The sequence below is a fragment of the Rana temporaria genome, chromosome 3, assembly GCF_905171775.1.
Source record: "Rana temporaria chromosome 3, aRanTem1.1, whole genome shotgun sequence".
In the NCBI taxonomy this organism is placed as follows: Eukaryota; Metazoa; Chordata; class Amphibia; order Anura; family Ranidae; genus Rana; species Rana temporaria.
Genome location: NC_053491.1, coordinates 428,466,033 through 428,592,314, shown reverse-complemented (window position 1 = coordinate 428,592,314; position 126,282 = coordinate 428,466,033). Strand labels below are relative to the sequence as shown.

General features: G+C 44.5%; 2 protein-coding genes across 4 annotated transcripts; both read left to right on the top strand.

Moving 5' to 3' along the window:
* Positions 1-17,574: 17,574 nt before the first annotated feature.
* Positions 17,575-45,223, top strand: LOC120933216 (hepatic lectin-like). 3 transcript variants are annotated; one of them, XM_040346300.1, is made up of 7 exons: positions 17,575-17,681; positions 25,551-25,610; positions 27,717-27,818; positions 30,462-30,485; positions 35,343-35,485; positions 39,852-39,967; positions 44,913-45,223. In XM_040346300.1, the coding sequence occupies exons 1-7, from the start codon at positions 17,657-17,659 to the stop codon at positions 45,043-45,045; spliced, it is 603 nt and encodes a 200-aa protein (XP_040202234.1). In that variant the 5' UTR covers positions 17,575-17,656; the 3' UTR covers positions 45,046-45,223. The 3 variants fall into 3 exon arrangements, with proteins under 3 accessions (XP_040202234.1, XP_040202237.1, XP_040202235.1); XM_040346303.1 differs by lacking the exon at positions 27,717-27,818; XM_040346301.1 differs by lacking the exon at positions 25,551-25,610 and having other exon boundaries at positions 17,581-17,681.
* Positions 45,224-67,571: 22,348 nt separating this feature from the next.
* LOC120933215 (carbohydrate sulfotransferase 9-like) lies at positions 67,572-123,703 on the top strand. The gene is made up of 3 exons (XM_040346299.1): positions 67,572-67,731; positions 92,668-92,816; positions 122,330-123,703. The coding sequence occupies exons 2-3, from the start codon at positions 92,714-92,716 to the stop codon at positions 123,172-123,174; spliced, it is 948 nt and encodes a 315-aa protein (XP_040202233.1). The 5' UTR covers positions 67,572-67,731; positions 92,668-92,713; the 3' UTR covers positions 123,175-123,703.
* Positions 123,704-126,282: the final 2,579 nt, after the last annotated feature.

Sequence of the window (126,282 nt, the reverse complement as noted above, 5' to 3'; positions counted from 1 at the left end):
CAAGTGCTCAGTACGAGCCTCTACAGTACGAGCCTCTCTATGTTACATCAGCGTAGCGCATTTCAGATGCGCTACGCCGCTCTAAAGATACGCCGATCTCTCTGAATCTGGCCCATAGTGTATACGGTCGGACTTACATTAAAGGCCGCCAACCTGAGCCTCGGATGTGGAGGCGTGAAGTCAGGAAGTAAAGCCCCTCCCAACACATTTTGTGCAAATGCACATCTTCAGGGCATACACTTATGTATGCACACAAAATTGTTGGTCACCTTTTTGTACTAGCGGCTCCGCCTCCTGAGCACTCACTGATTTTGCATCAATTTCAAGAATTTACTTTTTTAAAGCCATTATGGGACTGATCAATGCATGACTACAAGTTCAGTAAGAGGTACCTTTGGATGTCAGGTTTGCATTCAGTTTATACATCCAAACAGATCCTGAATGGTAAAATGTATATGCCTAAGCCCTTTGCAAACTGCTGTACCAAGGGAGTTGTTCACCTCACTTCTTAAGACTCTGTTCACATCTCTTTCCCAGAACATGCACAGAAATCCATGTTTCCATACGCATTCCTGGAACAAGGCAAAAATTCACATTGTGCTTGCAGTCACATTGTTTGTTAATGACACCCCAAATGCAGGAAGAAAATGCGTGTTTTGCCAAATACAAAAACACGCAGCAAATGTGTCAAAATGTGCTCAGAAAAGCTCCATGAGCTATTTTACCAGGTTTGCCATGCATAGGGCAGCCCATTGAAATCAATAGGCTACCCTATGCATGACACACGTAAAAACAAACACGTGTTTCAAATATGCTAAGTGTAAATGGGGTTTACATCAGCAGGAGCCGGTGCATTAAATGGGCCATGATGGCCAAACCTCATAGGTGGGGCTCCTAATCATGCAGCACTCTGATTGGGTGCACAATGCTGACATCATTGGGTATAGTTCCATCTTGTGTCTCTTTTGGCCATACAGCCATTCAGCATCTGAGGTAACACAGAACAATTGGGATTGACCATATTGCTATTGAGACAGTGAGGTTAATTTACCAAAGGCAGATAGGCTGTTCACCTTGCAAGAGGAGTTGCACTTTGCAAGGGAATTCTCCCTAGAGCTTAACAATAGGAGTCCTGGAGGAATTGTGTACATATACCCCATTATATATAGTTATTTATAGAGATAGCTCTAGATCAATGGTTCTCAACCTGGGGGTCGAATTATTATTTGCCAGGGGTCACCAAATCCTGGGCTGTTCCTGTAGCCCGCACTGCTTTCCCAGCCTTTTCACGACCACCCAGCAGGGCTGTCCCTGGAGCCTGTGGCCGGCTGCCGAGCTGGGCTTGTCCTGGAGCATGCGGCCGCCCACTCAGACTCTTTGCTGCCGCCCATTCAGTTCATGGCATGACTGTGGGGCAAAGACTATAGGTCAGCTGACTGGTGAGGAATGTGAAGTGGGAGGGGCTGGATGAGACCCTATATCCTGATTTTGGCATAGGTGTCACTTGGAGACACCACAGAGCTGCAGACACCTTGAAGCAGGAGACACAGTGAGTAACACTACCTGTAATTAGAGTTGCCATTAAAAGTCTCCACTACAGTTCTCAGATCAGCAGATGACCTTGATCAAGAGCACCTAAGTTGGCTGATCAGAACTCCCCCAAGCACTGCCATTGATCCCACCACACACCAGCACTGCCTCTCATCCCATTCCCCCTACCAATGAGTAAGAAAAGGAAAAAAAATAGAAAATATATGGCAGGGAGAGGAAAAAAGGTGGAGGAACAAAGGAAAAGGGGGAGAAAGAATAAGAAACATGGCAAGAAAGAGGGATGGGGGGGGACACAAGAAATTTGAATAAAGAGAGATAAAAGGGAAAGAAAGGAGAACAAAGAGTGGTACATCCTAAAATGTACCATAAGGGGTTTTAATACTGTACGAGTGGAAGGGACTCTGGGAGCGCTTTCCATGGATTAGGGCCGCAAATTACTTGTATTGCCTTGGGTGCTGACAATCCACGCTACAAAAATGTTACTGTTGGGGGTCCCCACAACTTGGGAAATGTTAACAAGGGGTCACGGCACTAGAAAGGTTGAGAACCACTGCTCTAGATGAATGTTGCAGCAAAGTTCCATTGCAGAGGCCCCTAAGGTGATGCAGTATCTGTCTTTGTGATAGAAACCTGAAGAGAAGATCTGCTGGGATGAAAAGACCCTCCAGATGTTACCCAGCCAGCCTGGAATGCAATTCTAGTTATCTGGTAAAAAAAAAAAATCTGTTCTGATCTGTTATTAGTAATTTGGACAGGACATGTGTTTGAGACCTTCTCTCTCTCCACTTCCTTCTTCCAGGATTTTTTCCCAACAACCCCAGTGTCAGGAACATTACAACAAAATTATATAAGTGGTCTGGTGCCACCAGTGACACACCTCCACCCCTAAAACCATACATATAGGGCCAGATTCACGTAGCCCAGGCGCAGCGTAACGTAACCGATTTAGGTTACACCGCCGCAAATTTTCTGTCTAAGTGCCCGATCCACAAAGCACTTACCTGGAAATTTGCGGCGGTGTATCCTAAATCCGCAAGGCGGGCCAATTCAAATGGGGCAGGTACCATTTAAATTAGGCGCGCTCCCGCGCCGGACGTACTGCGCATGCTCCTGACGCAAATTTCCCGACGTGCTTTGCGCGAAATTACGACGCGCCGACGTTTTGTGAATCGCGACGTGAAAAAAAGACTTGCGCCGGAAAAAAATGTTTTTTAAAAAAAATTCAAAAGCGACGCGGGAAAGACGGGTATACTTTTACATGGTGTAGTAATTTTACACTTTGTAAAAGGTGCCCTATCTTTGCGATGGCAAACTAACACTTGCGGCGACGTAACGACTGGAAAAACTTTCGTGGATCGCCGTAACTGCTAATTTGCATACCCGACGCTGGTTTACGACGCAAACTCCCCCCAGCGGCGGCCGCGGTACTGCATCCTAAGATCCGACAGTGTAAAACTATTACACCTGTCGGATCTTAGGGATATCTATGCGTAACTGATTCTATGAATCAGTCGCATAGATAGAAACAGGGATACGACGGCGTATGAGCAGATACGCCGTCGTATCCCTTTTGTGAATCTGGCCCATATAAACAAAACATTATAAGCCCTGGGACTTTAAATGAGGTGAACACACGTTGCCACTAAATATAGAGTAAACATACTTTCTGGATTTATTAAAAGATAGATAAAGTAGTCATCAGAATACTTAAAATGCATATACAGAAATGCCAAGCCGATAGGTAGTCAGGAACATTACAGTGTGATAGTAGAGGGTAGCAGATCCCTACACTTGTAACTTGTGAAAATGTAAATTAAATTATCTGCAAGGAAAAAATTTGCCAGTGTACAATACCCAATAAGGTGGATGATTTAAATGAGCAAGACATTCTGTACAGAGTGTTAAAAGATCTAAATATTAAGGGGAGAAGCAATGCTTCTATTGAATCAGACAATATAAAGGATGTGATTGTTGTAGGAACAGGAAAACATCTAATAACATTTCACACTAAAAGTAAAACCTTTTATCCCCTTCATACAAATTCCAGGATCCCCTGTTTTGAAGAGGGGGTACATAATAATAATAATAATAATAATAATAATAATAATAATAATATAAAAAATGTGACTTAAATAGAGAGTCAAGCAACACTTTAGAGCAGTGTTTCTCGACCAGGGTTCCATGGAATCTTGGGTTCCTCCTGAGGTTGTTTGGGTTTCTTGAGCAGTGAACAATGGTTTATTGATATCTAACCTTCACTGAATACCAATGTAAGGGGTCAGTTTTCCACACTTAGCACTCTTCCTCCAAAGTCCTAATAACACTCTTTACAGCATGGCCAGTGTGAGCACATCTGAACACCTCTGAGGATCTCTACCCCTCTGTGTAGCAACTGGTAGAGCAACTTAAGATTTGGATATGTAAGGATTGGTATTGATTTTTTTAAGGGTTTGTTACAAAATTATCTGTCATGGTGCCAAATACCCTAGGTACTCCACATTAATAATTATTTGTATTTAAAACGTTCTTCAAAATATTTTCATATATACATAGATTCAGGTAGGCAGGCGTATCGTTGCGGCGGCGTAGTGTATCGTGTTTACACTACGCCGCCGTAAGTTAGCGAGGCAAGTACATGATTCACAAAGTACTTGCCTGCTAAGTTACGTAAATCGGGCCGGGGTAATGGCGCCTTATTCAAATTCGGCTGAGGGGGCGTGTTTTATGTTAATAGGGGGTGACCTGACGTGATTGACGTATTTTACGAACGACGCATGCGCCGTCCGTGTAACATTTTCCAGTGTGCATTGCGGCAAAGTACGCCGCACGGTCATATTGGTTTCGATGTGGACGTAAATGACGTAAATTACGTAAATCCCTATTCACGGACGACTTAGGCAAACAATGTAAAATTTTTAAATTTTGACGCGGGAACGACGGCCATACTTAACATTACTATTCCAGCTATTTGATGGAATAACTTTAGGCCTGAAAGTGCGTTACGTAAACGGCGTATCTTTACTGCGTCGGGCAAGCGTACGTTCGTGAATCGGCGTATCTACTCATTTACATAGTCTAGGCCTACCGCAATGGAAACGCCACCTAGCGGTCAGCCGAAAAATTACACTTTAGGAAACGACGGTGTAAGACACTTACGCCGCTTGAATCTGAGCCTAATTTAAGCGTATCTAGTTTCCAGAATACGCTTAAATTCCGAGTTAGGTCGGCGTATCTACTGATACGCTGGCCTAACTCTCTGTGAATCACCCCCATACTATCTTACCCTAAGCTCTAGGTATATCCTAGAGATCCTGAAAATTATTTCAAGCTTTCGTCAGAAATAAAAGGTTCAGAAAGGCTGCCCTAGAGACTTAGGCCCATATTCTCTCTAAAAATCCGCGGGCTGTGCTTAAGGCAATTACACTCCGCTGTCACAACTTACAGGAGCAAGTGTTGTATTCCCCAAACACTTGCTCCGTAAGTTGGGACGGCGGAGTGTAAATGCCCCGGCGTAGCCTGGCGGATCTCCAAGGGGGCGGCTTGTATTCAAATTAAGCGCGCCCCCGATTCTAATGAACTGCGCATGCGCCGGGCTTCAAAAAGCCCAGTGCGCATGCTCCAGTTCTCGGCGGAAAACGTCAATGACGCCGACGTGTGCGTCATTGACGTAAAGTCGTATTCAAGATCGACTTAGAAAAACGACGTACTTGACGAAAAAACACGACGCGGACCCGACGCCATCCGTAACATGGCCTACGTGGGACTTGCGGAAACTTACTCCTCATATAGCAGGAGTACGTTTCCGTTTACGCAAACGACGTTAGCGACGGTTACGCGACGCAAATGAGTCCTTCACGTAAATGCCATCTAGCGGCGGCCGGCGTCATTACATTTAAGATCCGCCAGTGTAAGTGACTTACAGATGGCGGATCTTAAGTGTATCTATGCGAAAATGATTCTAAGAATCAGTCGCATAGATACACGGGCCAAAAAAGGGAGATACGATGGAGTATCCTGAGATACTCCATCGTAACTTCTATGAGAATATGGCCCGTAAACAGGGGCGTACCTAGAGCATTTGGCACCCGGGGCGGATCCAATATCTGGCACCCCCCCCCACGTTAAAATGTAAAAACACCCCACTGTGCCCCCTGCATACCTCTGCATCCTTCAATATCTTTTTGTTACTACTGTGTACCCCTCTCCACAACTGCACCTCTGGACCCCTTTACATTACACAGCCCCCTGCATCACTGCACCCCTTTTACATTACACAGCACCCTGCATCACTGGACCCCTTTACATTACACAGCCCCCTGCATCACTGGATCCCTTTACATTACACAGCCCCCTGCACCACTGGACCCCTTTACATTACACAGCACCCTGCATCACTGCACCCCTTTTACATTACACAGCACCCTGCACCTCTGGACCCCTTTACATTACACAGCACCCTGCATCACTGGCCCCCTTTACATCTCATAGCCCCCTGCACCTCTGGACCCCTTTACATTACACAGCCCCCTGCATCACTGCACCCCTTTTACATTACACAGCACCCTGCACCTCTGGACCCCTTTACATTACACAGCACCCTGCATCACTGGCCCCCTTTACATCTCATAGCCCCCTGCACCTCTGGACCCCTTTACATTACACAGCCCCCTGCATCACTGCACCCCTTTTACATTACACAGCACCCTGCACCTCTGGACCCCTTTACATTACACAGCACCCTGCATCACTGGCCCCCTTTACATCTCATAGCCCCCTGCACCTCTGGACCCCTTTACATTACACAGCACCCTGCATCACTGCACCCCTTTTACATTACACAGCCACCTGCACCTCTGGTCATTTCAGCTAAAAAAAAAAAAAAAATTTTTTTTTTTTTTTTTTTTTTTTTAAATCGGGATGGTGTCACCCCTCTAGTGGGTGTCACCCGGTGCGGCCCGCACCCCCCGCACCCCCCTAGCAACGCCACTGCCCGTAAATTATTTAATTTAGTTAAAGCGGGGTTCCAGTCACGTTTTTTTTTGGCCATTTAAATGTTATGCTGATAAAGATCCCATTGTAATGCATTAAACATACCACATCGATGTGTAAATAAATAAAAAACTTGCCTCCTTTGCTGTGCAGTACGATGTGGCCGTTTCCATCCTCTGTGTGGGCAATTGAAGCCCAGCACATTTTTGTTACTATTCCCGGCGAGATGTGCATGCTGGGTATGCCTTAAATCTCCCGCGTGCGCATTAGAGCACCGCTCGTATCGGCACGTATCGGCGTATCGCATAATTTCCTCTACTGAAATCCCGCGATTTTTCGGGGCATAGAAGCGCACAGACTCCTGAGAAATTATGACACAACATTCCCAGGAGTCTGTGCGGTGTAGGCTACAGAGGAAAAGGACCGTGGTGCAGGAAGAAGGCAGATTAGGAAGTCTGCCTAGCAACAACCGTTTTAAGGTATGTAAACATTATTTTTTTTTTTTTTTTACTCGGCTAATGACATTTTTTTTAAAGTGCTGATGCAGAGTTTGTTTTGAGGGTGATTAAACCCTCAAACAAGGGCAGGGCAATAAAAGCAGATGTGTCAAAACATAGGAAATGGGAAGTGGTATGAAATTTCTAAACAACAAACTAAAATGTTTCACAATGATTTCCTGGTGTAATTGATGACGCAATAGATGAAAGTATAATTCCAAAAACTATTGGTGATATCATATAGAACCCATTTTTTATACACTTACTAAGTTTTAGAAGGACACTTTCAATCCTCTAGGAAAACCCAAAATATTGGGAACTGGCATACCGTGAATGCAAGTATCATGAAAGTTTATTGCTTTAAAGTTTTTGAGGTCACGTGTAGAGAGACTGTTTTCAAATAGCTAGATTCAGGTAGAGTTAGGTCGGCGTATCAGTAGATACGCCGACCTAACTCTGAATCTGCGCCGACCTAGGTTTAAGTGTATTCTCAAACAGAGATACACTTAAACCTATCTAAGATACGACGGCTTGCGCCGTCCTAACTTAGGGTGCAATATTTTGGCTGGCCGCTAGGTGGCGCTTCCATTGCGGTCGGCGTAGAATATGTAAATCAGTAGATACGCCTATTCACGAACGTACGCCCGGCCGATGCAGTACAGATATGCCGTTTATGTAACGCATTAGCAGGCCTAAAGTTATTCCATCAAATAGATGGAATAGTAATGTTAAGTATGGCCACCGTTCCCGCGTCGAAATTCTACGTCGTTTGCGTAAGTCGTCCGTCAATATAGATTTACGTAGTTTACGTCCATGTCGAAATCAATAGGCCCGTGCGGCGGACTTAGCCGCAATGCACACTGGGAAATGTAGGCGCACGGCGCATGCGCAGTTCCAAAAAAACGTCAATCACGTCGGAACAAGCCTAATTATAATAAAACACGCCCCCTAAGCCTATTTTGAATTAGGCGCGCTTGCGCCCGCCGCATTTACGCTACGCCGCCGTAAGTTAGGAGGCAAGTACTTTGAGAATACAGTACTTGCCTCTCTGAGTTGAGGCGGTGTAGCGTAAATACGATACGCTACGCCGCCTTAAAGTTGCGGCCATCTCTGTGGATCTACCTAATATACACCAGGGGCCAAATCCTCAGCCAGGCGGCGTAACTTAACTTTCAGCAGTTAAGTTACACTGACTTAAAGTTTTTACCTAAGTGCCTGATCCTCAAAGCACTTACGTAAAAATTTCAAGCAGTGTAAGTTAAGTGCCGCCGTCGTAAGGCGTTCCTCCTCTCCGGGGGGCGTTTACAATTTAAATGAGGCGCGCTCCCGCGCCGGCCGTACTGCGCATGCGCGTGACGTCATTTTCCCGACGTGCATCGCGCGAACGTAATTGACGCCGGGCGGCTTTGTGGATTGCGACGGGACACTAAAGTTACGACGGGTGAAAAAAAGACGCGCCGGGAAAACAAATAATTATAAAAAAAAATGACAGCGTCGCTCGGCATGCATTCCTGAGGGAGAACTCCATGCCAATTTTCAATGAAAAAAACGGCATGGGTTCCCCCTCAGGAGCATACCAGGCCCTTAGGTCTGTTATGGGTTGTAAGGAGACCCCCCTCCGCCGCAAAATTGACGTAGGGGGTCCCCCTACAATCCATACCAGACCCGTATCCAAAGCACGCTACCCGGCCAGCCAGGAAGGGAGTGGGGACGAGCGAGCGCCCCCCCCCTCCTGAGCCGTGCCAGGCCGCATGCCCTCAACATGGGGGGTTGGGTGCTCTGGGGCAGGGGGGCGCACTGCGGGCCCCCCCACCCCAGAGCACCCTGTCCCCATGTTGATGAGGACAGGACCTCTTCCCGACAACCCTTGCCATTGGTTGTCGGGGTCTGCGGGCGGAGGCTTATCGGAATCTGGGAGTCCCCTTTAATAAGGGGGCCCCCAGATACCGGCCCCCCACCCTAAGTGAATGGATATGGGGTACATCGTACCCCTATCCATTCACCTGTAGGCAAAAAGTAAAAGTTAATAAACACACAACACAAGGCTTTTTAAAATATTTTATTATTCTGCTCCGGACGCCCCCCCTGTCTTCGTTATTAGCTCAATTACCAGGGGGGGCTTCTTCTTCCACTCTCCGGGGGTCTTCTCCGCTCTCCGGGGGTGTTCCGCTCTCCGGGGGGGGCTTCTCCGGACTCCGGGGGGCTTCTTCCATCTTCTCCCCTCTTCCGCTCTTGACTCGGCGAACCCCGGTTCTTCTGCAGCTCTCCGGTGCCTTCTTCTTCAGCGCTGGCTGCCTGCTATGTTTGTGTGTTAGCTCGATTTCAAACAGGCAGCCGGCGCGGTCTTCTGTGGCGTCAGGGTCTTCTGGTCTTCTCCCCTCTTCCGATGTTGCCTCGTCGCCTGTTGTCGCTGTAATGATGGAAGCGCGCCTTGCATCCCATTTATATAGGCATCACCGTCCCATCATGCTCCGGTAGGTACCCACGTGGTGGGTGCACGTGGGTAGGCACCCACCACGTGGGTACCTGCCGGAGCATGATGGGACGGCGATGCCTATATAAATGTGATGCAAGGCGCGCTTCCATCATTACAGCGACAAGAGGCGACGAGGCAACATAGGAAGAACAGAAGACCAGAAGACCCTGACGTCACAGAAGACCGCGCCGGCTGCCTGTTTGAAATCGAGCTAACACACAAACATAGCAGGCAGCCAGCGCTGAAGAAGAAGGCACCGGACAGCTGCAGAAGAACCGGGGTTCGCCGAGTCAAGAGCGGAAGAGGGGAGAAGATGGAAGAAGCCCCCCGGAGTCCGGAGAAGCCCCCCCCGGAGAGCGGAACACCCCCGGAGAGCGGAGAAGACCCCCGGAGAGTGGAAGAAGAAGCCCCCCCTGGTAATTGAGCTAATAACGAAGACAGGGGGGGCGTCCGGAGCAGAATAATAAAATATTTTAAAAAGCCTTGTGTTGTGTGTTTATTAACTTTTACTTTTTGCCTACAGGTGAATGGATAGGGGTACGATGTACCCCATATCCATTCACTTAGGGTGGGGGGCCGGTATCTGGGGGCCCCCTTATTAAAGGGGACTCCCAGATTCCGATAAGCCTCCGCCCGCAGACCCCGACAACCAATGGCAAGGGTTGTCGGGAAGAGGTCCTGTCCTCATCAACATGGGGACAGGGTGCTCTGGGGTGGGGGGGCCCGCAGTGCGCCCCCCTGCCCCAGAGCACCCAACCCCCCCATGTTGAGGGCATGCGGCCTGGCACGGCTCAGGAGGGGGGGGGGCGCTCGCTCGTCCCCACTCCCTTCCTGGCTGGCCGGGTAGCGTGCTTTGGATACGGGTCTGGTATGGATTGTAAGGGGACCCCCTACGTCAATTTTGCGGCGGAGGGGGGTCTCCTTACAACCCATAACAGACCTAAGGGCCTGGTATGCTCCTGAGGGGGAACCCATGCCGTTTTTTTCATTGAAAATTGGCATGGAGTTCTCCCTCGGGAATGCATACCAAATGCCGTCGCTTGAATGGGCCTTTACAAGGTGTGACTAACTTTACACTTTGTAAAAGCAGCCCTAGTTTTACACCAGGCAAACTAACACTTACGGCGAAAAAACTAGGTACAAAAGCTTTGAGGATCGCCCTAAGTGCTAATTTGCATACTAACAGAGGCATTTCGACTCGAAATGCCCCCAGTGGCGGATGCGGTACTGCATCCTAAGATCCGGCAGTGTAAGTCCCTTACAGATGTCGGATCTTCTGCCTAACTTAGGAAAACTGCTTCTGAGGATCAGTTCCAAAGTTAGAACCAGAGATACGACGGCTTACGCCGGAGTATCTCTTTTGTGGATTTGCCCCCAGATACTTTACACCTTTTGAGCCAACTAGAAGTCCTGGATATATAAAAAAAGCCATGTTCTTGGGCATAAATTTGGAGGCGTTATTATATAAGACAAGGGTGTTTTTGTGGTTGTCAGAATCGAGCAAATTCAGGATTACCCCTTATTTTTTATTTTCCTTGCACGTAGTTGGATATTCTTTGTAAAGTGAAGCTTTATCTCATTTACTAAGCTCTGGAGCAACTGCACTTGCAGAGTCTATTTGCCAGTGGCGGTGCATCCATTAAGGGCACACGGGCACCGCCCCCTCTCTCCAGCCACCCCCTCTATGACTAATGGATAGATTCATGCATAGAATTAATTTATCTATGGCCCTGCCGCCACCCCCTATTCAGGCGTTCGGACCCTTTTTGGATGCCAGGTGCCTGAATTACAGCGGCCCGGGTGTATTTTTGAAGCACCTGATTAGAGCCATAGGCTCTAATAGGCTTCAAAAAAAGTGAACTCGGAGCACAAAGCATTGCGCTCGGAGTCCACCCAGGTATGTTAGAAAAGCGAATTAATATTCAATTTTTTAACACTGAACCACCTCTCCGCCAATCAGGAAGTGTGGGTCTGTTACCCGTCACCTGATTGGCTGAAAGGACAGGCGCTGCAATTGAATGCCTATCAGGAGGAGGGGAGGAGATACATGGAGGAGACAGCTTGCCGCTGCAATATCCCACAGCTCAATGGGCACAATGGCAGCATTTGATGGGGCACAATGGCAGTATTTGATGGGCACAGTGGCAGCATTTGATGGGGCACAGTGGCAGCATTTAAGTGGCACAGTGTCTGCATTTGATGGCACAGTGGCTGTGTTTGATGGGCACAGTGGCTGTGTTTGATGACACAGTGGCTGCGTTTGATGGCACAGTGGCTGCATTTAATGGGCACAATGAGACTGCAATTAATGTTTTTTTTCAGAATTTTTCAGTTTGTTTGCACCCCCCAAAAATTTTAAGCATCAGCTGCCACTGCTATTTGCCTTTAGTAAATCAACCCCACTGTCACGTTGTCCATTCAAGTCAAAAGGACAATGTCTGCCTGCCTCCCTAGTCTCCCACCGACCCTGACCTACTGATACATATGTAGCGACTGCCCTGCATATCCCACTGCCTGGCCAAGACTCTGTGAGGGAGAAAGTGCCTGTCAGTTTCTAAGGGGGGTATTTCCCCCTTCCCCTTTTTTTCTCCTCACACAGACACACAGAGTTGCTCACTCTGCATCCTCCCCTGTGTCCCTATTGGCAGGAGGAGGAGAGCCAATGACAGGAGCAATTACAGGAGCAAATCAGAAGTACTTTAACAAGCAGCAGCTGCAAAGGATACTGGGATATGTAGTCACCATCTAAAACTGCCCCGTAGCTTTCTATGGAGACAGAACTTCAAATAGCCAGCCTGCTTTGAGGGAAAAGGAACTAGAGACTCCATCTTGCTGATCTGAGGAGATTGCTCAGACTCCACAAGCATAAGAAGAGATTAGACCTAGGGGAGAAGTGCTGCCTCCCAGGTCAGTCCACCACATGATTTCAGGCATTCACAGCCAGTTGGGACATCCAGCTTGAGAGAGGGGGATTCCAGGTGCATATCCAGATGCACCTGCATCGACAGTGGCGTCTCCAGCTTTCATATTTAGGGGGGGCACATGGGGGGACAGGGACAAAAGTAGGGGGGGGCCAACTATAAAATGCAATTATATAAATATATATATATATATATATATATATATATATATATATATATATATATATATATATATATATATCCTGGGGCCCTTTACTACGATCCCACTATGGGCCCTTTCACATGTTCTGCAGTGAGCTCCCTTCCTACTATACTGGGGCCCCCCAGGGTGGCAGAAAACAAGAGATATATGTCACCAGCACACCAAGAAAATATAAGGGTCCAAAGCAGTGGGAGAACTATCAGGGTTGCAAAGGTTGTCTTGCCACCGGGCCCTGGTGTTCTGCCACAGTGGGGATCCCCAGTTGTCCTGTCCCTGCTATTTACAGCGCTGGTCTGGCGTCTGTCTCCTTGGCAGCGGCGGCAGTCTATTAGGACCTAGTGCTGGTGACATTATGGGTGCATGCAGGGGAAGGCTGGCACTATTGGTTATAGAGAGCTGAGCCCCCAGCTGGTCACCTAGCAGCAGTAATGCTGTATAACCTTCTCTGTTGACATGCTGATCGGCATGTGATCCAGGTGATGCTCCCAGTCAGATCTAATAAACACAGTATTTATTAGCATCAAGAGTACAACCACATATATATAATCACCCGTATGATCAGCAGCCATGTGGGCTCTATGCCTGTAAAGTGTGGGCTTTGATCAATAAAATCTCTGATATTTATGACTAGGATTTGACTAAGAGCATCACCTGGATTGCGTCCCGATCAGCATGTCAGAGAAGGGTCCACTGCTGCTAAGCAACCTGCAGGGAGCTCAACTGTCTACAACCAATAGAGATGGGCTCGGATGTGTTTGAAATCCCACATGCCCGATCACGCCAGGAAGCCGACACTCCACAGTGCTAATCAATGTATGGGCTGCCTAAGAGCTAAGACCAGCCATAGACAGTTTAAATCTCAGCTGGTTCAGCAGAAACTGGCTGAGATTTGAACCATTAATGAGCAGATTCTCTTATAATTATCACTAGTGGTTGCTGTATAGTCACTAGTGATAATCACTGTTTGTCGGGAGAATACAATTGCTGGGCAGGAGGGATATTCCCATCAGCAGTGTCTGTGTTGATAGGGGAATCATGCAAGTTTCTTTCCTGCAATCTGTGGATGTAGGAAAGAAATTTGCACCATATATTATCTGCCTAACTGAAAGTGAAAGTAAATTGTGAATGTTTTGAAAGAACAGGAGAGGGGGAGGGAGACAGATGGGGGGGAGAGAAGGGATGGAGATAATGTAGTTCAGTGATTACAGTGTACTGCAGTCTGCAGTGCACACACTTAAACACGGCCCAGGCTAGAATATCTGGTTGTGTGAGCGCTCGCATTATGCAGTGTCGGCGAGCAAAGGGAGGGGGAGGAATCCCCCGCAGAGCTGACTGGGGACGCTCTCCCTCTCGGGGAGCAAAATACAAAAAAAAAAAATTTTTTTTTTTGGGGGGCACATGGTGGGGCACAGCATGATGTTGGGGGGGGTCAGGGCCCCCTCTGGCCCCCCCTAGGGACGCCTCTGTGCATTGACGGTGTGAAGCGGGCCAGTCGTGTCCCTAGAAGAGCCTGCCTGTTCATTTGGGCCTTGACCGCAGGATGGGTGAGGGGATTTTTGCCCATTTGCAGGAAACAAGGACACTGCACACAGACAGAGTTAATAGACACTGTATACAGATATCATTGCTGTTATTTATTTTTCTGACACTTGTAGTGCCACAGGGTTAAAGGATAAGGACATCCATTCACAGAGACACCGTATACAGACACCATTTTTCTTTCACCTTGCTGAGGAAGATCCTGCATTCTTTTTTTGATAATCCGGGCCAGTTGGGTTATTTGGCCCTGCTTTAGAGGAGTTTAAGTGCACCAACAAGAGTGGCTAGCTGAAGTTACAAATCCTCATCTTTCTTCAAAAGGACTTGAAGCTACTAGTGCCATATGGGTCAGTTTATCTGGGAAGTGAAGCCATTTAATATTGATTTGAGTACAGTGTTTGAAGTTTGGCCTGTGATGTTCAGGGACAGAAGAGTGAGGCCTGACATAAACAGGGCCATTCCGCTGCTCTCCTCCTGCCTGGATCCATAGAGCCGACCTAAGTAAAGGTAACCAATCTGGTATAGATTGCCATATTGTGACTTATTGTTATTAAAGTGTTTGCCTCTGCTCTTGGGGTTATTCTCAGCATTTGAATCCCCTAAAAGCAGGCTGAATATAGTATTGAGCTATATTGCTCTTAATCTCAGTTATTGCTCTCCAATTGCATTACTTGAATATATATTGTTGCGGTTTGTTACTCTTTTCCACAGAAATATTGCAGTAAAAACAATTTCTATGTTTTATCATAACGTGTGTGTTTCTCATTGGTCCTTGCACTTACACTATTGCCAGATTTGTCAGAGGGGGCTGAGACTGTTATTGGGGTTCAGAGGCAACAAACATACTTAAAGCGGGAGTTCACCCATAAACATTTTTTCCCCTTAGTTGGATGCTCATTTTGTCTAGGGGAATCGGCTAGTTGTTTTAAAATATGAGCTGTACTTACCGTTTTCGAGATGCATCTTCTCCGTCGCTTCCGGGTATGGGTCTTCGGGAGCGGGCGTTCCTTCTTGATTGACAGTCTTCCGAGAGGCTTCCGACGGTCGCATCCATCGCGTCACTAGTAGCCGAAAGAAGCTCTATACTGCGCCTGCGCACCGACGTTCGGCTTCTTTCGGAAAATCGTGACGCGATGGATGCGACCGTCGGAAGCCTCTCGGAAGACTGTCAATCAAGAAGGAACGCCCGCTCCCGAAGACCCATACCCGGAAGCGACGGAGAAGATGCATCTCGAAAACGGTAAGTACAGCTCATATTTTAAAACAACTAGCCAAGTTTTTTTGGGGGAATTTTTTGGGGTGCCAGCAAAAAGTAGTAATTTCATTACTCCAGAATATAAAATAACAGAGATTTTATTGCTACATACAAGGCATAGTTAAAAAAATGGCTATAAATTGTGTGCACAGACACAGGAAAACATCTAGAATTCAAAACAGATGGAAAGGTTTATCACTCAACAATAGCATTGGAGTGATTGTCCCGACATGTTTCGCCACTCAGGGCTTCCTGGATACACCAAGGGTAGCCAAGCTGACAAACTGCTATGTATGAGCTACTTACTATATATCCCCATCAACAGACCTTTGTCTGCAATTCAGGCACCCTTGGTTTATCTCTAATTTCTGTTTCTTTTGATATTTCAGCCGAATAATCTTTTTGGGCCTTGTTTGGCATTTCCCTATGTGCCCTATACATTGACCGTTTTTCATTCCAACCTGACATCGAGTCACAGGCAAAAAGATCTCCATATGGTGTCACATCTAAGTGTCTTTAAAATATCCCCTGAGAGTATTGAAATTACTACTTTTTGAGGGCACCCCCAAAAAAACTCCCTTGTCTACATTTATTTACAGGGATGTTGGTGCCATTTCTTTGACATTGTCACCTATCCATATCACCACCCTTTACTATAATGCATATCTATTTTACATTAATCTATAGAAAATGTTTTATTTATTTTTAGGAAAATGCACATACTTAAAATAATGAGATACTGAGTATGAGCATTCCATATTATCAATTTGCATTCAGAAGGTGAAAATCCTAAAGTAAATTCTCGGCATTTTTAAAAGTGATTTACTGCTGGGCTTTGAATATCCTAAATATTCTTAACTTGAATAACTGGAGATTAAATTGCACACATGCATAAATGATTCCCATCTCCCCTCCTATCACATTTAAAAACAAATACAAACTAGTTCCTTGTGTAGCGCTACCCCCTCAGGAGCCGCTGATTTGTTGTTGGGATCGGCGTATTATGTTACATTGGTGTTGTCTAGGGGTGCAGTAGGAGAACAGTGAATAAAGATTTTCCAATGCTTTATTTCCAGGCCAACACGGCCAACATCAACATCAATTGGGAAAGAAAGGTTGATGAAGCAAGAGAGAGAGAACTTTGCAGTATCAGGCCTGGATATGAACCGAGCAGTCCTGCTCTCAGTAGTATCAATTTCAGTTCGTCGCCACTCTAGCCAGAGTGGGTGAAGTGCCCCCGGACAGACTCCCGCCACGAGGCAGCCGAAGTGTCACTTTAGATTGCTGGGAGGAACAGGCCTCTCTCACACACCTGGCTCTAGGGCCTCTGCCACAGGCCTATTACTTTGAATGATCTAAATGGATGAATGGAGCGAATCCTCCCAGTAGGTTTTAGCAGAGGTCACCGGATGACAGCAAAGTGTACCTGTCAGCATTCCGGTCACCAGATCCCCGATTGGTTTGTTAAAGCCCTGTCAGACAACCTGCCTCCGGGTTCTCCTCAAGCCGACCCCCCAATCGAACGGCACCCAGCCTGGGATCCTTTCAATAGAACTGGGGACCCAGTAAGTCACTGGGGCCCCTCTCAGGAACATGGAACTCCGCGTAGAATGTGACCCCTGCCTGGTAGGCTATCGCCGGGGTTCGTTGGATGCGCACACCCTGAAGGTGGGTGCCGCACCTGGAACCTGGAACCCGCGAAGGACCCAGAAAAATGGCGTCTGCCACAGATATACTCTCCCCCAACATGCTCCACGAGGGAAAACTCCTCTAATTGGCTGCTGGGGAAAAGTGGCTCTGCCAGAACCCCTCTAGCGCCACCTGTCGCCCAGGGGTGGGAACAGCACCCCTGGAGCGCAGACTGACATACAGGACAGTTCAGGAATGACAGCAGCCCCAAAATTTAGAAAATTGTGAATGGGAGCAAAATAACTCTCCCATTCCCCACTAACTTTAGCGTAGTGCCCATACTGAAAGTAAGGGGGTGCTACACTTGAATAAATGTTACATTTTAAAGATGTTCCCTGTTAGGAATAATGAAGCTGCAATGAGTGAAATGAAAAATAACATATCATTTACAATATTATTGCAACAGACTTCCCTGTTCTTTGTGGTCAGAAAAATGTAAATTGGGGATGTGGTATAATCTGAGCACAGACATGTAGAGCATCTGTTTTAGAGATTACATAGCAGGAACAGATCTGCACACGGCAAAGAAAAGAGAACATGACAGATGAAATTTGGACCTCAGGTATTAAATGCATGTTAGATTACTCTTAAACTTTACATTTTTTAAAGAGAACCTGTCACAGTTGGGTTTATTGAGCAATTGTTTAGTCTTAAACTATGTATAGCCATTTTGGTTGCTTTGAATAGAGGAGGGAAGGGTTAAATCTGGTCAGGTTATTTCTTTCTGTTTGTCCCATTAGGAAGATTTTGTATGTCTGAGAACGATTCTTGGAGTTTAGAAATAAAGACCCAAGCGCTTCAGCTTCCCTCTATCATAGGGAGGAGAAAGTTTGCAACCCGTGGTACCCATAGTCAATCTTTTTCTATTCTACCTCTTACCAGGAGCTGATCGATCAGTAGGACCCCTTTCACACTGAGGCGCTTTGCAGGCGCTATATCGCTAGAAATCACAGCAAATCGCTGCTGCAGCCACGCTTTGCGGTGGTTTTAACCCTTTCTTGGCCACTAGCGGGGGTTAAAAGCAACCCGCGAGAAGCCGAATACCCCCACAAATACAGCAGTAAAGCGCCGCTAAAAATAGCGCTCTATTATGGCCGATATTTATTTTGTTGAGGCAATTATTCCATGCTGAAATAGGTAGCCTCCCCTACTGAAGTATCCCCTTCCCTCCCCTTACTCCTTCCTTCTGCTCCCCATGCAGCCCCCCCTTTTTTTTTCTCCTCTTCTTTTTGTTAGCTCCCATATGCATTTTGCATTATGCATGAATTATGCATGAATCCATTGCATATAGATACGGGGTGGCCTGGAGAGAGGGGGCGGCCCATTTTTTGGAGGAGCCTGGATGCCGCCCCCTCTCTCCAGGCCCTCTTCTGGTCTCTCTCCTGACCAGGGATTGACTGTGGCTGTATGACTATTAATGCCAGGGCATAACTCTTCCACCCTCTATTTCCCAGAGCTCATTGGGATACAGGGGGAAATAGTTGAACCTGCACCAGCACAACCCACAACAGACAAAAGCAATTGAACACTGCTCCCCTGCTACAGGGAATCCAAAAAATGAAACTTAGCTGAACTTTAACAGCCTGACTAGGAGGGTGTTACAAATGTTTTTCCGGGAACCTTTGGAGGGGTTTGTCTCCGTTTTTTCTTTTTTTTAAACAAAATAAGCAGGCAATAAATGTAATTTTCCAGCAAGGCCGCGTACACACGGTCGATCTATCCGATGAGAATGGTCCGACCGACCGTTTTCGGTTCACCGGTGAAGCAGACCGATGGTCTGATGTGCGTACACACCATCAGTTCAAAACCCGATCAGGGTAAAACACACAACGTGCTAAAAAAAACAAAGTTCGATGCTTCCAAGCATGCGTCAACTTGATTATGAGCATGCGCAGGTTTTGAACCGATGCTTTTGTGTACTAACCATCGGTTTTGACCGATGGTCAGCCGTCCATCGGTTCGATTTTAAAGCAAGTTCTATCATTTTTGTCTGAAGGACAACAGACCGATGGGCCGTACACACGGTCGGTTTGGACCGATGAAACTTGACTCCAGGCCGTTTTCATCGGTTTGGACCGACCGTGTGTACGTGGCCCAATAGTTTCAGTTTTTTCTGTAAATTTAATTATTACCAGGAGCTCCATAACAAACCCTTGGGTCTGGTAGGATTTTAGGGGAGACTCCACTCAAAAAGGCAGGAAAAAAATTGTGTGGTCCCGCTAAAATCTATACCAGACCCTTAATCTGATCATGCAGCCTGGCTGGCCACCAATCCACATGCACTCAACATGAGGAGATTTCTCCCCCTGGCAAAGCACCTTGTCACAGTGTTGAAGAGTATAATAGCCTCTTACCCACAGCCCCTTGAATGGTGGTTGTGGAGGTCTAGAAATTGTTGTATCCTAGAACAAAAGACCAGTCCAAAGTTATTTAGAGTTTAGAAAAGTTGAGAGTTGTAACCTAGAAATAAAGACACCCAAACATTTATTTATTAAAAAATATAAGGTCCCTTGTTTTAACCCACTCTGACTCTTTGGAACGCCTATTTGTGCAAGACCCCCATTGCAACACACCACCTCGGGGACAATCACCAAAATAATCACAGACACATTTTAATCCACAAAATCCAAGGTCACAACCAGTTGACCCTAATAAAATAGAGGACACCATACCCAGCACACATGCCCAAATATTTCCCACTATTACTGATATAACAGCCTTCAAGGACCCCAAAACTCCATAGTGCATAAGCCTTACTTTTAAGAGAGATATTGCCTCACTTACTGTCCTGCTGACAATTTCACAAGACAGAAAGTGAGGAAAAACCTGAAACATGGACATAGAAATATAAAGGGGACAGAGGGATATCATACTTCCATAAAAAAAAAAAAATTCTCCTCACTTCCTGTCTGGTGAAACCATTGCCAACTGGACACCAAGTAAAAGGAAGTCTCTCCTGGAGACATTTTTATTTTTTAAAACTTAAAGAATGTTGAAGCGACAACATATTTGTGTGCACACACAGTAATGTCAAAGCTTACATTGTTTAAAGTGTAAAATAAATTAAATGTGCCGTTTTTGACTGGGGTATTATCCTAAAAATAATTAGGTAACAGATGCAACAAACAATGTACAACAAGCAAAATCAAACAATAGTGAATGTTCAAATGGCAAAGTGTCACTGGATAAGTGAAACTCTTGTTGCCTAGAACGGTGTATCAAGTGAATTACATCAAAAATATATTTTTGTGTAAACAGCCACCATCTGTTCACAAAAAATGACAAATATTAAATGGTGCTAAAAAGTTCATAAATAGTCCAGTGCTCCACAATTCAATGGCCCAGATTCAGCATAGCTTGCGCTATATTTGCGGGGGAGCAGGGCAACGATTTTGCCCTGCGCCCCCGCAAATATTTTGCGCTGCCCTCGATTCACGGAGCAGTAGCTCCGTGAACTGCGAGGGCGCGCCGGCAAATTTGCCCGGCGTAAGCGCGCGCAAGTTAAATGATCCCGCCGGGGGCGGGAATCATTTAAATTAGGCGTGCTCCCGCGCCGAGCGTACAGCGCATGCTCCGTCGGGAAACTTTCCCGACGTGCATTGCGGCAAATGACGTCGCAAGGACGTCATTTGCTTCAAAGTGAACGTGAATGGCGTCCAGCGCCATTCACGAATCACTTACGCAAACGCCGTGAAATTCAAATTTCACGGCGCGGGAAGGCCGGCTATACTTTAGCATTGGCTGCCCCTACTATTAGAAGGGGCAACCTTGCGCTAAAGTTGCCGTATGGAAACTCCGTACCTGGCTTGCGCGGGGCTCGCGCAAGCTTGTGAATCAGTGGTAGTATGCAATTTGCATACTACACGCTGATCACAATGGGAGCGCCCCCTAGCGGCAAACACAAGAATGCAGCCTAAAATCTGCGAGGCATAAGTGCCTTAGGCAGCTCAGATTTTAGGCTGCAGTCGGTGTAACGAGGTTCCTGAATCAGGAGCACTCGTTACACCGGAGCAAGTAAGCAATTGCGCCGTGTAACTTATGGTTGCGCGGGCGCAAGTGCTTCTTGAATCTGGGCCAATGTGTTTAGTGAAAAGATGATACTCCAACTTTTCCAACGTGCAAATACAACAAACTGTTTGTGGTGCAGCTGAAATAATCCACAATGGAAAGTGTGTCACCGCTGGGCTTTATATGTGAAAATTGTCCGCTTAACGAATCAAATAATCCCACCAAGAGATCATATGCGTGTGAATGGAAGTGCCTCTGAAGACAAGTGGTCAGCCTGCTCCAGGGAATGTATTCAGGTTTATGGTGCCCTTTAATTTCGTTAAAGTGGAGGTTCACCCGAAAACTCAATTTTTAACATTAGATTGAGGCTCATTTTGTGAAGGGGAATCGGGTGTTTTTTTTTAAATCGAAGCAGTACTTACCGTTTTAGAGATATCTTCTCCGCCGCTTCCGGGTATGGGCTGCGGGACTGGGCGTTCCTTTTTGATTGACAGGCTTCCGACGGTCGCATACAGCGCGTCGCGATTTTCCGAAAGTAGCCGAACGTCGGTGCGCAGGCGCCGTATAGAGCCGCACCGACGTTCGGCTTCTTTCGGCTACTTGTGACGGGATGTATGCGACCGTCGGAAGCCTGTCAATCAAATAGGAACGCCCAGTCCCGAAGACCATACCCGGAAGCGGCGGAGAAGATCTATCGCTAAAACAGTAAGTACTGCTTCGATTTAAAAAAAAACACCCGATTCCCCTTCACAAAATGAGCCTCAATCTAATGTTAAAAATAGTTTTTCGGGTGAACTCCCGGTTTAATCACATCATGTGGTTATAAAAGATAATGGAAGATGCTCATAATGCATTAATGTGTATAAAGCTGGTTTATTAAATAAAAATTGCACTTAAAGCGGGGTTCCAACCACAATTAGCATTTTTTAAATGTATGTCCTTTCAACATGCGTTTTTATAATATAAATCTGGTCACTTACTATTTTACAATCTGCCGCCGCTCCGCATAGTTATTCAAAAAAGATAGTTTATAAAACTATGTCCACACCGTTGTCATTTTGCTTGTGGGCATTGTGAAGCCCACAAGCACTTACTTCCTGAAAGTCTTGGATGGGGAGTGATAATTGGGTAGCGCACTGCATCCTGGGAAATGATGACACATATTTCCCAGGAGCATTAGAGGGAGATGATGTCAGGATCCTAGGTGATTCCAAAGGCAGATTTCGTGGGACTGCATAGCACCAGGCATTTCCAGATGAGTAAAAAAAAAATATTTTTTTATTTTTTCCTTTTTTAGGTCTAATGAGCACAATAATGAAAAAAAAAATTGGGGATGGAAACTCCACTTTAACAGACCAAGCTGTGCAGCAAAAGTGGCATTTTACGCTATATATTTTTTTTACACGTACTATTCCCATACGTTTTCAGGGTGGTTACAGGTTACATGAGACTGCAGAGACCACTTCCTCTTCACCTCTTCTCCAGATAGTGTAGTCCCCAATGATGCAAACAAAATGTGTTGACGTCAGCATTGCTAATCGAATTAGTACACTGTAAGTGCTTCAGAGGGTGAGCCCATCAAGTGCATCTCAAAAAAATTTGAATATCATCAGAAAGTAAATTTATTTCAGTAATTCAATTCAAAAAGTAAAACTTGTATTTTCTATAGATTCATTACACACAGAGTGATATATTTCAAGCATTTCTTTCCTTTAATTTTGATGATTATGGCTTACACCTAGTAAAAACCCCACCATTCAGTATCTCAGAAAATTTGAATATTACATAAGACAAATAAGAAAAAGGATTTTTAATACAGAAATGTATGTCTATGTACAGTTTAGTATGCACCAATGCTGTATCCTGGCTTAGGCCAACAAGTCCCAGGCCTAGGGCAGCACTTTCCAGGGGGGCAGCACGGAAAGAGTCCCCGCCGGCTTGCGCTACACTGTTAGTGTAGCGCCAGTCTTGTGGGGCGGACTGGGCTGAGAGGCAAATTAGTCTAGCGCCCCCATAAAGCAGCCGCACTGCTTCTGGTATGCGGGAGGCCGGCATTCTGCATCTGTGGGGGGGGGGGGGGGGGGCGCTGCTTCTAATTTTGACAGTCCTATCATCCTGGACCACACAAACCTTTCTCATTGTGCTATATGATTTCTGCTGCACCATTTGCATGGTTATATCTTCTTAGTCAATAAAATTGATACGTCTGTGCGCAGTGTCTCTTGAAGCACTGACACCAGCCGTAGTTCACTCCTTGTGAATCTCCCCCAAATTCTTGAATGGCCTTTGCTTCACAATCCTCTCAAGGCTGCGGTTATCCTTGTTGCTCGTGCACCTTTTTCTACCACACTTTTTCCTTCCACTCAACTTAATATGCTTGAATACAGCACTCTGTGAACAGTCAGCTTCTTTAGCAATGACCTTTTGTGAGTTACCCTCCTTGTGGATGGTGTCAATGACTGTCTTCTAGACAACTGTCAAGTCAGCAGTTTTCCCAATGATTGTGCAACCTGCTGAACCAGAGACCATTTAAAGGCTCAGGAACCCTTTACAGGTGTTTTGAGTTAATTAGCTGATTAGAGTGTGACACCATGAGTCTACAATATTGAACTTTTTTTACAATATTCTAATTTTCTGGGATACGAAATTTTGTGTTTTCACTAGCTGTAAGCCATAATCATCAAAATTAAAAGAAAGAAATGTTTGAAATATATCACTCTGGGTGTAATGAATCTATATAATATATGAGAGGGTTTGGGACTTTAAATGAGGTAGGTCTAGCATTGATAAAAGATGAGTCATTGTAAAAAAAGACATGTTTTATTCAATACATTAAAAAACATAAAGGTTGAATGAAGGATGGATGGCCGCACTCCAAAAACCGTACAGGTTGTCTTTTATTAAATGAACAGCAAAAGCATTACCAGATCACAGCAACAGAAACAAGGGACAGCCGATGTTTCGCACAAAATCAGTGCTTATTCATGGCCATGAATAAGCACTGATTTTGTGCGAAACATTTTGCTGTTCATTTAATAAAAGACAACCTGTACGGTTTTTGGAGTGCGGCCAGCCATCCTTCATTCAACCTTTATGCTTGCCTAGTGCACCGCCAGCACCCTTGGAATCCTGTACCAGTGCATGACCATATAGTAGACCCACCTGGAGCGGTGACTTTCTTTCTTACATTAAAAAACATGATGTGCATCCAGCTTTCCTGCAGGCCCCTTCCTCAGCTCCCAGGATGAACATTTTAAGCAGCCACCAATTTTATGTTCAGAAGGTCTACCAAAAAAAAAATCAAAAATGCCAGGAGACATCACCCATTCACGTCGCGCCACGCAGCTCGCACATGCACAGTAGGGAATCGGGCGGTGAAGCCGCAAGGCTTCACTTCCTGATTCCCTCACCGAGGATGGCGGTGGGGCAGCCGAGACCCGAGCGTTTGCTCGGCTTCGGCTGCCGTCATCGTGGGCACCCTGGACAGGTAAGTCTCCTTATTAAAAGTCAGCAGCTACAGTGTTAGTAGCTGCTGACTTTTAATTTTTATTTATTTTTTTAAACCGGACCTCCTCCTTAATTGACATGTAAGTACTTAGTAGGATGAGTTAATTTCTCCCCTCCTTTACATATATAGTCTCCCTCGTGTTTGGGTGTAACATTGGACCATATTGTTTTATTTATGCTTTTTTACAGACATTGGTGCACTCGCCCCTGATGATGTGGTAGGAAACCACGAAACGTGCGTCGGGCCAATTATGATGCACCATTTTCTTTTTAGATGGTTTTATTTCATCCAATTCCAAGTTACACCACCATGTTGCTTTTCAAGCGATTCTTTATGATTGACAACTGTCGTATACCTTAATATGTCATCTTTAAGTTGCTATGATTGTTTTCATGACTATCTGGTTAATAATATGTGATTGATATGCTTGTTTACCATGCATGTACTCATTTTGCTATGTAATGTTTTTAATAAAACATGTCTTCTTACATTGACTCATCTTTTAGCCATGCTAGACCTACCTCATTTAAAGTCCCAAACCCTCACTTTCTTGCATATAGATTTAGGGATGGAGATGTGTGATCTCACACACCTCATTTAAAGTCCCAAACCCCTCTTTTGGTTCTATGTAATATATGAGTTTTACTTTTTGAATTGAATTACTAAAACAAATTAACTTTTTGACGATATTAACATTTTTTGAGATGCGCCTTTATATCCTGTCTTCTGATTGAGTGGTTGTCAATTAGCCCAGAAGACTAAGGACATCTTGTGATGAAAAGAGATTACTGCAAGAAACAGGGTTGACATTGCAGCCTAGAGCTAATTTTTTTAATTTTCTTTTTACAGCTGCTGTGGGAAACTTTAAAAAAATTAAAGCTTTAATGTATATGTTTGGACTGTGTCCTTTTTCAGGAGGAAATTATGCAGAGAGGAAAAATACTTGGAGGATGGCCCACCAAGAAGAAGCCAAGGGTAAAAACACAACATTTCCTTATGCCGCGTACACACAACCGTTTTTCATGACGAGAAAAATGCATTTTTTTAAATTGGTCGTGAAAAACACTCGTGTGTATGCTCCAGAGCATTTTTCTCGCGAAAAATGGGCATTAAAAATGTAGAACCTGCTCTATTTTTTCGCGTCGTTTTTCACGTCGTCCTTTTTTTACGTCGTGAAAAACAGTCGTGTGTACGCTTTAACTAGGGGGAAAAAAACGTGCATTCTCAGAAGCAAGTTATGAGACGGACAAATTAGCAAAAGTAGCCCAAAGGGTGGTACCATTCGAATAGAGCTTCCCCTTTATAGTGCCGTCGTACGTGTTGTACGTCACCGCGCTTTGCTCGAGCATTTTTTTTCACGAACATGTATATGCAAGACAGGCTTGAGAGGAATCACGACAAATCACTTTGAGAAAAACATTGTTTCTTTCCATGACATGAATAACGGTCGTGTGTACTTGTAAAGGAGCTAGCAGTATTCTGACATATTTTAGGGACCACTTCCCCTTTTTCGGGGCTAATAAGCAAACATGTAATTAGAAGCATACCAAAGACTCAGGAAACATGTTATCCTTATACATAAAAGGTGTAAAAATCATAATAAAAGCATACCTCCCAACTTTTTGAGATGAGAATGAGGGACATCTATCAGAAAAAGTATGCAGGCATAAGGCATAGGACACTCCCCTCGCCACACCCCCTTGAAGGAGAATTGTACAAAAAAAAACAAGATTGGTTAAACCCACAAGGGCTTTTTTACTATTCCTTTATATTGGCTTTTGGAATTTACAAATGCAAGTTAGAAATCAGATGAAAGGTTTAGTGCTGGAAAACACTGTTTGATAGATAAAAAGTGCATTTTATATACAGCTATATAGATCAGACCAAAATGAGGGACAAATGAGGCGGAATGAGGGACAGAGGGACACTTGTCAAAATCAGGGACAGTCCCTCCAAATCAGGGACAGTTGGGAGCTATGTGATTGCTATCAATAGAATTGTGTTAAAAAGGGAATTTTTTGAGTAAAGTTGAAATGTGTGTGTAAATAAATTCATGCATCTGCATGTGATGTGAATCCAAATTCACAGGGGCAGATTCACGTACATTGGTGCATATTTGCGTCGGGCGTAGCGTATCAAAGATACACTACGCCGCCGTAACTTACTTCTTTTTTTGCAATCCCCAAAGAATTTGTGCCGTAAGTTACGGCGGCATAGTGTATCTTTGGCGGCGTAAGGGCACGCAATTCAAATGGATGTGATGGGGGCGTGTTTTATGTAAATACTTCGTGACCCGATGTAAACAACGTTTTTTTTTAACGGCGTCCGTGGGGGTTTCCCAGTGCGCATGCTCTCAATTAAACCGGAACAAGCCAATGTTTTCGACGGTGACATAATTTTACGCAAATCTCTATTCGTGAACGACTTACGCAAACGACGTAGAAAATTAAAAATTTGACGCGGGACTGACAGCCATACTTAACATTGAGTACGCCTCATAATAGCACGAGTAACTATACGCCAGAAAAAGCCGAACGCAAACGACGTAAAAAAATGCGCCGGCCGGACGTACGTTCGTGGATCGCCGTAACTAGCTAATTTGCATACTCAATGTGGAATTCGACGGAAATGCCACCTAACGGCCGCCGAAAAAATGCACCTAAGATCCGACGGCATACTAAGATGTAGGCCTGTCGGATCGATCCCAGATGCAGTCGTATCTTGTTTTGTAGATACAAAACAAAGATACGAAGCGGGAACTTTAAAATTACGCGGCGTATCAATAGATACGCCGGCGTAATTCTTTTGTGGATCTGCCCCACAGTGTCTGTTCAGATCCATGCACCTGCTTCTGCCTGCATGCCAAGCTTTGATTTGCGATTGTGTCTGTGCAACAACTGTGTGCATCCACTTCTATGGGCTGCCTGCACACAGCTCCGAGGTGGATGCACACACACATCTGCCAGTGACTCTGCATGGAGAACATTCTTAATGTATGTGCCCATCTGAATGAGCCCTTCAAGTGCTTGCTACCTTTCAGAGTTTGACTCTATTTTACTGGTATATACATTTTCATTATAGCTGACAGAAGTAGAAGAGACCGGGTGATTTTTATCCTGTTGGGTCTTCTTTTTCTGAAGTTCTGTGTTTTGTTGGTCTTCATAGGCCTCTTGTTTGCTTTATGTAAGTATCACTATTACTTTTTCACACACTTTCACATTTTTTTTTTACAAAATTTGTGTGTAGATATACAATTGTTATATTTAATATCTAAAATGAAAATATATAGCACAAATGTTTTTTGTTTTTTTTTGCCAGTTGGGACATATACAGCAGTGGAAAAATTAAGGGCAGGTTTGACTGGAAGGGATCCCACTCCTCCTTAAAGCGGTTGTAAACCCTTGGCTACGGTTTCTATTTTTTAGTTATTCTATTAGCCAAGGTCATTGCAATGCTTATTACATTTATTATTTTAAAAAATGAGGTCCGCAAATACCTGTTGGCTAGCGTTCTTCTTTTCAATGCTTCCGGGTATAGAAATCGCCATTCTAGCTCCTGTTCATCGCTTCTCTTTCTGATGTCACTTCCGCCCTTACTAAGTCTCTGTTAGAAATCTTCTGTATGCATCGTACCGCCGTAACCAAGCCTCGATCTGGATTGCCGTTACCACGGCAACCAATATACTCCTTCCAATGTCTGAGGCTGCAGTGTTGTTCAGTCACACGGGGGGGGGAGGAGTTATCAGAAACAGGAGGACTGTAACATCGCGAGACTTCTCTTCTGAGGACAGAGGGGAAGCTCGCTCATGGAGCTCGTTCACATTTACTGCCGGAAATGTAGATGAAAACTCGGCAAGCTTCAAATGGCCGGATTTGCGGGGCTACAATGCGCAAGCACGGTGACGTCATCAAAACGGAAAAAATTAATTTACAGCTAATGACGGCGGTGAGTAAACTTTCACATGCAGCGATCAGCTGCTTGTGTTATGTGCTAATTTTTTCTATAATGTTGTATCCGAGGGTTTACAACCACTTTAAAGCGGAACTTCTGCTCATCGCATTCCTCCCCCCTCCGATGCCACAGTTGGCACCTTTTGGGGGGAGGGGGGACAGGATACCTGTCTTTGACAGGTATCCTTTCCCACTTTCGGGAGTCCGGCCGTGGCCGTGACGTGGCAGTGATGTCACCGCGGGGCTCCCTCCTCCTCCTCCCCTTGGCCACCGGGCTAATAGAAGAGAGGAGCGGGGCCTCGCACATGCGCAGTAGGGTTCCCGACGTCGGGGGTTCGGGTCCGAACTTTTTACATGTTCAAAAGTTCTGGTGCGAACAAAAATGGGGGGCGTTTGGCCCAACTCTAGTTGTACTGTTGGTGCTATATAAATCCTGTATAATAATAAAAATAGAAATTATTGTGCTCTTGCTGGGCATCCAATGTGTCCCTATGGGCTCCCTCCAGATAAATCGAAAAAGAAAAAAGACACAACTGCAGAGAGACTATGCTGCTCACCCCGAGAGTAAATAATAAGGGAATTCCCCCCAGTGGGATTTTTAGGCAGCTCATTTAATGAATTGATTGAAATGACAATATTTAAGAAGTCATTATATTGTATATATATATATTGTATAGTATATATTGTAATTTCAATCAATTCATTAATTGAGCTGCCTAAAAATCCCACTGGGGGGAATTCCCTTATTATAACCTCCAGGCAAACCTGCCCTTAATTTATCCACTGCTATATATTCTTTAACTTGGAGACTCTCAGAAATATAGAGTTAGGACCACAGTATACAGGGGAGCCTTGCTGTAGGCACTGCGGCTTCCACATATAATGGGCCAGATTCACGTAGGAGAGCGTATCTTTAGTTGGGCGTAACGTATCCTATTTACTCTACGCCGCCGCAACTTAGACAGGCAAGTGCAGTATTCACAAAGCACTTGCTCCGTAAGTTGCAGCGGCGTAGCGTAAATTGGCCGGCGTAAGCCCGCCTAATTGAAATGTGGAAGAGGTGGGCGTGTTTTATTAAAATGAGCCGTGACCCCATGCAAATAAAGCGCCGATCGTACGGCGCATGCGCGCGCATGCTCAGTATCACGTCGAATTTACTCCATAAGATACGCCAGGCCCAATGCCTGTGACGTGAACGTAACCTACGCACAGCCCCATTCACGTACGACGTACGTAAACGACGTACGTAAACAACGTAAAAAGATACGCTTGCCGACGTCCATACTTTGCATTGGCTGCGCCTCATATAGCAGGGGTAACTTTATGCCGGACGTAAGCCTAACGTAAACGGCGTAGCGGGCGCAAGATAATTTGTGAATCGGCGTATCTACCTAATTTACATATTTGACGCGTAATTCTACGGAAGCGCCCCTTGCGGCCAGCGTAAATATGCACCCAAGATACGACGGCGTAGGAGACTTACGCCGCTCGTATCTTGGCCAAATCTATGCGTAATTGATTCTAAGAATCAGGCGCATAGATACGACGGCTCACATTCGGACTTACAACAGCGTACATGGAGATACGCCGTTGTAAGTCCACTGTGAATCTGGCCCAATGTATTTGCAAATGTTTGAAACTTAACCCTCTGCTTTTAACATGAATTGTTAGACTGGGACAATTTGTTTTTGTTGCAGGTTAGCTAGTAGGTGTGCTGGAAAATGTTAGTCTCTTTGTGATTCCCAAGTAAAAAATTGAATACAGCCACCACCTCCTAGAACCAATAAGCTGCAATACTATCAGCAGTTTTTGTTCTTTGGTTTAGATATGCTTTAACTTACAAAACAGTCTGATTTGGTGACCTTTTTCTCTCCAGATTCCAAGATGTCACAGACCAGTGGTAAGAAACTGAAGTATTATTCTACCTCTGAACCTCTCGTTGATCTGGGCGGACTTCATACAACGTCCTCCCAGATCAGGCCTGACGTGTGGCTGTGGGGCCATGCAGTGGTGCGATCTGTTATCGGCTGTGTCCAGCGGACACAGCCGATGATCCACGAGTATACCGACTCACTGCCAGTACCATGTGACTGCTGTAACCAATCACAGCAGGTCACATGACAGTTGTACAGAATGGATGGCTTCCTTAGAAGCCATCCATTGTATTATACAATTGTGTTGCTAGCTGTGATTGGTCAGTGTGATCACATGGTATAGACTGGGCCAATCATAGCCTATCTGTACCATGTGATTATCTCTGACCAATCACAGTTAATCGCAAAAAAACTGAATGAATCGATTTAATTCAGTAAAGTGCTTGCATATAGCAATGTAATGCACAGCTATATGCAAACATAGTGTGTAAAAAAAAAAAAATCCCCAGAGTAGTACAATGTTACGATGGTGACATTATCTTGCTCTGGTCAAAGTTCGTTAAAAAATAAAAAAAAATCGTAAGAAAAAAGAAAAACAAATATAAGATTTTTTTTGCCATTCCTCTTACTAAATACTTTGGACTGTGTACTTTCCAAAAAGGGGTCATTTGGGGGAGATACCTGTAGTTTCCTGGAATTTTTTGGCCTCAAGAAGTTAGATAGGGTGCCAGTACAATTCGAATTGATCAATGCTCATATATATTCCATAGTTTGTGGACTCTATAACTTTCCAACAGACTAAATAATATACACTAATTTGAGTTATTTCACCTAAGAAATGTAGCAGAATACACTTTGGCCTAAATCCACGAAGAAAGATTATTTATTTGCAAGATTTTATAACAGAAACAAAGAAAAACATATTTTTTTCAACGTTTTTGGTATTTTTTAATTTATTTAGCAAAAAAAACAAAAAAAAAACAGTGGTGATTAAATACAACCAAAAGAAGACAATTGCAAGTGAAAATAACAAATATATGTGCAGTGCTAAATGAGAACAGTCATAATTAGTGAGACCGTATGTGGTGCAAAAAATTACGTTATACACTCCTATTGACACACATGCAAACACATGAAATAAATTAACTAAATATAGTCCACAATGTGATGAAAAATAGATCTAATCCACGGATGGAAACTGTAGAATGTTGTTAGTCCAGGTTAGTGAATAACCACCTTGGAACATCAATAGAAGGACAGTTGTGGAAAGAAGATAACGGGAGAAGCCACCACCAACATAAGGTAGGCTTACCAGAGCTATTGGACTCAACAAGGCATATGCCAAATGAGTCGTCAAAGCTTATGGTGACAGCACACCGGTAGACAGGAACATCCACGTCTGCAGATGTTGGCACAGACGGATGGTGATCACACTAGATGACTTCCAGCAGAGAAAGAAAACTCAGAGGGAGGTTGGTCGAATCCTTCCCATATGCTCACAGAATGCAGCCAAAAATTAAACAAAAGTTTCACATAGTGTAAATCCACAGTACAAAGAATATTTATTAAAATTGAAGCACACTCACATTTGAGCAGGTAAAAAAGTGCCTGGAAAATAGACTGAAGATTTAACACAATGGCATCAGCAGGTTTGTCCCGATGCGTTTCGTCTAAAGAGATGATGTCTCTTTAGACTAAACATGTTGGTACGAGTCTGCTGATAATATATTATTAATATTAATATAATAATATATTTGATAATATATCAACACTCCTATTTCTGAAAACATTGCTTAATTTACAGCAAATTTTCACACCTCCCTAAAGCTTTTGCATAGTACTGTGTATACAGTATCTCACAAAAGTGAGTACACCCCTCAAATATTTGTAAATATTTTGTTATATCTTTTCATGTGACAACACTGAAGAAATGACACTTTGCTACAATGTAAAGTAGTGAGCGTACAGCTTATATAACAGTGTACATTTTCTGTCCCCCTCAAAATAACTCAACACAGCCATTAATGTCTAAACCGCTGATAACAAAAGGGAATACACCCCTAAGTAAAAATTTCCAAATTGGGCCCAATTAACCATTTTCCCTCTCCGGTGTCATGTGACTCGTTAGTGTTACAAGATCTCAGGTGTGAATGAGGAGCAGGCATGTTAAATTTGGTGTTATCGCTCTCACTCTCTTATACTGGTCACTGGAAGTTCAACATGGCACCTCATGACAAAGAACGCTCTGAGTATCTGAAAAAATAGAATTGTTGCTCTACATAAAGATGGCCTAGGCTATATGAAGATTCCCAAGACCCTGAAACTGAGCTGCAGCACTGTGGCCAAGACCATACAGTGGTTTAACAGGACAGGTTCCACGCAGAACAGGCCTCGCCATGGTCGACCAAAGAAGTTGAGTGCACGTGCTCAGCGTAATATACAAAGGTTGTCTTTGGGAAATAGACGTATGAGTGCTGCCAGCATTGCTTCCAAGGTTGAAGGGGTGGGGGAGGGCTCAGCCTGTCAGTGCTCAGATCATATGCCACACACTGCATTAAATTGGCCTGCATAGCTATCATCCCAGAAGGAAGCCTCTTCTAAAGATGATGCACACTAAGAAAGCCCTCAAACTTTTTGTTGAAGACAAGCACACTAAGGACATGGATTACTATAACTATGTCCTGTGGTCTGATCAGACCAAGATAAACTTATTTGGCTCATATGGTGTCAAGCGTGTGTGGTGGTAACCAGGTCAGAAAAGACAAAGACAAGTGTGTCTTGCCTACAGTCTAGCATGGTGGTGGGAGTGTCATGGTCTGGGGGTGCATGAGTGCTGCCGGCACTGGGGAGCTACAGTTCATTGAGGGACCCATGAATTCCAACATGTACTGTGACATACTGAAGCAGAGCATGAACCCCTCCCTTCGGAGACTGGGCCGCAGGGCAGTATTCCAACATGATAACAACCCCAAACACACCTCCAAGACGACCAAACTGTACACTCACTACTTTACATTGTAGCAAAGTGTAATTTCTTCAGTGTTGTCACATGAAAAGATATAATAAAATATTAACATTAATCGATTACTGCTCGATCTCGTGTGGCTGAACGCCACTTGTCCCTCTAAGAAGTTGGACGCGGACCGCCGGGGGTCGCGTAACTAGTTAGCATGGAGGAGTCTCGTTCGTTATCGGAATTAACCAGATAAATCGCTCCACCAACAAAGAACGGCCATGCACCACCAGCCACAGAATCGAGAAGGAGCTATCAATCTGTCAATCCTTTCCGTAAAATCAAATATTTACAAAAATGTGAGGGGTGTACTAACTTTTGTGAAATACTGTATATATTTATGTATGTGTGTGTGTATATATATATATATATATATATATATATTTATAAAAGAAGGTGCACACTAAAAACGAAGGGGCCCAAAGTGCACTTCCCAGCGCCAAAGATAATAATTTATCTGTTAATGAGGTTCCAAAAATGGAATATAGAAAAAAAACGACCAATAAATAAATAAATAAATCAATATTACAATCTGATCAGTATGATATGATAAACAATGCAGCAGCTGTTTAAAATAAATGAAAGATTCATCTTTCAAAAATTAAAAAACTGTATCAACACATTAACCCAAAGACTGGATCATAAAATGATAAAACAGCGCTAAAGATGGATGAAGTCCAAAATCACATGTATAAATAAAAATGAATAAATGATGGAAAGTCCCAAAGTAGTTTCGTAGATCAAAGTTCTGACAGTGGTAAGAGCTTCTAGGGTTGAAATAGTAGTGCACCCTACACCAACTCCCAATCTTCACCACAAAAGTGAGGTACACTTCCCCTCTGGGGTTCACACTCACCAGATCGTAGAATAAGCTTAGCCTTGTAAATAATCCTCCTTATTAGACCTCCACCATCATTCCAGAAGCAGTAAGGGTTAATTTCCACTCACGGTCTCTCAGCAGAAGAAACTCCCTCCTGGCGCAGTAGGTGGAGGCCACTGGCCGCTTGCTGTAACACCGGGATCACTTCCCCTGTCCGGGAGAGCACGGGACGAGGAGACGTCTTCTGTTCCGTGATAGGCGGAACACTCGGCTTCCCAGGAGACACTGTGTTTAGTGTCCGCCTATCACGGAGGCCCTCTCGTCCTGTGTTTAGTGTCCGCCTATCACGGAGGCCCTCTCGTCCTCGGACGAGAGGGCCTCCGTGATAGGCGAACACTGAACACAGTGCTTCCTGGGAAGCTGAATGTTCCGCCTATCACGGAACAGAAGACGTACGGCCGCGATTCTGCATGTCTTAGGATAAGGTAAGGGCACAGTCTGGCATGTAATGGGGCACGGTCTGGCATGTAATGGGGCACGGTCTGGCATGTAATGGGGCACAGTCTGGCATGTAATGGGGCACAGTCTGGCATGTAATGGGGCACAGTCTGGCATGTAATGGGGCACAGTCTGGCATGTAGTGGCATAGTCTGGCATGTAATGGGGCACAGTCTGGCATGTAATGGGGCACAGTCTGGCATGTAATAGGGCACAGTCTGGCATGTAGTGGCATAGTCTGGCATGTAATGGTGGCACCGTGAGGCGAGGCATGACTAGTATGAAGGGGGTAGTCTTATACGGTGAGTATATCCCAAAACCAACATTTTGGCTGGAAAATTAGGGGGTCGTCTTATACGCCGGCAAATACGGTATATATATATTTATTGTATATATTTAACATGCAGTATACATACAGTATATATCTGTATATATTTTACATGACCAAACTTCACAAATTTTAAATATCTAAAGCATGATAAATGGTCAAATGTTAATTGTATTTCTTTCATTTTTCTTTTCTTTCTTGCTTGCTTTGCCTCTTCTCTCCAGTCAGATCCTGCGAACAAGAATGGTTGGAATATGAAAATCATTGTTATTTCATATCTACTTTTCAATTAACCTGGCAGAAAGCAGAAAATATGTGCCTGAACCGGGGAGGCTATTTAGCTATTATCACTAGCATGGAGGAGCAAGTAAGCAGGAATTATCCACCAAAGTATGGGCAGCAAAGGTCTAATACTGGATACATGCTTTAGGGTTGGTTTATAGTACTGGGATTAATTTCCTGAGATGGTGGCCAAACCTTCAGTGTTCTAATATTACTTTTTATACAGATCTGTAATTGTCCCAAGCATGTTTAAATCCACTTACTGTTGTCTGACTCATTGCCTCTGCTGTAATGCCCCGTACACACAATCGGAATTTCCGACGGCCTAAAATCAGATGGAATTTTTTATCGGAATTCAGTTGTCAAGCTGTCTTGCATACACACTGTCAGACCAAATTCCGACCGCCCAAATGCGGTGACATAAAACACTAGGACAAGCCGAGAAAAATTAAGTTCAATGCTTCCGAGAATGCGTCGACTTGATTCTGAGCATGCGTGGGTTTTTTCTCCGTCGGAGTTGCACACAGACGATAGGAATTTCCTATCGTTTTTTCCCCCCATCGAAAAAAAAAAAAACATGTTCTATTTCTAAACACCCACAGAAAAAAGTCAGATGGGGCCCACACAGCGGCATAAGTCTATTTCAAGCATCAACAACACTTTTGGTACAATAATTCCTTCTGTGATTCGTTTTGAACTTTCCTCCTGCCAATTTGAGTTCAATTCACCCCATATGTTCACCCCATAAACATTTTTTTTTTCTAGCATTAAATTAAGCATAGTAGCGCGAGCTACAGTATGCCTTTATTTATTTTTTTTGCCCCGTACTCACTGTTTAATCCTATAGTGAAGATTCAGACTCTCTGCGGGGAATGGGCGTTCCTATCCAGAGGGAAAATGATTGCCGGCCGTCTCTGGCGCGTCACGCTTCTCCGGAAATAGCCAAAATAGGACTTGGCTCTTCACGGCGCCTGCGCCTAGTCTGTGTGTAGGCGCCGTATAGCGCCGTGAAGAGCCGAGACCTACTCCGGCTATCTTCGGGGAGCGTGACGTGCCAGAGCCGGCCGTCAATCACCTTCCCTCTGGATAGGAACGCCCATTCCCCGCGGAGAGTCTGAATCTTCACTATAGGATTAAACAGTGAGTACGGGGCAAAATAAATAAATAAAGGCATACTGTAGCTCGCGCTACTATGCTTAATTTAATGCTAGAATGTTGTTATTGAGGGTGAACCACCGCTTTCATGTCTCCATTGTTCTTGATCTTGGCTTCATATAGAAAATACCGCCCTCCTAAACTTTGTTCACTACCTTGATGAATTTAAAGGTTTAAATTAAATAAAGACCTGACTGACTTTTCCCAATTAACCCCATCATACCCATACTGATTTCAATATCTTGGCTACTATCTTCGTTTCAAGGTTAACCCCCTAATGCCTTATGCCGCGTACACACGACCGCTTTTCATGTCATGGAAAAAAACTATGTTTTTCTCGTCGTGATTCCTCTCAAGCCTGCCTTGCATACACACGATCGTGATAAAAAAATGCTCTAGCAAAGCGCGGTGACGTACAACACGTACGACGGCACTATAAAGGGGAAGTTTCATTCAAATGGCGCCACCCTTTGGGCTGATTATGCCAATTTCCCCGTCTCATAACTTGCTTCGACGAGAAAAACGACAATGTGAAAAACGACAAGAATTTTTTTTTAATGCCCATTTAAATTTTTAATGCCCATTTTTCTCGTCGAGAAAAATGCTGTGGACCCCACACACGACAATTTAAAAAATACAAATTTTCTCGTCATGAAAAACGGCCGTGTGTACACGGCATTAGCCTTTTTCTGACACTTGTTGCTTACAAGGTAATTTTTTTGCTAGAAAATTACTTAGAACCCCCAAACATTATTTATATATTTTTAGCAGAGACCATAGAGAATAAAATGGCGGTCATTCCAATATTTTATGTCACACTGTATTAGCGCAGCAGTCTTTAACCACTTCAGCCCCGGACCATTTGGTTGCCAAAATGACCAGGCCACTTTTTGCGATTCGGCACTGCGTTGCTTTAACTGACAATTGCGCGGTCATGCGACGTGGCTCCCAAACAAAATTGACATAATTTTTTTCCCCACAAATAGAGCTTGCTTTTGGTGGTATTTGATCACCTCTGTGGTTTTTATTTTTTGCGCTATAAAAAAAAATAGAGCGACAATTTGGAAAATATTGTGCTATAATAAATATCCCCATTTTTTTTTTTTTTAAAAAAAGCAAATTTATATACGTATTCTTCTACATATTTTTTGGGGAAAAAATTGCAATAAGCGTATATTGATTGGTTTGTGCAAAAGTTACAGCATCTACAAAATAGGGGATAGTTTTATGGCATTTTTATTATTCATTTATTTTTACTTGTTATGGCAGCGATCTGTGATTTTTTTTGTGACTGCAACATTATGGCGGACACATTTGACCCTATTTTATTCACATTTATACAGCGATCAGTGCTATAAAAAGGCACTGATTACTGTATAAATGTGACTGGCAATGAAGGGGTTAACCACTAGGGGGCGGGAAGGGGTTAAGTGTGCCCTAGGGAGTGAGTCAAACTGTTAGGGGCGTGGCTACGTGCATAAGCGTGTGCACAGGGTGTGCCAGGTGTGCCCAGGCACACCCTAATCACTCTGTGCAGCACAGATTCCCCCTATTGCCCTGCCCCCCCATTTTCTTCATAGCGCTGCCAGTTTTCCTCCTCTCCTCTCCTACTGGCTGCTGCGGGCACACACGGGGGGTGGTTTAGGGGATGGTTTAGGATGAAGGGGGTAAAGGGGACTGGTAAATATGTAATTTACCGACCCCTTCCTATTCTAAATGAACACAGTGAGTGATCAGTAGCGTGTGTTTGAGCTTTGGGGTGCACCTCCTAATGCAATAGGCTGCACACACCTATGGCTACGTGTGACAAGTTACTGATCGCTGCTCCCGATGAGAGGAAACAGACGATCAGTGACATGTCACCAGGCTTGTTAACAAAGGCATTCCTTCCGTTCTGACGTTCTGTGACCCGATCGAGTCTGCGGGTCCCACGGGCACGGTCACGGAGACTGCGCTTGCCCGCTAGGGGGCAGAAATCAAAGCAACGTATATATACATTGCTTTGCCTGCCCGTGCCATTCTGCCGATGTATATCTGCGTGAGGTAGTCGGCAAGCTGTTAAAACACTTTTTTGGGGGAAAAAATACACTTTCATGAATAATAATAAAAAACAGACAGTAAAGTTAGCCCAATTGTTTGTATAATGTGAAACATAGAGTAAATAGATATCTAACATGTCTGCTTTAAAATTGCTCCCACTCGTGGAATGACAACAAAAAAATCTCCATATGACAAGCTTGAAATCTTTTGAATGGTTAGCAGTTTAGAGTTTTAGAGGAGTTCTAGTGCTAGAATTATTGCTCTCGCTCTAACGATCATGGTGATACCTCACATGTGTGGTTTGAACACTGTTTACATTTGCGGATGTGACTTACAAATGTATTTCGCTTCTGCGTACAAGCACAGAAGGATGGGGCGCGTTAGATTTAATAAAACAATTTACAGTGTCCCTTTAACTGCTTGCCGACCATCACTCAACGATATACGTCGGCAGAATGGCATGGGCAGGCAGATGGACATATATATATATACGTCTCCTTTAAGAGGCAATGTGGACACGCGCGCGCGCACCGCAAACTCAGTGAGTCCAACCTCGGGTCCCGCGGACATCGAGTCATACCCGCGAAAGTCTCACGGAGAGGAAGAACGGGGAAATGCTGATATAAACAAGCATTTTTCCAGTCTTTCTAGTGACAGGACAATGATCACAGCTTCCTGTAATCGAAAGCGGTGGTCAGTGTCGTGTCACACATAACCCACCCCCCTACAGTTAGAAGCACTCCCTAGGACACACTTAACCCCTTCAGCGCCACCTAATGGTTAACTTCTTCACCAGTGTCAGTGTCATTTTTACATTAATCAGTGCATTTTTATAGCACTGATCGCTGTAAAAATGACAATGGTCCCAAAAATGTGTCAAAAGTGTCCGATGTGTCTGCCATAAAGTCGCAGTCACGATAAAAATCGCAGGTCGCCGACATTACTAGTAAAAAAAAATAATAATAAAAATGCCATAAACTACCCCTATTTTGTAGATGCTATGACTTTTGCGCAAACCAATCAATATACGCTTATTGTGATTTTTTTAACCAAAAATATGTAGAAGAATACATATCAGCCTAAACTATGGAAAAAGTTAGTTTTTGTGTGGGGGTATTCTTAAATTGGGTGCTATATTTTTAAAAGCAGTGCAGGATTTTTTTTCTAAAGGGACAGTTTTGGGAAAAGCCCTTTTTTATTTAACCAATAGTAATCTGTAGCCCTACTCATGCTAACATACATTCATTTTTTCACAGAATTTCATAGAAAAAAACAGAGATACCGGTAAATCTCCTCTTTGGTTTGGTTTGACTGATCAAGAGACCGAAAATACCTTTAAATGGGTTGATGGCACAACTTTAACTTCATTTCGGTAGGTTTTGTTTAGTGATGTATTCTTATAATTTATCTTTCATGTTGTAGCACCCTCCTAGTGTACAGCAGGCTGCTGGGTTTAGTTTAACTCCACAGTAATCAGAAGAGCAGGGGTTGATTGCTTAGAGCAGGGGTCTCAAACTCAAATTACCTGAGGGCCACAAGGAAAGTTTTCATATGCCATGGGGGGCCGCATGCAAACTTTCAAACTTCAAAAACAACAGTACTGGTGTCAGCGAACACATTATTAACCCCCAGCACTGGTGTCAGCGAGCGCATTATTACCACCAGCACTGGTGTAAGTCAGGATTTGACAAATTTTCTTTGGAATCTAGGCGCCAGCTAAAAAAGTTAGGAGCCAGAAAACGCACCCCGTCCCGACGAGCTTGCGCGCAGAAGCGAACACATACGCGAGCAGCGCCCGCATATGTAAACGGTGTTCAAACCACACATGTGAGGTATCGCCGCGATTGGTAGAGCGAGAGCAATAATTCTAGCACTAGACCTCCTCTGTAACTTAAAACATGCAACCTGTAGATTTTTTTAAACGTCGCCTATGAAGATTTTAAAGGGTAAAAAAGTTTGTCGGCATTCCACGAGCGGAGGCAATTTTGAAGCGTGACATGTTGGGTATGAATTTACTCGGCGTAACATTATCTTTCGTTATATTAAAAAAAAGGGGATAACTTTACTGTTGTCTTATTTTTTAATTAAAAAAAGTGTAATTTTTTCCCAAAAAAGTGCGCTTGTAAGACCGCTGCGCAAATACGGCGTAACAGAAAGTATTGCAAGGGAAGAAGGGAAGAAGATGGCAGTGAAAATAGTGTAAAATTACATTAGAATTGCTGTTTAACTTGTAATGCTTAACTTGTAATACCAACGGCAACCACCAGATGGCGCCAGCTCACATCTGGTGGTAATAACTTGTAATACCAACGGCTCACCACCAGATGGCGCCAGCTCACCAAAAAAAAAATTCCTCTTTGCTCCCCCCACTTCCGCCCTGCCTGCGGGCCATTTATAACTGGTCCGCGGGCCGGTACTTTGAGACCACTGGCTTAGAGAGAATTGCTGAGAATTCTAGAACATAGTGGGAAGGAGGACAGAGTCTGCAGCCTAAATATTTATGGGACTTCAGCAAATCCCTGGGGAGGTCTGCCCAGATACTGGGGGGAGAGTCTGAAAATAGTCTGAGGCCTGAGCAGCAAGGAGATACTTCCTGGGTCCAGTTCTGCAGAAGGACGTATTGGAGGAAGCCAGCCTGAAAACACAGAGGTCCCAACTAGGCTTAGCTGGGGGGCCTATATGCAAGCCCAGTCCAAGGGTCTAGTTCAGTGATGGCGATCCTTGGCACCCCAGATGTTTTGGAACTACATTTCTCATGATGCTCACCTACACTGCAGAGTACATGAGCATCATGGGAAATGTAGTTCCAAAACATCTGGGGTGCCAAGGTTCACCATCACTGGTCTAGTTGGATCAGGAAAAAGCTCAAGGGATGGAGCCTTGGGGAAGCTGTTGGAGCGAGCACAAGTTGTCCAGAAGTGGTGTAAGTCTACCTCTCCCTCACTAGGAAGAATCTGGTGGATATCGGCAGGAGGTAACTGATGATCTTCTGGCTACGTTAGTACAAGACCCCATTGCTGTAAGTGTGACAGTGTGGTGCTTTTATAATCTGGGGGGAGAACAGGTCATAGACAGCTTAGAGATCCTGTAGGAAATTATTTTGTGGAAGTGCAGCCAAAAGTGTTTCAGTACAACCAGCAATTGAGCAGTACATCTGGGAGTTGTGTAGTGCAGCCAGAAGTTGTGCAAAACCAGGGTTGCTATTAACCACTTCCATACAGGGCAGTTATACACACTTCCATACCAGGCCTATTCTGGCACTTCTCTCCTACATGTACAAATCATAATTATTTTGCTAGAAAATTACGCAGAACCCCCAAACATTATATATGTTTTTTTAGCAGACACCCTAGGGAATAAAACGACGGTCATTGAAACCTTTTATCTTGCACGGTATTTGCGCAATAATTTTTCAAACGCCTTTTTTTTGGAAAAAAATTGTTTCATGAATTAAAAAAATTAAAAAACAGTAAAGTTAGCCCAATTTTTTGGTAAAATAGGAAAGATGATGTTACACCGAGTAAATAGATACCCAACATGTCACGCTTTAAAATTGCGCACACTCAGGGAATAGCGCCAAACTTCGGTACTTAAAAATCTCCATAGGCAACGATTTGAAATGTTTTACAGGTTACCAGTTTAGATTTACAGAGGAGGTCTAGTGCTAGAATTGTTGCTGGCACTCTAACGCACGCGGCGATACCTCACATATGTGGTTTAAACGGCGTTTACATATGTCGGCGGGACTTGCGTGTGCGTTCGCTTCTGCGCGCAAGCTACCGGGGACAGGGGCGTTAAAAAAATACATTTTATTTCTTTTTTTATTTTTATATATTTATTTCTTTTTTTTACACTTTTTTTTTAATTTTTTTTTTGTTTTGATCACTTTTATTCCTATTACAAGGAATGTAAACATCCCTTGTAATAGGAATGTGTGTGACAGGTACTCTTTATGGAGAGATGCGGGGTCAATAAGACCCCACATCTCTCCTCCAGGCTGGAAAGCATGAAATCGGTGAAAAAAAATTCACCGATCTCATGCTTGCTGTTGCTTAGCAGCCGCAATCGCGGCTTTGTTTACTTACGGGACCCGGGCGTGACGTCATCACATCGCGCCCGGGTCCTCCGACGGTCATAGAGATGACTGGTGACCATCTGGTCACCAGTCATCTCTATGCTTCCTGCAAACGCCGGACGATTCGTTCTCCGGGCCCCCGATGGCACGGGAGAGCCCGGAGAAGCACCGGATGGCGGCGGGAGGGGGGGGATGTCCCCTCCCGCCGCCTGTAAGAACGATCTAGCGGCGGAACCGCCGCTATGATCGTTCTTACGTTGTGCAGAATCGCCGGCACAAGAGAAGGATATCTGAATGATGCCTCTAGCTTCAGGCATCATTCAGATATCCCCCCCACAAAGCCCAGGATGTCATATGACGTCCACTCTGAACGGCAGAGGTTCTTTGTGGACGTCATTTCACTATGGGCCGGTAGGGAAGTGGTTAAATCTATTTGCCAAGTGATAGTTGCCTTGGCTAATTGTTAGGAGGTCAATTGATTTCACCCTAATTCTGGAATTGCTGTACTTCTCTCTTCTGTCACTAGATGGCCGGGTAAGACAAGGACGTTGCAAGGACAGATTAGGAATGAATAGGGTGTCTCAGCCAATGGGCAGGGATTTTCTTGGGTCCCTTGGCCTGCTGGGAGAACCTATTTATTTGGGTGGAGTCATGTGATTAGGGTTCTGTGCCATTTGAACAGCTGTCTGGGTGGACATGTGTCGTGTTGCCCCCGGCTGCTAGGCCAGGAACCTAAGGCCTATCCCAGGGACATCTGGCTGCTGGGCTATATGAGAGTCTATCCAGAGGTAGTGCAGGGTTGGGACTGCAGTCTTGTAGTGCAACTAGAAGTAACAGTTCTGCAGGCCAGGGAATAGGGTGACCACGTGTTCCGGATTGCCTGGGGCAGTCTCGCATTTTGCAGGTCTGTCCTGGGCACATTCATTCGAGGTCAATACAGTGTCCCGGGAATGAAACTGACACAGCCACCCAATCCGATACCCCCCAAAAAAGGCCGCAACATCACCGCTTTACTCACTGACAGTATTTGTCCTGACCGGGAATGCCTGGAGGAGCACAATCCTGCCCCCTGCTTGTGATTGGAGAAATCATAAATCCCGCCTCTTGTGTCCAATCACTGTGTTGTGATTCGTTACAGCACAAGCTGATTTTTGGGAAGGGAGTGTGTCCCTGAATGGTAGTTTTGAAATGTGGTCACCCTACCGGGGAACCAGTTGTGGTCAGAGGTAGAGGGGAAACTGTCGCTACTAAGGGACTATGCCCCTTGGAGACCATAGTGAGTAAGCTGAGGCCAGTACCAGAGCAGACTTCTTGCCAACTGGGGACTGTGAAGAAGTGGGAAAGCATCAGCAAGTGCCAAGTCAGGGACCCAGTGGGACAGCAGAGGTGGCGCTTGTGGAGTGCCAAGCCAGGGACCTAACATATCAGCAAGGGTGAAGCTTGAAGAGTATCTGTGAGTGCCAAGCCAGGGACCCAGCAGTGAAGCAAGGTTGACGCTTGAGGAAGATACTAAGTGCTACAGTGAAAGAGTTCAGGGGATCCAGTGGCTAGTCTAGTGAGAGAGACTGGGAGCTTCTTGAGTGAAGACCCACAGTGAGTGAGTGTGGGGAAAAGAGAACTGTTCGTGTTGCAGATAGTTGAACACCTTGCCATAGGAGACAGTGGTCCTACCTATACAAAAGTGGTGTCCGGCTGAAGGCCTTCACCTGTATAGCTGCTACCTATAGAAGTCTCGGAGTCTACCAATTAACATTGCATCTACTTAGGGGTGTCCTGGCCCCAACCCTCTCTCCCACAGTTCTGTTTAAGAGGCAATAAATCTCTTTGCATTCAAGAAGTGTTTTGTGCCCATCAATCCACCTTGCATTACACCCACCATGCCTTGTTACCCACTCCACACAGAAGGATGTCAGCTGTCCCTAACTCTGGAGGTCACCATTAGGCCTAGAGAGGCCCGGGACTTTGCTACATTTATGACAGTTGTTATGGTGCAAAGGTCTGCCTAGACCAGGGATCCTCAAACTACGGCCCTCCAGCTGTTGTAGAACTACACATCCCATGAGGCATTGTAACACACCGACATTCACAGACATGACTAGGCATGATGGGAATTGTAGTTCCTGAACAACTGGAGGGCCATAGTTTGAAGACCCATGGCCTAGACAGTAAAAATAAAAGATATATAACTTATTCCACGTATAAGTGCCAAATATATATATTTTAATTTTTTTCCCCCCATCAGCTACTGGGACTATGGAGAGCCAAATAATGCATTTGGGATTGAAAACTGTGTTCAGGTGTGGCGTCAAGGACAATGGAATGATGAAATTTGCAATGAAACTAGTTATGCTATCTGTGAGAAACATCTTTATTAAAATGTATAGACTGAAGAGCTATATCTACAGTATTAGCTTTGGGTTGATGCAGCAAGAATGAATGAACCACTGCTCATCATGTCTCCTGTGGACTCTGCTGGTGAGATATCAACTATCTAGTTCCTGGCTCCATTCATCGGAGAGGAGTTAATAATAATAAAAAATCTGTTACACCAATCATTTGTCTGCTTTTGTTCCACAGTTCTGTTCAATCAGTCTAGATCTGCCTTTTTATATTTTCTACCTTTTTTCCCCTTATTTCCTAATGAAAATAAGAAAGCTTGCCATAGCAAGAGGATATTTGAGTGGGTAGGTTTCAATTTAAAGACGTATCAATGAATACAGGGCTGTATATCAACCTAGGACATGAACAAAGATAAAAACATGTATTATTAACCACTTAAGCCCCGGACCAATTTGCTGGTCAAAGACCAGGCCACTTTTTGCGATTCGGCACTGCGTCGCTTTTCCTCAGTTTAGGCCAATACATATTCTTCTACATATTTTTGGTAAAATAAATTGCAATAAGCGTGTATTGATTGTTTTGCGCAAAAGTTATAGCCTCTACAAAATAGGGAGTAGTTTTATGGCATTTTTATTAATATATTTTTTTTACTAGTAATGTCGGCGATCTGTGATTTTTATTGTGACTGCGACTTTATGGCGGACACATCGGACACTTTTGACACATTTTTGGGACCTTTGTCATTTTTACAGCGATCAATGTTATAAAAATGCACTGATTACTGTATAAATGACACTGGCAGTGAAGGGGTTAACCACTAGGTGGCGCTGCAGGGGTTAAGTCAGTACTTGGGAGTGATTCTTGCTGTTAGGGGGTGTGGCTGCACGTGACATGTCACTGACCATTCCCGATCACAGGGGAAAAGCCATCAGTCACAGTGTTACTAGGCAGAATAGGGGAATGCCTTGTTTACAAAGGCATCCCCCTGTTCTGCCTTTTCTGACCACGATCGCGGGCCGCCCGGGAACATCGAGGTCCCGGGACCCGCGAGCACGCTCACAAGGCATGCGCCGCGCGCGCGCTGGGTGGCAAATTTAAAGCACCCTAAAAAAAAATTTGAACATTACAATGAGCTGACCTGTGACACGGACATTATGCTGGTCTTTTTTTTTTCTTTCGTACATACCGTTTTATCTGTATTTTCTCCCCGGATTCCCCGCGGGAGTGGGCGTTCCTATTCACAGGGTAAGTGATTGACGTTCTTCCGACCGGCGCATACAGCGCGTCACGAGTTGCCGAAAGAAGCTGAACGTCGGTGCGCAGGCGCCGTATCGAGCCGACCCGACGTTCTGCTTCTTTCGGCAACTCGTGACGCGCTGTATGCGCCGGTCGGAAGAACGTCAATCACTTACCCTGTGAATAGGAACGCCCACTCCCGCGGGAAATCCGGGGAGAAAATACAGATAAAACGGTATGTACGAAAAAAAAAAAAAAAAAAAACGACCAGCATAATGTCCGTGTCACAGGTCAGCTCATTGTAATGTTAGAAAAAAAATTATGGTGAACCCCCGCTTTAAAGGGACGTACAGGTACGCCAATGTTTCTGCCCGTGCCATTGCGTCGACGTACATCTGCGTGTGGCGGTCAGCAAGTGGTTAAAAATACAAAAATAAAATAATTGGTTATCATCATAAGTTTGGAATGAAACTTCAAACAGAATTGAATTGAATCTGGTACTGTAATACATAAAAATAGTTAATTTGTGAAATTAAAAGTAAAATAGAATAAATAGATAGGATGCAAATAGTAGTACCAGTTGTGGGCACAAGATGTCAGCAACATACCCTGAGAGAAGTGTTTCTAATACAAAGCAAAATTTGTGACATTGGGGTAGATTTACTAAAACTGGTGCAGCTCTGCATGGTGGCTAATCAGCTCCTAACTTCAGCTTGTTCAATTAAGCTTTGACAATTTAACCTGGAAGCTGATTGGTTACTTTGCATAGCTGTTCCAGATTTTGCACTCTCCAGCCATTAAGCCATACACGGTTGAATTTCAAACAAATTTTCAGAAAGTTTGTTTTTTGTGTGATCCGATGATGCCACCATTGATTTTCGAAATTCGGACAACCAAGCCTTCATGTTGCTACAGAAAATAATTTTCCAACATGTCCGATTCCTCAAATTTGATTGCCGCATGAAAATCTGGTGTTGCTGCATCCCACTAACGGTGCGAAATTCGTACGAAAATTCTTAGATACGATTTTCAAAAGAAAAATCTTTCGAAATTTGAACCGTGTATGGCCGGCATTAGTAAATAACCCCATATTGTTTCACATTTATCAATATAGATTAATTCCACTGTGCAGCATGTGAAATAGGAAATGTCAATTTAATTATAACACCAATAATTCACTTGGAGAAATGAGAAACAACTGATAAATATCATACAGGTGAAATGTAATATTCATGGCAGGCGTAATCCGATAAAAAACTGATACAAAACTGATGTAAACTGAATCCGTTTTTAATTTGAAAAAAAAAAAACCTGAATGAACTGATGAAACAGGTGGAACACCCATGTGAAAGGAGCCACTCGTGACCGTCCTGGCAGTTATTAAGACATTACGTGCAAACTCTGCTGAACACACGTTTTTAAAGGCTAAAACCGGCGTTTAGAAATGCCCGTTTTGCCGTGATTTCAGCGGCGTTTTACCGGGTTTGCGTCTATAAGCGTTTAGTGATGAAACATCATAAGACCCTTCCTAAGCTCAAAGAACAGTATTATTTAACCATTTCAGACATTTTGTGAGACCAGAGTGAGTAGCAGCTGAGAGAGCAGCAGTGTACTTGTATTTAGCATGTCACTTGCCACATCACCTGCCACAAGCTGTGGATTGTCCACTTGTCACTTCACCTGCCATGTCACCTGGCCACATCACCTGCCACATCACCTGCCACAAGTTGTGGATTGTCCACTGGCCACGTAACCTGCCACAAGTTGTGGATTGTCCACTTGCCATGTCACCTGGCCACGTCACCTGCCACAAGTTGTGTATTGTCCACATGCCACGTCACCTGGCCACGTCACCTGGCCACATCACCTGCCACATCACCTGCCACAAGTTGTGGATTGTCCACGGGCCACATCCACCTGCCACGTCACCTGGCCACAAGTTGTGGATTGTTCACATGCCACGTTACCTGGCCACATCACCTGCCACAAGTTATGGATTGTCCACTTGCCACGTCACCTGCCACAAGTTGTGGATTGTCCACTTGCCACATCATCTGGCCACATCACTTGCCAGAAGTTGTGGATTGTCCACTTGCCACGTCACCTGTCCATGTCACCTGGCCACGTCACCTGCCACAAGTTGTGGATTGTCCACTCTCCACGTCACCTGGCCACATCACCTGGCCATGTAACCTGCCACATCATCTAGCCACGTCAGCTGGCCACATCACCTGCCACAAGTTGTGGATTGTCCACTTGCCACGTCACCTGGCCACGTCACCTGCCACAAGTTGTGGATTGTCCACTGGCCACATCACCTGGCCATGTCACCTGCCACAAGTTGTGGATTGTCCACTTGCCACATCACCTGACCACATCACCTGCCACAAGTTGTGGATTGTCCACTTGCCACGTCACCTGGCCACATCACCTGCCACAAAATGTGTATTGTCCACTTGCCACATATCCTGGCCATGTCACCTGGCCACATCACCTGCCACAAGTTGTGGATTGTCCACTTGCCACGTCACGTGCCACAAGTTGTGGATTGTCCACTTGCCATGCCACCTGGCCACATGAATGAATGAATGAATGAATGAAAAACTTATATAGCGCGGCACATGCGAACTGAATCGCCTCTGGGCACCTGCCACAAGTTTTGGATTGTCCACTTGCCATGTCACCTGGCCATGTCACCTGGCCATGTCAACTGGCCACGTCACCTGGTCACGTCACCTGCCACAAGTTGTGGATTGTCCACTTGCCACATCACCTGGCCATGTCACCTGGCCACATCACCTGCCACAAGTTGTGGATTGTCCACTTGCCACGTCACCTGCCACAAGTTGTGGATTGTCCACTGGCCACGTCACCTGGCCACATCACCTGCCACAAGTTGTGGATTGTCCACTTGCCACATCACCTGGCCACGTCACCTTCCACAAGTTGTGGATTGTCCACTTGCCATGTCACCTGGCCACGTTACCTGGCCACATCACCTGCCACAAGTTGTGGATTGTCCACATGCCACGTCACCTGCCACAAGTTGTGGATTGTCCACTGGTAATGCCACCTGCCATGTCACCTGGCCACGTCACCTGCCACAAGTTGTGGATTGTCCACTTGCCACGTCACCTGGCCACATCACCTTCCACAAATTGTGGATTGTCCACTTGCCATGTCACCTGGCCACATCACCTGGCTACATCACCTGGCCACATCACCTGCCACATCACCTGGCCACATCACCTGCCACAAGTTGTGGATTGTCCACTTGCCACGTCACCTGGCCACATCACCTGCCACAAGTTGTGGATTGTCCACATGCCACATCACCTGCCACAAATTGTGGATTGTCCACTGGCTACGTCACCTGTCCACGTCACCTGGCCACATCACCTGCCACAAGTTGTGGATTGTCCACTTGTCACATCACCTGGCCACGTCACCTGCCACAAGTTGTGAATTGTCCACTTGCCACATCACCTGCCTACCATCATCGGAGCCTTCAAAGCTCTGCTCATCCTCCTCCAGCATGTACCCAACACTGTGGTCAAACAGTTCGGGGGACTCCTCAGGAGGACATGGTAGGGCTAGGGAAGGAGTGAGTGATGCCATTGAGCAGAGGGAAGAGGCCGCATTGGCAGCTGCTTTGCCAGACAAAGTACCCTGAGCCTGGGTGAGAGAGGATGAGAAGGATGAGGACGGCTTGGTCATCCACTCTACTAAGTCTTCAGTATGTTGCGGCTCAACACGGCCAGCTGCCAAAAAAAAAAAGGACGAGCGTGTCCCACGGCCACATGCTGATGAGGATGCACCGTGTCCACGACCAGCACTTTTGCCTCTAGACGCAGAGCCTGCTTGCCCTCTTTTATCGGCTCGTGACACTCTGCCTCTCCTGGTTGTCCTTCCAGACATACTAATGGCCTGCAGAGGACACAGACAGTACACCACGTGAAAGTACTTGCAGCAATATCCCCTGCCTGTAGTATTAATATGAGCAGATCCCTGACTCTAGGAGTAAATACGAGAAACACCAGCTTTACGTTAGCTGCACAATGTGCAGAGGACACGGACAGTACACCCACCACGTAGCTTTAGGTGCACACTGCAGAGGACACAGACAGTACACCACGTAAAAGTACTTGCAGCAATATCCTCTGCCTGTAGTATTAATATGAGCAGATCCCTGCTTCTAGGAGTCAATATGAGAAACACCAGCTTTACGTTAGCTGCACAATGTGCAAAGGACAGGGACAGTACACACACCACGTAGCTTTAGGTGCACACTGCAGAGGACACAGACAATACACCACGTAAAAGTACTTGCAGCAATATCCTCTGCCTGTAGTATTAATATAAGCAGATTCCTGACTCTAGGAATAAATATGAGAAACACCAGCTTTACGTTAGGTGCACAATGTGCAGAGGACACAGACAGTACATACACCACGTAGCTTTGGGTGCACACTGCAGAGGACACAGACAGTACACCACGTGAAAGTACTTGCAGCAATATCCTCTGCCTGTGGTATTAATATGAGCAGATCCCTGACTCTAGGAATAAAAATGAGAAACACTAGCTTTACGTTAGGTGCACAATGTGCAGAGGACACTGACAGTACACCACGTAGCTTTAGGTGCACACTGCAGTGGACACAGACAGTACACCACAGGAGAATACTGCAGCTAGCACAATCACCTGCCTGCCTGTCAGTAAATTAGGAAGAGCGGATCTAGCTAAACTCAATACAGTGTATAAATATATGGGATGCATATATATACTCTACACACTGTAACTCTAACTGACTAGCCTGCCTGCCTGCCTGCTCTATCTACCTGCAATAAATTACACTTTCTCTCTGTCTCTCTCTGTCTTAACCACCGCAACACACTACACAAGGCCGACTTGCAGGTGGCCTTTTATAGTGTGGGGCGTGTACTAAACCCCCTGAGCCATAATTGGCCAAAGTCACCCTGGCTTTGGCCAATTATGGCTCTCTGTTTTTTGCAAGCTGTGATTGGCCAAGCATGCGGGTCATAGTGCATGCTAGGCCAATCATCAGCCAGCAATGCACTGCGATAACATTCGTAATTCGACGAACAGTCGAACATGAGTTCGACTCGAACATGAGTTTGACTTGAACACGAAGCTCATCCCTATTGTGCAGCATTGTGACTGGCGGTGTATTTGGTTACTGCTGAATTTTTGCCTCTTTCACTGCATTACCTCTGCTACACACATTGACAAAATTTCCTGAAAAAAAAGTTTCATAACTGGTGCGATAAACCAGTGGCCCCCCAAAACGACAGATTTTGTTATATGCCTTCTTTCACATATACTGCGCTTCTCTAGAGACTTTTGTCACAGGGTCATTTAAAAAATTACAGGCAGAGGAAGAGGCAGGCCCTTCCACAGGGGTGGTAGGGGTAGGGCAGGAGCACCAGGCCGGAGCCAAAGTGGGAAGTGGCACAATGTTCGTTCGATTACGTCAAGACTACACCAGACTTGGTTGAGTGGCTCACCACCAACACCACCACCACCATATACCACCATGTACTGTACTGTTAATTGCTTTCATAATATCACATAGTTACATGCTCTGTAATAGGGCTACATGGGGTTCCTGTGGAAGTGGATCCTCTTGCTAGTTTGGATGGTGTATCATGAAGGTCACTCTCAATAGATGAGTTACTATTTTTTTCTTCAGACAATATTTCCACTACCCCAGCTGCAATGGCTTGTCTATCTTTCTCTAGATCTTTGTCTGTGTCTCTTAGTCCATGACTCGGAGCAGCAGCTGAATGCAACTTTTGGGCCTGAATGAGGGAAGAAATCGGTCTGTTAAGACAAGACATACATACAGTTAGAGAAAGAATATCAGGTGCGGAAGAAAGAATAAGTACACTTGAAGATTCCTTACAGATAATCATGAAATCGAAAAAAAAAAAAACATTACAACGATTATCGGTATATGAATCTCGTTTGAAAGACTTGGAGAACAGCTCCCGACAAAATAATATTAGGGTGGTCGGGCTACCAGAACGGGTTGAAGGTAATAAGCCAGTAGAATTTATAGAAAAATGGCTTTAAGAAGCTCTGGGAGGAGATCATTTCACCCCCCTCTTTGCAGTAGAACGCGCACATAGAGTTTCTGCACGGTCCACACCTGAGGGAGAGTATATAAAACCAAGAACTCTTATTCTGAAGATGATGAACTATAAAGATAGAGATATGATATTGCAAAGAGCCAGACAGCTGGGTGAAATAAGATTGGACGGTGCAAAAATTAGCTTCTTTCCAGATTTTTCAGCTAGCGTGCAGCTCCAAAGGGCAGGATTTATGGAGATAAAGCGACGGATGAGACAAAAGGAACTGATTTACGCAATGTTATTTCCAGCAAAATTGAGAGTAAAGACTAAGGACAATACGTTTTTTTTTTTTTACTTCACCGGAGCTTGCATCTCAATGGCTGGACAACCATACAGGGCCAAATTAATTCCCTAAGATAGTTTTTTCTTCTTTTATTGCAGTTTTTTTTATTGCAGTTTTTTTTTTCAAGCTTGGTGAAAATGGTGTGGTTGCCCCAATTGCTATATTTTCTACATAACTCCCCAGTTTGGTTAACATTAAAATTATTTAGAACAATTGATGCGACCTTTAGAGATCTCGGCCCAGATTCACGTAGATCAGCGGATCTATAGATCCGCTCGTTCTACGTGAATTAAGATCCGCTCCCGCAAGTTTAGGAGGCAAGTGGCTAATTCACAAACCACTTACCTCCAAACTTGCGACGGCGGATCCTAAATCCCCCAGCGGAATTCAAATTCCGCGGCTAGGGGAGTGTCATATTTAAATCAGGCGCGCTCCCGCGCCGATTTAAATACGCATGCGTCGTCCGGGGAATTTCCCGGCGTGCATTGCTCCCACTGACGTCAATAGGACGTCAGTGGTTGCGACGTGATCTAGACTTGCGACGCGCGTGTTCGTGAATCGGCGTACGCAAACGACGTAGGAAATTTCAAAATCGACGCGGGAACGACGGCCATACTTAACAATACTTACCCCTGCTTTTAGCAGGGGTAAGTATACGACGGGTACCGCGCTACGGAAACGACGTAAGAACACCGCGTCGGGTCCGCGTACGGTCGTGAATTTCGCGTATCTCGCTGATTTACATATTATTCAGTGTAAATCAGCGGGAACGCCCCCGGCGCCATTTTTAATTCAAAAAAAAGATCCGACAGTGTAACACAGTGTGACACTGTCGGATCTCAGCCCTATCTATGCGTAACTGGTTCTATGAATCAGGCGCATAGATAGGACCTGAAAAAAGCTGAGATACGATGGTGTATCTGAGATACACCGTCGTATCTGCTTCGTGAATCTGGGCCCTCATATGGAAAAATGGAAAACCAAGAATTAAATTGGAAACCCTGCAACAAGCAAAAGATAAGGGACTAGAACCCTTTATTTAGCTTGTAAGCTTATCTTACAGAAATGGATTGATACTGCACCACCAACCCACAAACAATGGTGTAATAAGGTTAACTTTATATTAAAAAGAGAAAAACTGGCATACAAACATAGGGAATTCCGCATAAATTTAATAGTATATGGTCCACCTGGCTTGATTCTGGTAATTTGTTTTATGATGGTATGTGTATTGAGGTGGGAGAGGAGGGGGAGTGGAGGAATGGAGGTAGGAGATAAGACCTGTAATAGGATTAGTAGCAAAGATTGAACTTAATGATATATAGAGGTGTATGTTTTTTGTTGTACTGTCTTGTTAGATGTTTAATGTTGTTGTGCTATTGGTCTTTTTTTCTTTTTCTCCTTTTTGATTATTCTTATCCTGTGGGAATATATAACTGTTATAATAATAGTTTGTATTAATACTTTTGTATTCTCTATTATATAATGCAAATGGGAAAAAACTTTTTCGTCCTTATTATGTATATAAAGAGCAATAACAAAACAGAAATACAAATTACTTGATTTAAAAAAAACATAGAATTCTTCCGGGACACAACTATATACATGCAGTATACAGTATCTCACAAAAGTGAGTACACCCCTTACATTTTTGTAAATATTTTATTATATCTTTTCATGTGACAACACTGAAGAAATGACACTTTGCTACAATGTGAAGTAGTGAGTGTACAGCTTGTATAACAGTGTAAATTTGCTGTCCCCTCAAAATAACTCAACACACAGCCATTAATGTGTAAACTGCTGGCAACAAAAGTGAGTACACCCCAGAATGAAAATGTGGCCCCCAGAGCCCTCTGATGTGGCCCACGACCTCCTGCTCTGGGATGGAATAGAATAGAATACTGTTATTAAAGGTCAGATTATTACTAAAATCACAGGGCCAGATCCACAAAGAAATGGATAGGCGCAGTGTATCAGAGATACGCTACGCCGCCGTATCTTACCTGGCTTTAAGTCGAATCCTGGAAGAATTTGCGCCGAAAGTTACGGCGGCGTAGTGTATTTCTGGCTGCGGAATTCAAATCGGCGATTAGGGGGCGTGTTTCATTTAAATGAAGCGCGTCCCCGCGCCGATTGAATTGCGCATGCTCCGTTTTGAAATTTCTCGCCGTGCTTTGTGCGAAATGACGTCGCAACAGGGTAATTTTTTTAACTTAGACGTGACTTACGTCCATACCTATTCACGGACGACTTACGCAAAAAAATATTTTGACGCGGGAACGACGGCCATACTTAACATGGCAAGTCTATCTATACGCCGCAAAATAGCAGCTTTAACTATATGCCGGAAAAAGCCGACTAGAGACGACGTAAGAGAATGTGACGGCCGCGCGTACGTTCGTGAATCGTCGGAAAAAGCTAATTTGCATACCCGACGCGGAAAACGACGCAAACTCCACCCAGCGGACGCCGAAGTATTGCATCTACGATCCGAAGGCGTACGAAGCCGTACGCCTGTCGGATCGAATTTAGATGCCGTCGTATCTTGGTTTGAGGATTTAAACTAAAGATACGACGCAGGAAATTTGAAAGTACGCCGGCGTATCAGTAGATACACCGGCGTACTCTCTCTCTGGATCTGGCCCACAGTGTATATATATATATGGGCATATCTTTTCTGCACTGGTTACTGGGCTGCTTTCAAACTGATCTGCAGGTGCAAAGCAGTTTACCTGCGGGTTACCTGCACTGAGCCATAGACTTCTGTTATTACCTGCAAGTTTGGTGAGCTTTCTCAAAGTGCACCAAACCTGCAGAAAATAATAGAAGTCTATTGCAAAGTCCATGAAAGCCAAAGATACACTGCGTTGCACCCATTGTGTCGGTAAACCACAGCACATCAGTGTGAAAGCAGCCTTGGGCCTCTTTCACACGGTCAGTCTGACAGTCCAACCAACTAGACCCTCCATTCACCTCTAAGTAGTGGCAGATATAAACCGACTTGTGTTCTACCTCCAATACGATCCACTAAAAAGTATTGTGGGCTGCGTCCGTGACCACTGCCTTGCTAAAGAATCCGAGGGTAAAGGTGATGGACTGGCCAAGCATGTCTCCAGACCTAAACCCTATTGAGTATCTGTGGTGCATCCTCAAACGGAAAGTGGAGGAGCGCAAGATCATCCACCAGCTCCGTGATGTCGTCATGGAGGAGTGGAAGAGGACTCCAGTGGCAACCTGTGAAGTTCTGGTGAGCTCCATGCCCAAGAGGGTTAAGGCAGTGCTGGAAAAAAATGGTGGCCACACAAAATAGACACTTTGGGATCAATTTGGACATTTTCACTTAGGGGTGTACTCAATTTTGTTTCCAGCGGCTTAGACATTAATGGCTGTGCGTTGAGTTATTTTGAGGGGATAGAAAATGTACACTGTTATACAAGCTGCACACTCAATACTTTACATTGTAGCCAAGTGTAACTTCTTCAGTGTTGTCACATGAAAAGATATAATAACATGTTTACAAAAATGTGAGGGTTGTACTCACTTTTGTGAGATACTGTACTGTATATACACTTCTCCTGATCCAACACAGTCTCAGTTAGATCCAGAGCAAATTCCCTTTGCAGGCAGGGAATGTTGGCTGCTTTGGTAGTTTAGGAGAAAAAAAGGTCTTTAGTGCAGGGGCGTTGCTAGGTAGCAAAAAGACCAGGGGCTTCAGCCCGAAGCCGGAACCGGGGGGGGGGGGGTTACACGGTGCGACTCACCTGACCTACGCGCGCGTGTGTCAGTACACACACTGACGTGTGTATGTATGTCAGTTACACACTCCATGAGATCAGCATGTAAGAAAGCTCTTAGGCACACTAGCATGTCGTTCAGGGTTGTTTCTGACACATGATCTACATACACCACTGACCAGACCTACTGACACTGACCTGTCCTACATACACTGACCTGTCCAACACTAACACTGACCTGTCCTGACCAACACTAACACTGACCTGTCCTGACCAACACTAACACTGACCTGTCCTGACCAACACTAACACTGACCTGTCCTGTCCTACACTAACACTGACCTGTCCTGTCCTACACTAACACTGACCTGTCCCACATACACTAACACTGACCTGTCCCACATACACTGACCTGTCCTGTCCTACACTAACACTGACCTGTCCTGTCCTACACTAACACTGACCTGTCCCACATACACTAACACTGACCTGTCCCACATACACTGACCTGTCCTGTCCTGTCCCACATACACTGACCTGTCCCACATACACTGACCTGTCCCACATACACTGACCTGTCCCACATACACTGACCTGTCCCACATACACTGACCTGTCCAACACTAACACTGACCTGTCCTGACCAACACTAACACTGACCTGTCCTGACCAACACTAACACTGACCTGTCCTGACCAACACTAACACTGACCTGTCCTGTCCTACACTAACACTGACCTGTCCTGTCCTACACTAACACTGACCTGTCCCACATACACTGACCTGTCCTGTCCTACACTAACACTGACCTGTCCCACATACACTGACCTGTCCTGTCCTACACTAACACTGACCTGTCCTGTCCTACACTAACACTGACCTGTCCCACATACACTAACACTGACCTGTCCCACATACACTGACCTGTCCTGTCCTGTCCCACATACACTGACCTGTCCCACATACACTGACCTGTCCCACATACACTGACCTGTCCCACATACACTGACCTGTCCTACATACACTGACCTGTCCTGTCCCACATACACTGACCTGTCCCACATACACTGACCTGTCCCACATACACTGACCTGTCCCACATACACTGACCTGTCCCACATACACTGACCTGTCCTGTCCTACACTAACACTGACCTGTCCTGTCCTACACTAACACTGACCTGTCCCACATACACTAACACTGACCTGTCCCACATACACTGACCTGTCCTGTCCTGTCCCACATACACTGACCTGTCCCACATACACTGACCTGTCCCACATACACTGACCTGTCCCACATACACTGACCTGTCCCACATACACTGACCTGTCCCACATACACTGACCTGTCCTGTCCCACATACACTGACCTGACCTGTCCCACATACACTGACCTGTCCCACATACACTGACCTGTCCCACATACACTGACCTGTCCCACATACACTGACCTGTCCCACATACACTGACCTGTCCTGTCCCACATACACTGACCTGTCCTGTCCCACATACACTGACCTGTCCTGTCCCACATACACTGACCTGTCCTGTCCCACATACACTGACCTGACCCACATACACTGACCTGTCCTACATACACTGACCTGTCCTACATACACTGACCTGTCCTACATACACTGACCTGTCCTACATACACTGACCTGTCCTACATACACTGACCTGTCCTGTCCTACATACACTGACCTGTCCCACATACACTGACCTGTCCTACATACACTGACCTGTCCTACATACACTGACCTGTCCCACATACACTGACCTGTCCCACATACACTGACCTGTCCTACATACACTGACCTGTCCCACATACACTGACCTGTCCTGTCCAACACTAACACTGACCTGGCCTACACTAACACTGACCTGTCCTGACCAACATACACTAACACTGACCTGTCCTGACCAACATACACTGACCTGTCCAACATACACTGACCTGACCTGCATACACTACACTGACCTGACCTCACTGACCTGCATACACTACACTGACCTGACTACACTACACTGACTACACTAACCTGACCTGCATTGCATACACTGACCTGACTACACTACACTGACCTGACTACACTACACCGACTACACTAACCTGACCTGCATTGCATACACTGACCTGACTACACTACACTGGCCTGACTACACTACTTTTGCCGCCCCCCCCCCCCCCCCCCAGCATGCACACACAGCGCCGCATAGTGCCGCAAAAATGACAGTAAAGTGCTGCTAAAATAGCTGGACCCCTTTTACATTACACAGCACTCTGGACTCCTTTTACATTACACAGCACTCTGGACTCCTTTTACATTACACAGCACTCTGGACCCCTTTTACATTACACAGCACTCTGGACTCCTTTTACATTACACAGCACTCTGGACTCCTTTTACATTACACAGCACTCTGGACCCCTTTTACATTACACAGCACTCTGGACTCCTTTTACATTACACAGCACTCTGGACTCCTTTTACATTACACATCACTCTGGACCCCTTTTACATTACACAGCACTCTGGACCCCTTTTACATTACACAGCACTCTGGACAACTTTTACATTACACAGACAGCACCGCACCTCTGGACCCCTTTTACATTACACAGACAGCACCGCACCTCTGGACCCCTTTTACATTACACAGACAGCACCGCACCTCTGGACCCCTTTTACATTACACAGACAGCACCGCACCTCTGGACCCCTTTTACATTACACAGACAGCACCGCACCTCTGGACCCCTTTTACATTACACAGACAGCACCGCACCTCTGGACCCCTTTTACATTACACAGACAGCACCGCACCTCTGGACCCCTTTTACATTACACAGACAGCACCGCACCTCTGGACCCCTTTTACATTACACAGACAGCACCGCACCTCTGGACCCCTTTTACATTACACAGACAGCACCGCACCTCTGGACACCTTTTACATTAGACAGCAACACTCTGCACCACTAGACCCCTTTAGATTTACACAGACAGTCCCCCCCCCAGCTCTGCCCTTTCCTACATTAACGATGCAGATGGAGAGAGACAGTGAGCAGCGCTGAACAGAGGGCAATCAGTTTTTCTCAAAAAGAGAAAAACTGGCATACAAACATAGGGAATTCCGCATAAATTTAATAGTATATGGTCCACCTGGCTTGATTCTGGTAATTTGTTTTATGATGGTATGTGTATTGAGGTGGGAGAGGAGGGGGAGTGGAGGAACGGAGGTAGGAGATAAGACCTGTAATAGGATTAGTAGCAAAGATTGAACTTAATGATATATAGAGGTGTATGTTTTTTGTTGTACTGTCTTGTTAGATGTTTAATGTTGTTGTGCTATTGGTCTTTTTTTCTTTTTCTCCTTTTTGATTATTCTTATCCTGTGGGAATATATAACTGTTATAATAATAGTTTGTATTAATACTTTTGTATTCTCTATTATATAATGCAAATGGGAAAAAACTTTTTCGTCCTTATTATGTATATAAAGAGCAATAACAAAACAGAAATACAAATTACTTGATTTAAAAAAAACATAGAATTCTTCCGGGACACAACTATATACATGCAGTATACAGTATCTCACAAAAGTGAGTACACCCCTTACATTTTTGTAAATATTTTATTATATCTTTTCATGTGACAACACTGAAGAAATGACACTTTGCTACAATGTGAAGTAGTGAGTGTACAGCTTGTATAACAGTGTAAATTTGCTGTCCCCTCAAAATAACTCAACACACAGCCATTAATGTGTAAACTGCTGGCAACAAAAGTGAGTACACCCCAGAATGAAAATGTGGCCCCCAGAGCCCTCTGATGTGGCCCACGACCTCCTGCTCTGGGATGGAATAGAATAGAATACTGTTATTAAAGGTCAGATTATTACTAAAATCACAGGGCCAGATCCACAAAGAAATGGATAGGCGCAGTGTATCAGAGATACGCTACGCCGCCGTATCTTACCTGGCTTTAAGTCGAATCCTGGAAGAATTTGCGCCGAAAGTTACGGCGGCGTAGTGTATTTCTGGCTGCGGAATTCAAATCGGCGATTAGGGGGCGTGTTTCATTTAAATGAAGCGCGTCCCCGCGCCGATTGAATTGCGCATGCTCCGTTTTGAAATTTCTCGCCGTGCTTTGTGCGAAATGACGTCGCAACAGGGTAATTTTTTTAACTTAGACGTGACTTACGTCCATACCTATTCACGGACGACTTACGCAAAAAAATATTTTGACGCGGGAACGACGGCCATACTTAACATGGCAAGTCTATCTATACGCCGCAAAATAGCAGCTTTAACTATATGCCGGAAAAAGCCGACTAGAGACGACGTAAGAGAATGTGACGGCCGCGCGTACGTTCGTGAATCGTCGGAAAAAGCTAATTTGCATACCCGACGCGGAAAACGACGCAAACTCCACCCAGCGGACGCCGAAGTATTGCATCTACGATCCGAAGGCGTACGAAGCCGTACGCCTGTCGGATCGAATTTAGATGCCGTCGTATCTTGGTTTGAGGATTTAAACTAAAGATACGACGCAGGAAATTTGAAAGTACGCCGGCGTATCAGTAGATACACCGGCGTACTCTCTCTCTGGATCTGGCCCACAGTGTATATATATATATGGGCATATCTTTTCTGCACTGGTTACTGGGCTGCTTTCAAACTGATCTGCAGGTGCAAAGCAGTTTACCTGCGGGTTACCTGCACTGAGCCATAGACTTCTGTTATTACCTGCAAGTTTGGTGAGCTTTCTCAAAGTGCACCAAACCTGCAGAAAATAATAGAAGTCTATTGCAAAGTCCATGAAAGCCAAAGATACACTGCGTTGCACCCATTGTGTCGGTAAACCACAGCACATCAGTGTGAAAGCAGCCTTGGGCCTCTTTCACACGGTCAGTCTGACAGTCCAACCAACTAGACCCTCCATTCACCTCTAAGTAGTGGCAGATATAAACCGACTTGTGTTCTACCTCCAATACGATCCACTAAAAAGTATTGTGGGCTGCGTCCGTGACCACTGCCTTGCTAAAGAATCCGAGGGTAAAGGTGATGGACTGGCCAAGCATGTCTCCAGACCTAAACCCTATTGAGTATCTGTGGTGCATCCTCAAACGGAAAGTGGAGGAGCGCAAGATCATCCACCAGCTCCGTGATGTCGTCATGGAGGAGTGGAAGAGGACTCCAGTGGCAACCTGTGAAGTTCTGGTGAGCTCCATGCCCAAGAGGGTTAAGGCAGTGCTGGAAAAAAATGGTGGCCACACAAAATAGACACTTTGGGATCAATTTGGACATTTTCACTTAGGGGTGTACTCAATTTTGTTTCCAGCGGCTTAGACATTAATGGCTGTGCGTTGAGTTATTTTGAGGGGATAGAAAATGTACACTGTTATACAAGCTGCACACTCAATACTTTACATTGTAGCCAAGTGTAACTTCTTCAGTGTTGTCACATGAAAAGATATAATAACATGTTTACAAAAATGTGAGGGTTGTACTCACTTTTGTGAGATACTGTACTGTATATACACTTCTCCTGATCCAACACAGTCTCAGTTAGATCCAGAGCAAATTCCCTTTGCAGGCAGGGAATGTTGGCTGCTTTGGTAGTTTAGGAGAAAAAAAGGTCTTTAGTGCAGGGGCGTTGCTAGGTAGCAAAAAGACCAGGGGCTTCAGCCCGAAGCCGGAACCGGGGGGGGGGGGGGTTACACGGTGCGACTCACCTGACCTACGCGCGCGTGTGTCAGTACACACACTGACGTGTGTATGTATGTCAGTTACACACTCCATGAGATCAGCATGTAAGAAAGCTCTTAGGCACACTAGCATGTCGTTCAGGGTTGTTTCTGACACATGATCTACATACACCACTGACCAGACCTACTGACACTGACCTGTCCTACATACACTGACCTGTCCAACACTAACACTGACCTGTCCTGACCAACACTAACACTGACCTGTCCTGACCAACACTAACACTGACCTGTCCTGACCAACACTAACACTGACCTGTCCTGTCCTACACTAACACTGACCTGTCCTGTCCTACACTAACACTGACCTGTCCTGTCCTACACTAACACTGACCTGTCCCACATACACTGACCTGTCCTGTCCTACACTAACACTGACCTGTCCTGTCCTACACTAACACTGACCTGTCCCACATACACTAACACTGACCTGTCCCACATACACTGACCTGTCCTGTCCTACACTAACACTGACCTGTCCTGTCCTACACTAACACTGACCTGTCCCACATACACTAACACTGACCTGTCCCACATACACTGACCTGTCCTGTCCTGTCCCACATACACTGACCTGTCCCACATACACTGACCTGTCCCACATACACTGACCTGTCCCACATACACTGACCTGTCCTACATACACTGACCTGTCCTGTCCCACATACACTGACCTGTCCCACATACACTGACCTGTCCCACATACACTGACCTGTCCCACATACACTGACCTGTCCCACATACACTGACCTGTCCTGTCCTACACTAACACTGACCTGTCCTGTCCTACACTAACACTGACCTGTCCCACATACACTAACACTGACCTGTCCCACATACACTGACCTGTCCTGTCCCACATACACTGACCTGTCCTGTCCTGTCCCACATACACTGACCTGTCCCACATACACTGACCTGTCCCACATACACTGACCTGTCCCACATACACTGACCTGTCCCACATACACTGACCTGTCCCACATACACTGACCTGTCCTGTCCCACATACACTGACCTGACCTGTCCCACATACACTGACCTGTCCCACATACACTGACCTGTCCCACATACACTGACCTGTCCCACATACACTGACCTGTCCCACATACACTGACCTGTCCCACATACACTGACCTGTCCTGTCCCACATACACTGACCTGTCCTGTCCCACATACACTGACCTGTCCTGTCCCACATACACTGACCTGACCCACATACACTGACCTGTCCTACATACACTGACCTGTCCCACATACACTGACCTGTCCTACATACACTGACCTGTCCTACATACACTGACCTGTCCTACATACACTGACCTGTCCCACATACACTGACCTGTCCCACATACACTGACCTGTCCTACATACACTGACCTGTCCCACATACACTGACCGGTCCTGTCCAACACTAACACTGACCTGGCCTACACTAACACTGACCTGTCCTGACCAACATACACTAACACTGACCTGTCCTGACCAACATACACTGACCTGTCCAACATACACTGACCTGACCTGCATACACTACACTGACCTGACCTCACTGACCTGCATACACTACACTGACCTGACTACACTACACCGACTACACTAACCTGACCTGCATTGCATACACTGACCTGACTACACTACACTGACCTGACTACACTACACCGACTACACTAACCTGACCTGCATTGCATACACTGACCTGACTACACTACACTGACCTGACTACACTACACCGACTACACTAACCTGACCTGCATTGCATACACTGACCTGACTACACTACACTGGCCTGACTACACTACTTTTGCCGCCCCCCCCCCCCCCCCCAGCATGCACACACAGCGCCGCATAGTGCCGCAAAAATGACAGTAAAGTGCTGCTAAAATAGCTGGACCCCTTTTACATTACACAGCACTCTGGACTCCTTTTACATTACACAGCACTCTGGACTCCTTTTACATTACACAGCACTCTGGACTCCTTTTACATTACACAGCACTCTGGACTCCTTTTACATTACACAGCACTCTGGACTCCTTTTACATTACACAGCACTCTGGACCCCTTTTACATTACACAGCACTCTGGACCCCTTTTACATTACACAGCACTCTGGACTCCTTTTACATTACACAGCACTCTGGACTCCTTTTACATTACACAGCACTCTGGACTCCTTTTACATTACACAGCACTCTGGACTCCTTTTACATTACACAGCACTCTGGACTCCTTTTACATTACACATCACTCTGGACCCCTTTTACATTACACAGCACTCTGGACCCCTTTTACATTACACAGCACTCTGGACCCCTTTTACATTACACAGCACTCTGGACAACTTTTACATTACACAGACAGCACCGCACCTCTGGACCCCTTTTACATTACACAGACAGCACCGCACCTCTGGACCCCTTTTACATTACACAGACAGCACCGCACCTCTGGACCCCTTTTACATTACACAGACAGCACCGCACCTCTGGACACCTTTTACATTACACAGACAGCACCGCACCTCTGGACACCTTTTACATTAGACAGCAACACTCTGCACCACTAGACCCCTTTAGATTTACACAGACAGTCCCCCCCCCAGCTCTGCCCTTTCCTACATTAACGATGCAGATGGAGAGAGACAGTGAGCAGCGCTGAACAGAGGGCAATCACCTGCTGGTTTACTTACTTTAGCAGCTCTCTACTCGGCACTGCTCACTGTCTCTCTCCCCTGCGGTACAGGAGAGAGTGATTTTTGCTTACCTTGGCTTGCTGCTTGGATTCTCCAGATGGAGAAAATCAAACTTGGCGCCGCCGCCGCGCTGTACACGTCATGGCATGATGGATATCCTATCCCATACGGCCAATCAGCGCACCACAGAGGCACAGCGCCTCCCACTCCACCGCCCGCCAATCGCTGCCTACTTCACTTGGGCTCCTGCGCCGTTATTCTGTTATTTTCAGCCCTTCCGCCTGGTTGGCTGGTGTTCCCCGCCACTCCCACATTGAGGGAGACAGACAGTTCCACCAGCCAATCAGGCGGAAGGGCTGAAAAAAAAACAGATAACAGCGCAGGAGCCCAAAAAAATGTTCCCTGCTCGGCGGGACTCGGGGCTATGTGTGACATCCCTAATGGCCGAGACTCGGGGCTTTTCACGGACCCATTCGGGGCTCCAGCCTCCCCAGCCCAACCCTAACAACGCCCCTGCTTTAGTGCTAGCTGTCATATTCCAGCGGCTACTGATCCCAGCACCACCTCTTTAGGAAATTCAAGCCCGTCTGGAATTGCCAGTTCTCCCAGAATGCCGCATCCATCCCAGACTGCTTGCACCCAGTCCCTTCAGGCATGCCTTTCAGTCTTCTGATTGTAATACTCACCAGCCATCCTGGCTGCTCTCCTGGCTGTCTTTCTTCCTGGAGATTTGCCTGGCAGTGGTCAGGATCCCTCCGTGTGTCATGAGAAGGGGTCCCTTCTGCACCTCAGAGATGCTACCTATGAGTTGTACAAGCCCCCCGAGTCACTCAACCCTGACCCACGAAAACACACAGGCTTGGCTGCCAGCCAAGACTGACACATTTACCTACACTACCAAACAATCTAACTCTAGCACTCTGGGCCAGATTCACAAAAGAGATACGCCGGCGTATCTCCTGATACGCCGTCGTATCTCTGTGATCCGCCCATCCTACCTATGCGGCTGATTCATAGAATCAGTTCCGCATAGATAGCCCTAAGATCCGACAGGTGTAATTGACTTACACTGTCGGATCTTAGGATGCAATTCTATGCCGGCCGCTAGGTGGCGAGGCCATTGAGGTCTGCATAGAATATGCAAATGACTAGTTACGGTGATCCCCGAACGTCCGCGTTACCCGTCGCTCTAACTTTACGTTGTTTCCGTAGAGATACGCGTCGTAAAATTAGGGCTGAGCCCTAGGTGTTCTAAGCCATGTTAAGTATGGCCGTCGTTCCCGCGTCGAAATTTAAAACATCACGTCGTTTGCGTAAGTCGTCCGTGAATGGCGCTGGATGCCATTTACGTTAACGCCGAAACCAATGACGTCCTTGCGACGTCATTTAGCGCAGCGCACGTCGGGTAATTTACCAGACGGAGCATGCGCAGTACGCTCGACGCGGGAACACGCCTAATTTAAATGGTGCCCGCCCCATTTGAATTGGGCGGGCTTGCGCCGAGAGCATTTACGTTACACCGCCGCAAGTTTACAGGTAAGTGCTTTGTTAATCAGGCACTTACGCTGCAAACTTGGGGCGGTGTAACGTAAATGGATTACGTTACGCCGCCGCTGCGTAGCGTAAATGTATGTGAATCTGGCCCTTTATCACTAGGGGTTGCTACATATGTAAAGCACTGTGTAGGTACCTGTAATCTATATATATAAAACTCAATGTGTGTATGTATGTTCCAGCATCACGTCCAAATGGCTAAAGATATTAACATGAAACTTGGCACACATGTTACTTATATGTCAGCAACAAACATAGGATAGGTGGTTTAACCCTTACCCACCCCCATTTGCCATGGTCGGGGTTTTCCTTTAAAGTCCCATTCAACTCTATGGGAAATACATGTTACTTCATAACTTCCAAACGGCTGTAGATATTTCCATAACACTTGGTCACATGTTACTTATATGTCCACTTAAACTATAGGATAGTTAATTTATCCCTTAGCTACCCCCATTTGTGAGGGTCGGGGTTTTTGTTTAAAGTCCCATGCAAATCAATGGGAAATGTATGTTCCCACATAACTTCTGTACGCCTGGAGATATTTCAATAATACCTGGTACACATATTACTTATATGCCAAAAAAAAATATATGACAGTTAAATTAACCCTTACCTACACCCTTATATAAAAGATGGGTATATTTATATTACTATGATTTTCCTCCCCAAAAGGTTAAAATAGGAAGACCGGGCAACGCCGGGTATTCAGCTAGTAAATAAATAAAATGCAGAGCAGGTTTCTCTGCGTTTAGTTTTAATAGGAAACCAAATAAATGGGTGTCCTTAGCTGGAATATTGGGAAATACATTTTTTATTCGCTCTAGATGGAAATATAAATATATATCTCAGTCTTTTGTGCAAGAATTAAAAAGAAAAGGAGTTCAGCTACAATTTTATTTTTCCTTGCTTGTGTTCCAAACAGGATTTCGTTTTTGATTGAATAGAAGCAGTATCAGGTTGCAATACCTCTGTTATAATAAAAGGAAACTCAATCCAATAACATCATTTGTAATGAGCCAAGAAATAAAATTCTACTACTTTAGGCTGATGAGTGAAACTGCCCACCTTACACATGCAACAGCAGAAAGGGAAGGGTAGAAACATACTGAAGGTTAAAACGATAATAGGATGAATGGAATAATGACATCAACACAGCGTTGCAGAAGGTGTGCTTCTACATTTACAGTGAAAAGAGAAGACGAGTGGGTGTGGAAGTGTGTAGAAGGGCTCACATCTCTACGGAGCAGGTGGACAAAACAGATGATCAAGAAGTGGAGCCTAGGTAAGCTGTCTGGAATTTACACATTTCTTTCATATCTCTATCTATCTATCTATCTATCTATCTATCTATCTATCTATCTATCTATCTATCTATCTATCTATCTATCTATCTATCTATCTATCTACCCATCTATCTATCTACCTATCTATCTATCTATCTATCTATCTATCTATCTATCTATCTATCTATCTATCTATCTATCTATCTATCTATCTATCTATCTATCTAATATAGATATATATATAGTTTGTGTGTGTATGTAAATATATATATTTTTTCTCAATTTTTTTTTAATTGCACTGATGTGATTTTGGCACAGTTATGCCCTGTACACACGATCGGTTCGTCTGATGAAAACGAACCGATGGATTTTTTCATCAGATATCCGATGAAGCTGACTTTCATCAGTCTTGCCTACACACCATCGGTTAAAAATCTGATCGTGTCCAACGCGGTGACTTAAAACACAACGACGTGCTGAGAAAAATGAAGTTCAATGCTTCCGAGCATGCGTCGACTTGATTCTGAGAATGCATGGATTTTTGACCGATGGATTTCCTCACAGACGATCGTTTTTTTCTATCGTTTTTTTTTTTAACCATAAGAAAAATTAAAAACAGGTTCTATTTTTTTTCACCGATGGGGAAAAAAAACGATGGGGCCCACACACGATCGGTTCGTCCGATAAAAATGGTCCACGGGTCCGTTTTCATCAGACGAACCGATCGTGTGTACAGAGCATAAGTGACTTACACACACTTAAAAGGAACCTGTCACTAGCTGGTGAACTCTTCTCCTCCTGGCCAATGAGGAAGCGGCTCCTGAGACCCAATTGGCTGAATGCCCCAGCTGCTTTTCCTACCCTGGATGCAGTTCATTCTCCTCCCCGCACCTCTACTGCAGTAAGGTATTAATCGTGGTGGGGGGGTTGGCGCTAGTGCGAGAGGATCGCAGTTGGGGGGGTTGTGTAGTGCCAACATTTTGACCACCAGCCACCACTGCTCAGGACAGATGAGTATTCAAACAGGGGGTTACGTTTACACAGGCGAGGGTTTGTTCTGAGGTCACAGGGAAGGTTAATTTTAGGCTTATTGAGCCAGATTCAGGTAGAAGTGCGGCGGCGTAACGTATCGTAGATACGTTACACCGCCGCAAGTTTTCATTGCAAGTGCCTGATTCACAAAGCACTTGCGATGAAAACTACGCCGGCGGCCTCCAGCGTAAGCCCGCGTAATTTAAATGGGCGTGTGCCATTTAAATTAGGCGCGCTCCCGCGCCGGACCTACTGCGCATGCTCCGTTTCGTAACTCCCGCCATGCTTTGCGCGAAGTGACGTCATTTTTTCGAATGGCGACGCGCGTAGCGTAATTCCGTATTCCCGGACGGCTTACGCAAACGATGTGAATTTTAAAATTTCGACGCGGGAACGACGGCCATACTTTATACAGCAATACAATTGCTGTGTAAAGGTAAGGCACCAAAAACGACGACTAACTTTGCGGCGGGAAACTAGATTAGCGCCGACGTATCGAACGCGAAAATCCGTCGTGGATCGCCGTAACTCCTAATTTGCATACCCGACGCTGGTTTACAACGCAAACTCCCCCCAGCGGCGGCCGCGGTACTGCATCCTAAGATCCGACAGTGTAAAACAATTCACTCAAAAAGGATATCGGAGAACTGGAGAAAGTGCAGAGAAGGGCAACCAAACTGATAAGAGGCATGGAGGAGCTCAGCTATGAGGAAAGATTAGAAGAACTAAATTTATTCACTCTTGAGAAGAGGAGAATAAGGGGGGATATGATCAACATGTACAAATATATAAGGGGTCCATATAGTGAACTTGGTGTTGAGTTATTCACTTTACGGTCAACACTGAGGACAAGGGGGCACTCGTAAAGTCTAGAGGGAAAGAGATTTCATCTCCAAATACGGAAAGGTTTCTTCACAGTAAGAGCTGTGAAAATGTGGAACAGACTCCCTCCAGAGGTGGTTCTGACCAGCTCAGTAGACTGCTTTAAGAAAGGCCTGGATTCTTTCCTAAATGTACAGAATATAACCGAGTACTAGCATTTATAGGTATAGTTGATCCAGGGTAAATCCGATTGCCTCTCGGGGGATCAGGAAGGAATTTTTCCCCCTGCTGCAGCAAATTGGATCATGCTCTGCTGGGGTTTTTTGCCTTCCTCTGGATCAACTGTGGGTATGGAGTTGGGTGTATGGGATTGCATTGTGTTTTTTATTTTGTTTGTTTATTTATTTATTTATTTATTTATTTATTTTGTGGTTGAACTGGATGGACTTGTGTCTTTTTTCAACCTGACTAACTATGTAACTATATCTATGCATAACTGATTCTATGAATCAGTCGCATAGATACTCTGAGAGATACGACGGAGTATCTGAGATACTCCGTCGTATCTCCGTGTGAATCTGGCCCATAGTGTGTGGGCTAGTTTTAGGGTTACAGGCAGGATTAGTGTTGAGGTGGATACACAATATAAGAAAATCAGGTTAATGATTGTTCGGTTTTCATCGATGTTTCACAGCAAGCCAAAACGGGGGATAGAAATAATGTATGAAAATTCTCGTACGACAAACGGCTTTTTGTGTTGTTTATTGTTTCTGATCTTGCACAGTCTTTTGTATCTGATTTTTCTTGTATGAAAACAGTACACATTAAGCGAAAATCATTAGTTGTGTTCACATACGAAAAATATTTTGGAGTTTGACCCTTTGGAAATTTTTGTTTGGAAAGTCTGAATTGTATGTTAAAAGGAAAATCGTAAATCGGACGGAATTTTTCTTCCCATTTTCATATAGTGTGTACCTTACTTTAGTACTGGGGTTACAGGAAAGATTTGTGTCAGGTAGTTTTAAATTTATTTCTAAAATCACCTTTATTATGGAATATTTAGTAAAATCACAATACCACAAATACAGTAGGGAAAAATCGCAAATCCCCTTTGAGGAAGCCTATCGGGGACATAGCTTTATGACATCAGCTTTGTTCCTTAACCTGCCTGGCGGTATTCCCGAGTCTGACTCGGGGTTAGATTTTCCTGCTGCGAGCGGTAACCCAGAGTCAGACTCGGGCTTGCCTCGCTAGATCCACAGGCATGGTTTACTTACCTTGTCCCTGGATCCAGCGATACCACCGCGCTGTGTGAGCGAGCGGGACCTCGCTCGATTCACACAGTGCCTCTGTGTAACGCCGATCTCCGTTCCCTGCGACGTTACGACGCACGGGGACGGAGAACGGCGCCAAATTCAAAAAAGTAAACAAACACCTTACATACAGTATACTGTAATCTTATAGATTACAGTACTGTATGTAAAAAAAACACACCCCCCTTGTCCCTAGTGGTCTGTCCTGTGTCATGCATGTCATTTTATATAATAAAAACGTTTCTTTCTCCCTGCAAACTGTAGATTGTCCATAGCAACCAAAAGTGTCCCTTTATGTCAAAAATGGTTTTAGATCAGCTAAAAAAACGTGATAATAAATTATAATCACTTGCAGAATTGTGCGATAGCGATTTGTGGGGAAATTCGTCATAAAAAAATAAAAATAATGACAGCGACAATTCTGCAACTGAGCAAATTTCAGTGATTTTGATTTGATTACATTATTGAATAATTTTTATTATAATTATATTATTATTTGTTATAATTATTTATAATTATTTATTATATTATAATTTATAATTTTGTTTTTAAAAAAAATGTCATACCCGGGATGCCTATTAGAATCTTGTTTGGTCAGATTTAAGTGAGTTATTTCTAAAAATTACAGACCTACAATATAAAACGCCAAATTTCCTTGCAAATAATGGTACCGCTTTCAGCATGTTTTTTCTGAAAGAATCATACCGCCAGGGAGGTTAAGGGGGCACCACTGTTTTAACCACTTCCCGACGTCCGTACAACTCTATACGCCCGCAGGGTGGTTCTACTTCTCTGGGGCGCCGTGTTTTCACGTCCGCCCCTTTCCGCGCTCCCGAGCGCGCATCGGGGAACTTCTGTGCTGGCCGTGTCCCTTGGACACAGCCAATCACAGATCGCCATGAACGGCCAATCGGAGTGGCCGTTTGCTAGGCGATCTGTGCGGCCAATGAGAGATGATCTCATATGTAAACATGTAAACATATGAGATCATTTCTCATTGCCGGCTCTCACACTGACAGCGTGCTGTTAGGGAGAGAGGAGACCGATCTGTGTCTCTTGTACATAGGGACACAGATCGGTCACCTCCCCCAGTCACCCCCCTTCCCCCACAGTTAGAACACTATATAGGGAATACATTTAACCCCTTCCTCCCCCCCCCTAGTGTTAACCCCTTCCCTGCCAGTCACATTTATACAGTAATTAGTGCATATTTATAGCACTGATTGCAGTATAAATGTGAATGGTGCCAAAAATGTGTCAAAAGTGTCCGATGTGTCCGCCATAATGTCGCAGATCGCCATTACTAGTAAAAAAAAAAAAAAAAAAATTCTGTCCCTTATTTTGTAGGCGCTATAACTTTTGCGCAAACCAGTCGCTTATTGCGATTTTTTTTTTTTTTACTAAAAATATGTAGAATACGTATCAGCCTAGACTGAGGTTATAAAAAAAAAAAATAGCAAAAAATAAAAACCGCAGAGGTGATCAAATACCACCAAAAGAAAGTTCTATTTGTGGGAAAAAAAGGACGTCAATTTTGTTTGGGAGCCACGTCGCACGACCGCGCAATTGTCAGTTAAAGCGACGCAGTGCCGAATCGCAAAAACTGGCCAGGTCCTTCAGCTGCCTAAAGGTCCGGGTCTTAAAGCGGGGGTTCACCCTTAGGCCGGGTACACACGGACAAACATGTATGGTGAAAGCGGTCCGTCGGACCGTTTTCACCATACATGTCTGCCAGAGGGCTTCTGTACGATGGTTGTACACACCATCGTACAGAAGTCCGCGCGTAAACAATACGCGGGGCGTGTCCGCGGTGTCGCCGCGTCGATGACGCGGTGTCGCCGCGACAATGACGCGGCGACGTGGGCGGCCCGCCTTTAAAATGCTTCCACGCATGCGTCGAAGTCATTCGACGCATGCGAGGGACGGCGGGCGCCTGGACATGTACGGTAGGTCTGTACTGACGACCGTACATGTCCGAGCGGGCTGAATTCCAGCGGGCTGTTTTAAAACAAGTCCAGGAATATTTGCCTGCTGGGAAAAGGCCCGGCGGGCAAATGTTTGCTGGAATTCGGCCCGCTCGCGCCCACACACGACCAAACATGTCTGCTGAAACTGGCCTGCGGGCCAGTTTCAGCAGACATGTTTGGTCGTGAGTATGGGGCCTTAGAGGGCACTTTTCCCCCTTAGATTCCTGCTCGTTATTACTAGGGGAATCGGCTATTTATTTTAAAATATGTGCAGTACTTACCCGTTTACGAGACGCATCCTCTCCGTCGCTTCCGGGTATGGGCTTCGGGAATGGGCGTTCCTTCTTGATTGACAGGTTTCCGAGAGGCTTCCGACGGTCGCATCCATCGCGTCACGATTTTCCGAAAGAAGCCGAACGTCGGTGCGCAGGCGCAGTATAGAGCCGCACCGACGTTCGGCTTCTTTCGGCTACGAGTGACGCGATGGATGCGACCGTCGGAAGCCTCTCGGAAGGCTGTCACTCAAGAAGGAACGCCCGCTCCCGAAGACCCATACCCGGAAGCGGCGGAAGAAGATGCAGCTCGAAAACGGGTAAGTACTGCACATATTTTAATATAAATAGCCGATTCCCCTAGACCGAACGAGCAGGAAGCTAAGGGGAGATTTTTTTTTTTTTTTTAAATGGGTGAACTCCCGCTTTAAGTGGTTAAAGAAGAAGATACAGGTCTGTGAGAGACAGAAATCTTGCTTGTTTGTAGGAGACCAAATACTTATTTTCCACCATAATTTTCAAATAAATTCTTTCCAAATCAGACAATGTGATTGTCTGGATTTGTTTCCACATTTTGTCTCTCATAGTTGAGGTATACCTATGATGACAATTACAGGCCTCTCGCGTCTTTTTAAGTGGGAGAACTTGCACAATTGGGGCTGACTAAATACTTTTTTGCCCCACTGTATACACATACAGTACCTTGAAAAAGCATTCATACCCCTTGAAATTTTCCACATTTTGTAATTTTACAATCAAAAGCTTAAATGTATTTTATTGGGATTTTATGTGATAGACCAACATAAAGGGGCACATAATTGTGAAGTGGTAGAAAAATGATGCGGTTTTCAATTTTTTTACAAATAAATCTGAAAAGTGTGGCGTGCATTTGTATTCAGCCCCCTTAACTCTGATACTTCCAGGGCTTTTTTTCAGGGGGAACTTGGGGGAACTCAGTTCCACCACCTCTGGCTCAGACTCTTTGGTGCTTGTTCACCACAATCACCTGTAAACACAGAAGTCTGGTTTCTGTGTTTACAGGTGACAGTTTTGTAACCTCTTGAACTCTGCACTCTGTATGTAATGCAATTCTGGTATTTAATGCCCCTTTAAGACCCTTCTACTGTTTGTGAAATCTGAACAGGTCGTGGTTGAGTTCCTGCACCTATTTTCTGAGAAAAAAAGCTCTGGATACTTCTAAATAAAATCTAGTGGGACCCATTGCCTTCAGAAGTCACCTGATTAGTAAATAGAGTCCACCTGTGTGTAATCTAAAAGAAAAGTATGGGATGTTTCCCCCCATAATCATACTTACCTAGGTGGATGCAGCACCAGTCCAATGCTGCATCTGTCCCCCGCTGCCTTTGTACTGAGAACACTGCTGAGTTCTCTCAGCTCCCCGAGGGGAGAGATGCTGACTTTCAATCAGCAGCTCTCCTGCTTACTGGAGCACTTGAAGCTGTGGCTGGGCGGGGAGCGGCCATCTCAGCAGCACGCCATCTCAGCAGAGAGTGGACTTCAGACCACTTCAGCAAAAGGAATTGCACTCCTGTGACCCTTAGGAGAAGCCCAGCCAAACGAGCTCAGGCTGGACTTCTCCTTTAATCCCAGTATAATTACAGCTGTTCTTTGAAGCCCTCAGAGGTTTGCTAGGAATCTTAGTGAAGAAACATCATAAAAGCCAAGGAACACATCAGACAGGTCAGGGATAAAGTTGTGGAGAAGTTTAAAGCAGGATTAGGTTATAAAAAATATCCCAAGCTATGAACATCTCATGAAGCACTGTTCAATCCATCATCCAAAAATGGAAGGAGTATGGCACAACTGCAAACCTACCAAGACATGACCGTCCACTTAAACTGACAGAGAGAGAGAGAGAGAGATAGAGAGAATTTGAATGCAAATGAAATACATTTGGAATTCACAGGCCATATGGATTATATCTTGATTTATTTTCTTGATTTAACTCTTATTGGACCTCTAAGTTGTACAGAAAACCATCAGCTGGAAATACTTAGCTTAAAATGGTTCAGGGCATCCTAATCATGCCATCAAAGGTATTCCTGACGGACAGTTTTTAAGACTCCGCAGACCAATTAGCAATAATGATGATTTTGATAAACAAAATAAATATGGAATTATTTCTTACAGGAAGGATACCCTGCACTGGTTCTTAAAAGAGCTTTAAATATTGATAAACCAGGGCTGGTGGTTTGCCAGTTTTTTCAATCTCAAATAGTGCAGAGTTTAATAAAATAAAGAAATAGTTAAAAGGGATTTACTGGTACCATACCTCCCAACATTTTGAGATGGGAATGAGGGACACCTACTATCAAATGTATGTAGGCATAAGACACGCGCCTGCCACACCCCCTTAAAGGAGAATTAACCCCCAAAAGTTAATTAAATCCACAAGGGCTTTTTTTTACCACGATTATTCCTTTATATTCGGCTTTTACATTTTGCAATTTAGAATTTGGAGGAAACTATATGGATCAGACCAAAATGAGGGACAAATGAGGGGAAAGAGGGACAAAGGGACTATGGGCCAGATCCACAAAAACCCGGCGCAACGTAACTTTTTCAATTTAAGTTACACGGCCGGAAAATTTCTACCTAAGTGCCCGATCCACAAAGCACTTACCTAGAAATTTTCGGCTGTGTAACTTAAATCCGGCCGGCGCAAGGCGTTCCTATTCAAATGGGGCGAGCCCCATTTAAATTAGGCGCGCTCCCGCGCCGGCCGTACTACGCATGCTCACAACGGTTTTTTCCCGACGTGCTTAGCGCGGTTTTACGTTGCGCCGGGTTTTGAGAATCGCGACGGGCGTAAAAAAAAATACGAGTTGCGGCGGGAAAAAAAATTGAAAAAAAAAAGACGGCGACGCGGGATAGAAGGGTCTACTTTTACACGGCCTAAACAGTTTAGGCCTTGTAAAAGCAGCCCTAATTTTACGATTGCAAACTAATACTTACGGAGAAAAAACGAAGCTGAAAAGCTTCGTGGATCTCCGTAAGTGCTAATTTGCATACCCGAAGCGGCATTTTGACTCGAAATGCCCCCAGCGGCGGATGCGGTACTGCATCCTAAGATCCGACAGTGTAAGTCCCTTACACATGTCGGATCTTCTCCCTATCTTTTGGAAACTGATTCTGTGGATCAGTTCCAAAGATAGAAACAGGGATACGATGGCGTATCAGTAGATACGCCGTCGTATCCCTTTTGTGGATCTGGCCCTTTGTTCCAAATCAGGGACAGTCCCTCGAAATCAGGGACAGTTGGGAGCTATGCTGGTACTCTTTACCTGCTTGCCGCCAGCCCACCGTCAAATGACAGCAGGGCTGCTCTCGTTCTGGGACAAAGTCATATGATGGCGTTACAGATCGCCCGCTCTCGCACGTCTGCGTGGGCATATAGCGCGCTGATTGCGGCCGCGCCGTGTTGCTAGGACATGGCGCGACCCTGATCTCTGTAAAGGGCCGCGTCCGCGGCTCTTTTACCATGTGATCGGCTGTGTAAAATCACAGCTGGTCACATGTAAACACGGAGATGTCGGTAATCGGCTCTCCTCACCTCATACTGACAGAGTATGTGGCGAGGAGAGCCTATCAATGGCATCTCCCCACAGGGGGACATGTAAGATTGTATTCAGGGCACTGATCATCAGTGCCCTGATTACAGCATATCAATTAAGTGTCAGCAATCAGTGCCCACCATTGCCCATCAGTGTCAGCAATCAGTGCCCACCAGTGGCATCAATCAGTGCCCACCACTGCCCACAAGTGGTACCAATCAGTGCCTATTAGCAATGCCTATCAGTGCTGCCCATCAATGCCCAGCACTGCTGTCAATCAATGCCCATCAGTGTCGCCCATCAGTGCCACCCATCAATGCCCATCAGTACCGCCTATCCATGCCGCCTATCAGTGCCCACCAGTGCTGCATATTAGTGCCCACCAGTGCAGCCTATTAGTTCCCACCAGTGACGCCTAACAGTGCTCATCAATGCCACATATCAGTGCCACCTATCTGTGTGGCATATTAGTGCCTCCTCATCAGTGCCACCTAATCAGTGCACATATATCCCGCCTTATGAGTGCCCATAAGTGCCACCTCATCAATGCCTACAAGCTCAGCCTATCAGTGCCCATCAGTGCCGCCTCATCAGCGCACATCAGTAAAGGTGAAAAATGACTTAGTTTACTAAATTTACATCGATGAAAGCTGAAAAATGGCTTGGGCAGGAAGGAGGTGTAAGTGCCTGGTAGGCAAGTGGTTAATGACCCTGTGTATTCACAAATTCTAGCAAAAGGGATAAGGTTGTTTATCTATTTTCCATAGGTATTTATCACCTAGATTTTTTTCTAGCATGAAAACGAAATCCTACAATGGCTTAATTTTAAAGATACTTCTTAAAGGTGGAGCAGGTAGATGTCCCTTCTGCTCACATGTGAAGAGAAGCAGTACATTCTACAAGTAACAAAAACGATTTGAAAATGACCTTTATTAATTGCAATACCAAAAAAATTGGTTTATGTTGTTACATGTGGTTTTTGCTCTATTCAATATGTGGGTTGCACCACTCGCTGTCTGGGAGATCTCTTGCATGAGCATTTATATGATAATAAAAAGATGCATTTCACCAACATTGCCATAAACTTTAATGAATGTCATGCTGGCAATACCTCAACACTATATATCCAGGGAATGGAGAAGACCAGGAGGTCAGAAGGCAGGGCTCTGCCTCCAAAATGAGCTCTCATCAGACTTGGCTTATAACGACCCTGCACACCAGAGTACTCACACAGACTGCAGGCCTCCAGCCAAACCTGGACACAAGATTGAAGGTTCCATCCCACCCAAGACACTTTGGAACCTTCAAGCTTCAGGCTCTGATCCAGGATTGCAAAACCTGGAGAAAGCTTAAAACACGTAGCAAATACTCAGCAGCTTCTCAAACCACAACTTTGATAATCTTTTGTCATTTCCATATCAATTTCCTAAACTCACACCATTGTAGGACCTTGCACTGTCACAACTAGGGATAAGCCGAACACCGCCCCCCCCCCCCCCGTTCGGTTCGCACCAGAACCTGCGAACAGACCAAAAGTTTGTGTGAACTTTCGAACCCCATTAAAGTCTATGGGACTCGAATGTTTGAAATCTAAAGTGCTAATTTTAAAGGCTAATATGCAAGTTATTGTCCTAAAAAGTGTTTGGGGACCTGGGTCCTGTCCCAGGGGACATGTATTAATGCAAAAAAAAGTTTTAAAAACGGCAGTTTTTTTCGGGAGCAGTGATTTTAAATAACTTTTTATCCTTCAGAAATGACACTTTGTGCAGGGACAGTTCTAAGCACGGGAAACAAGCGCTACGTTACAGGCATACCATAGACACCCCCAGGTACGAAATTTAAAGGAATATTTCCCTTTTAAGCATTATTAAAATCACTGCTCCTGAAAAAATTGCCCTTTTTTTTGCATTAATACATGTCCCCTGGGGCAGGACCCGGGTCCACAAACACTTTTTAGGACAATAACTTGCATATAAGCCTTTAAAATTAGCACTTTGGATTTCTCCCATAGACTTTTCCAGGGTGTTCTGCGGCTTTTCGAACTTGCCGCGAACACCCCAAATTGTTCGCTGTTCGGCGAACAGGCAATGTTTGAGTCGAACATGAGTTTGACTCAAACTCGAAGCTCATCCCTAGTCACAACATATAAAATATATATATGGTACTACTTCACATGACAAAGGTTTTGTACTCCTGTCCATCCAGTCAGTCCTCTCATACTGCACAGCTCTGGCTGGCAGGGCAGGAGACCTGAGCTTTCTCTGCTGAAGTTTCACTTACAGCAGGGGTCAAGTTCTGGGGAAAAAAAGTGTGGGAACTCCCACGCAAGATCCACTCCCCCACCAAAAAAAAAAAAAAATTATACGCTCATATGCATAATTACTATTTACTTTTCCCCTTTTTTTTTAAGCAAGTTCTTTCTAAATCCGGCGATAACTCGCGACAGACCTCTGCAATGTCTCCTGGGAACAATGACAAAAGCTCTCAGGAAACATTGCAGCATTGAGGAAGTGACACTACCCGATGAATCCATATACAGGAAGCAACCAGTAATATAAAAGATTACTAAGGTTCGCCTGCCCCTGACAGTGAGTCAAGCTGGGCATTGCCGCTCAGTGAAGGATTGGCTCGGGCGGCTCGGCTGCTCTAGTCCTGCAAAGTGAACTGCGTTCCTGCTGTAAAAAAAAGTGCAGGAACTCCGTTCCCACGCGTTCCCGCAGGACTTGAGCCCTGACTTACAGGTTCTCTTCCCACTTCCACCCTCTGAATGGACAGTGAAAGGAGAAGCAGCAGACTGATCTCTGAATGAATGAATGAATGAATGAATGACTTGTATAGCGCAACTCATGCGAACTGAATCGCCTCTGGGCGCTTTTTCCAGCCAGAGTCTGCTTGGCTGGTGCGGTCATTTTACCCCATAGGATCATGACACGCTTGGGACACACAGTCATACACATATATACTGGGCCAATTTGGACAAGATCCAACCTACCAGCATGTCTTTGGAGTGTGGGAGGAAACCAGAGTACCCGGAGGAAACCCACGCATGCACAGGGAGAACATGCAAACTTCAGGCAGATGGTGTCGTGGTCGGGATTCGAACCAGCGACCCTTTTGCTGCTAGGCGAAAGTGCTACTCACTGCACCACTGTGCTGCCCTCTCTCTATTCTCTTCTCTTTTGAGCATGCTCCTTGCATTGTAACACAACTGATTGACTCCTTGTGCTGCTTCTCCATCCCACTCTCTGAGCATACTGCAAAAGATCCTTGTACTGCTTTTCAAATTTTGTGATGTGTAAATGATTACAGATTGGTATTAATATGTGTCTTTAATATTTGCTTTAAGGTTGTATTTTACTGAGGGTTGGGGAGAGGATTCGTTTTAGGGTTACAGGAAGGGTTAGTGCTAGGTTTGGGTGTAGAAGGTGTGTTACTATTACGTTACAGGGAAAATTAATGTGATAGAAACCTCAGTGTAGGACATTGCTCTCTATGCTTGAAGCTCTGTGGCAAAAACTAGTAATATCTCCCAGATTCCTCTGAGGTCCCCACTGTCTAAATGCTTATGCTGCAAGGGGTGAGGACAGTCCTCTACTCTAAATGCACTGCCAGTAATCTACCTGACAATTTATTTTTATTTTTACAAGTCATAAGTACTATGCTGATAGGCTAAATTGGCAGAGGGGGGAGAGGCTGAAACAGTAAAGAGAAGAAAATCTGCATAAAGTTGATGTAGGGTGCAGGAAGAGGGTGCTGAGAGAGTTAGGAGGAGGGAGGGATAATATGCTGTCAGGATGGGGCACAGAAAGTAGTAGGGTGTCTTTAGGATGGGGAAAAGAAATGGAGGGGGACAGGATTCAGAAATACGAAATTCGGAAATACGAAAATTCGGAAATTTAAAAATTCGAAGATTCGAAAATTTAAAAAAAATAGTAATTTCGAAAATTCGTAAATACAATTTTTTTAAAATTTTAGATTTTCGAATTTTCGTTTTTCGAATTTTCGAAACTTCAAAATTCCGAATTTTCGAAACTTCAAAATTCCGAATTTTCGAAATTTCAAAATTCCGAATTTTCGAAATTTCGAGATTCCGAATTTTCGAAATTTCGAGATTCCGAATTTTCGAAATTTCGAGATTCCGAATTTTCGAATTTTCGAGATTCCGAATTTTCGAAATTTCGAGATTCCGAATTGTCAAAATTTCGAAATTCCAATTCGAAAATTTGAAAATTCGGAATCTCGAAAATTTGAAAATTCGGACAATTAAAATTTCTAAAATTCCATAATTCAAAAATTCGAAAATTAACAAATTCGAAAATTAAGAGCACTGTTATTAGCACTGATTTATTTCCGAATTTTCGTATTTACGAATTTCGGAAATTTGGATTTTAGGAAATTTGGATTTTCGAAATTCGGAATTTCGGAATTTCCGAAATTGCAAAATTCGAAAATCTAAAATTCTTGAAATTTCCGAAATTCTGATTTTCGGAAATTTGAAAATTCGGAAATACGAAAATTCGGAAATTAAACAATTCGAAAATTCGGAAATTGAAAAATTCGGAAATTTAAATTTCGGAAATTCCAAATTTCTGAAAATCCAAATTTCCGAAAATCCGAATTTCCGAAATTTGAAAATACGAAAATTCGGAGATTAAAAAATTCAGAAATACGAAAATTCGGAAATACGAAATTTCGGAAATACGAAAAATTCGGAAATACAAAAATTCGGAAATAAGAAAATTCGGAAATTCGAAATGTTCGGAAATCCGAAAATTCGGAATTTGAAAAATTCGGAAATACGAAAATTCGGAATGAACGAATTTCTCAAAATTAGTTAAAAAAAAGAATTAGAAACTAAACGACTTGCACATGTCTAGTAATGCCCATCTACCCTCAGACAAGGAGGGAGGGTCAGCATTAGGAGCATGTAGGCAGGCTGTGGGCAGCTGCCTACGAGGGGAATGTTTCATGTAGTAAGATAGCTAGCTCATAGCTCCCAACTGCCCCCTATTACGAGGGACTGTCCCTGATTTGAAACAAAGTCCCTCTGTCCCTCTTTCCTCCTCATTTGTCCCCCATTTTGGTCCGATCTGTGTAGTTGTATGTAAAATGCACTATCTTTCAAAAAGTGTTTCCCAGTGCTAAACCTTTCATCCAATTTCTAAATTCTTGAAATTGTAAATTTCAAAAGCCAGTATAAATAAATAGTAGTGTAAAAAAAAGCACTTGTGGGTTTAACTAATCTTCTTTTTTTGCATAATTATCCTTTAAGGGGGCGTAGCAGGGGGTGTGCTGTATGCCTACATACTTTTTCTAAGTGGTGTACCTTGTTCCCATCGCAAAAAGTTGAGTGGTAGGCTAGCTGGTCTGTCCAGGTTAGGGAAGGGTTAATGCAGTTCACGATTTCCTGGCTTTTTGCAGGGCACTGCCCTCATCCCTGTTTCATATAAAAAGGGGGAAGGCACTGCCCAGACAGCTCCAGCCACATGGGAAGAAGCAAGAGGCTCACAGAGGAAGATTTAACCCTTTAGAACCAGCAACCATCTGCACAAGGGAGAGTCTCTATCTGCACATGAGAAGCCTGCACAGGGAATGCTATGACATGTAGTAACACAAGAAACTGCAGTTCTGAAGGACACTATCTGTTATGGACTTTCACCTCTGTAGGTATGCTGAGCAGGCACGCAACTGTAGTTAGATTAGGGATAGGGACTAGTGATGGACGGTTCGCGAACACTAATCGCGAACTTTTTCAAATATCCACAAACCGCAAGTTCGCAGCGGGCCCCATTGACTTTATTGGCAGGTGAATATTATAAACCTTCAGGTCATATTTGCAGCCACAAAATACTTACTAGCTGTGCACAAATAGTCCCACAACATGGACACTGACCTACCAGAAGTATTAAGTGAAAAACTGGATACATAAGTAAGTGTCGGCCATTACAAGCCCCAAAAATTAGCCGACAGGCATTAACCTGACAGCAAACAACTTTGTATTCTGTGGCTGGAGGTACATTAAGCTATTCACCGGATACAGAAGTAAGTTTCGGCCATTACAGGCCCCAAAAATTAGCCCACAGGCGTTCACCTGACAGCAAACAACCTTGTATTCTGTGGCTGGTGGTACATTAGGCATTCATCGGATACAGAAGTAAGTGTCGGTCATTACAGGCCCCAAAAATTAGCCCACAGCCACAGGCGTTCACCGGACAGCAAACAACTTTGTATTCTGTGGCTGGTGGTACATTAGGCATTCAACGGATACAGAAGTAAGTGTCGGCCATTACAGGCTTCAAAAATTAGCCCACGGCCACCTGACAGCAAACAACCTTGTATTCTGTGGCTGGTGGTACATTAGGCATTCACCGGATACAGATACACTGTTTCCCCTGTGACTGTTGACATTAATGAAAATATTCACAGACCTCAGATCAGCATGTGCAGAGCCCTGTCCCTCCTCCTGTCAGTACACAGGAAGACATCAGAGCCAGGGAGGAGGTGAAGGAGGCGGGTTTACGGGTCTGTGCACCGACCCAGAGAGGCAGCTGGCTGTGAGAGATGTCGGCTGCCATGAAGAGAAGTGGATGCGGATTGCAGGACCCCAGGCACCCGGCACAAGCCTCGGGCAGCAGCTACTGGTGCCAGGGCTAGTGCGGACCTGCTGGGCCAAGTGCTGGAACTTATTCTGGCACTGGTCTCAAGTTTGGTTCGCTGGGACTCCAGGATTTACATCAATTCCCGGGATGTTCATGGCGAATCCGGGACAGTTGGGAGTATGTCCAGCAGGGTCCACCTCCTGGTTTTTATCTTGGCATAGCTTCTGCCTGAACGGGGCAGGACAGCTTCCTAGACCACTTAAGGCCTAACTCCCAGCCCAGAGCACATGCTAGGCACCACACATGCTATGGGCCTAACAAATCAGATCTGTCCACCAGTACCTCCCCAGCCACAGCCTGGTGGAAAAGAGACTCACATCATCATGGACCAATGGTAATAAACCTCCTACTGGTTGGCTGAAGGAACTTCAGATATTCACAACTCAGTTTTACTGTGGCATCTCATAATTACAGTCTACAGTGAAATTAGGGTTTATAATTTTAGTACAGGAGATCAGCCAGTACAACAAAAGAAACAAGAAATATGGGGGCTGTGGGGATTTCCCAGATCCATTTGTAACAATAACTTGCTTAGTAGCCCTTTAAAGGCCAATGGGTGAACATAAAAACTCCCCTGAATTCAATACAAATAATAAATTATAACCTACCGAATTTGGGTCAAAGCAAATTCCGGGTCATTGCTAACTTAAAAGAGGTTGTAACCCTTCTATTTTTTATACAGAATTTTAAAAAAATACCTTTTAGTTATATGAAGATTATTTTTTAAATCCAATTTTTCAAATTGTTTAAAAAAAGACAATATTTGGTTGGATGGCATGAGAAATGTAGACTTACGTATACACAGAAAGGAACTGGCTGCTCTGGTCAATGTAGATAGATCTTCTTTCTCTGGTATATGAACCCGCTTATGCATTATTACACAATACAAGTTTGGTGTGTTAAATCCAAATTAACTGAATGGGGAAAGCACAGAGTCTCACTTACATAGCTTTGTGAAAATGTCTACGTCAATTTAAGCAATAACTTACATTTCCCTTTATTTCTCAGGTTGTTTTGTGAAATTGTGCCTGAGAAGGCGTTAATACTTCACGCCTGGGTAGATCATGTTAGGAATTCCTGATCCTCTGTCTATGGGATTGTGTTGCAAATATTACCTTAATCTCCAAACACTGACATTTGAAGAGGAAGTTTATTCTGCCTTTCTTAGCTTCTCCCAATCCCCTCCCCATCTAACTGGTAATAAGATACAAAAAAAAAATTCTCTATGCAATTGAGGTCCAGCGATGTGCATGAGAGCCTTGGGTTTCCAGGGACTCTCCCTCCTCATTGGCTGAGACAGCAGCTGAAGCCAGTGAGCCAAAGAGGAGAGAGAGGGGACAGGGTCCAGAGCGGGGACACGCAGAGCAGTGGCTTGGGAGTGAGCCTGTTTTCAATACATACCTTGTTTAAAATCCAGTGATGTCATCATTGGGTCTCTGTGCTTCTCTTTGCAATATAAACAGATCATGGCTGGTGGGGTAAGGGGTTGGGTGCTGTACATTAGGGTGACCAGACATCCCCGGTTTCAGGGGACAGTCCCCAGATTGAGCACACTGTCCCCGGGCCAAGTCTGTCCCCAGTTTTGTCCCCAGATTGGATTTGAACAGGGGCTGGGGCAATTTCAAAGACAGTCAGTGCAGAATAAAAAAAAAAATCTGAATTACCCCCCCCCACTCTGCCGCTCCTAGTAGCTTGGGGGGAGGGGGGTGTATTTTTTCCATTATCTGTGCCCCTTTCTGATGATCATGTGCTGGTTGGAGCGGAGGGAATATGTCTTCAGTTTCGGTGCATGCCCATTCAGCTTCGCTCATGTGTTCTTCTGCATTGGCTCAAGTCCCGGCCAGCCACCTGCCTATCTCCTTCCCTGGCAGAGTGATCTTCTTCCGCTCCCCACCCAGTAGTAGCCCAGGGCCCGGAGAGTGAGACTTGACAGGCAGTGAGGCGGGCAGCGGTGGCGACGGGCAGAGAGTCGATGATTGCCACCATTACTAGTAAAAAAAAAAAATATGTCCCCGGATTTCATTTTAAAAATCTGGTCACCTTACTGTACATGCACCCACCTAGTTTAGAGCAGCCTTCTAGGTAAATTTAGTCCGGCTCCTCTATAATCAGTGGAGTAGGGGTTGATAGCTAAGGGCTGCTCAGGGTTTCATAGGCTGTTGTTCTGTTGCTTCCCTGTCTTATAGAGGCTTCTAGAAGCAAATTAGGAGAGAGAGCAGAACAGACAGCATGAATATTTCAGCCAATCCCTGGGGAGGTGTGCCCAGAAGGTGAGGAGATATAGTCTGAGGCCTGGACAGCAGTGTATAGTGTTCCTGGGTCCATTCATGCAGGAGGAGACTCCTGTGCAGGGGTTTTACCCCTCTGGTGCAGGATCCTTGAGAATGCTTTGAAGAAGACACAGAGGTCCCAGGCCAACTAGGCTTAGCTGGGGGGCCTATTGGCAAATCTGTGTCCAGGGATCAAGTTGGATCAGGAGGAAGCTGGTGGGAAAGAGTCCAGTTGTCCTGTGGAGGTGTGAGTCTACATCTCCCTTACTAGGAAGAGCCTGGTTATATTGGCAAGAGGTAACCGACAATCCTGTGGCTATGTGAGTAGAAGACCCCTGTGTTAAAGGTGAGTGACAGTGTGTAGCTTTTAACTCTGGAAGGAGTAAAGGTTCCCAGCAGCAAAGAGATCCTGTGGGACATTCAGTGTGTACTGTGCAGTCCGTAACTGTGTACAAGTGCATCCAGAAATCGAGGAGTCTTTCAGTTTGCAGTTCCTTGGAGTATGCCATGCTCCTAACCTTATTTAAGTTCATTGTTCCTAATGAAAACCCTAAAAAGAACCACTAGACTATTTTCTGAGCCAGTGGAAGAATAAAGGAAATGCTATGTGCCTGGCTGCTTGTGCTCAGAATGGGAAGTAGGGCCAAGTTCACCAGCGGCTCCTTAGGGGGTGCAAAACATTTGTTTTCTTAAAGCATCACAGCACCCTGCCTCAGTACTCTTTGGAAGTGCTCTCATTTTTGATACAAGCAGGGGGCTACCTCTTGGGAGGTGTTGTGCAAATAAATGGATTGATGGGTGGGTGTCAGTCTGGAGGAGTGGGCGTTTCTAGGCAGACTGCATTCCCCCAAATGTGATGCTGAGCTTTCGAGACTGAAAGCACGATCTGTGCTTGGTTAACTGCAGTAGAGGGTGGGGGAGACATTGCAGTCCAATAGATCCCAGATGTCTCCTTAAAGAGGACCTGTCACCTGCCTATGGGCAGGGCTGGCAGCCTTAGGCCTGGGGGGCAGGTGCAGTCAATTGGCATATTGAACCGCCAAATCAAAATAAAAAAAAAATGGTAGCGGGCAGTGGCTGCCGGCCATAAGTCAGGGCGGCCTGGGAGGCAATTGCCACCATGCCCCCCGGCCCAGCCCTCCCCTGCTATGCTGTGACATAGAGGGATTTTTAGCTCCCTTGTGATTGCAATACAATTAAACGAATATTTGTGAATGCATGCATAGGTACTGCACGTGTATGTAAACTGTGATTGTGCCACAAATGTTGGAATGAGAAAAATAATTCTAGGACCATAACTCATGGTTAACTCTAAATGTATAACTTGCAAAGGCTTTTAAAGTGTCACCTAAATTATAAGTACCATATTTTGTTGCCATTTCACAGTTGCACTCAATTTTGAGTCTTGACATGCTTGGTATCTATTTACTCAATGCAACCCCATCTTTTGTATTTTACCAAACAATTGGGTAATATATTGTATCTGTGTGCACTAACATGTATTTATTGTATTTTTTCATAAAAATATGTGCAAATGTGGTGCAAAATAAAAACAGTGCAACATCCATCATTTTTTTCTCCAGGATTTCTGATTTAAGAAAACATATAGGGCCAGATCCTCAAAAGAGATACGCAGGCGGATCTGCTGTTCCGCCTGCGTATCCCTGGGCCAGATTCAGGAACATCAGCGGATCTTTGGTCCGGCGCAGTGCATCTTTTTTACACTGCGCCGGAGCAGCGCAGAGAGGCATGCTAGTGATTCAGGAAACTTTTTTCCTGTCTCTTGCCCCGGCGTGGCGGATTTTACACGGCGTAAGGCGGTGTAGCGCGGCGTAAGGCGGGGTAGAATAAAATGGGTGGTTTCCTATGCTAATGAAGCGGGGAGCGTGGCGCAGGGGTCACGCCGGGGCGCATCTTAGACCGCACATGCTCAGTGACATCCAGGGGTAAATGCCCCAATCTGCACATGCTCAGAACTGCGCCCCGGCGTGATCCCTGAGCTCCGCCGTCCCACTACCAAAGCCCAGTCCCTGAATCAGCCCAGACTTCCGCCCTGCAGGTGCAAATGTACTGAAGCTTTTTTTTTCCAAGCTAGGTGGTTTGCATTGTGGTGGGGCAGTTATGGCTGATGAGGAATCCTCAGGTGGGCGGATGACCAATTTCAGCCCAGAGGAGAGGGCTGTAATTATTGAGGGCCTCTCCCAACATGGGGACCGCCTCTATGTGTTGTCCAGCAAGTGTTGTTGCTCAGGTCGTTTGTAACGCTGCTGCTTTAGCTGCTCTCCAGCTGACCTCTGCAAGTTTGGTGTAAAGTTACCCCTGCTTTATAAAGGGTAACTTTCCGCTGCAAACCAGAGTTACACGCACCGGGAGTAGCCTGCGCCGGCAATTCGTAATTTGCTGAATCGGACCAACTCCCTCATTTGCATATTTAAAATAGAAAAACCAGGGCCGCGCTAGTTCAGACCAGCGTAAATGGGCGCCCACGCCGCACCGGCGTGGAAAGGTCCAAACGAAAAAAAAAAATCTACGTTACGGCGTAATATTGTTTGCTGAATACGGCGCGGAGATACGCCGGCGCAAATTGGCATTTACGCCGCGCATCTCAGTCTACACCGGCGGAAATTGTTCCTGAATCTACCCCCCTGTTTCTATCTTTGGAACTGATCCACAGAATCAGTTTCCAAGAGATAGACAGAAGATCCGACATGTGTAAGGGACTTACAATGTCGGATCTTAGGATGCAGTACCGCATTCGCCGCTGGGGGCATTTCGCATCGAAATGCCGCCTCGGGTATGCAAATTAGCACTTACGGAGATCCACAAAGCTTTTCAGCTTCGTTTTTTCTCCGTAAGTATTAAGTTGCATGTGTAAAATTAGGGCTGCTTTTACAAAGTGTAAACTGTTTACACCTTGTAAAAGTAGACCCTTCTTACCCGGGACGCTGTTATTTTTTTTTTTTTATTTTTTTTTTTCGCCGTATCTTTTTTTTTCCCCGACGCAATTTTTTTGACCCGGCGCGATTCACGGAGCTCAGCGTAACGTAATTTCGCGCTATGCACGTCGGGAAAATGACGTCACGAGCATGCGCAGTACATCCGGCGCGGGAGAACGCCTAATTTAAATGGGACTCACCCCCATTTGAATAGGAACGCCTTGCGCGGGCGGAATTTAAGTTACACACCCGAAAATTTCTAGGTAAGTGCTTTGTGGATCGGGCACTTAGGTAGAAATTTTGCGGCAGTGTAACTTAAATCAGAATATTTAAGTTACGGCGGCTCTTTGTGGATCTGGCCCATAGTATCTATTGATACGCCACGTAAATTCTAGGATGCGCCAGCGTATCGTCTTTCTGTATTCAGAAAGCAAGATACGCCGAAATGTGGCTAAGATACGACTGACGTAAGTCTCTTACGCCGTTGTATCTTAGTTGCATATTTACGCTGGCCGCTAGGTGGCGCTTCCGGAGATTTACGCGTAGAATATGTAAATTAGGTAGATACGCCTATTCAGAAACGTACGTCCACCCGGCGCATTGTTTTACGTCGTTTACGTAAGGCTTTTTCCGTAAGTTCCGTAAGGGCTTTGCGTAAGTTACGTTCACGTCGAAAGCATTGACTATTTGCGGCGTAATTAGGAGCATGCGCACTGGGATACATTCACGGACGGCGCATGCCCCATTCGTTAGAAACGTCATTTACGTGGGGGCACACTTAATTTACATAAAACACGCCCACATCTTCCATATTTGAATTAGGCGGGCTTACGCCGGCCCTTATACGCTACGCCGCCGTAACTTCGGGCGCACAATCTTTCTGAATACCATACTCGCCTCTCAAAGTTACAGCGGTGTAGCGTATAGGAGATACGCTACGCCCGCCTAAAGATACACAATTGTATCTGAATCTGGCCCATACTGTTTATTTCTCTAACAAAAAATGCAAATTTTAACATATGTGTAGCAAATTTTAAAATTGACATGGACGCAAAAGGGTTAAAAATGCAGCATCCATGTATATGTGTGTGTGTATATATATATATATATATATATATATATATATATATATATATATATAGATAGATATATATTCACACACACAGCCATGCTAATGAGGCGTGACCCCATGCAAATGATGGGCCAAGTGCCATACAAGTACTTAAAACGAACAGCGCATGCGCCGACTCGTGGACGTATCCCAGTGCGCATGCTCAGAATCACGTCGGAACTACTCCCTAAGATACGACGGATCACTGCCTACGACGTGAACGTAACCTATGCCTATGCCCAGCCCTTTGGCGCATATTTATGCCGGCGTAGCGTATCTAATATATGCTACGCTGACATAGCGCAGAGAGGCAAGCACCGAATTCACAAAGCACTTGCCTCCCAAACTGCGCTGGGTTCTCTCGGCGTAAGCCCTTGTAGGTGGAAGTTGGGGTGAGCCATGCTAATGGGGCGTGACCCCATGCAAATGATGGGCCAAGTGCCATACAAGTACTTAAAATGAACGGCGCATGCGCCAACCCGTGGACGTATCCCAGTGCGCATGCTCAGAATCACGTCGGAACTACTCCCTAAGATACGACGGGTCACTGCCTACGACGTGAACGTAACCTATGCCCAGCCCTATTCACGCACTACGTAAACGACATAAAATACGACGGCTGTGTTCCGTGGTCCATACCTTAGCATGAGTTGCACCTCATATATGGGGAATAACTTTACGTCGGACGTACGACTTACACAAACCGCGTATATTATGCGCCGGGAGCAAGTACGTTCGTGAATCGACGTATCTCCCTCATTTCCATATTTGAATAGGAAATCAATGGGAGCGCCACTTGCGGCCGGCGTAAATATACGTCCACGATACGCCGGCGTAGGAAAGTTATGTTGGTCGGATGAAGCCTATTTTCAGGCGATTCTCAGTTAATGGGCACGGCGCATAGATACGACGGCGCATATTTACACTTACGCGGCGTATCTAGAGATACGTCGGCGTAAGTGCTTTGTGAATCCGGGCCATCTTGTCTACAAGAAATGTTTGGATGCTGTGTATAAGGGGATAACAAAGTATTAATTGGCAAACTTTTGGACATTTTATATTTTTAGATGCCATTATCCCCAGTCTGTTAAACTCAGTAAAGGAACTAGAATTTTCAAATGGCAGGCTGATGTTTATTTTCTGAGAGGGACTGGTATTCAGTTTGACATGAGAGATGTAACTTGGCATAAGGTGCCCACGTTTATTCTCAGAATTGTTTATACCACATAATAATAGTACAATTAAGAAAAGTATTCGAGCAGATCAAATTTCCTATGTGCTTGGAACAGCTTTAAATAATGATTTGACAGCTGAACAAAAAGTTTTATTTTTGAGTGCTGTAGAAGGTTGCGCAATGCTGGGAATTTTCCCAGAAACCAGAGTATTGAAACCAACAATTATACTCTAATGCTAGCAAAAACTGAAATTTCCTTCACTCAAGCCTGTGTAAGCTAGCACACAAATTAAAAAATTTTCTTATATGCAAATATTGTATTTGGCTTTCACATATATTTTAAACTGTTGTGCAATAAAAACTTCTTCATTTTTAATGCAAATTGTTAAACAGTGCCATTTTGGTTACTTTTTTTTGCAGGCTAGCTAGTAGTAGAACCTAAGGGGTTAATCCTCTGCGTTGTGTAAAAAGGTTGCTTGATCCTTTCTTCTCAAATCCTCCCCTTCTTCCAAAGTCCCCAAACAGAGGCTAGGGGACCAAGCCTTTGTTCTATGGGAGAGGCTAGGGTACAAGCTGCACATGCTCAGTTTGGTATATAAAAACTCCTCGTACAAGCTTTAACCAGACACTGACAGAAGTCATAAGACTGCTGTAATTGCTGATGAGAAAGGGTATTTAGCAGTTTATATTTAGTAAAATAATTGCATTTCCATGTACTGTGTTCTGTGGGAGAAATGATATAGTGAATGCAGGGTCCTGGGTTTAGTAACACTTTAAGACCTGTACATAGCAACATGGGGCCTCTATGTATCAGACTTGTTTTTCAACCTCATCCCATAGATGCTTGATTGGATTGAGATTTGGAGAATTTGTAAGCCTAAGTCTATACCTTATTGGCACCAAGTCATGTTCTTTTTACACTGTGGGAGGTTTTAGTGATCTATGCTTTCATTATAAGTTAAAAAACACACCTGTATGGAACCACCATAGAGAAACCTATGAACCCTTAAAAGAATGATTGCTGTCTGAGCACCATCCAGTTGTGTGGTTTGGGGGTGATTCCAACAGGTTTCAAATATAAACTTAAAGCATTTTTGAAATATGTAATAAGAAACATCTGCACTTGGGCTTGATATTATAATAAACAGGGAAAACAGCACACACTTAAATTTGTGATACCAAATTTAAAGGACAAAAATACAAAAAGAATAGCGCTAAACCCATACAGAGTGCAATTGATCAGAATTACCCAAATAAATAAATAAATAAATAAACATTATATGAAATGTGTAAAAAAAAATGCATTACCCACACACAGGCCAATCTATGAGTCATAACAAATTGGCATTCAATTTACCAGTAATTAAAGTACATATAATAAATCAGAATTCCATTAAATAAAAGTACATATGATAAATAAACAACACATCTAGTGCAAATACCCCATACAAAGGCCAATTTATAGGCGATGACCAATATTTAGCCAACTATATCAATATATGTAAGAAACAGTGTCCATAAACCAATAAATGCCTCTTCCAGAATGAATTATCCAGCTTGAACACTTCAAAGTGTTATCCTAAACACTTCGCAAAGTACACATTTAATATTTTGAAATATCTCTTCTATTCCAATAGCTAGAAAATTGTGATAGTATCTACTGAAAATTCTATTGATCAAAGATCCAAAAAAAATAAAAATTCTGTAATTTGTCGTTTGGACTTACCGTATAACCATGCACAATCCTTTGAATTTCTTTTGGGAAAATACGTTCAATAATTCTTTTATTTTTTTGTATTTCCAGAGTTTTTGTACTGAAGATTTGCCTAATACCTGTGCACCAACCTAACATGAAACACGTGACTCCTAAAAAGTTATTTCTATATGCAATCTTCTCTGTTTCATGTGTCCTTATTCTGCACATTAAATGGACCGAATTCTACAGTTTCATTTGTAAGTAGTACTGGCTAATTATAAATAAAATACATGTTTTTAATCAGTTCAAATGCTTAAAACTATTTCATAATGAGAGCCCCTACCTTTGTTCTCCTTCGTCATTAAAAAAAGAAAGAAAAAGAAATAGGGTAACATTGCTGTAACGGCTACCCACTGGTAGTGAGGGTCTCAGCCGTTTGAGACGTCCTTTTCCCTGGCAAGCTGCGATATGCAGGTACCGCCGGTATATCCCATCGAACGCCCTTCCAAGAAACGAGACGTGCTACGTTTGAAGGGTCAAGCAGACTCACTTTATTTGGCATATTTCACCTGCTTATATCTGGTTACAACTGTTACAAGAACAATGACAGTTTCCGCCCTCCCCTTTTCCCAGTAGGGGGCTTCAACACAGACCCCCTGAAACAATGACATCTCCTTGAATTAATCACTTGGCCAGTTTCTAGACGCTTCGGCACCTCACCCCACTTAACATTTCCTGGCCAGGCACATAGAATTCAATTAACCTTTAAAACAATTATCACTCACACATAATCCCCATCAGCATACACCTCACAGGGGGGCTGTTTACCTGCACACAAAGAGGGTTCATTAGGTATGCGAAGGGAACATTAGCATTCCAGCAATGAAAGAGACTTGTCCAATTAACCCTTTGAGCTCAGAATACAATGTGGTACATCCATTTGTGACAAGCCATGCAGTTCCTTGTAGTCCCCCTGCACGAAGATTTTAACTGTCTCGGCAGCATGCATGTGTCCGTTACACTACTCCCCCTTTGTGGAACACTCCGGCAGACCCGGATTGATCCTTTTCGGATCAACTTGGGGATGTCCGGTCTGCTGTTAGGGTAAAAGTTCCGTTTGCCTGGACAGTCCGTCGGCCTTCCCATTGGCTTACCAGGTCGGTAGCTGATGGTGACGGTGAAGAATAGAATTCAATTCTGGAACAGTCACTTGTTTTGCTCTCTCAATGGCTCCCAAAACCTGTTGCTGATGCTCTTGGGACAGATACGGCACCACCTGGATGCAAATCCCATTTAATCTTTTGACAATTTCCGCCTGTTTGTGCATTTCAATGTTCAAGCCACGGGACATCTCATAATACGTGACATAGTGCCGTTGCATCTCTGATTTCTCACTGGCCAACTTGTCACATTCCCATTTTAGACTGTGATATTGTGCCGGATCTACAGTACATGTCGGGGAAGGTAGTCTTACCCGGTTCTCAGCAGCAAGCGGGTTGATTCCAGCAACGCGGGTGGTCCCGGGACAAGCAGCAGCAGGTGTAGGTAAATAAGCCGAAGTCAGAGGGCCAATGTCGTTGCCCAGCACCACCTCGGCAGGTAGGTTGTCCATGATACCAACTGTGGTCTTTCCTGACCCGGCTCCCCAGTCTAAGTGCACCCGGGTGGTGGGTACGCGAAATACAGCACCCCCTGCGACCCGGACGGCAACTGTGCGAGTGGACACGTTCTCTGGCTTTACCAGATGTTTTTGAATCAGAGTGATAGTAGTCCCGGAATCTCTTAAGCCTTGTGCTACTTGTCCATTCACTCGTACCTCCTGACGGTGATGCTGACGGTTATCCGGAGAGGCCGCTTGTATTGGGTCTGCCTCATACCAAATTCCCAGACATTCCTCAGGGCCCCCCTCGGTCTCCAGGCAGTGGGCCGCAGAGGGACGTGATGGAGTGACCTCTGTGTTGGGTGTTGTGCGTCTCCAGTTGTTATTTGTAGCTCTCAAAGGGCAATAACGAGCAATATGTCCCGTGTCGCTGCAGTGATGGCACGTCACCCTAGGCGAATCCCGGGGGTAGTTGCTAGGCCCCTGAGGACGTGGTGGGACTGGAGCCCGAAACTCTGGGCGTGGGGTGACGGTTGGAGTACGCGGTTCTACCTTCTGAGCCAGCCGCGTCGTACCCTGGCTTACTTTCCTTGTCTCCGCGTACTCATCTGCTAGCCGAGCCGCCTCGTTTAAGTTAGCGGGACGGCGATCTCGTACCCAGTCTTGTATGTCTGCGGCCAGGTCTTGGAAGAAATGTTCCATTAGGAACAGCTGCAATACTTCCTCCCCGGTGTTGGCCTTGCACCCTTGGACCCAAAGGGATGCCACCCTTTGTAACTGGTTGGCCCATTCCATGTGGGAGTCCACAGCCATCTTCTTGGACTCCCGGAAGCGCCGGCGGTAGGCTTCTGGCGTTACGGCATATCGGGTTAGCAGCGCCTTTTTAACTTGCTGGTATTGTAAAATATCCTCTGGAGCGAGAGCCCGAAAGGCTTCGTTGGCTTTGCCCGACAGTTTCCCCGACAAAATAGTGACCCATTGGTCTGGTGGTACCTGGTGTAGTGAGCACTGTCTCTCAAAGTCCGCCAAATATCCATCGATTTCCTCCTCACTTTCTACAAAAGCTTTAAATGCAGTGAACGGTATTTTCTTTCCTGTAGCAGCGGGTGGGGGGGTAGGAACTGCAGGTGTAATGTGCTGTCTCGCTCTTACCAGTTCCAGTTCTTGTCCCCTCTTCGTTTGTATTTCTTCCCTCGCTTCCCGGAACAGCTGGTTGATTAGTTCCACGGACGTTTCTGGATACAAGGATAATCTCCGCTGTACAATCCCAGTAATTACATCTTCTTCGCTGACCGGTGCAAGGGGCTCCGTTCCTTCCATGGATCCATCCATTTCGTCCAGCTCCAGCAGGTCAGCTATCAGCTCCCTCCGTGGTCTGTTGCTGGCGCTCCTACCACGAATCTCCAGTAGATCTTTCAGTGTGGATCTTTTCAGCCTGGCGTACTGCGACTCCATTCAGAACTTGCTCTTTGGATAAAAGGACCATCCCACTACTGCCAACCAATGTAACGGCTACCCACTGGTAGTGAGGGTCTCAGCCGTTTGAGACGTCCTTTTCCCTGGCAAGCTGCGATATGCAGGTACCGCCGGTATATCCCATCGAACGCCCTTCCAAGAAACGAGACGTGCTACGTTTGAAGGGTCAAGTAGACTGACTTTATTTGGCATATTTCACCTGCTTATATCTGGTTACAACTGTTACAAGAACAATGACAGTTTCCGCCCTCCCCTTTTCCCAGTAGGGGGCTTCAACACAGACCCCCTGAAACAATGACATCTCCTTGAATTAATCACTTGGCCAGTTTCTAGACGCTTCGGCACCTCACCCCACTTAACATTTCCTGGCCAGGCACATAGAATTCAATTAACCTTTAAAACAATTATCACTCACACATAATCCCCATCAGCATACACCTCACAGGGGGGCTGTTTACCTGCACACAAAGAGGGTTCATTAGGTATGCGAAGGGAACATTAGCATTCCAGCAATGAAAGAGACTTGTCCAATTAACCCTTTGAGCTCAGAATACAATGTGGTACATCCATTTGTGACAAGCCATGCAGTTCCTTGTAGTCCCCCTGCACGAAGATTTTAACTGTCTCGGCAGCATGCATGTGTCCGTTACAATTGCTTACATGCTTACATTAATTTTACAAACTGAGACATTGACATCTGGACTTGGATTGTATCTCTTCTGTTCCTTTTGCTGTGTCAGTAGTATAGTTGTGAATGACCTTTTAAAATACATTCAAACTTCAGGAAACAGGACAGTAGCTCTGATTTTAGTAAAGTATGTAAATACAACCAATTAAAACACAGAAAATAAAGAAAATAGATAAGAACTGTTCTATAGTTCCAATCTCAGTCTTAAAAATATTGTAATTGGTGTTCTTCAATGAATACAGAAAAAAGAGACAAGAAAAGCCAGGCTCCCTTTCTGTGATGTCGGGAGAAAAATCGAGAGCCATTTACCATCAATTACTAGCTATAATTCTATAATCCTTCCACTTTATAAAACTCTGGTTATACCACATCAGGGTATTCCATCCAGTTCTGTTTAAAATATATACATAACCCCCTAATAGCGCTACAACATGGTATAGTAAGACACAGTAGCCCAGATCCAGAGAGAGAGTACGCCGGCGTATCTACTGATACGCCGGCGTACTTTCAAATTACCCGCGTCGTATCTTTAGTTTGAATCAAACCAAACCTCAAACCAAGATACGACGGCATCTGGGTTCGATCCGACGTCGGCTTTTTCCGGTGTACAGTTAAAGCCAGTGGCGGCCCGTCCATAGGGGCGCCCGGGCGCCGCCCCCCATCACACAGTCAGTAAAAAAAAAAAAAAAAAAAAAAAAAAATTTTTTTAAATCTGTCCCTTTAAGAATTTTTTTTCCCAAAAAAGGGCCTTATGTCCGCGCGCCGGACGCCGGGAACAGTCCTTTAGGAGTAGCGCCACGTCTGTGCAATCACGGGATTGCAGACGCGGCGCTACATTGGCACGAAAAATATGCCTTTGTGGCGCTCTCCATCGCGCCACTTGCTTCTGGCGCGATGGAGTGTATTGTTATGGCCGGGCGGGTGCATACACTGTCTGTGTGCACCCGCCCGTCTCTGTGCTCGTTCCGACGTCACTGGGAAAACCGGAAGTGACGTCGGGTCAGCTCGAGCTCACTGCGCCCGACCGAGGAACAGGTAAGCCTGCCTGTCTCTACATCGGCGGCCGCTTCACAGCAGCATCCAACCCCTCCCGCGATTGCCACTATCGTATTTCCACAATCGTATTCGGCGGCCGCCAGCCCCCCCCCCTACTTATTCAAAGTTTCAAATTTTTTTCTATTGATTATTCGTCGGCAGCACCCCCCCCCCCCCGCTTATTCAAAGTGTTTTTTCTATTGATTATTCTTCGGTGGCACCCCCCCCCCCCGCTTATTCTAATTTTTTTTTCTATTTAATATTCGGCGGCCCCCCCCCCCCGCTTATTCTTAGTCTTTTTTTTGTAATATGCTTAATCCAATTTCTTTTTTATATATTTTTTAATATTGTTTTTTTTTATTTAATATTAGTTAAATATATTAAGATTATTAACAGTTTATTTTTTGTATTTGATTCAATTTAGCATTAAGTATAAAAAAAGTTTTTTTTTTAATAACTGGGGGGGGGGGGTGGTCTGGTGGGGTAGTGTTACCGCCCGCTGTAGTGTTACTTGTGCTGTAATGAATTTTTACATAGAAAAGAAATGTTGTTAATAAATGGGTAAATGAATTTAAAAAAAAAGATTTTTCCAATAACGGTTATTAAAAAAATCTTTTTTTTATAATTCATTTACCCATTTATTAACAACATTTCTTTTCTATGTAAAAATTCATTACAGCACAAATAGCGTCCGGTAACACTACCCCCCCCCCCCCCCCAGTTATTAAAAAAAAAACTTTTTTATACTTAATGTGCAGGGAAAATATCGGCCGTCAACACCACCCCACCCCCCGCTTGCAAATTGTCCTGCGACTTGGGACTGGAAAGTTGCAGGATAAGTTGGACCCGATGATTTCCAATGAGAACTGTTCATATCTGTGCAACTTTGAAGTAGTCCCTGCATTACTTTTGTCCCACCTTGATGTGACTTGAGGTCCATAGACCTCCAGAATACATAGGCATTGCTTCAAGTCGCTGCAAAATCGCACCAAAAAATTGTGGCAGAATCTTGCGACTTTCAGGCTAATGCAGTCTGAAAGTTGCACAATTCTACTGCAATTTTGATGTGACTTAAAGCAATGCCTGTGTATTCTGGAGGTCTATGGACCTCAAGTTGCATCAATGTGGGACCAAAGTAATGCACAGACTACTTTGAAGTCGCACAGATATGAACGGTTCTCATTGGAAATCATGGGGTACGACTTGTCATGCAACATTTAAGTCCCAAGTCGCAGGACAAGTAATTCCTGCAGTCTCTGGTAATCTTGTGCAGTATGTCCGCAGTCTCTGGTAATCTTGTGTAGTATGTCCGCAGTCTCTGGTAATCTCCTGCAGTATGTCCGCAGTCTCTGGTAATCTTGTGCAGTATGTCCGCAGTCTCTGGTAATCTTGTGCAGTATGTCCGCAGTCTCTGGTAATCTTGTGCAGTATGTCCGCAGTCTCTGGTAATCTTGTGCAGTATGTCCGCAGTCTCTGGTAATCTTGTGTAGTATGTCCGCAGTCTCTGGTAATCTTGTGTAGTATGTCCGCAGTCTCTGGTAATCTCCTGCAGTATGTCCGCAGTCTCTGGTAATCTTGTGCAGTATGTCCGCAGTCTCTGGTAATCTTGTGCAGTATGTCCGCAGTCTCTGGTAATCTTGTGCAGTATGTCCGCAGTCTCTGGTAATCTTGTGCAGTATGTCCGCAGTCTCTGGTAATCTTGTGTAGTATGTCCGCAGTCTCTGGTAATCTCCTGCAGTATGTCCGCAGTCTCTGGTAATCTTGTGCAGTATGTCCGCAGTCTCTGGTAATCTTGTGCAGTATGTCCGCAGTCTCTGGTAATCTTGTGCAGTATGTCCGCAGTCTCTGGTAATCTTGTGCAGTATGTCCGCAGTCTCTGGTAATCTCCTGCAGTATGTCCGCAGTCTCTGGTAATCTCCTGCTGTATGTCCGCAGTCTCTGGTAATCTTTTGCAGTATGTCCGCAGTCTCTGGTAATCTCCTGCAGTATGTCCGCAGTCTCTGGTAATCTCCTGCAGTATGTCCGCAGTCTCTGGTAATCTTCTGCAGTATGTCCGCAGTCTCTGGTACTCTTGTGCAGTATGTCCGCAGTCTCTGGTAATCTTGTGCAGTATGTCCGCAGTCTCTGGTAATCCTGTGCAGTATGTCCGCAGTCGCTGGTAATCCTGTGCAGTATGTCCGCAGTCTCTGGTAATCTTGTGCAGTATGTCCGCAGTCTCTGGTAATCCTGTGCAGTATGTCCGCAGTCTCTGGTAATCCTGTGCAGTATGTCCGCAGTCTCTGGTAATCCTGTGCAGTATGTCCGCAGTCTCTGGTAATCCTGTGCAGTATGTCCGCAGTCTCTGGTAATCTCCTGCCCATTTCGAGTCCTTCATTACTAACAGTGTCATATTTTAGTTTGTTTGCACCGATCTGTAAGGCTGCACTATATACCATGATTTGTGATGCTGGGGCTGTATACTCTGTGCTGTGACGCTGAGCTGTATACTCCTGACATTCAGTGGAAGCAAGTGGAATACAGGGGACGGAGTGGTGGATTCTATAAGGGGTGTGGCTTATGAGAAGTGGGAGGGACCAAATGTGGAAGGGCGGGGTATTGCGCCCCCCCATCATAAAACTTCACCAGCCGCCACTGGTTAAAGCTTGTATTTTGCGGCGTATAGTTAGATTTGCCATGTTAAGTATGGCCGTCGTTCTCGCGTCAAAATTAGATTTTTTTATTTTTTTTGCGTAAGTCGTCCGTGAATCGGGATGGACGCAAGTCACGTCTAAGTTAAAAAAATTACGTCGTTGCGACGTCATTTCGCGCAATGCACAGCAGGAAATTTAGAAACGGAGCATGCGCAGTTCATTCGGCGCAGGGACGCGCTTCATTTAAATGAATCACGCCCCCTAATCGCCGATTTGAATTCCGCCGCCAGAAATACACTACGCCGCCATAACTTACGGCGCAAAATCTTTGAGGATATCAAAGAAAGTCAGGTAAGGTACGGCGGCGTAGCGTATCTCTGATACGTTGCGCCTATCCATTTCTATGTGGATCTGGCCCAGTGTTCTGTGAAAAATAGTATAAAAAACCCAGTGCTGCTGTCAACCACTTGGAAAATGGGCAATAGGACATACAAACAAAAAATGCAGCGCACATTAGGTAAAATTGTAATATCACTTTATAGTCTAAATGAACATAAAATAGCGGAGGTATAGGCACAAACTAATATATAAAAAGTACAATTGAGTACAATTGAGAAACAATTGGATGACAATTGAATAACGTGAATATAATGATAAAAACAATCCACAATGAGTCCACAGTGACAGTCTTATGATGGAAAGATTAAATGAAAAGGTCACGCTGTGATAAGATGGCAGGTTGCACACCAGAACAGTAGGAAAATCGTAGTATGGGAAGTTGGTACAATACCTCAGCAAGTGAACTCTCCAAAGTCCAATCTGAAATGCTGTGATATAATCACAAGGTGGAGTCAGTCATACAGGAGGAGCACTGTACGGCGGTGAACAGTCCACACCGCCACAGTGTTTGGAGGTTTGAACCTTGGGGAGGTGCAGGATAGTCCAGTTCTGTTCACCAATCCTCAGGAGGGAGGTGTGGGAACTGGAGAGAGTCCAGAGAAAGTTAATAAGAGGACTGGAGGACCACCTTAGTCACGAGGAGATGTGATACCGATATACAAATACCTTAAATGTGATTCTAGCATAGGAAATAAACTATTCAGTCTCAGGGAGTGTAAGAAGACATGAAGACACTCAATGAAATTGGAGGAGAAGCGATTTAACCTTAAACTGTGTAGGGGGTTTTCACATTCAGGGCAAAAAGGATGTGTAACTCACTTCCACAAATGGTGGTTTTAGCAGGAAGTATTGATAGTTTTAAAAAAACTCTTGGATGGGTATCTTAGCAAACACAGTATACAGGGATATGGGAAATGCTTTTTTGACATGAACACACACCCACACAGGTTGCATGGATGGACTGGTGTCTTTAATCAACCTTATCAACCATGTAACTATGTAAACGGAAGATGGCACACTCTAATGCCCTGTATACTCGATCGGTTCATCCGATGAAAACGGACTGATGGATTTTTTCATCAGATATCCGATGAAGCTGACTTTCATCAGTCTTGCCTACACACCATCAGTTAAAAATCTGTTCGTGTCAGAACGCGGTGACGTAAAACACAACAACGTGCTGAGAAAAATGAAGTTCAATGCTTCCGAGCATGCGTCGACTTGATTCTGAGCATGCGTCGACTGAGCATGCCTGGATTTTTAACCGATGGACTTGCCCACAGACGGTCGTTTTTTTCTATCGGTTTTTTAACCATCAGATAATTTTAAAACAGGTTCTAAGTTTTTTCACCGATGCGAAAAAAAACGATGGGGTCCACACACGATTGGTTCGTCCGATGAGAACAGTCCATCGGACAGTTTTCATCAGACGAACCGATCGTGTGTACGCTGCATAATACAATAGCATGTGCACACCTGGGGGGGCACCTAAAACCTTGTCAGTGTTGGTGCCAAACCATGCAACAGATTACTGGGATTAAATGACACAAGGGTTTGATTCTGCAATACCTTTCTCCTCGTGCCATTTTCAGTATGTGCCCCAATCTCTATAACAGGTTGTGGGATTTTAGGGCCAGATTCACAGTCCAGCGTAACGTAACCCGTTTACGTTACACCGCCGCAAATTTCCCGATTTAGTGCCCGATCCACAAAGCACTTACCTGGAAATTTGCGGCGGTGTATCGTAGAAACAAAAAATGCAGCGCTGGGAGGATAAGAAAAGAATAAACAATAATGTCTATATAAACGCTTATATGTATAAACATAAGGTGTATAAGTCCATAAATTGGTGGAAATAATCTTAAACTGAAAAAAGGTCAATCAGTATATATGAAACACTTTAGACGTATATTCCAGTTCCATAAAAAGACAAGTCCACAAAAATGAACGTGAAAAATAAAAATGAGATGATCAGTCAAATAATAGGGACACAACACCCGCAGTGATCCAAAATAAACTGTGATGAGAGTGATGTCGCCCGCCACCAATAGCAATGGAGGCTTACCGGATGTGATGGACCCAAATGAGCTTATGCCCAAAGGATCAGTAAAGCTTGTAACTCGATTGAGTATGGAAATGGACCGAACCACACCAAACGATCAATCAGCAGACAACGGTGAAATCCTCACTTAATGACAGGTGAGCAGGATGACTCCAATTGAAAGATGACTCATAGAAGTGGAAATACTTGCACGGAGTATGAGGAGGAAAATAAAAGGCACATAGCGTAACTCCGCAAAAAAGGGGAAATTTAATAATGGTTAAAAACACTTACAATTATGTAGGCATTAAAGGACATCAATGTAGGATAGTGCATGGCAGCAGTAGAGTCCCGACGCGTTTCGCTACAACTAGCATCGTCTGGGGTAAGACTCTACTGTTGCTACCATGCTTTAAATAAGAAATATGACCTGTTTAGGAACACTCCCCTGGGGGATCACCCAATGAGAGTGCACTTCCGGGTCACCATCTCACACACTGTCTCACACAATGCTGCATATATAGAAACTCTAATGTGTGGAATCTATAATAGTTTATATTAAAATTGAAATAGGGCCAGTAAAAATGATAAAATTGAAACAGACCTGGTGTATATAAAAAGACTATATGATGGCGCCTGGTACACGAATTGAGTAAAAAACCCATGTCATAATCTCATGTGCGCCTAAGGTTAGTGACTAGGACCAATAGAAAAGGTCTACGTCACTGCACGGCGCCATAGTATGAATGACCGGCCAATGGGCGATGCTGGAATCCCGGTCACATGACTGTATCTGGAGGACGTATAAACAGATCGTTAACGGGTGCGTCATTGGTCACATAGATGCGGCGTGACGTCGCATAGTGACGGTAATAATGGGCGTGTTCACGATGTTATAGGGCAATCATTGGTCATTGGTCACATGGATGCGGCGTAACGTCGCATAGTGACGGTGATAATAGGCGTGTTCACGATGTTATAGGACAATCAACACGTGCGTGCGTATGTACGCATACACGTGTTGCGTTCCAGAGTGGTTAAACGTGGAACGCTGCGTTCCACTGTGCGTTCCGGAAGGTCAAAAAGCGATAAACAATATAGACGCCTTACGGCGGTAGATGTTTATAACAAAAAACCTGGAGAAAGGTCGATGGAATCAGATTTTTAGCTTCCACTCTGTGGAAATATTAAATTTAAAATATTAAAATATATATAAGAGCATATCTGCTGCATTATAATATTAACGCCAAAAGGGAACAACAAGTCTTTTTAAAGAAATGTTATATATCAAAATCCCTGAATATTGGACATTACACTTCCAATGAGGATGCATAGAATATGAAATGTAAAAAAATAGGTAGAAATTAAAAAAGGGAAAAAAAAAAACTTTTCATTCAATTATTAATTTCTAGAAGGGCTATTGTTTATGCATATAAAATATAATGTGTGTAATATTGTGTCCAGAAAGCGACTCTGCACTAGACGAACCCCCAAGAAGGTTGGTACAATATAAATATAATACACTCCATTATATGTATTTACATAAGAGAGAAATATAAAAACAATTAAAAACAATTAAAAATACATGTGCAAAGAAAGAAAAGAAATAGATCAGATATCACAGACCCACGTTATATGGACAACAAATAAACCCAAGTATGCTATAAACGGCACCAATTGGGTTTAATTTATGGAAAAAACTTTGAATAATGAGTTAAGACATTATCAAAATATTTAAGATTTATTGGATCAGTATCTCACTGATCGAATGGTACCACGGAGTCTCAGGTGGGAGGTACAACCGCAACAAGGGGATCTAGAAATAGATTCCTGGTTCAAGTATTTTAATGATGCTGGAATAGCCTTTTTAGGTGTCTTGATCTCTAAAAAGAGGACTAGGTTGGCTGTGCTTGATAAAGAGATAAAGGAGCTTAGGGAGAAATTGTTATCTCATAAAAAATCTATTGAGTACATTTCCCTTTCAACCAGCCTCCAATCTTTCTTAGAGAAGGAAGATAGAGACCAAAAGTTAAAAAAACATAAAAAGTACGCCAGAGATGCAAGTGATTATAGAAATCATACTGTTTTCCATTGGCAAAAACTTTTTTCAACAACATCAGGTGCTGACATGGATTTAACTCCAGCCACAGCATCTCCCTCTGGTAATGCCTCCAATTTAAATGAAGCCCCTTCCACTAGCCAGGGCATTACTGGCACTCTACGAGTTCCATCAATGCAAGTATCCCGGGCAGGTGAGACATATTCCTCCCAACCCAGGGCTCAACATTCTTCCCCTCATGTCTCTGGTCAGCCCCATCGAGGGAGGGGCAAATCCAGAGGCAATAGAGGAAGCAGAGGACAATCCAGAGGTAATTCCCATCCATCCTATCATCAATACAATTATGATGATAGATCGTATGGACCTTCCCCCGCAAGACATAGAGAGAGATTAGGTCCCTATAGAGAACCCTCTCCCTATTATGGCTTCCAACAAATCCCGGTTCATAACAGATTCTCCCCTTTGGGTGAAGTTCGTAATGACAGCTACTATAATCGCAGCTGGGATCACTATGAACCACCTAATCGGGGTTTCACCCCAGTCCATCAGGATTCATATGTTGAACGGGATTTTCATGTGGACCAAGCCACAAATGTAAGGGGCTCCGATCAAAGAGAGGGACCCGAGGGGGGAAGAGAGTTCAGAAGAGGAAAACGAAGACGCACATAAAAGGAGAAGGAGTTTTTAATTTGAGTACAAAAATCTTTACGCAGGATGAACTATCCGTTTTGGATAAAGGCCTCAAGTTTGCCCCTCCGAAACGTCTTGATAAATTTGGAACGTTTATTGACGTCCAAAAATACATCCGTAAGATTAATATACAACGGTACTTAATTACTAATCCCATTAGAAACGAACCTAGAGCGGCCACCTCTGGTACTGTACATTCAGGGCTTAAGAACCCTTCTTTGTTTAATCCATCTGTTCCTGCTGCGGCCGCAGTCAATATTTTTAGAGATCTTGTTTTGAAAGATCTAGCAGAGATACCTGAGAGACGCAATTCTCATCATCCGGTATCAAGCAATGGTTTGAAATCCTTATGTCAGAATAAGGACATCATTATCCGCCCTGCGGACAAAGGAGGCGGTATAGTCATCCTTGACAAACCTGACTATGAAACTGAGATGTTACGATTGCTCGATGAGCCTAACACTTATCTTAAATTGGCCTCTAATCCCACATCCAGGTTCAAAACAGAGCTACAAACACTAGTCAATAGTGGCTTTGAAAGAGAGATTTTAAACTTGAAAGAAAAGAAATATTTAGTTCCCACGGTCCCTAGGATACCGACGATATATTATTTGCCAAAGGTTCATAAAGATCCTGTAAACCCACCTGGTCGACCCATTTTGAGTGGGATCGACTCAATAACTTCTAGAATTGGTCGATACATTGATAATTATTTACAACCCTTGGTACAACGCACTCCATCTTATCTTAGAGACACGAGGGCAACCATAAATAAATTGGATAATGTTGAGTTAAAGGGTAATTTTATTATGGCAACTGCCGATGTGGCATCCCTTTATACCTGTATCCCACATGATATAGGTTTTGAAGCCGTACATTATTATCTAAAAAAGGATCTTACATTGGCCTCATTCCAGACTGATTATATAATGGAATTGTTAAAATTTGCCACAAAACATAGTTATTTTTGGTTCAATGATCAATTTTATTTACAACAGAGAGGTGTCGCTATGGGGGCTAAATACGCCCCAAGCCTTGCTAATTTGTTCATGGCCAAGTGGGAGGAGGATGTCGTCTATGCCTATGACACCCCTTCATTGGTTTTTTGGGCAAGGTACATAGACGACATCCTCCTCCTATGGGATGGTAGTCTCGAAACACTTGAGACTTTTATAAACTATCTGAACACTAATGACAGGGGGATATCCCTCACCCACACAGCTAGTACAGATACAATTCAATTTTTGGATCTAGAGATTAGCATTGTGGACAACCGGTTCCAATTCAAAACATTTTTTAAAAAAACCGACCGGAACAGCTTTATCCCTATCGACAGCTGTCACCATCCGTCATGGCTGAATTCGATACCTCGAAGTCAGTTCCTTAGGCTGAGAAGGAACTGCACGGATTTGGACACCTTTTCCGTGCAAGCTAACATTCTCAAGCATAGATTTATTGATAAGGGTTATGATCCTGCCAATATTGAACTTGCTCTTAAAACCTCCTTTGAGGTTGATAGAAGTTCTCTTCTGGAGGTTAAACCCAAAAGGGAACAAGACGAGAGTTATAAATGGGCCTTGCTGACGTCTTTTTCTAAACAACATAAATTGATCAAGGCCATAGTGTCTAAGCATTGGAATATATTAAGAAATGATCGAATTCTTGCAACGGTTTTACCTGAACGGGCCAGGGTGATATTCAGGGGGGCACCAACACTTCAGACCAAGATAGCCCCGAATATCATTAACCCTCCAACACGCCCATCTTTCTTTTTCCAGCTAGTTGGATATCATCCCTGTAAAAAGTGTACAGTATGCAAATATAACATCTCCAGTAGAAGTAAAAATCTTGAATTTCGTTCTACAGTGACCGGGAAGACTTACCCCATAAAACATTTTTGTACCTGTTCAACCAAGTACGTGGTATACCTTATCACTTGTCCGTGCGGCCAACAATACGTTGGTCGCACCATTCGGAAATTCTCTGTTAGAGTTGCTGAACATATAGCCCTTATTCTAGCTGGTGATATTCATCACACTGTACCAAGGCATTATAAAAAACACCATGCCCAGAACCCCATTGGCACACAATTCCTTATTATTGACCAATTTGTGTCCCCTTGGAGAGGTAGTCCAAAAACTCGTGGGGTGTCCCAACTCGAGACATTCTGGATTTATGAGTTATGCACTCACATACCATCAGGCCTGAATGTAGAGTGGGACATCAATTCTTTTATTAATAAATCTTAAATATTTTGATAATGTCTTAACTCATTATTCAAAGTTTTTTCCATAAATTAAACCCAATTGGTGCCGTTTATAGCATACTTGGGTTTATTTGTTGTCCATATAACGTGGGTCTGTGATATCTGATCTATTTCTTTTCTTTCTTTGCACATGTATTTTTAATTGTTTTTAATTGTTTTTATATTTCTCTCTTATGTAAATACATATAATGGAGTGTATTATATTTATATTGTACCAACCTTCTTGGGGGTTCGTCTAGTGCAGAGTCGCTTTCTGGACACAATATTACACACATTATATTTTATATGCATAAACAATAGCCCTTCTAGAAATTAATAATTGAATGAAAAGTTTTTTTTTTTATTTTTTTTTTTTTATTTTTTTCCCTTTTTTAATTTCTACCTATTTTTTTACATTTCATATTCTATGCATCCTCATTGGAAGTGTAATGTCCAATATTCAGGGATTTTGATATATAACATTTCTTTAAAAAGACTTGTTGTTCCCTTTTGGCGTTAATATTATAATGCAGCAGATATGCTCTTATATATATTTTAATATTTTAAATTTAATATTTCCACAGAGTGGAAGCTAAAAATCTGATTCCATCGACCTTTCTCCAGGTTTTTTGTTATAAACATCTACCGCCGTAAGGCGTCTATATTGTTTATCGCTTTTTGACCTTCCGGAACGCACAGTGGAACGCAGCGTTCCACGTTTAACCACTCTGGAACGCAACACGTGTATGCGTACATACGCACGCACGTGTTGATTGTCCTATAACATCGTGAACACGCCTATTATCACCGTCACTATGCGACGTTACGCCGCATCCATGTGACCAATGACCAATGATTGCCCTATAACATCGTGAACACGCCCATTATTACCGTCACTATGCGACGTCACGCCGCATCTATGTGACCAATGACGCACCCGTTAACGATCTGTTTATACGTCCTCCAGATACAGTCATGTGACCGGGATTCCAGCATCGCCCATTGGCCGGTCATTCATACTATGGCGCCGTGCAGTGACGTAGACCTTTTCTATTGGTCCTAGTCACTAACCTTAGGCGCACATGAGATTATGACATGGGTTTTTTACTCAATTCGTGTACCAGGCGCCATCATATAGTCTTTTTATATACACCAGGTCTGTTTCAATTTTATCATTTTTACTGGCCCTATTTCAATTTTAATATAAACTATTATAGATTCCACACATTAGAGTTTCTATATATGCAGCATTGTGTGAGACAGTGTGTGAGATGGTGACCCGGAAGTGCACTCTCATTGGGTGATCCCCCAGGGGAGTGTTCCTAAACAGGTCATATTTCTTATTTAAAGCATGGTAGCAACAGTAGAGTCTTACCCCAGACGATGCTAGTTGTAGCGAAACGCGTCGGGACTCTACTGCTGCCATGCACTATCCTACATTGATGTCCTTTAATGCCTACATAATTGTAAGTGTTTTTAACCATTATTAAATTTCCCCTTTTTTGCGGAGTTACGCTATGTGCCTTTTATTTTCCTCCTCATACTCCGTGCAAGTATTTCCACTTCTATGAGTCATCTTTCAATTGGAGTCATCCTGCTCACCTGTCATTAAGTGAGGATTTCACCGTTGTCTGCTGATTGATCGTTTGGTGTGGTTCGGTCCATTTCCATACTCAATCGAGTTACAAGCTTTACTGATCCTTTGGGCATAAGCTCATTTGGGTCCATCACATCCGGTAAGCCTCCATTGCTATTGGTGGCGGGCGACATCACTCTCATCACAGTTTATTTTGGATCACTGCGGGTGTTGTGTCCCTATTATTTGACTGATCATCTCATTTTTATTTTTCACGTTCATTTTTGTGGACTTGTCTTTTTATGGAACTGGAATATACGTCTAAAGTGTTTCATATATACTGATTGACCTTTTTTCAGTTTAAGATTATTTCCACCAATTTATGGACTTATACACCTTATGTTTATACATATAAGCGTTTATATAGACATTATTGTTTATTCTTTTCTTATCCTCCCAGCGCTGCATTTTTTGTTTTTCTGTTTGTATTGCTTTCCTTTTTTTCACTGGATTGTATGCGGCTGCTCAACCACTCCGATAGCGCAGATTTATTTTTTATTTTCTATTGGCGGTGTATCGTAAACAGGTCCGGCGCAAGGCGGCCCAATTCAAATGGGGCGGATACCATTTAAATTAGGCGCGCTCCCGCGCCGGACATACTGCGCATGCTCCCGTCGCAAATTTCCCGACGTGCTTTGCGCGAAATTATGACGCGCCAACGTTTTGTGAATCGCGACGTGAAAAAAAGACTTGCGCCGGGAAAAAGATTTTTTTTTTAAAAAATTCAAAAGCGACGCGGGAAAGACGGGCATACTTTAACATGGTGGAGTACTTTTACACAATGTTAAAGGTGCCCTATCTTTGCGACGGAAATCTAACACTCGCGACGACGTAACGACGGGAAAAATCTTCGTGGATTGCTGTAACTCCTAATTTGCATACCCGACGCTGTATTACGACGCAAACTCCCCCCGCGGCGGCCGCGGTATTGCATCCTAAGATCCGACAGTGTAAAACAATAACACCTGTTGGATCTTCTATGAATCAGTCGCATAGATAGAACAACAGATACGACTGCGTATCAGGAGATACGCCGTCGTATCTGCTCTGTGAATCTGGCCCAAAGTGTATTACCACTTTTGCAGCCAAATTGGGATATCGCCTACTTTATATTTGTCACTTGTTCCCATTCACTCTAGCAAAACCATTCAAGTGGGAATGGCCATAGATGAATTAAAATTTGTCCAGTCACTGCTGAACCAGCTAAATTTAGTAATCACCCTTCTGCATTGTTAATGAGGTAAAGCTCACTCTGTGTGGGGACAAGACACTGAGAGACTGTGCAGACATTCTTAGGCCGATGAGAATGAACCGAAGTTAATTTTCATCTGACCAAACCGACCGTGTGTATAGGCTATCGGTCTGATTTCCTTCGGTCCAAAATTTTAAAACATGCTTCAAAACCAAACCGATGGACCGCTGCCCCATCGGACCAAACCGATGGTTAGTACAGAAAAGCATCGGTTCAAAACCCGCGCATGCTCAGAATCAAGTCGACACATGCTTGGAAGCATTGAACTTTGTTTTTTTTCAGCACGTCGTGTGTTTTACGTCACCGCGTTCTGACCCGATCGGATTTTGAAGTGATGGTGTGTACACACATCAGGCCACTTCAGCGGTGAACCAATGAAAACGGTCCGTCGGACCATTCTCATCGGTTTTGTCCGACCGTGTGTACGCGGCCTTAGACTCCACCATGACACCTTCTTAGAAACCTCTTAAAGGTCAGAAATATTTTCTATTACATTTTTTTTAGGTATGCTGTGTGAATGGGAATACCTACTAAATATATGGTGGTGTTTTCTCATATTTTACTGCAAAAGTGGAAATACACACAAGAGTTTGTCTCTGTCTGTACTACCTTCCATGGAGACATCAGAGCCCCACCACTCAGCTATACTGAATGCCCATAACATAAATCTTAATAAGACAGCTAGAGATATATGGGGAGAATATTAAGAGAGGGGTGGGAGTCAGTAACGTCAACAAACTAGTAGCTTGTAGTAACACTAGGTTTGACAGTTTGGGTCAAACCCTTAAATACGTTTCCTACATCATCATGAGTTCATTCATACCCATGGTTTCAGCCCTGAGGAAGGGGGAGGCACGTCCCACGAAATGCAGTGGCTTCATTTGAATCCGTTACAGAGAACTTCTATTTTACCTTTTAGTGTCATGAAGTTTTGTACTGGGTGCTCCTTAATACCTAACCCAGAGTTTTGCCATCTACTCAGTGACTGCTAAAACATCATCATCAGAGAGGCAGCAGCCCGAGACCAGAAGAAGGTCCATCTACACAGCACCTTCACTGCACATCAGCCTCTGTAAAGGAGGACTGAATTATACGACATATCCATTAATATCAATACCTCACCCCTGTTAGTCCAGCACATACCTAAACATCAGTAACTTCAAAGGGACGGCAATGGCAGCCCATGTATTTCTCTAAGAGAAGTCTTTCTTTCTACTTCATACTCTGTAAATAGGAAATGCATTGCTAAGATATTCCATGGAGTGCTGGACAGGTTCAATACATCTGTAATAAATACAGCAGATAACTGCACTCCTAGTCTCACTCACTCAGCTTACAATACCATGAAGGAAAGACCCTGTCATCTCAGGACAAACCAAGGGAGAATGCTTATATTTAGAACTCATCAGCTACTCCACTTTTAAACATATTCACCATGCTCACTGTTGTATGCTCTAAATAGGAAAGACCAGCAATTAGAAAACCCGTCAATCCTGCCTAACTGTTTATATAGTAAAATACCTGCCATGAACTTGTTGGCCATTGTATCATTCTTGTTTACTTTGGAAACTAGGTCTAATGTCAGAAAGAACACAGGCACCTAGTGAAAAAATGTAATCGCCTTTAAAAATGTGTGTTCACAAGTCTCTTAGGCCGCGTACACACGGTCGAACATGTCCGCTGAAACTGGTCCGCGGACCAGTTTCCGCGGACTCGTCCGACCGTGTGTACGGCCTAGCGGACAGGTTTCCAGTGGACACAAGTTTCTTAGCAAGCTAAGAAACTTGTCCGCTGGAAACATGTCCGTTGGACATATCCGATGGTTAGTACACCTAATCGGACATGTCCGCTGGTTATTACGTGTAACCAGCGTCCCGAAATCCCGCGCATGCGTCAAATTGATTTGACGCATGCGTGGAAGCATTGCACTTCCGTGTTTGAGAACGTCGGTGTCTTATATGTCACCGCATTCTCTGTCCGCGGGGATTTTGGTCTGATGGTGTGTACACACATCAGACCAAAAGCTCCCAGGAGACATGTCCGATGAAAACGGTCCGCGGACCATTTTCATCGGACATGTCTCCTCGTGTGTACGGGGCCTAAACTGAAGATTAAAATTAAACATTAATAGCCCTGTAAATTGGATAGACAGAGTGGAAACATTTAGGGCCAGTTCACACCAGACGCAGTTCCGTGTGCTTTTTTCTGCACTAAAAATGCATGCACAGTGTTTTCCAAAAAGCACATGGAACTGTGTCTGGTGTGAACTGGCCCTTAGGTAATTTAAAGCATACTGTATCTAATTTCAAAAACTAAAACATCATATACTTGATCTTACCAGTATTTAGAAGTGGTTAGCTTTTCCCATCATTTCACCTGATAATCCTGCGTGTATTGTACGTCCTGTTATAGGATGTCTACACTCTCTTTACCACTGTATCTCTGGAAGCTAATAGAGTTTTATGGGGTGAAAATGTAGTCATTATCTCGAAAATATACCACAATGAATATCCTCCAACATCGTAAAGGGACTATTATAGGCTACCTGAGAATACACAAGCATGTTATTACACATCCCACATGCTCCCACGAGGGCCATATCGTGAAATGAGTGGGCCCCAGGTACAAATAAATAAATGTGAAAAGTGTGCATGGGTTAAATTGCGACTTAGATTCAAATCATTAATTGGAAGGCTGAAAGTACCGAATTGATTGATCAACTTGGGTACAACCAGCCTGCCGGATTCTTTTATGATTATCAGAAGCGGCTGTTATAGCCGATAGCGATAATCCCTGCCTTCTCCCAATGGGGACAGCTTCCTCCCTCCCCAGTAAGGATTGCTGCATCAACACTGTCTGTTGATGCTGTTGATGGGGGAATCCCATGGTTGCAGGATAGAAATTTGCTCCGTGTATGGCCGGCTTTGAACTGAAAAATGAAAACGGATGCAGCCACCACATTTAGGGATTAGTAAACTGCAATATTTAACATTTCTTATTCTTGAATCCTGCTATCATTTAAATAAAGGCCAGCTCCAACTAAAACCTTTTTAGACAGCCATAGGCATGTGTTCAGGGTGTGCTGTCTGTACCTGGGCACACCCTAATCACATGCCAGGACAGAGTTCCTCCATCTCCAGCTCTAGACCCTTGCTTGCCTTTTGCTGCTGTCATTTGCACACACAGCCTGGATTCTGTGTGTACACGTGACAGGCTCCTCTCCCAGTGGTGCGTGCTCTGCACTATCCCCATGAGAGCAGAGGGGGAAAGGGGTGTGCACAGCTCTAGTGTCTCAGTGGCAGCTCCTCCTAAATCAATAAACAGCAACAAACAGCTGCACTTCCCGGTCCTGGAAATATGGGAACTTTTGGTGAGGGAACCTTCCACAATGATTAACTGCAAAAAGAGGCCAATACACTATAGATATGGGCTCTACCTACCACCAATAAAAAATCTTTATAAAAACAAGTTATGTACGCAAACGCATCTTCACGTGTTTATATGAAAATATTTTACTAATCATTAAGCAGGAATTTTTCTCCTAGAAAACACATATGTCATAACATCAGTAAAAATGTTATGGCGGTGTGAATGAAACCTTACTACTAGTATTCAAATATGGAAACATCACCTTAATCCTGTAGAACAATGGCAACGTAACAGGATCTCTGCAGTATTTCTATCTTGATGTCCTTGGAACTCTTTCTTAAGGCCCCATACACACGAGAGTATTTATCCGCGAATACGGTCCAGCGGACCGTTTCCACGGATAAATCCTCTCGAGGATTTGTGCGGATTTCCATGCGATGGAGTGTACTCACCATCGCATTGAAATCCGCGCCGAAATCCTCTGGCGATGACGTGTCGCGCCGTCGCCGCGATTATGATGCAACGACGTGCCGACGCTGTCATATAAGGAATTCCACACATGCGTCGAATCATTACGACGCATGCGGGGGATCCCTTCGGACGGATGGATCCGGTGAGTCTATACAGACCAGCGGATCCATCCGTTGGGATGGATTCCAGCGGATAGATTTGATAGCATGTCATCAAATATTTATCTGCTGGAAATCCATCCCAGGGGATAAATATCCGCGGAAACAGATCCGCTGGAGTGTACACACCATAGGATCTATCCGCTGAAACCCATTCGCTGGGATTTTTCAGCGGATGGATTCTATCGTGTGTATGGGGCCTTACAGTAGACCGCTCTCTTCAGGTTTGAAAGTCTCTGGGTCTAGTTACCCTCAGCTGTATGATGGGGACTCTCTTACGACTTTTGAAGATTTACAACAAACCTACCATATTTTCAACAAAGACTTCCACAAGTACCACTGCATTAGAACCGTTGACTAAGGCCCCTTTTACACGGGTGTTCCCTTTGTCCGTTTCCCTTCCATCTGTTGATGGATGAAAAATGGACATAAATGCATCTCTGACGCCATGTGACATCAGAGGAAGGCGGGGTCACCCGTTTACGTCACCAGGTGGCCCTGCCCCAGCTAACAGCTGTCACCGAGAAGAAGCGCCACTCGGCTGGAGCCTCCAATGGAGGCGGAGCTGTTGCTGGGTTTTTTTCGGCTCGTCGGGTGGCGTGAGGTGGATTTACATTACAGAACTTTCTTTTTTTTTTTAATAAAGGTCTTGTCCCAAAGTGTCTCCTGTCTTTTTTTACTATTTTTGATTTTTTTTTTGTGAATTGGTAGGGGTACAGTGTAGCCGTTACCAATTCACAAAGGGGGGCAGGATTTAGGGGTCCCCTTGTTAAAGGGGGCTTCCAGATTCCAATAAGCCCCCTGCCTACAGACCCCCACAACCACTGGGCAAGGGTTGTGGTGATGAGGCCCTTGTCCCCATCAACATAGGGTTAAGGTGTTTTGGGGGGCAACTCCAAAGCACCTTCCCCATATTAAGGGCATGTGGCCTGGTAAGGTTCAGGGGGGGGCTCTCTCGTCCCCCCTCTTTTCCTGCAGCCTGTCAGGTTGCATGCTCAGATAAGGGCTTGGTATGGATTTTGGGGGACCCCTATGCCCTTTTTTTTCAATTTTGGTGCAGGGTTCCGCTTAAAATCCATACCAGACCTGAAAGGTCTGGTATGGATTTTGGTGAGGACCCCTACACCATTTTTTGTATTTTGGCACAGGGTTCACCTTAATATCCATACCAGACCTGAAGGGGGGAACCAATGCCATTTTTTTCAATTAGTTTTTTCTATATTGCCGAGACCTGACAATCATTACAGCCGCGATCAGTTTTAAATTACTTTTTTTCCTTTAGAAATGTCATTTTGCTGCAGTACTGTTCTAAACATGGTTAAAATGCGCCACTTTACAGGCATACTATCGACACCCCCAGCACGATATTTAAAGGAATATTTCCTTTTTATTGTTTCACTTTAGGCATTATTAAAATCACTGCTCTCGAAAAAACAGCCATTTTTAAAACTTTTTTTTTGCATTGATACGTGTTCGCTGGGGCAGGACCTAGGTCCCCAAACACTTTTTATGGCAATAACTTGCATATAAGCCTTTAAAATGAACACTTTTGATTTTTCATGTTCATATCCCATAGACATTAACGGTATTCGCGTGTTCGAACAAATTTTTTGCCTGTTCGCAAGTTCTGGTGCAAGAAACCGATGAGAAACCGATAAAAAACTGATGAAAATATAATGTAATCTGATCCGTTTTTTCTTTAAAAAAAACGTGACTGAACTGATTAAATAAGCGGAACACTCGTGTGAAAGGAAAGAAATCTAAGGAAGCATTTCTCCCCTATTATAATTGTAGCGCTACCCCCCAAGGAGCCGCTAAATGATTTGGGACCGGCCTACAAAGTTACCCTGGCAGTGTCTAAGGGTGTAACAGTGAGAATAGCAACAGTGAGTGGAGGTCCAGACATCCAATAAAGAGTTTTCAATGCTTTATTGTCCAGGCCAAACACGGCCAACATCAACATACATTAGGAAGGTCAAGGTTGATGAAGGAAGAAATAGAACCATGCGGTATCAGGCCTGGATATAGAACTAAGCAATACACTGCTCTGCATTAAACCGAACATATATACGTCGCCACTCTGCTCGGAGTGGGTAAAGTGTCCCCGGATAGACCCCTATGATAGGCGCCACTATGGATAACACTGGGAGGAACAGGTCTCTCACACAGACCTGTCTCTAGGGCCCCTGCCACGGGCCGATTTCAATAGAGGACTTAAGTAAATAAGGACAGAGAATCCTCCCAGTAGACTTCTTTTGCAAATGGTCCCCGGATGACAGCAAGAATACCTGTCAGTGGTCCGGACACCCGATCCCAAACTAGGATCCTTTCAATAGGCCTCGGAACCCAGTGGAGCACTGGGGTCCCTTCTCTCATCAGGAAGAGGTTCGCTGCAAAGTTCAGCTCTGGCCAGGTGGGCCACGCCGGCGGGGTCCATGGATGCGCGTACCCTAAAGGTGGGTACACACGGAAAGTTTTCGACACATGACCTCTCTCACAGATATACCCTCCCCCAGCATGCCCCACAAGGGAAAACATCCTCTAATTGGCTGGTGGGAGAAGATCTGTTCTGCCAGAACCCCTCTAGCGCCAGCTGCCGGCCAGGGGTGGCACTGCACTCCCTGACCACAGTCTGACCCAGTGGAACTTCCAGAATGACAGAAATCATCAAATTTAGGCAAACATTGAATGGGAGCAAGGTAACTCTCCCGTTCCTCACTAAATTAAAGTGTAGTGCCCATGCTGAAAGCAAGGGGGCGCTACATAATACAATAATAACAACAAGACTTTTTTTGGAAATGCTTTGGAAACAGGCTGCAAGTTGGCCTCCCCTAGTCCCAAATGTGAAACACATTTGGAGTCCTTATGAAACTACACCAGGGCTCAAAATTTCAAGTCCTGAGCCACTAGCTAGGCCTTAAGAGTTACTCGCCACTAGTTGCCCCACCCAACACCTCCCCTGCCCTACCCCTAAGTCCGCCCCTAAACAGGACCTTGTAAATTATCTCATGAAATGACACTGTTAAATATTTTAAGCAGAATTACGTTCCAAAAATAAATATTAACAACTTTAACAATAGTAACATAGTGAAGGTGTACTGTGAGGGGTAGTAGTGAAGGTGTACTGTGAGGAGTAGTAGTGAAGGTTTACTGTGAGGGGTAGTAGTGGAGGTGTGCTGTGGGCATAGCTGTATGACAGGTGGGGGGAAGGGGGGGGGAGTGGGCTGGTGTGTGGAGGAAGTCCTGCGGATCAAACGTCATAGAACACACATTCAGGGCAGCTGATAGAAATCATGGGGCCCCGTACAGCCTACCTGACGGGGCCCCTTCAGCTCCACCCCTGGTCCCGCCTTCAGCCCCACCCCTGTAGATGCTGCTGCTCCCCCCCCCCAAGCAAGCACACACACACTTGACCTGACCTGTGTAATTGTTGGATGGGCCCAAGAAGTCACTTATTCCTGATCCTGCTGCTGCCTGGACTTGAGGGTCCACAAACTATTCCAGAAGATGATCATGGGATGCCTCTGACTATATACTCTGCCGGCGCTGCTCCCCTTGAGTCGCCTCACTGCCTCACTCTCTCTTTACGCAGAGAGAGAGGGGAATCAGAATCACTCTGTGGCGCCAGGAGGTGACGGCACTACAGAGGACACGATGGCCGGGACTTGAGCCAACAAGAAATAATCCCTTCCCTGCTGACACATAAGAATGCACATACAGTAGCAAGTAAAAAAAAAACACGTAAAATGTAAATGGGGGGGGGGGGAGGCGGGACGTGTCGTTGCTGTGTGGGATTGGTGATGGACGTTGTTAAGTCCCACCTTCGCCCAATCACAGAGTGTAGGAGACTGAACATGGGTGGGGGAGGGACTCCAGGATCTAACACGATCGTGGACAGGCCAGCCATGCCGCTCGCTGTGTCATTCGGCTGACAAGGTCCTGGCTGATCGCTTCAGCCAGGAAACTGTCAGCCTGGTTCACCCCCGCAACTCACTCGCCCTGGACTAAATTCCACTCGCATTTTACGAGCAAAGAGTGGAATTTTTGAGGGCTGTACTACACAACTCATGCCGCATACACATGACCGTTTTTTAGGTTACAAAAAATTAAGGGGCAGATCCTCAAAGAAATTACTCCGGCGTATCACTTGATACGCCGCGTAATTTCAAATTTCGTGCAACGTATCTTTGTTTTGGTATCCACCAAACAAGATACAACGGCATCTGTGTTAGATCCGACAGGCGTACGCCTTAGTACGCCGTCGGATCTTAGACGCAATTTTCCGGCGGCCGCTAGGTGGCGTTTCCGTCGTATTCCGTGTCGAGTATGCAAATTAGCTATTTCCGACGATCCACGAACATACGAGCGGCCGTCGCATTTTTTTACATCGTTTCCGTTTGGCTTTTTCTGGCGTATAGTTAAAGCTGCTATATGGTGGTGTACTCAATGTTAAGTATGGCCGTCGTTTCCACGTCTAATTTTGAAAAATTTACATTGTTTGCGTAAGTCGTCCGTGAATGGTGCTGGACGCCATTTACGTTCACGTCAAAACCAATGACGTCCTTGCGACGTCATTTAGCGCAATGCACGGCGGGGAAATTTTAGGGACGGCGCATGCGCAGTTCGTTCTGCGCGGTGATGCGCTTCATTTAAAAGAAACACGCCCCCTACCCACCGCATTTGAATTCCGCGCCCTTACGCCACAAGAGATACACTACGCCGCCGTAACTTATGGCGCAAATTCGTTGAGGATTCAAACTAAGCCAAAGTAAGTTACAGCGGCATAGCATATCTGACATCTGCGCCGGGCGCAGCGTAGGTACGTGGATCTACCCCTAAGTTTTTAAGGGTCTAGAAAAAACGACGTTTTTTTCAACCCGATCATTAAAATGGCCTTGCCTACACACGATCGTGAAAAAAAATGCTCTAGCAAAGCGCGGTGTCGTACAACGCGTACAACGGCACTATAAAGGGGAAGTTCCATTCGGATGGCGCCACCCTTTGGGCTGCTTTAGCTGATTTTGTGTGAGTAAAAGACGATTCGCGCTTTTCTGTCTGTTACAGCGTGATGAATGTGCTTACTCCATTACGAACAGTAGTTTTACCAGAACGAGCGCTCTCGTCTCATAACTTGCTTATTTTTTACAACCTTAAAAACATAGTGAAATTGAATTGAGCATGTTTGAAATTTTTAATGCCCATTTTTTAGATCGTGAAAAATACTCTGAAGCCCACACACGATCGTTTTTAATGCCATTAAAAAAAAAACGTAATTTTTTAGAACCAAAAAAACGGTCGCGTGTACGAGGCATCAGAGATTATCCCAATTTCTTGACTCTTCCTGATTGTTCTGGAGAGAATTCAGCCACAAGGGAACTCTTTTTCACATTTTTTGGACAAGCTGCAAATTTATACTGTTTTGCAATTACATCTTCCGTTTACATAGTTCCTTACAAAAAAAGTCTTGTTGTTATTATTGTATTATAATAGGGGAGAAATGCTTCCTTAGATTTCTTTCCTTTCACACGAGTTTTCCGTTTGTTTAATCAGTTCAGTCACATTTTTTTTAAAGAAAAAACGGATCAGTTTACATTAGATTTTCATCAGTTTTTTATCGGTTTCTCATCAGGTTCTTGCACCAGAACTTGCGAACAGGCAAAAAATGTGTTCGTACACGTGAACACCGTTAATGTCTATGGGACATGAACATGAAAAATCAAAAGTGCTAATTTTAAAGGCTTATATGCAAGTTATTGCCATAAAAAGTGTTTGGGGACCTAGGTCCTGCCCCAGGGGACATGTATCAATCTTTTCTTTAAATATCGTGCTGGGGGTGTCTATAGTATGCCTGTAAAGTGGCGCATTTTAACCATGTTTAGAACAGTACCACAGCAAAATGACATTTCTAAAGGGAAAAAAGTAATTTAAAACTGATCGCGGCTGTAATGATTGTCAGGTCTCGGCAATATAGATAAAACTCATTGAAAAAAATGGCATTGGTTCCCCCCTTTAGGTCTGGTACGGATATTAAGGTGAACCCTGTGCCAAAATAAAAAAAATGGTGGAGGGATCCTCACCAAAATCCATACCAGACCCTTCAGGTCTGGTAAGGATTTTAAGGGGAACCCTGCACCAAAATTGAAAAAAAAAAGGGCATAGGGGTCCCCCAAAATCTATACCAGGCCCTTATCTGAGAATGCAACCTGACAGGCTGCAGGAAAAGAGGGGGGATGAGAGAGCCCCCCCTCCTGAACCTTACCAGACCACATGCCTTCAATATGGGGAGGGTGCTTTGGAGTTGCCCCCTAAAACACCTTGACCCTATGTTGATGGGGACAAGGGCATCATCACCACAACCCTTGCCCAGTGGTTGTGGGGGTCTGTAGGCAGGGGGCTTATTGGAATCTGGAAGCCCCCTTTAACAAGGGACCCCTAAATCCCACCCCCCTTTGTGAATTGGTAACGGCTACACTGTACCCCTACCAATTCACAAAAAAATTGTCAAAAATAGTAAAAAAAGACAGGAGACACTTTGGGACAAGACCTTTATTAAAAAAAAAAAAGAAAGTTCTGCAATGTAAATCCACCTCACGCCGCCCGACGTGCCAAAAAAAACCCAGCAACAGCTCCGCCTCCATTGGAGGCTCCCGCCGAGTGACGCTTCTTCTCGGTGACAGCTGTTATATAGCTGGGGCAGGGCCACCTGGTGACGTAAATGGGTAACCCCGCCTTCCTCTGATGTCTGGTCCAGAAAGTTTGGGCCAGATTGACATATACTTGATGATACTCCGTTTTGAAATTACCGCCGTGCTCAGCTCGAAGTGACGTAATTTTTTTGAACGGCGACGTGCGTAACGTACTTTCGTATTCCCGGACGTCTTACGCAAATAAAAAAAGTATGTAAGTCAATTACACCTGTCGGATCTTAGGGCTATCTATGCATAACTGATTCTATGAATCAGTCGCATAGATACACTCAGAGATACGATGGCGTATCAGGAGATACGCCGTCGTATTTCTTCTGTGAATCTGGCCCTTTTTTTTTTGTGGTGGAACTCCTCTTTAAGTAATATAATTATGTCTTTTATATCTGGCTGGAGCTCAGAATTAAATGCTGTTTGAAATAATTTAACTTTTCCAGTTAGAGTAAGTTGAGGCTAAACATCTGAGGCTGACTTACATAGTTTATTTACCAAGTGTGGCCCGGATTCAGATAGAATTTACGTCGGTGTATCTATTGATACGCCGCGTAAGTTCTAGGAAGCGCCGGCGTATCTTCTTTCTGTATTCAGAAAGCAAGATACACCAGAATTTTACTAAGATACGGCCGGCGTAAGTCTGTTACACCGTCGTATCTTAGTTGCATATTTACGCTGGCCGCTAGGTGGCGCTTCCGTAGATTTACCCTTAGAATATGTAAATTAGGTAGATACGCCGATTCAGAAATGTATGTGCGCCCGGCGCAGTTTTTTGCCGTAGTTTACGTAAGCCTTTTTCCGGCGTAAAGTTACCCCTGGTATATGAGGCGTACGCAATGTTAAGTATGGACGTCGGGCCAGCGTCGAATTTTTCGTCGATTACGTCGTTTGTGTAAGTCATTTGCGAATAGGGCTGTGCGTAAGTTACGTTCACGTCGAAAGCATTGACTATTGCGGCGTAATTTGGAGCATGCGCACTGGGATACGTTCACGGACGGCGCATGCGCCGTTCGTTAGAAACGTAATTTACGTGGGGGTCACACATATTTTACATAAAACACGCCCACATCTTCAACATTTGAATTAGGCGGGCTTACGCTGGCCCTTATACGCTACGCGTAACTTCGGGCGCATAATCTTTCTGAATACCATACGCGCCTCACAAAGTTACGGCAGCATAGTGTATAGGAGATACGCTACGCCCGCCTAAAGATACACATTTGTATCTGAATCTGGGCCTATGTGTTCAATTTGTTTTGGTAAAAAAAATCTACAAATGCAATATAAGTGTAATTTCTGACAAGTTATGTTTTTCTTTTGTAGACCCGACACCATTGGAAGTGATTTACAAACACAGACAATCTGTTGTAAAGTTTGTTTGCGAAAGGAATAATCTCACGAACATTTCCCATAAACTGAACAAAAAAATTAGTGCACAGTTGTTTGTTGAACACAGCCATAGATTTATCTATTGTGAGGTTCCAAAGGTGGGCTGTTCCAACTGGAAGAGGATCATTCTTCTACTCAATCGCTCTCTGCAGCTTTCATTAAGTAAGCTTAAACATTATGAGGTCCATACTTCACCTTTACTGCGGAAATTAAGCTCCTATTCCCTAGCCAGGCAAAAAAAGTTTCTTGCCAATTACACCAAAGTCATGTTTGTTAGAGATCCTTTGGAGAGGGTGGTTTCAGCCTACAGAGATAAGTTTCTACATGATGATGATGTTTACTACAGTAAAGTTTATGCTAATATCATAAGAAAAAGACTTGGAATTAATGTCAATTCTACAGAACATATTACATTTACAGAATTTGTCCACTTTATAAGTCAAGAAGAGCCATATTACAGAGACACTCACTGGAAACCAATGTATCATCTGTGTGATCCATGCAACATCCAGTATGACATTATTGGGAAGTTTGAAAGCATTAATCAGGATGCCGATTTTGTTTTGAAGACTATTGGGGCACCAAAGGATCTGAAATACCCAACTATGAAGCATCATTCAAATGATAGTCGTACTAGTGAGGAAATCACCAAACAATACTTGGAAACGCTGCCTCCCAAATTGTACAGACAACTTTTGGACGTTTACAGTGCTGACTTTTCCATGTTTGAGTACAGTTACTATAAAATCTTTGGGAATGAAACAACCCCTATTTACTAGAGGAAAATGACTGTATTTTATATATAGATCCGTGGGGTATCAAAGTATTCAACAAGTACCAGACCCAAGATACTAATAAAGTGAGGCAGAGGAGGTCCCTTTGATACCTGAAGATTTGCTGCTAGGACATTTTGGTTGTTGGCCCAGTTGATGCATTTTTGCCCAGTGTGAGCCTCTACACTACAAAGACAGAGAAAAGCAAAATGTGTTGGCGGTGTATTCCAAGAAGAAAGCCTGTGGGACATGAATGCAGAAACTCTTGGACTGGCAGTAGTGGGACTTTTATATTGCAATTGCCATTGCCTTTGTATGCTATTGGGAGTACAAATATCACATAACATACAGTACCCATGTTATGGGATATCATTGTGATGTTATGTTCTTTTAGAGCTGTACTTGAAGAATTGCTGCAAATTATGTGATATGCCTTTTTTTGTCTATACACAGTAATAGGGGGCTAAGGCCTCGTACACACAATAGGTTAACCAGAGGACAACGGTCTGAGGGACTGTTTTCATCAGTCCAAACCAATCGTGTGTAGGCCCCAGAGGTTATTTAACCTTCGGTCAAAAAAATTTGAACTTGCTTTAAAATTGAACCGATGGACGCCTAACCGATAGGTCAAAACCGATCGCTAGTATGCAAAAGCATTGGTTAAAAACCCGTGCATGCTCAGAATCAAGTCGACGCATGCTTGGAAGCATTGAACTTCGTTTTTTTCAGCACGTCGTTGTGTTTTACGTCACCACGTTCTGACACGATTGTTTTTTTAACTGATGGTGTGTACGCACGACGGACCATCAGTCAGCTTCATCGGTGAACCGATGACAATGGTCCTTCAGACCGTTCTCATCGGGTGGACTGATTGTGTGTACGAGGCTTAAAGCGGATCTCCACCCTAAAGTGAAGTCGCGCTGATCGGAACCCTCCCCCCCTCCGGTGTCACATTTGACACCTTTCAGGGGGGGGGTGCAGATACCTGTCTAAAGACAGGTATTTGCACCCACTTCTGGCCACACGTCACGGGCAAAAGACTGTTTTTTTCTGACATCCCGTCTGTCCCCCGTTGTGTGCTGGGAACACTCGGCTCCCAGCACACAGCGGGAGCCAATCGGCCGGAGCGCTTCACTTCCTGGTTCCCTTGCCGTGGATGGAGGGGGGAGCAGCAGGGTGACGAGCGATCGCTCGTCCTCTGCTGCGGACGCCGCTGGACTCCAGGACAGGTAAGTGTTCTAATATTAAAAGTCAGCAGCTCCAGTATTTGTAGCTGCTGGCTTTTAATATTTTTTTTTAGTGGCACATCTGCTTTAAGAGTAAACAGTATCTGACACTTGATCACTCTAATCAAATAAACCAATACATGAAAATATTTTTAACCAATATTAACTTCAAATGAAATAAGTTCAAATGAAGCAATCCAATGGTGTAATGACTAAACAATTCCCACACACACACATACACACACATACACACACACTTACCAGAAGCGCATCTCACTACCAGATTAGTCAAACACAGTTTGTATTAATTCCGAATATATTCCAAACAGGTGCAGTGCACTTAAATTTATTTGACACAAGTAATCAAGGTATTCACAAAAGCTGTTTAACTCCTTCCTTACCGAGTCATTGTAAGCATTGCCACATTGCTCAGAACCCAGTGAACGTGCCCAGCGGCAGCGATGTCCGCCGGGCACCCGCGATTACCCGCAATGACGGCAGGACCATAGATCTGTGTGTGTAAACACACAGATCCATGTCCTGTCAGAGGTGAGGAGACTGATGTGTGTACCCAGTACAGAGGAACACACATCGGTCTCCTCCGCTTGTGAGTCCCCTTCCCCTACAGTTAGAATCACTCACTAGGGAACATATTTAACCCCTTGATCGCCCCCTAGTATTAACCCCTTCCATGCCAGTCACATTTACACAGTAATCAGTGCACTTTTATAGCACTGATCGCTGTATAAATGTGAATGGTTCCAAAAACGTGTCAAAAGTGTCTGATCTGTCCGTCGCAATGTCACGAGCACAGTAAAAATCGCAATGTCGCGATCACTGTAAATAAACGCTTATTGCGATTTTTTTACCAAAAATATGTAGAAGAATACGTATCTAAACTGAGGAAAAAATATATATATATATTTTTTTAAATTGTGATATTTATTAAATCAAAAAGTAAAAAATATTGTGTTTTTTTCAAAATTGTCGCTCTTCTTTTGTTTATAGCGCAAAAAATAAAAACCGCAGAGGTGATCAAAGACCACCAAACGAAAGCTCTATTTGTGGGGAAAAACCTATAAAGATTTTATTTGGGTACTGTGTTGCATAACCACGCAATTGTCATTTAAATTGTGACAGCACTGAAAATGAAAAATTGGTCTGGGCAGGAAGGGGGTGAAAATGCCCGGTATTAAAGCGGTTAAAGGGGTTGTAAAGGTTTAATTTTTTTTTAAACAAGAAACATGTTATACTTACCTCCACTGTGCAGCTCGTTTTGCACAGAGTGGCCCCAAATGGCATTTTCTGGGTTCCCACGGCGGCTGTCTTGGCTCCTCCCCGCCTCAGATAACCCCCTCTGGGAAGCGCTCTCCCAAAGTAGGTTACCTTGAGGGCGCGCTCCAAAGTCCTGTATTCGGTGTCCATAGCCGCCTACTACAGGACTCGGTCACATGGTCTTATCACATGCCTGACGAAGGGGTCCTGCGTGACTCTGAAACCTTGCACTCTCCTTGTGTTGTGATCATGCAATAAATGTTCACTTTGGATGCTATTCACGTCATTCCATGGTGTGCTGGCAAATATCTTCATTGTTTTTTTTATAATCAAAAACGGCCGCGTCATTGGATTTGATTGAAAGCAGCGCGAGGCAATGGCTGCGCTGCTATCAATCTATCCAATGAAGAGCCAAGAAGACAGGACAGAGGAAGAGTGCTTTCGCGACGCGGGACTACCAGGGCTCAGGTAAGTAAAACTGGGGTGCTGGGGGGCCGCAAATCTTAAGACGTTTTTTTCACCTTAATGCTTAGGATGCATTAAGGTGAAAAAACATGAACCTTTACAACCCCTTTAAGTAAATAAAATGAAAAAAACAGGCCTCCCCCTCTTC

Coding starts and splice junctions, on each gene's coding strand:
- LOC120933216 (XM_040346300.1), top strand. CDS start 17,657: ATGACAGATGAAATTTGGACCTCAG. Junction 25,611..27,716: donor CCACCAAGAAGAAGCCAAGG/GTAAAAACACAA, acceptor TTTTCATTATAG/CTGACAGAAGTAGAAGAGAC. Junction 35,486..39,851: donor TCACTAGCATGGAGGAGCAA/GTAAGCAGGAAT, acceptor ATTTTTTCACAG/AATTTCATAGAAAAAAACAG.
- LOC120933215 (XM_040346299.1), top strand. CDS start 92,714: ATGAAACACGTGACTCCTAAAAAGTTATTTCTATATGCAATCTTCTCT. Junction 92,817..122,329: donor CGAATTCTACAGTTTCATTT/GTAAGTAGTACT, acceptor TTTCTTTTGTAG/ACCCGACACCATTGGAAGTG.